Source organism: Tursiops truncatus, chromosome 8 (assembly GCF_011762595.2).
Source record: "Tursiops truncatus isolate mTurTru1 chromosome 8, mTurTru1.mat.Y, whole genome shotgun sequence".
Taxonomy (NCBI): Eukaryota; Metazoa; Chordata; class Mammalia; order Artiodactyla; family Delphinidae; genus Tursiops; species Tursiops truncatus.
In genome coordinates, this window is record NC_047041.1 from 8,461,317 (window position 1) to 8,575,901 (window position 114,585).

General features: G+C 39.0%; 3 protein-coding genes across 14 annotated transcripts; all 3 read right to left on the reverse strand.

Moving 5' to 3' along the window:
- Positions 1-31,935: 31,935 nt before the first annotated feature.
- CHEK1 (checkpoint kinase 1) lies at positions 31,936-59,230 on the reverse strand. Of its 6 annotated transcripts, XR_012333273.1 has the most exons (14): positions 56,980-57,201; positions 56,358-56,442; positions 54,569-54,792; positions 53,332-53,396; positions 53,170-53,239; positions 49,172-49,360; positions 48,407-48,511; positions 45,687-45,782; positions 41,407-41,515; positions 41,044-41,221; positions 40,541-40,672; positions 34,043-34,144; positions 33,239-33,404; positions 31,936-32,816 (listed from the first exon to the last, which is right to left on the reverse strand). XR_012333273.1 is itself a non-coding variant. In XM_019941679.3 (13 exons), exons 2-13 carry the CDS (start codon positions 56,420-56,422, stop codon positions 32,721-32,723), a joined length of 1,431 nt encoding a protein of 476 aa, XP_019797238.1. In that variant the 5' UTR covers positions 56,423-56,442; positions 57,208-59,230; the 3' UTR covers positions 31,936-32,720. The 6 variants fall into 6 exon arrangements, 5 of the variants coding, with proteins under 5 accessions (XP_019797238.1, XP_019797239.1, XP_019797241.1 ...); XM_019941679.3 differs by lacking the exons at positions 33,239-33,404; positions 56,980-57,201 and adding an exon at positions 57,208-59,230; XM_019941680.2 differs by lacking the exon at positions 33,239-33,404.
- Positions 59,231-59,368: 138 nt separating this feature from the next.
- Positions 59,369-83,843, reverse strand: STT3A (STT3 oligosaccharyltransferase complex catalytic subunit A). 3 transcript variants are annotated; one of them, XM_019941676.3, is made up of 18 exons: positions 83,710-83,843; positions 81,501-81,627; positions 80,668-80,728; positions 78,275-78,396; positions 77,753-77,898; positions 76,482-76,572; positions 75,094-75,200; positions 74,014-74,178; positions 72,577-72,757; positions 71,604-71,759; positions 70,604-70,695; positions 69,759-69,914; positions 69,315-69,503; positions 68,282-68,398; positions 68,062-68,164; positions 64,034-64,222; positions 62,902-63,017; positions 59,369-62,336 (listed from the first exon to the last, which is right to left on the reverse strand). In XM_019941676.3, exons 2-18 carry the CDS (start codon positions 81,586-81,588, stop codon positions 62,298-62,300), a joined length of 2,118 nt encoding a protein of 705 aa, XP_019797235.1. In that variant the 5' UTR covers positions 81,589-81,627; positions 83,710-83,843; the 3' UTR covers positions 59,369-62,297. The 3 variants fall into 3 exon arrangements, with proteins under 3 accessions (XP_019797235.1, XP_019797237.1, XP_073664106.1); XM_019941678.3 differs by lacking the exon at positions 83,710-83,843 and adding an exon at positions 83,016-83,142; XM_073808005.1 differs by lacking the exons at positions 59,369-62,336; positions 62,902-63,017 and adding an exon at positions 63,235-63,392.
- Positions 83,844-88,896: 5,053 nt separating this feature from the next.
- Positions 88,897-101,363, reverse strand: EI24 (EI24 autophagy associated transmembrane protein). 5 transcript variants are annotated; one of them, XM_019941685.3, is made up of 12 exons: positions 101,190-101,359; positions 99,631-99,777; positions 98,571-98,683; positions 95,361-95,506; positions 94,709-94,769; positions 93,787-93,853; positions 93,167-93,291; positions 92,730-92,849; positions 92,262-92,373; positions 91,468-91,579; positions 90,853-90,927; positions 88,897-89,914 (listed from the first exon to the last, which is right to left on the reverse strand). In XM_019941685.3, exons 3-12 carry the CDS (start codon positions 98,610-98,612, stop codon positions 89,752-89,754), a joined length of 1,023 nt encoding a protein of 340 aa, XP_019797244.1. In that variant the 5' UTR covers positions 98,613-98,683; positions 99,631-99,777; positions 101,190-101,359; the 3' UTR covers positions 88,897-89,751. The 5 variants fall into 5 exon arrangements, with proteins under 5 accessions (XP_019797244.1, XP_019797248.1, XP_019797247.1 ...); XM_019941689.3 differs by lacking the exon at positions 94,709-94,769 and having other exon boundaries at positions 98,567-98,635; positions 101,190-101,363; XM_019941688.3 differs by lacking the exon at positions 94,709-94,769 and having other exon boundaries at positions 98,567-98,683; positions 101,190-101,363.
- Positions 101,364-114,585: the final 13,222 nt, after the last annotated feature.

The following is a 114,585-nucleotide window of genomic DNA, read 5'->3' on the forward strand; positions in this document are numbered from 1 at the left end:
CAGAGGAACATACACAGTCCAGAATCTCTGAAATGCATCATTCACTATACCTATTATATAATAAAAATTATTAGACATAGAAAAAAACAGGAAAATGTAACCCACAGCAAGGAAAATTAAAAAAAAAAAAGATATTGGCCCCAAGATGAATCAGACACTGAAATTAGTGAACGAAAGCAATAAACAACTATTTGAGATATGTTCAAGAACCTAAAGGAGAGAATTAAGAGGTACAAACTTCCAGTGACAAAGAAGTCATGGGGATGTAATGTACAGCATAGGAAATATAGTAAATAATACTGTAATAACTTTGTATGGTGATGGATATTAACTAGACTTATTGTGGTGATCATTCTGTAATATATAAATATATCAAATCACTATGTTGTACACCTGAAACTAATAGAATACAGCAAGTCAATTATACTTAAAGATAAATTAATTAAATTTTTTAAAATAAATTAATTAAAGGGAGGAAAAGAACCTAAAGGAAAGTAGAGTCATACAAATAAACAGATAGGGAATCTCAACATAGAAACTGAATCTATTCTAAAGAACCAAATGGAAATTTTAGAACTGAAAAAAAAAATCACCACATGTATTTAACAGCATATTGGAGACCACATAAAGCCAGCAAATTTGAAGAGAGAGCAACAGAAATTATCCAATCCAAAACAGAGAAAAACATACTAGGAAAATTAACAAAACCTCAATGACATATGAGACAATATCAATCAATATAAGACATAAGTAACTAGAGTCCCAGAACGGGAGACAAATAATGAGACAGAAAAAGCATTTAAAGAAATAATGGCCAAAATTTTCCCAAACTGGGTGAAAAACATAAACTTACATCTAAGAAGCTCAGTGAACTGAAGGTAGAATAAATATAAAGAAGAACAGGCATAAAATAGTCAAATTACTAAAATTCAAAGATAAATAAGAGAAACTCAAAACTGGTCCAAATAAAAGAAACATTGTAACAGGTAAATAGGAGAACACTGATACAGACGTTGGCTGACTTCTTCTCAGAAATAATGGAGAGCAGAAAACAAGAGAATTACATGTTCAAAGCAATTTTTAAATTTTTTAATTAAAAAATACCTGTCATGGGACTTCCCTGGTGGTGCAGTGGTTAAGAATCCACCTGCCAATGCAGGGGACACAGGTTCAAACACTGGTCTGGGAAGATCTCACAGGCCGCAGAGCAACTAAACCCGTGCACCACAACTACTGAGCCTGCACTCTAGAGCCCACAAGCCACAACTGCTGAAGCCCGCACACCTAGAGCCTGTGCTCCGCAACCAGAGAAGCCACCTCAATGAGAAGGCCGTGTACTGCAATGAAGAGTAGCCCCTGCTCGCCACAACTGGAGAAAGCCATGCACAGCAATGAAGACCAAACACAGCCAAATATAAATAATATATTTAAAAAAAAACTTTCAGGCAGAATATAATAAATAAGACAATTTTCTTTCAAAAATGAAGGTAACAAAGACACTTTCATATAACCAAAAACTAAGAGAATTTACAACCAACAGACCTGCACAAGAAAAGTTACAGGAATTTCCTCAGTCTAAAGGATAATGATACCAGATGAAACTTTGATCTACAAGAAGAAATGTAGAGAACTAGACATAGTAAATATGTAGGAAAATTTAAGACAAGACATAGTAAATATGTAGGAAAATTTAAGACATACATACTATTTCTTTTCCCAATTTTAAAAGACATGCCTGAGTAAAGCTAAAATTATTTTTAAGGTAAATAGACCTAATATATTTGACAATAGCAGCACAAAGAACAGAGGGAGTAACTGGAACAATGCTTTTCAAAAGTTCTTATTTTTAAGTGAAGTAGTAAATATTAATGTTAATTCAACTGTGATAAAATACAGTAATCCTTAGAGAAAAATCATTTTTAAAATATAGAAAGGTACAGCTAAAAAGCCAATAGAAAATTAAAATGGAATATTTAAGATATTTGATTAACTCAGATAAAGGCAGAAAAGGAAGAAAAAAAGAACAACAATTGGTTGGGCCAAATTGAAAAATGGTAGACAAAGAAGTATCGAATTGTAAATAAAAATCCAAACATCAATAATCGAGAAGGACACATCATAACTACAGTGGTCTTCTTATCAAAAGGAAATTAGGTATGTATAACTGGATCACTGTGCTGTGCACCTAAAACTTACACAATATTGTAAAGCAACTATACTTCAATAAAAAAAATTAGACTCCCTCTTTTGAGAACACCGGAATCACGACTAACTGCTGAACAATCATCGACAGAAAGGCACTGGAGCTCACCAAAAAAGATACCCCACATGCAAGGAGAAGCCACAGTGAGATGGTAGGAGGGGTGCTATTACAATAAAATCAAATCCCATAAATGCTGGGTGCGTGACTCACACACTGGAGAACACTTATACCACAGAGGTCCACCCACTGGAGTGAAGGTTCTGAGCCACACACCAGGCTTCCCAACCTGGGGGTCTGGCAATGGGAGGAGGAATTCCTAGAATATCAGACTTTGAAGGCTAGAGGGATTTCATTGCAGGACTTCGGCAGGACTGGGGGAAACAGAGACTCCACTCTTGGAGGGCACACACAAAGTAGAGTGTGCATCGGGACCCAGGGGAAGGAGCAGTGACCACATAGGAGACTGAACCAGATTTACATGCTAGTGTTGGAAGGTCTCCTGCAGAGGCGGGGGGCAGCTGTGGCTCACCAAGGGACAAGGACACTGGCAGCAGAAGTTCTGGGAAGTACTCCTTGGCATGAGTCCTCCCAGAGTCTGTCATTAGCCCCACCAAAGAGCCCAGGTAGGCTCCAGTGTTGGGTCGCCTCAGGCCAAACAACCAACAAGAAGGGACCCCAGTCCCACCCATCAGCAGACAAGGGGATTAAAGTTTTACTGAGCTCTGCCAGGCAGAGCAACAGTAAGCTCTGTACACCACCAGTCCCTCCCATCAGGAAACTTCCACAAGTCTCTTAGATAGGCTCATCCACCAGAGGGCAGACAGCAGAAGCAAGAAGAACTACAGTCCTGCAGCCTGTGGTACAAGAACCACATTCACAGAAAAATAGACAAGATGAAAAGGCAGAGGGCTATGTACCAGATGAAGGAACAAGATAAAACCCCACAAAAACAACTAAATGAAATGGAGATAGGCAATCTACCAGAAAAAGAATTCAAAATAATGACAGTAAAGATGATCCAGGACCTCGAAAAAAGAATGGAGGCAAAGACTGAGAAGATGTAAGAAATGTTTAACAAAGATCTAGAAGAATTACAGAACAAACAAACAGAGATGAACAATACAATAACTGAAATGAAAACTACACTAGAAGGAATCAATAGCAGAATAACTGAGGCAGAAGAACCTGGAAGTGACCTGGAAGACAGAATAGTGGAATTCACTGCTGCGGAACAGAATGAAGAAAAAAGAATAAAAAGAAATGAAGACAGCCTAAGAGACCTCTGGGACAACATGAAACGCAACAACGTTCGCATTATAGGGGTCCCAGGAGGAGAAGAGAGAGAGAAGGGACACGAGAATATATTTGAAGAGATTATAATTGAAAACTTCCCTAACATGGGAAAGGAAATAGCCACCCAACTCCAGGAAAGGCAGAGAGTCCCATACAGGATAAACCCAAGGAGAAACATGCCGAGGCACATAGTAATCAAACTGGCAAAAGTTAATTAAAGACAAAGAAAAATTATTGAAAGCAGCAAGGGAAAAATGACAAATAACATACAAGGGAACTCCCATAAGGTCAACAGCTGATTTCACAGCAGGATCTCGACAAGCCAGAAGGGAGTGGCATGATATACTTATAGTGATGAAAGGGAAGAACCTACAACCAAGATTACTCTACCCAGCAAGGATCTCATTCAGATTCGATGGAGAAATCAAAAACTTTGCAGACAAGCAGAAGTTAAGAGAATTCAGCACCACAAAATCAGCTCTGCAACAAATGCTAATGGAACTTCTCTAAGTGGGAAACACAAGAGAAGAAAAGGACCTACACAAACAAACCCAAAACAATTAAGAAAATGGTCATAGGAATGTACATATCAATAATTACCTTAAACGCGTAAGGACTAATTGCTCCAACCAAAAGACACAGGCTCACTGAATGGATACAAAAACAAGACCCATATATATGCTGTCTACAAGAGACCCACTTCGGACCTAGGAACACATACAGACTGAAAGTGAAGGGATGGAAAAAGATATTCCATGCAAATGGAAATCGAAAGAAAGCTGGAGTAGCAATACTCATAGCAGGTAAAATAAGACTTTATATATATATATATATATATATATATATATATATATATATATATATATATATATTTTTTTTTTTTTTTTGCAGTACACGGGCCTCTCACTGTTGTGGCCTCTCCCGCTGCGGAGCACAGGCTCCAGGTGCGCAGGCTCAGTGGCCATGGCTCACAGGCCCAGCTGCTCCGTGGCATGTGGGATCTTCCCGGACCGGGGCACGAACCCATGTCCCCTGCATCAGCAGGCGGACTCTCAACCACTGCACCACCAGGGAAGCCCCAAATAGACTTTAATATAAAGAATGTTACAAGAGAAAAGGAAGGGAAATACATAATGATCAAGGGATCAATCCAAGAAGATATAACAATTATAAATATATATGCACCCAACATAGGAGCAGCTCAATACATAAGGCAACTGCTAACAGCTATAAAAGAGGAAATCAACAGTAACACAATAATAGTGGGGGACTTTAACACCTCAAACACACCAATGGACAGATCATCCAAACAGAAAATTAATAAGGAAACACAAGCTTTAAATGACACAGTAGACCAGATAGTTTTAATTGATATTTATAGGACATTCCATCCAAAAACAGCAGATTACACTTTATTTTCAAGTGCACATGGAACATTCTCCAGGATAGATCACATCTTGGGTCACAAATCAAGCCTCAGTAAATTTAAGAAGATTGAAATCTTATCAAGCATCTTTTCTGACTACAACGCTATGAGATTAGAAATCAATTACAGGGAAAAAAACATAAAAAGCACAAACACATGGAGGCTAAACAATACATTACTAAATTACCAAGAGATCACTGAAGAAATCAAAGAGGAAATCAAAAAATACCTAGAAACAAATGACAATGAAAACACAATGATTCAAAACCTATGGGATGCAGCAAAAGCAGTTCTAAGAGGGAAGTTTATAGCTATACAAGCCTACCTCAAGAAACAAGAAAAATCTCATATAAACAATCTAACCTTACACCTAGAGGAACTAGAGAAAGAAGAACAAACAAAACCCAAAGTTAGCAGAAGGGAAGAAATCATAAAGATCAGAGCAGAAACAAATGAAATAGAAACAAAGAAAACAACAGCAAAGATCAATAAAACTAAAAGCTGGTTCTTGAGAAGATATACAAAATTGATAAACCATTAGCCAGACTCATCAAGAAAAAGAGGGAGAGGACTCAAATCAATAAAATTAGAAATGAAAAAGGAGAAGTTATGACACCGCAGAAATACAAAGCACCCTCAGAGACTACTACAAGCAACTCTATGCCAAAAAAAATGGACAACCTGGAAGAAATGGACAAATTCTTAGAAAGGTATAACCTTCCAAGACTGAACCAGGAAGAAACAGAAAATACAAACAGACCAAGCACAAGTAATGAAATTGTAACTGTGATTAAAAGTCTTCCAACAAACAAAAGTCCAGGACCAGAAGGCTTCACAGGTGAATTCTATCAAACATTTAGAGAAGAGCTAACACCCATCCTTCTCACTCTTCCAAACAATTGCAGAGGAAGGAACACTGCCACACTCATTCTATGAGGCCACCATCAGCCTGATACCAAAACCAGACAAAGATACTACAAAAAAAGAAAATTACAAACCAATAATACTGATGAATATAAATGCAAAAATCCTCAACAAAATACTAGCAAACAGAATCCAACAACACATTAAAAGGATCATACACCATGATCAAGTGGGGTTTATCCCAGGGATGCAAGGAATCTTCAATATACACAAATCAATCAATGTGATACACCATATTAACAAACTGAAGAATGAAAACCACATGATCATCTCAGTAGATGCAGAAAAAGCCTTTGACAAAATTCAACACCCATTTATGATAGAAAATCTCCAGAAAGTGGGCATAGAGGGAACCTACTTCAACATAATAAAGGCCATATATGACAAGCCCACGGCAAACATCATTCTCAATGGTGAAAAACTGAAAGCATGTCCTCTAAGATCAGGAACAAGACAAGGATGTCCACTCTCACCACTATTATTCAACATAGTTTTGGAAGTCCCAGCCATGGCAATCAGGGAAGAAAAAGAAATAAAAGGAATACAAATTAGAAAAGAAGAAGTAAAACTGTCACTGTTTGCAGATGACATGTTACTATACATAGAGAATCCCAAAGATGCCACGAGAAAACTAGTAGAGCTAGTCAATGAATTTGGTAAAGTTGCAGGATACAAAATTAATGCACAGAAATCTCTTGCATTCCCATACACTAATGATGAAAAATCTGAAAGGGAAATTAAGGAATAAAAATTTATTTTAATAAAATAAAATGCCTAAGAAAGGAAATTAGGCAAATTATATGAGATAACTGGCCTATAATCTTTTAAAATGTCAAGGTTAAGAAACAGAAGAACAGAGAATTGTTCCAAATTAAAGGAGAATAAGGAGATATGAAAACCATAGATGATCCTACTTAAACATAACTCAAGGGGGAAAATTTTTATATAGAATATTATTGGGACAATTGACAAAATCTGAATATACTCCGTAAACTGTAATGTTAGTATTAGAACAATGTTAAATTTCCTGATTTCTGTAAACTAAACTAGGTTTTCTATGAGAAAATCCTTATCTTTAGGAAATACATATTAAATTATTCAAAGGAAAAAATAATACTAACTGAGACTTAATGGTGGAAAAGATTATTTGGACTAACACTCACATTGAAAAAAATAAGTAAAAAACTGGAAAATATTTTAAATATCCTAAAAGACCCGAAGGGCTAACAAGATAGTATGGAATTGACACACCAGAGTTTGTTTTGTTTTGGTTTGGTTTGAGGTATTTTTGGGTGGTGGGCATGGTGGGGCATGATGAATGGCCTGTAGGATGTTAGTTCCCTGAAGAGGGATTGAACCCAGGCCCTTGTGAGTGAGAGCACAGAGTCCTAATCACTGGACCGCCAGGGAATTCCCAGCCCAGCAGAGTTAAACAGAAAACAGAATCCAGAGAGTAAGTGAACAACTGAAGCCACTTTTTTCCTGTGAGCATTTGACAATTTTATTAAACTAGAACTTTTATTTTGATGGTCAAAGGGAAGGAAATTTAAACCCACAGCACACAAAGAAGGTAGAGACCCTCTACTGCCTATACCCCAGTGTGGAGGTGAACCAGAAGTAAACCAGCCCTCTCAGAACTGAAGTTCAAATTCCCATTTCCTGGAGAGTACAATAAACCTCAAGTATTGAACTTTATTTAAAGTGGTTCCAAAGTGTTAGTGCCCAGTAGAAGCAAATGCACATCTTCTCTGGATGACGTTTTCTTCATGTTCAATTTACTCCTAGGAATAATTATTTAAGGATAATGAGCAGCACATTGTAAAAGATAACCTAGCAGACAAAGAAATAATCACAAGTAACAGTAGAAACGACACACAGAAACAGATCCACAAAGACTTCAGGTTGGAATTTCAAACACACAAAACTGTGTGCAAGAACCAGAAAAGAAGAAGAAATTAACTAGAATGTAGCACAGAAACAAAAATAAGTGAGAGATCAAGAGACAGGAAAGACAGAAGATCTAAACAAGTTTAACTGGATTTTAAGGAAAAGAAGAGACCAAAAAATGGGCCAAAGGCAATATCTGATAAAATAATGACTGAGAGTTTTCCCGAATAAATTAAAGGCAAAAATTCACAGACTGAATATGCCCAATGAATCCAAGCAAGATAAATAAAAATAAATCTACATCTACATTTAGTACAGTGAAATTGTAGTTACCTCAGACAAAAAGAAAATCTAACACATCAACCAGAGAGAAAAAACAGAGTCCCTAGAAAGGAACAATGGTTAAACTTACAGCTGACTTCTCAACAATGATGGAATGGTAGTATCACTGAAATAACTATCAGCACAGAACTCTCTATAAGACAAAGCATATTCTTTAAGAATTAAGGTCAGGACTTCCCTGGTGGTGCAATGGTTAAGAATCCACCTGCCAATGCAGGGGACAGGGACACGGGTTCAATCCCTGGTCCAGGAAGATCCCACATGCCGCGGAGCAACTAAGCCTGTGCACCACAACTACTGAGCCTGTGCTCTAGAGCCACGAGCCACAACTACTGAGCCCACGTGCCACAACTACTGAAGCCCCCGTGCCTAGAGCCCATGCTCCACAACAAGAGAAGCCACCGCAATGAGAGGCCTGCCCACTGCAAGAAAGAGTAGTCCCCACTCGCCACAACTAAAGAAAGCCAGCACACAGCAACAAAGACCCAACACAGACAAAACTAAATAAATAAATAAACAAACCTAATTTAAAAAAAAAGAATTAAGGTCAAATAGGGCATTTTCAGACAAGCAAAATCTAAGCACCTGCAGATCCTCACTACAAGGAAATTTAAAAAGATAAAGGAAAGGAAAATGATCCCAGGTAGAAGACCCTAAGAAGGAATGAATAGGAAAAAATAATTAGAAGAAAAACATATGGCTGAATCTACACTATATGGATAAAATAACAATAATGACTTAAAGGATTAAAAAAATCACACATTTACATTTAAAACTTATTTACACCTAAGGGCTTCCCTGGTGGCGCAGTGGTTAAGAATCTGCCTGCCAATGCAGGGAACACGGGTTTGATCCCTGGTCCGGGAAGACCCCACATGCCGTGGAGCAACTAAGCCCATGCAACACAACTACTGAGCCTGCGCTCTAGAGCCCGTGAGCCACAACTACTGAGCCTGCATGCCACAGCTACTGAAGTCCATGAACCTAGAGCCCATGCTCCTCAACAAAAGAAGCCACCACAATGAGAAGCCCAGGCACTGCAAGGAAGAGTAGCCCCCACTCACCACAACTAGAGAAAGCCCGTCTTCAGCAACAAAGACCCAACGCAGCCAAAAATAAATAAACAAAATTTTTTTTTTAATGAATAAAAGTCTTTCAAAAAACTTATGTACATCTAAACTGCTTCTGGGAAATGGAGTAAGCATACTTTTCCTTATTCCTCCCTCTGAGTACAACCCCTGGACATTATTTATAAAACATAAAAAGAATCCTTTGAAAAGGAAACAAAAATGTAGAGACCTCAGGACCGAAGGAACAACGCAGGGTTGAGTTCTCTGGGATTTTTTTAACTTCTTATATACCAGATAGAGAGCTGAAGAATCCAGCAACCCAGAAATGCCAATGGGCAAAGACAAAAATGCCAAGGAAAGCCTATCTCTAAAACATGAATCAATTAAGAGGCAATTTGTCAAAACAGAAAACTTTTAGATGATAACCACTCCATTAGAGCTAAACGCCATAGAAAAACTATGGCTTCACCCCCACCTGTGCAAGCAAAGCCAAGTGAGGAGGCTGCACTTCCACCCTAATGAGGCTACAATTAGGTGTCCAGCACCCCTCCTGGGGTTGTGTCAGATAAGGTAAAGTAGGGAGCCAGCAATTTCATCCCACGGGTCAGTAACAGGACCCTTGCCAAAGAGTGTCAGTGGAGGCCATGGGGGAAGCCAGGACTTGTGCCTCCAGCCAGTAATAAAGGGTAGTAGCTTCCCACACTCACTGGAGCTAGATCAGAGGAAGTCTAGTGGTAGTCAGGACATTCACCACTACCTGGCACTAACAAGGCAATCCTCATTGCAGTATCAGTAAAGACCACATGTGGAGCTGAAACTCACACCCCTGCACAGCAGTAATGAAGAGCTCCCCAACCTGGGTGTCAACAGAGGCCAAATGGTGAACCTGGACATCTAGCTCTACCTAACAATAACAAGTTAATATCCCTTCTCATTGCTGGAGCAGTATCACACAAGGCCAACAAAAGCAAAAGTTCAAAATAAGATTCAGAGTACAGAACATAATTTTTGAAAATCCAAATTTCATTTGAAATTCTTCATCATATCAAGAACCAGGAAAATCCCAAACTAAATGAAAAAAGACAATCAATCAATGCCAAAGCTTAGATGACGGAGATGTTATAATTAGCTGAAAAAGATTTTAGCAGCCATAAACATGTTTCCATGAGGAATTACAAACATCCTTAAAACACGTGAATAGAAAGCCTCAGTTGATGAAATACCAAATGGAAATTTTAGAACTGAAAAATATAATAACCATCATAAAAAGTTCAATGGATTGGACTCACGAGCAGGATGGATGGGTGAGAGGAAAGAACAAGAGAGCCAGAAGATAGAACAATAGAAATTACTGAATCAGAAAAAAATAATAGAGATAAACAAACAAAAAAAAATGCAAAGAATAGAGACTGAGGTATCCATGAAATTTTAACAAAAGATCAAACATTCATGTCATTGGTGTCCCAAAAGAGAAGAAAGAAAGCAGGACTGAAAAAGCATTCAAAGAAATCATGGCTGAAAACTACCCAAATTTGGGAAGAGACCTAAACTACATTCAAGAAGCTGAGAAAACACCAAACAGTAAAAATCTAAAGAAATCTACACCAAGAACCATTATATTTAAACTTCTAAAAACTAAAGACAAAGAAAAAAAATCTTTAAAACAGCCAGAAAAAAATGACACCTATGTATAGGAAGAAAACAATTAGAATTATAGTAGATTTCTCAGCAGAAGCAAGTGGCACAACATTTTCCATGTGCTGGAAGAAAAGAAATGTCAAAAAAGAGACCTATACCCAGCAAAATATCCGTCAGCATAAGGAGAAATCAAGAGTCTCATATTAAGGAAAACTAAGGGAATTTTTCACCAGTGGAATTACCCTAAAAGAATGCCTGAAGGAGGTATTCTAAACAGAAAGGAAATGATAAAAGAATGAATCTTGGAACTTTACTGTGGTAAGCAGGAAAAAGGTGCATATCCTACCCTCAAAACAAGCAAATATGTCACCTTACATGGAATAGGAAAATTAAACTTGTGATGGAATTTACGTTGCTAACTAGCTGGCTTTAAGATGGGGAGATTATTCTGGATTATTCTGTATGGGCCCAGGGTAAACACCAGGGTCTGTATAAGTGGAAGAGGGAGGCAAAAGAAAAGGTCAGAGCGATGCCATATAAGGACTAGATGGTCTGTTGCTGGCTTTTTTTTTTTAATTCATTTATTTATTTTTGGCTGTGTTGGGTCTTCAATGCTGTGTGCGGGTTTTCTCTAGTTGTGGCGAGTAGGGGCTACTCTTCGTTGTGGTGCATGGGCTTCTCACTGTGGTGGCTTCTCTTGTTGTGAAGCATGGGCTCTAGGCGCTCAGGCTTCAGTAGTTGTGGCACACAGGCTCAGCAGTTGTGGCTCACGGGCTCTAGAGCTCAGGCTCAGTAGTTGTGGTGCACTGGCTTAGTTGCTCTGTGGCATATGGTATCTTCCCAAACCTGTGTGCCCTGCATTGGCAGGCAGATTCTTAACCACTGCACCACCAGGGAAGCCCAGTGTTGCTGGCTTTGAAGTTAAAGAAAGGGGATAATGAGCCAAGGAATGTGGGTGATGCATAGAAGCTGGAAAAGGCAAGGAAATGCCTCCAGAAAGGACCACAGGCTGTGGCCAATACTTGGATCTCAAACCACTGAGACATGTCAGACTTCTGACTTATGGAAGTGTAACATAATAATTTTGTGTTGTTTTAAGCCATTTGGTTTGTGGTAATTTGTTACACCAGCAACAAACAGCAAATACAAATAGCCAGACAGAAAATCAGTGAAGAAATAAAACTCAAAAGACTATAAAACCAAAGGGATCTAATCAACATTTATACACACCCACACAGCAACAACAGTTAACATCCTTTGCAAGTTCCCACGAAAAACACAGCAAGATGGACCATATCATGGGCTACAAAACATACTTCAACTACAAAAGAATTGAAATCATGTAGACTGTGTTTACCAAACAAATGGAATCAAACTAGAAATCAGTAACAGAAAGATAAGAGCAGACAACAAGGGCACCTACCAGGCACCGGTAGGGGACCACGGACACCTAAGGGGACGGGAGGAACCCCCAGCGACTGGCTTGCAGGATCTTGGTTCCCAGGCCGGAGGTTGGGCCTAAGCTCCTTTGGTGGGAACTCCAAGTCCAAACTGCTAGACTAACAGAGAACCTCAGACACCAGGGAATATCAATTGGAGTGAGGCCTCCCAGAGGACCTCATCTCAGCACCAAGACCCAGCTCTATCCAACTGCCTGCAAACTCCAGTGCTGGAGGCCTCAGTCCAAACAACCAGTAAGACAGGAATACAGCCCCACCTATCAAAAAAAAAAAAAAAAAAAAGAAACAACAAAAAAATATGTTTCAGACAAAGGAGCAAGGTAAAAACCTACAAGACCAAATAAACGAAGACGAAATAGGCAACCTACCTGAAAAAGAATTCAGAGTAATGACAGTAAAGATGATCCAAAATCTGGGAAACAGAATGGAGAAAATACAAGAAACATTTAACAAGGATCCAGAAGAACTAAAGAGCAAACAAACCGTGATGAACAACACAATAACTGAAACTAAAAATACTCTAGAAGGAATCAATAGTAGAATAACTGAGGCAGAAGAACGGATAAGTGAGCTGGAAGGTAAAATGGTGGAAATAACTGCCAGGGAGAAGAATAAAGAAAAAAGAATGAAAAGAACTGAGGACAGTCTCAGAGACCTCTGGGACAACACTAAACGCACCAACATTGGAATTATAGGGGTCCCAGAAGAAGAAGAGAAAAAGAAAGGGTCTGAGAAAATATCTGAAGAGATTATAGGTGAAGACTTCCCTAACCTGGGAAAGGAAATATTCAATCAAGTCCAGGAAGCACAGAGTCCCATACAGGATAAACCCAAAGAGAAACAGGCCAAGATACATTAATCAAACTATCAAAAATTAAATACAAAGAAAAAGTATTAAAAGCAGCAAGGGAAAAGCAACAAATAACATACAAGGGAATCCCCATAAGGTTAACAGCTGATCTTTCAGCAGAAACTCTGCAAGCCAGGAGTGGCAGGACATATTTAAAGTGATGAAAGGGAAAACCCAACAACCAAGATTACTCTACCCAGCAAGGCTCTCATTCAGATTCGATGGAGAAATTAAGACCTTAACAGACAAGCAAAAGCTAAGAGAATTCAGCACCACCAAACCAGCTTTACAACAAATGCTAAGGAACTTCTCTAGGCAGGAAACACAAGAGAAGGAAAAGACCTACAAAACCAAACCCAAAACAATTAAGAAAATGGTAATAGGAACATACATATCAATAATTACCTTAAACGCGTAAGGACTAATTGCTCCAACCAAAAGACATAGATTGGCTGAATGGATACAAAAACAAGACAGGTATATATGCTGTCTATAAGAGACCCACTTCAGACCTAGTGACACATACAGACTGAAAGTGAGGTGATGGAAAAAGATATTCCATGCAAATGGAAATCAAAAGAAAGCTGAAGTAACAATTCTCATATCAGACAAAATAGACTTTAAAATAAAGACTATTACAACAGACAAAGAGGGGCACTACATAATGATCAAGGGATCAATCCAAGAAAAAGATATAACAATGGTAAATTGATACAAACAGATGGAGAGATATACCATGTTCTTGGATTGGAAGAATCGACATTGTGAAAATGACTATACTACACAAAGCAATCTACAGATTCAATGCAATCCCTATCAAACTACCAATGGCATTTTTCACAAAACTAGAACAAAAAATTTCACAATTTGTATGGAAACACAAAAGACCCCGAATAGCCAAAGCAATCTTGAGAACGAAAAATGGAGCTGGAGGAATCAGGCTCCCTGACTTCAGACTATACTACAAAGTACAGTATTCAAGACAGTATGGTACTGGCACCAACACAGAAATACAGATCAATGGAACAGGACAGAAAGCCTAGAGATAAACCCATGCACATATGGTCACCTTATCTTTGATAAAGGAGGCAAGAGTATACAATGGAGAAAAGGCAGCCTCTTCAATAAGTGGTGCTGGGAAAACTGGACAGTTACATGTAAAAGAATGAAATTAGAACACTTCATAACACCATACACAAAAATAAACTCAAACTGGATTAAAGACCTAAATGTAAGGCCAGACACTGTAAAACTCTTAGAGGAAAACATGGGCAGAATACACTATGACATAAATCACAGCAAGATCTTTTTGACCCACCTCCTAGAGTAATGGAAATAAAAACAAAAATAAACAAATGGGACTCAATGAAACTTAACAGCTTTTGCACAGCAAAGGAAACCATAAACAAGAACAGACAGCCCTCAGAGTGGAAGAAAATATTTGCAAACAAAGCAACAGACAAAGGATTAATCTCCAAAATATACAAGCAGCTCATGCAGCTCAATATCAAAAAAACAACCCAATCCAAAAATGGGCAGAAGACCTAAATAGACATTTCTCCAAAGAAGATATACAGGTTGCCAACAAACACATGAAAGCATGCTCAACATCACTAATCATCAGAGAAATGCAAATCAAAACTACAGTGAGGTATCACCTCACATGGGTTAGAAAGCCATCATCAAAAAATCTACAAATAAATGCTGGAGAGGGTGTGGAGAAAAGGGAACCCTCATGTACTGTTGGTGGGAATGTAAATTGATACCACCACTATGGAGAACAGTATGGAGGTTCCTTAAAAACTAAAAATAGAACTACCATATGACCCAGTAATCCCACTACTGGGTATATACCCTGAGAAAACCATAATTCAAAGAGTCATGTACCACAATGTTTACTGCAGCACTATTTACAATAGCCAGGACATGGAAGCAACCTAAGTGTCCATAGACAGATGAATGGATAAAGATGTGGCACATACATACAATGGAATATTACTCAGCCATAAAAAGAAACGAAATTGAATTATTTGTAGTGAGGTGGATGGACTTAGAGTCTGTCATACAAAGTGAAGTCAGAAAGAAAAAAAACAAATACCATATGCTGACACATATAAATGGAATCTAAAAAAAAAAAAAAGGTTCTGATGAACCTAGGGGCAGGACAGGAATAGAGGCAGATGTAGAGAATGGACTTGAGGACACAGGGAGGGGGAAGGGTAAGCTGGGACGAGGTAAGAGAGTAGCATTAACATATATACACTACCAAATGTAAAATAGATAGCTAGTGGGAAGCAGCTGCATAGTACAGGTAGGTCAGCTCTGTGTGTTGTGATCACCTAGAGGGGTGGGATAGGGAGGGTGGGAGGGAGATGCAACAGGGAAGGGATATGGGGATATACATATGCATATAGCTGGTTCACTTTGTTATACAGCAGAAACTAACACAACATTGTAAAGCAATTATACTCCAATAAAGATGTTAAAAAAACGAAAGATAAGTGCAAAATATCCAAACAACACATGGAAATTAAAGAAACTATTTCTAAGTATTCCATAGGTCAAAGTATCAAGGGAAATAAAAAATACATTGAACTGAATGAAAAGGAAAATACAACATGCCAAAATTTGTGGCACAAAGCTAAAGCAGTGCTGAGAAGGAAATTCGTAGCAATAAATGCACACTTTAGAAAATAGGGAAAGGCTCAAATCATTTTCCTAAGTTCCCATCCTCAAGAACTTAGAAAATGAAAACCAAAATAAACCAAAACTAAGCAGAAGGAAGGAAGTAATGATAAAAGCAGAAATCAATAAAACCAAAACCAGAAAAATAGAGAAAATCAATAAAACAAAGAGCAGGTTCCTTGGAAAGATCTATTAAAACTGACACAGCTCTAGCAAGACTAACGAAGACAATAAAGAGAAGATACAAATTGCCGATATCTAAATGAAACAGGGGATATTACTACAGACTCTGAAGACATCAAAAAGATAAGGACTACTATGAACAACTTAGATAAAATAAACCAATTCTTCAAAAAACATAAAGCACCACTACTTGCTCATTATGAAATTAATAACTTAAATAACTTTATAACTATTAAGAATATTGAATCTATAATCTAAAAACTCCCCCAAAAAGAATCTCAGTCCTTGATGGTTTCACTGGAGAATTCTACAAAATGTTTAGAGAAAAATTAACACTAATTCTATACAATCTCTTTCAGAAAACAAAAGTGGAAGGAACACTTCCCAACATTTTAAGAAACCAATGTTGTTACCCTAATACCAAAACCAGACAAAGACAGTGCTGAGAGAGAGAGAGAGAGAGAGAGAGAGAGAGAGAGAGAGAGAGAGAGAGAGAAACTGCAGACCAATATTTCTCATGAATATAGACCAAAAAATCCTGAACGAAATATTATTCAACAGAATTCAGTAACATGTAAAAAGAATTAAACCGTTAAACACCATAATCATGGGATTTATTCTGTGGATGCAAAGCCAACTCAATATTTGAAAATTAATCAATGTAACACATCTTATTAACAGGCTAAAGAAGAAAAATAACATTATCATATCAATTCATACAGAAAAAAAATTACCAAAATTCATCATTCATGATAAAACTCTCAGAAAAACAGAAACAGGAGAATTTCCTCAGCTTAAACAAAGAAACTACAGGTAACAATTTCCTTAATGATGAAAGACCGATTTTCCCCCAACACTGGGACAAGGAAAAGATGTTTACTCTCACCACTCTTATTCAACATAGTGCTGGAAGTTCCAGTCTGTACAATAAGAGAAGAAAAGAAAAGAAGAGTCATAAAGACCAGAAAGGAAGAAATAAAACTGTCCCTATTTGCAGATGACATGATGCACCATGTAAAAAATTTGAAGGATCTACAAAAACACTCCTAGCACTAATCAGTAAGTTCAACAAGATCACAGAACACACTCTCAATGTACAAAAATCAATTGTACTTCTTTATACTAGCAATGACCACTTAAACATCAAAACTAAAACTACAGTATTTTTTCCAGTGGCTCAAACAAAGTGAAATATTTAGATATAAATCTAACAAAATACGTATAGGCTGTGTAGGTTGAAAACTACACGATGCTGATGAAAGAAATCAAAGATCTTTGTTTAAATGGAGAGACATACTATTCTCATGAAATAGAAGACTCACCACAGTAAAGATTTCAATTCTCCCTAAATTGATAGCCAGGTTTAACAGAATTCTTATTCAAAACTCAGCAATAAGGAATGACATTAGCAAGATGACGAACTAAGTAACTCCAGGCCCTCATTCCCCCATGGAAACATTCTTAAAAAGCAATTAGAGACTTGCTAAAATACCTTTATAGGAGCTCTGGAAAACAGTCAAAGGTCTATAGCAAACAAGTGAACATCCAACCAAGAAAAACCCACATTAAAAATGATAGGAAATTTCATGGCATTTTTCACTTATCCCTGTCCCATCCCCTTTTCCAAATGGTATAGTCAGGAGGAAGCAACAGCCCACAGCCAATACACGCCCTCCAATGTGAGTGAGCAGAGCAGCCCTTATCGGCAAGCTTCTAACCTGTATGGGGGCTGCCTGAGGGACTGCTCTGTTTCAATCAACTCCAGAGCTCAGGTAGGAAAAAGCAGAATAGCTCAGATCTCAGGCTGTAAAAAAACATGGGAAGCAGTAAGCACTGCTGGTGAAAGCTGCAGAGGGACTGCAGACTAAGAGATGCCTAGGCAAGAAATTATGAGTGGGTGGTAGGAATGTAAAATGGTGCAGCCCTATGGCAAACAATATGGTGCTTCCTCAAAATATTAAAAATAGAATTACCACATGACCCAGCAATTCTACTTGTAGGTATATACCCAAAAGAATTAAAAGCAGAGACTCAAATAGATATTTGTATACCCTTGTTCACAGCAGCATTACTCACAAAAGTGAACAGGTAGAAACAAACCAATTGCCCATCAAAGGATAAATGGATAAACAAAACATGGTATATAAAATAATGGAATATTATGCAGCCTTAAAAAGGAATGAAATCTGTTACATGGTACAATATGAACAAAGCTTGAAAATAAATGCTGAGTGAAGCGAAAACCAGACACAAAAGGAAAAATATTGTATGATTCTCCTTATGTGAGGGATTAGAAGCACTCAAATTCACAGAAACAGAAAGAGGAGTGGTGCATGCCAGGGGATAAGGGGGAAGGGGAAATGAGTTATTTTCTAATAGGTATAGAGTTTCATTATGGGAAGATGGTTCTGGAAATTTATGATGGTGATGACTGTACAATGGGAAGGTACTGAATGCCACTGAACTGGACACTAAAAAATGGTGAAAATTATAAATTTTATGCTCTATGTATTTTACTACAACTAAAAGTAAAACCCAGCAAGATAAAAATAAAACCCAGAAAAGATTATTCTGAAATTTATATGAAAAGGCAAAGGACCAGAAGAGATAAAATAATTTTGAAAAAGCAAAATGGAAGGAATCAGCCTACCCAAATTGGTATTAACATATACACACTACTATATATAAAATAGATGATCAACAAGGACCTACTGTATATCACAGGGAACTCTACTCAATACTCTGTAATAACCTATATGGGAAAAGAATCTGAAAAAGATAGATATATGTATATGTATAACTGAGTCACTTTACTGTACATCTGAAACTAACACAACATTGTAAATTAACTATACTCCAACATAAAATAAAAATTAAATTAAAATTTATAAAAAATTCATATTATATAGGTATAGTAATCAAGACTGTGAGGTATTATTGGATAGACAGACATATACATCAATGGAACAGAACAAAGAACACAGAAACGGTACTACAAATATACCCAAATGATTTTTTATAAAGGTGCAAAAGCAATTCAATAGAGGAAAGATAACCTTTTCAATAAATGGCAGTGGAACAACTAGATATTCAGAGGCAAAAAACTTACACTTGACCTAAGGCTCACAATTGAGCCTAATTTTTGAATTATACAAAAATTAACTCAAAATGTATAACAGTCTTGGGCTTCCCTGGTGGCACAGTGGTTGAAAGCCCGCCTGCCGATGCAGGGGACACGGGTTTGTGCCCCGGTCTGGGAAGATCCCACATGTCACGAAGTGGCTAGGCCCGTGAGCCATGGCCACTGAGCCTGCGCGTCCAGAGCCTGTGCTCCGCAATGGGAGGGGCCGCAACAGTGAGAAGCCCATGTACCAAAAAAAAAAAAAAAAAAAATTGTATAACAGTCTTAAGTGTAAAATGAAAAACCATAAATCTTAACAGAGGAGAAAATCTTCAAGATCTAGGTCTAGACTCTGTCTAATAAATACCAAAAAAAAAAAATCCATGAAAGGAAAAATTAATAATTGGGCCTCATTAAAATTAAAACCTTTTTCTGTCTTCAGACCTGTTAAGAGGATGAAAATGCAAGCTATAGAATGGAGGACATATTTACAAACCACATATTCCACAAAGAACTAGTATCTAGAATATATAAAGAACTTCTACTACTCAATATTAAAAAAATCCAATTAGAACATAAGTGAAAGACATAAAGAAATATTTCACCAAAGAAACAGAGATGGCAACTAAGTACATGGAAAGATGTTCAACATCATTAGCCACTAGGGAAATGCAAATTAAAATCACAATGAGATATTACGACACACCTATCAAACAGAATGTCTAAAATAAAAAGTAGTGAAAATACCAAATGCTGGTGAGGATGTGAAGAAACTGTACTGCTCATATATTGATGGTGGAAATATAAAATGGTATAGAAAAATTTGGAAGTTTCTTCAAGAGCTAAACATGGAACTACTATGTGAATCTGCAGTTGCACTCCTGGACATTTATTCTAGAGAAATAACTACATTCACACAAATATCTATACACCAGTGTTTATACCTGTTTTATTCATAACAGCCAAAAAAGTAGAAGTAACCTAGATGTCTTTCAACAGGTGAATGGTTAAATAAACTGTGGTACATCCATACCATGAAATACTACACAGCCATAAAAAGGAATTAAGCTGGTATAGGATAACAGCCTGGGTGAATCTCCAGAGTTATGTTGAATGAAGAAAGCAATTCCCAAAAGTTACAACACTGTATGATTCCATTTATATAACATTGTTATAATAATAAAATTATAGAGATGGAGACTAGATTAGTGGTTGCCAGAGGATGGGAGGGAAGTGAGTGTGGTTACAAAAGGGAAACCCGAGGGATTCTTGTGGTGATGGAAATGTTCTCATGACTGTATCAACGTTAACACTCTAGTTATGACATCGCTTTACAAGATATTACCATTGAGAGAAAATGGGTAAAGAATAAACAATATCTTTCTGTATTATTTCTTACAACTACAATTTTGAAGCTACAATTTTCTCAAAAACGTTTATATAGACATATTTACATACAAACACACACATAATACTAAAATACACAACAACAAAGTGTAAGGTCTCTTGATTATCCAGAGTACTTGGAATTAATGTCAGACTTTACATAATTCTGTAACCCCCCAACCCCCAAAGTAGAAAAGAGTTATAGTTTCAATCTAGGAAAGGAGGAAAAAATAAATGATTTTAAAGAAAATACCAAGCAAGACAAAAACAAGACAAAAAAGGGAGAAAATAATATAAATACAGTGGGACAAAAGTAAGGTGGTAGAAATAAATCCAAATAATTACAAGTAATTATAAATCCAAGTAATCACACTGATGAAAATTAAATAAGTGTGCTAGTTAAAAGACAAAGATTGTCAGATTGGATTTAAAAATAATCAAAAGAAGTATACTTCAAAAGAAGAATATTTTACACACGATTTAGAAAAGTTAAAAGTAAAAGGATGAAAAAGATATGCCATGCAAACATTAACCAAAAGAAAGCTTGTGATGCTGGATTTAGTTATTTATTTAAAAATCTTTTTTTGAATTAACATTAAAAAAAAAAGCTTGTGAAGCTGTATTAATATCAGGCAAAACACATTACCGTATCTATAAAGTGGGTCACTTCTAAATAAATAAATGATTTAACTCACTGAGATATGACCAGTTTGCACCTGTATGCAACCTAAGCGCATAGCCCCAAAATATATAAAGCAAAATTAATAGAATCAAAAAGATAAATACACAAGTCCACATAGTGGATTTTACCTTACTTCTTCAGAAATTCATTGAATAAGCAATAAGGATATAGAAAATCTGAATATGATTACCTGATTACAGATATATATATATAGAAGTCTGTCCCCAACAACTACACATACCATATTCTTTTTAAGCACAGATGGAGTTTTTACAAAAATTAACTATATTCTGAACCACCAAGCAAGACTCAACAAATTTCAAAATACTGAAACCATACAAAGTATGCTTTATTACCACTTTTAGTTTTTTATTGAGCTAAAAATCAACTTAAAATGCTCATGAAACCATTACCACACAGGAATTCTCTATTAGGGATACACCCAAGAGAATTGAAAATGTATGATCACACAAAGACTTGTACAATAATGTTCACAGCAGCCTTATTCATATAGACAAAAAGTAGAAGAAACCCAAATGTCCATCAACTGATGAATAAACAAAATGTGGTATACATGTACAATGGAGTACTGATACATGCTACAACATAGATGAACTTTGAAAACATTAAGTAAAAGAGGCCAGACACAAAAGGTCACATATTATACAATTCCATTTATTAAGAATCTAGAATACGCAAATCCAGTCATACAGAAGGTAGATTAGTGTTTCCCAAGGGCTGAGGGAATTAAAAATGGGGAGTGACTAAGGAAGCTCACACAGCACCTTAGATAGCCTCATCCACCAGAGGGCAGACAGCAGAAGCAAGAAGAACTACATTCCTGCAGTCTGTGGAACAAAAAACACATTCACAGGAAGATAGACAAAATGAAAAGGCAGAGGACTATGTACTAGATGAAGGAACAAGATAAAACCCCAGAAAAAAAACTAAATGAAGTGGAGATTGGCAACCTTCCAGAAAAAGAATTCAGAATGATAGTGAAGACGATCCAGGACCTCAGGAAAAAAATGGAGGCAAAGATTGAGAAGATGCAAAATGTGTTTAACAAAGACCTAGAAGAGTTAAAGAACAAAAAAAACAGAGATAAACAATACAATAACTGAAATGAAAAATACACTAGAAGGAATCATTAGCAGAATAACTGAAGCAGAAGAACAGATAAGTGACCTGGAAGATAGAATGGTGGAAATGACTGCCGTGGAACAGAATAAAGAAAAAAGAATGAAAAGAAATGAAGACAGCCTGAGACCTCTGGGACAACATTAAACACACCAACATTCACATTATAGAGGTCCCAGAAGGAGAAGAGAGAGAGAAAGGACACGAGAATATATTTGAAGAGATTATAGTCGAAAACTTCCCTAACATGGGAAAGGAAATAGCCACCCAAGTCCAGGAAGCACAGAGAGTCCCAGGCAGGATAAACCCAAGATGAAACACACCGAGACACATAGTAATCAAATTGACAAAAATTAAAGACAAAGAAAAATTATTAAAAGCAACAAGAGAAAAACAACAAATGACATACAAGGGAATCCCCATAAGGTTAAACAGCTGATTTCTCAGTAGAAACTCTACAAGCTAGAAGGGAGTGGCACGAAATATTTAAAGTGATGAAAGGTAAGAACCTAAAATCAAGATTACTCAACTCGGCAAGGATCTCATTCAGATTTAACGGCGAAATCAAAAGCTTTACAGACAAGCAAAAGCTAAGAGAATTTAGCACCACCAAACCAGCTCTACAACAAATGCTAAAGGAACTTCTCTAAGTGGGAAACACAAGAGAATACAAGGACCTACAAAAAGAAACACAAAACAATTAAGAAAATGGTCATAGGAACATACATATTGATAATTACTTAAACGTGAATGGATTAAATGCTCCAACCAAAAGACACAGGCTTGCTAAATGGATACAAAAACAAGACCCATATATATGCTGTCTACAAGAGAACCACTTCAGACCTAGGGACACATACTGACTGAAAGTGAGAGGATGGAAAAAGATATTCCATGCAAATGGGAATCGAAAGAAAGCTGGAGTAGCAATACTCATATCACATAAAATAGACATTAAAATAAAGAATGTTACAAGGGACAGGAAGGACATTACATAATGATCAAGGGATCAATCCAAGAAGAAGATATAACAATTATAAATATATAGGCACCCAACATAGGAGCACCTCAATACATAAGGCAACTGCTAACAGCTCTAAAAGAGGAAATCAACAGTAACACAATAATAATGGGGGACTTTAACACCTCATTTACACAAATGGACAGATCATCCAGACAGAAAATTAATAAGGACACAAAAACTTTAAATGACACAATAGAACAGATAGATTTAATTGATGTTTATAGGACATTCCAACTGAAAACAGCAGATTACACTTTCTTCTCAAGTGCACATGGAACATTCTCTAGAATAGACCACATCTTGGGTCACAAATCAAGCCACGGTAATTTAAGAAAATTGAAATCATATCAAGCATCTTTTCCGAACACAATGCTATGAGATTAGAAATCAATTACAGGTGGAAAAAACATAAAAAACACAAACACAAGGAGGCTAAACAATACATTACTAAATAACCAAGAGATCACTTAAGAAATCAAAGAGGAAATCAAAAAATACCTAGAGAAAATGACAACGAAAACACAACAATCCAAAAACCATGGAATGCAGCAAAAGCAGTTCTAAGAGGGAAGTTTATAGCTATACAAGCCTACCTCAAGAGTAAACAATCTAACCTTATACCTAAAGGAACTAGGAAAGAAGAACAAACAAAACCCAAAGTTAGAAGAAGGAAAGAAATCGAAAAGATCAGAGGAGAAATAAATGAAATAGAAACAAATGGTACAGATGAACTGGTTTGCAAGGCAGAAACAGAGACACAGATGTAGAGAACAAATGTATGGACAGCAAGTGGGGAAAGCAGGGGGCGGGGGGGAGGGGGCTGGTGGCAGTGGGATGAATTGGGAGATTGAGATTGACACATATACACTAATATGTATAAAATAACTAATAAGAACCTGTTGTATAAAAAATTAAAATAATATAAAATTCAAAAAAAAGAAAAAACAATAGCAAAGATCAATAAAACTAAAAGCTGGTTCTTTGAGAAGATAAACGAAATTGATATACCTTTAGTCAGAGTCATCAAGAAAAAGAGGTAGAGGACTCAAATCAATAAAATTAGAAAAGAAAAAGGAGAAGTTACAATGGACACCACAGAAATATAAAGCATCATAAGAGACTACTACAAGCAACGCTATGTCAATAAAATGGATAACCTGGAAGAAATGGACAAATCCTTAGAAAGATATAACCTTCCAAGACTGAACCAGGAATAAATAGAAAATATGAACAGACCAATTACAAGTAATGACATTGAAACTGTGATTAAATATCTCCCAACAAACAAAAGTCCAGGACCAGATGCCTTCACAGATGGACTCTATCAAACATTTAGGGAAGAACTAACACCCATCCTTCTCACTCTTCCAAAAAATTGTAGAGGAAGGAACACCCCCAAACTCATTCTATGAGGCCACCATCACCCTGATACCAAAACCAAACAAAGATACTACAAAAAAAGAAAATTACAGACCAATATCACTCATGAATATAGATGCAAAAATCCTCAACAAAATACTAGCAAACAGAATCCAACAACACATTAAAAGGGTCATAAACCATGAACAAGTGGGATTTATCCCAGAGATGCAAGGATTCTTCAATATACTTAAATCAATCTATGTGATACACCACATTAACAAACTGAGGAATAAAAACCATGTGATCATCTCAATAGATGCAGAAAAAAGCTTTTGACAAAATTCAATACACATTTATGATAAAAACTCTCCAGAAAGTGGGCATAGAGGGAACCTACCTCAACATAATAAAGGTCATATATGACAAATCCACAGCAAACATCATTCTGAATGGTGAAAAACTGAAAGCATTTCCTCTAAGATCAGGAACAAGACAAGGATGTCCACTCTCACCACTATTATTCAACATAGTTTTGGAAGTCTTAGCCACAGCAATCAGAGAAGAAAAGGAAATAAAAGGAATACAAATTGGAAAAGAAGAAGTAAAACTGTCACTGTTTGCAGATGACATGATACTATACATAGAGAAATCTAAAGATGCCACCAGAAAACTACGAGAGCCAATCAATGAAGTTAGTAAAGTTGCAGGATACAAAATTAAAGCACAGAAATCTCTTGCATTTCTATACACTAACAATGAAATATCAGAAAGAGAAATTAAGGAAACAATCCCATTCACCACTGCAACAAAAAGAATAAAATACCTAGGAATAAACCTACCTAAGGAGGTAAAAGACCTGAATTCAGAAAACTGTAAGACTGATGAAAGAAATCAAAGATGACACAAACAGATGGAGAGATATACCATGTTCTTGGATTGGAAGAATCAATATTGTGAAAATGACTACCATACCATGTGAAAATGACTACTATACTACCAAAAGCAATCTACAGATTCAATGCAATCCCTGACAAATTACCAATGGCATTTTTTACAGAACTAGAACAAAAAATCTTAAAATTTGTATGGAGACATACAAAAGACCCCTAATAACCAAAGCAATCTTGAGGGAAAAAAAGGAGTTGGAGGAATCAGACTCCCTGACTTCAGACTACACTACAAAGCTACAGTAATCAAGACTATATGGTAGTGGCACAAAAACAGAAATATAGATCAATGAAACAGGATAGAAAGCCCAGAGATAAACCCACACATCTATGGTCAGCTAATCTATGACAAAGGAGGCAAGGATATACAATGGAGAAAAGACAGTCTCTTCAGTAAGTGGTGCTGGGAAAACTGGACAGCTACATATAAAAGAATGAAATTAGAATACTTCCTAACACCATACAGAAAAATAAACTCAAAACAGATTAAAGAGGTAAATGTAAGGCCAGACACTATATAACTCTTAGAGGAACACATAGGAAGAACACACTATGACATAAATCACAGCAAGATCCTATTTGACCTACCTCCTACAGAAATGGAAATAAACAAAAATAAACAAATGGGACCTAATGAAACAAAAGCTTTTGCACAGCATAGGAAACCATAAACAAGACTAAAAGACAACCCTCAGGATGGTAGAAAATACTTGCAAATGAATCAATGGACAAAGGATTAATCTCCAAAATATATAAACAGCTCATGCAGCTCAATATTTAAAATAACAAACAACCCAATCAAAAAATGGGCAGAAGATCTAAATAGACATTTCTCCAAAGAAGACATACAGATGGCCAAGAGGCACATGAAAAGCTGCTCAACATCACTAATTATTAGAGAAATGCAAATCAAAACTACAATGGGGTATCATCTCACATCAATTCAAATGGGCATCAGAAAATCTACAAGCAGCAAATGCTGGAGAAGGTGTGGAGAAAAGGGAACCCTCTTGCACTGTTGGTGGGAATGTAAATTGATACAGCTACTATGGAGAACAGTATGGAGGTTCCTTAAAAAACTAAAAATAGAACTACCATATGACCCAGCAATCCCACTACTGGGCATATATCCACAGAAAACCATAATTCAAAAAGACACATGCACCCCAATGTTCATTGCAGCACTATTTACAATAGGCAGGTCATGGAAGCAACCTAAATGCCCATCGACAGATGAATGGATAAAGAAGATGTGGTACATATATACAATGGAATATTACTCAGCCATAAAAAGGAACAAAATTGGGTCATTTGTAGAGACGTGGATGGATCTAGAGACTGTCATACAGAGTGAAGTAAGTCAGAAAGAGAAAAACAAATATTGTATATTAACGCATATATGTGGAATCTAGAAAAATGGTACAGATGAACCGGTTTGCAAGGCAGAAATAGAGACACAGGTATAGAGAAAAAACATATGAATACCAAGGGGGGAAAGCCGGGGGTGGTGGTGGTGGTGGTGGTGGGATGAACTGGGAGATTGGTTGACATATATACAGTAATATGTATAAAATAGATAAGTAATAAAGAGATAAATAAATAAAAATGGGGAGTGACTATTAATCCATATAAGGTTTCTTTCTGGAGTGATGAAAACGTTCTGGAATTAGATAGTGGTGATAGTTGCACAACTTTGTAAATACACTTAAAGCTACTTAAGGCTTTAAAAGGTGAATGTTATGGTATATAAATTGTATCTCAATAAATGTTTTTAAATAAAAACAATTCCCAAAGCTTTGGAAACTCAGAAACATAATTCTAAATAATCCATGAGTCAAAAAGTAAATCATAAAGAAATTAGAAAAAAATTTGAGCCAGATGACAAAAATACAACACATGAAAATTTGTGGCATGAAATAAAGTGATACTTAGAAGGACATTTTTGATTTTAAATACTTATATGCAACACATATAATTGACACAGGACTAGTATCCTGAATGTCTGTATTTACAGAAAACACACAAGACAGATGAAAACATGTAGAAACTGAACCACAGTGATGCAATTAGAAATTCAGACTAAAGAAAATTTATACAGTAAACCAGTTGGATTCTTCTACCAATAAACTGCAAGGGGAAAAAAAAAATCAGAGAGAGGGAGGATGAAAGGGGGACTTACAGACCAAAAGCAACTTAGACACCAGTCAATTGCTAGTATGGACTTTATTTGGATCCTGTTACAAAACATAATGTAAAAAATAAGAATTGGAAATCTGAACACTAGATGTATATCAATGAGCAATGAGAAAAGGATAATCTTTTCAATAACCAGTGCTAAGTTAGATAGGCATATGGGGGAAAAAATGAAAATGGATTTCTATCTAATATTATACACAAAAATCATTTTCAGGTAGATTGTAGATCTAAAGGTGAAAGCCAAAACTATAAAGCTTTTGGAAGATAACATACAACAAAATCTTCATGATCTTGAAGTAGGGAATGAGTGTGTAAATAGGAAACAAAAGCTGCTAGCCAGCGGAAAGTCTTAATTGGACTACAAGACTACAATCTTAAATGAAGTGTGAAACAATAAGCCACAGAATGGGATACATGCAACACAGAACAAAGAACTAGTATGCTAAACATACAAAGAACTGAAATCATTAAGAAAAAGCAGTAGAAAAATGAGCAAAAGACTGGAACAGGCACATTGTAAGTTACTCAACCTCATTTAAACTTAAGAACAAGCAAACCAACAACACACTGAGATATTATACACCAACTACTTTGTGAAAATTCCACTGACAACATCAAATGTAGTTGAAAATTTGGAATACTACCATGAAAATTCCTATGCTTTAGTACATCATTCCAAACTGTTTTTCTAGCAATGGCAAATTCTTTTCCTATGGCAATATAAGTTGGTACAATCACTTTAGAAAACAGTTTGCCATTATTCTACTGAAGCGGAAAATATGCATATCCTAAAACCCACCAATTCCACTTCGATACATACAATAGCATGAATATAAAGTAAAAGCAACAGACAAAAAATACATACAGCCCCATTTTATTTATATAAAGTTGAAAAGGGGCTTCCCTGGTGGCGCAGTGGTTGAGAGTCCGCCTGCCGATGCAGGGGACACAGGTTCATGCCCCGGTCTGGGAGGATCCCACATGCCACGGAGCAGCTGGGCCTGTGGGCCATGGCTGCTGAGCCTGCGCGTCCGGAGCCTGTGCTCCACAAAGGGAAAGGCCACAACAGTGAGAAGCCCGCATACCGCAAAAAAAAAAAAAAAAAAAAAAAGTTGAAAAAAGGGAAAAACTAAACTGTATCATTTAAAAATGCATAAATAGGTGAGAAAACTAAAGTAAGTCAAAAGGATTACTATAAAAATAAATTTTGTGATTACTTTCAGGGGGAAGGAGTAGGTTATGATTGGGAAGAGGTACATTAGAAGGCTGCTGAGTGTCTCGAAATGATCTTTCTTCAATTGAATTGTGGTTAAGCAAAGGTTGACTTTACAAATGCTTGTTAAGCTGTACATATTTTATGTATTTATATTTATCTCCACAATCACACACACTGCACACACCAAACTACACACACACACACACACACACACCATAATGGATCTTTTCATCAAAGTTTTAGCTGCTATAAATTCTTCTCCCCACATTTCCACACTCTGCAAATTTTCATTCATAAGCAGCTATTACTTTTCATAATGGGAGTAAGTACCTTCTCCCAATAGCAAAATGAACACTGCTGAAAAATTATGGCAGCTAATGTTTATTGATTACCTTTTTATGCAACACAGTATACTACACTCTTCATATACATTAACACATTTAAGATAAAAAACAACTCTAAAAGGTAGCTATGATCAGCCTCTTTATGGAGGTAATTGCCAGTGTTCACATAATTATAAATGTCAGAGTTAGTCAATCTGAACTGAACTTTTCCCACCATTCTACACAAAGTCCAATAGTTGATAGTTTACTAACCCTTCATTCACCTTCCCCTTACAATATTGTGGCATTTTCCTCATCTGATATTTAACTACTTCATTCATTTATTCAACATTCATTCATTTATTCAACACATTTATTTAGTATCTACTATATTCCAGGTACTGCTCTATATACAGGATATACAGGGGTGAAAAGCAATGACAAAGTCCAAGCTTATATTTTAGTGGGGGAGGCAGACAATAAACAAAAATTTCAGATAGTGATCAGTTCTGTGAAGAAAATAGAATAATGTGATAGTGATTAGGGGGTAGCAGAAACATTTGGGCTGAGATTTGAGTGCTAAATCAGCTATGCAAACTACTGGAAGGGGTTCCAGGCTGGGGACGCTATAAATATCAAAGTCCTGAAAGGGAAATGAGCCTTGGCATATTCAGTGAAGAGAAAGAAGGCTGCTCTGCCTGCAGTACAGTGAGCAAAGAACACAGAGAGTGAACCATGCAAGGTCAGGTCAGCCAGAGCAAGGAACTTAGATTTCATCTTGATGCTGTGGGAAGACATTGGAAGCTTTTAAGGGAGTGTCACAGAACAATTTACCTCTAAAAGAAAAAAAAATAACTTAGGACCTATGTAAAGCAAAGACTGTTGGGGTACGGGGTGAGGGAGTACAGGTGGGAAATGACAAGAGTGGAAGTGGGAAGATATTCGTTTTTATTAAGAAACCCAGGGAGGAGATGAAGGAGCTTGAACTAGAGGGGTAGCAATAAAAATGGAGAGAAGTGTTCAGCTTCCAGACATATTTTGAGGGTAGAGCAAATAAACTGAATGTCTATTTCTTTGTTAAGTATTTATTGCATGCTATAATGTACAGGCACTGTTCTAGGTGCTGGGGATGCAGAACTGAATAAGACAAATAGGGTCCCTGACCTCAAGGAGCTTATATAGTACATATTCCAATGGGAGAAATAGACATTTAATAGATAAATAAAAATACCCCATAATGTCAGATAATAAATGCTATGATGAAAAATAAAGGAGTGTGGCAGAGGTGGGGTAATGTATTAGGTAAGTCAGGAAAAAGACTTTGCATAGGAGGTGACACTTAAGCAAAGACTTAAAAGTGAAGCACAGGCCACACAAATACTTTGGTAAGTACTCCTGGCAGAGGGAAGAGCAAACGAAACGATCACCACAACGATCTTGAGGTGAGAATGTACCTATGTTGTGAGCAGAAGAGCAAAGCCAAGGTGGCTAGAGTGGGATGAGCAAGTAAAAGTGGCAGATGAGGCCAAAGAGCACATATCCCATAAAGCCACGTAGGTCGTAGAGAATATTTTGAATTTTATTTGAAGTGTGACAAAAAGCTATGAGAGTTGAGAGCAGGAAGGGATACTTGATTCACATTTTAGAAGGACCAGTCTGACTGCATTTCTGAACTACTGAAGGACAAGCAATATGAAAAGAGAGATAACGATGGCTTTGATTAGAATGGTACTATTAGAGTTATTACATTTGCTGAATTAAATAGGAGTTGCTGAATTGAATACAAAATATGAAAACCGTGTCAAGGATGATTTCTAGAGTTTTGGCTTAAGAAAACTAGGGAGTGAATATAACGTTTACTGAGATGGGGGAAGCTAGGGAGGAATAGGTTGGAGGACAGGGATCAAAAGTTGTTTTTGTTCATGAGATGACTATTAGTCAAGGGGAAATTTCAGGTAGGCTGTGGCTATAAAAGTCTGGAGCTCAGGGGATAGGTCAGAGACAACTTTGTTTTTGAGTTACTAATGGCTGGCTGACAATTCTCAGGAACAAAATTTCTTTCATATTTGAGAATGTACTGGCTCAATTCTTAGGAGCCACCTATAAGTTCAATCGTATTCCTCCTATGGGTATACTGCAGTAATACCATTTACCAGGATATACTATATATGATAAACTCTATAAAATTTCATGTCCTTGGCTTCCTTTTTTTTTTTTGCCACATCACACGGCATGGGGGATCCTAGTTCCCTGACCAGGGATCAAACCCGTGTCCCCTGCAGTGGAAGTGTGGAGTCCTAACCACTGGACCACCAGGGAATTCCCTTTCTTGGCTTCAGACTAAGATAATTGATTAAGTTTTATAAATTACCAAGAAAAGAGAATACTGGGTCCCAATCTAACATTCAAAAATTAATATAAATTTCATTGAAAGAACAAGGTCTTACTAAAACTAATAGGTAAAAAAAAGCCAGGAATCAGATCTATGTCCATTATAGCTTCCTTACATCCCCTGCGCCTTCTTTCATGCCTTATCACCTAGAAGCTTAGTCACCAATAAGTTCACAGAGTTAGCTATTCATTTTCAAAATAGAATTTATTTCTGTAATAAAGAATTAAAATATAGCTGTGAAAGTAGAAAATAATATAGAAAAATATTTAAAATGTGCAACAGTAATTTTGAGTAAAGGTAGTTAAGCACTAGAGGTTATGCTCAACTTCTACTTGAAAGACCAATCATATATATTATTACCTACACCAGAAAAAACATACCTACTTGCAATTTTAATTAATAATTATAATTCAAAAACAGGTTTACACACCTGGTCAGGCCCTTTTAAAAATATAAGTATAAATCTTGGGGATATATTTTTTGAAGCTGGCTTCACTTCACAGACAGATAAATCTACTGTCCCAAAATCACAAGGTTGTTTTTACTAATTCATCCATGTAATCAAGCCAAAGTGGAGGAAATATGTACTTTTTGGATGAAACCTAATGTTTTGGTAAAAATGGAACAAGAGTATCATTTTTCATTATGTTGGTATAAAAGCTGGTAAGCTCATGTATCCCCAGAGCTTGGTTTCCACCAGGTGGGTCTCAAATTCAGACACTAAATGCAGATGAAGAAATATCTAGTGAATTCTATCTATCCCTTCCCCAAAGTTTTACTTACAATTAAGATATAGGTATTATTTGTATGAAGAACATACAAAAAGAATTGGAAACTGTTTGGCTAGAGGGAAGACAACTCTTCAGGGACTACTGTTTGCAGTTTGCAGAACAGGATAATCTTCTCTAGGAAGAATAATGTCCACATAGCAGCACTATATTCACCAGGAATCCCAGAGCCAGTGGATCTATCATGTAGCAGGAAGCCAAACCTTCTGGCTGCTCACAACATCACTCAGCTTCCCTTTAATCTTCAGGAAGTGTCTCTTGAATTCCAATCCATCACCCTATATTAGGAATAATATCCAAAACTAATGTCAAAAAAACAAGAAAAAGAGACTATGCCATAAAATCAAACTTTCTTTAGGGGTAAGTAGAGACAAACATCCATGGATATGTTCAGATACAGTTATCTTCCAGTCCTCTTATGAATACAAAATATCTTGGTAGAAGAAATGGCTACCTAAATAATTCTGACTTGACTTCGGGCCCATCACTGCTCCCACCACCCTGGGCCCAGAGAGCAGAAACAATGGCATCCTGTCCATTTCAAGGGTTGGTATCTCTGTACCTATGTCATTGTTTTTCATAGGTGTTTATAAACTAAAAATAAGCTACATAACTATGCTTTAAGTCCTGCCACAACAGAGCCAGTGATTCAGTTATGAGAAGGGTTTCTCTACACTAGGATCTTAATTTAATTCCATACCAAGCATCTGGACAATAGCACTGCAGCAAATCTCCAACGTAAAGAGTGTGACCAACTCCTCCAACCTCATTTAGAGCCACATACAATCTTTCGGTAAACAGAGAATATGCTCTTTTGGTCTTATATGTCAAGGGCTTTAAAACTGTAACCTCAGAACCAATAATTTCTAAAGAAAGAATCAGAAATGTGAACAAAACTCCATGTATATGAGTATTAATCATAGAGTAGCTTGTAACAAACAGATAAAGGTTCATTAATTATAATGTACAAACATTTGGACAAATCATAATTTTTATGAAAAAATATTAAATACAAATTCAATAAGAAAAAGCTTAGAATGCTACAAAATATTAAGGGTAATTATTTTAAGGACAAAAATAATTTAGGACTATTTTTATTTTTTTATTTGTTATTTATTTACACATTCTACAAAAAACAAAAACTTTTATAATAAGGAAAAAGTCATTTGAAAAAACTGTTTTAGAATAGCTAATGACAAGAACAAATGTTCATAATATTAAATTTAAAAAGCCAGTTACCATATATTTATAAATATAATGCCATTAAAAAAAAATCTACACATAAGAGTAATTCCATAGAGGATATATTATAAGTAATAGTAAGGTTACTGTAATACAATATCAAAAATAAATCTGTATTCTCTTTGGATGACAAAATTAAAGTTGATTCTTATCTTCTTTATACTTTTTTGTGTTTTTAAAATTTCTAAAATGAACATGTAATACTTATTTAAAAATAGCAAAACAACGTTTTTTCTTTTAAAAAGTGTTCTATTCTACATACCTTAGAAAGCCGGAAGTCGACCAAGATCTTCTCATCCATTTCTACCAAATTCACTTTGAAAATGAGTTTATTGTTTCTTCTATCAGTTGTTGATACAGTAACCTAAGACAATGAAAATAAGGTCAAACCAGATGTGTGGGCAGAAAATACTCTAAATAAAAACTATAATCTTAGTTCAGTGATACTACTGGGATAAAAATTTGAGAGACGCTTTTATAACAGGAGCTGTGCCAGCTGAAAATCCCACTCCTTCTAGGACTTTCCTCTCCCAATGGGTATGTGTGTGTCCAACCAGACCGACCGGTAAACAGGACGCAGCTCCGTTATCGGGGATTGAGTCTATGTGAACTCTTAGCAACAAAATAAATTTAGTATTTTACCAAGATACAACCAAAAGAGGAAACAATTGAAGAGAATAAAAACGAGGGACTTCCCTGGTGGTCCAATGGTTAAAACTCCATGCTTCTAATGCAGGGGGTGTGGGTTTGTTCCCTGGTCGGGGAACTAAGATCCCATGTGCCATGCAGCATGGCCAAAAAATGAAAAAAAAAAAGAGAGAGAGAGAGAGAATAAAAGCAGACTGAGAGGAAAAACAAGATTATTAAAACATAAAGAAAAAGAGAGGCCAGATTTGTGGGTAAAAAGCTATAGTGGCAATCAGAAGATGGTGAAGGTCTTAAGAGGCCTTTCAACTTCCACTTTCAGTGTTTTAGAAGCTCAGGCTAGAAGAGTGACATGGAAAGAAAGGCCAGGCCAACAGCCAGCACCAAGACCCCAAATGTGGATGAGGCTGGCCTGGACCAAAGAAAAGCCGTCAACTCCAGCTGGATGAATGAGCCCAAGCAAGATCAGCAGGTTTGCCTAGTTGAGCCCAGCGCAAATTACAACAACATTTTTAATAATTCTCACCTCAAGAAATGACTATTAAAGAAACACAGGTGTACCACAACGGTGCAACACTGGAACAACATTATGTTCTGGGAAAACACAAGACACTCAGCACATCTGAAGTAGGTTATTAAACTTCAAAGACAAAGAAAATTTTCCAAAGATTCAGGCAGAAAGAATTAATTGAGGAGTAATGTTGGTAAAAATGGGAGATTAGGAAAATTCAAAAGCCCATTAACTCCACAAAAGCAATGAAAAATCTGGCAAAAACTGTCAGAATCAACTTTTTCAGAACACTGAAAACTAACGAAAAGCTTGCAGCAACACAGGGGCACTCATACAAAACAGACGAGCTTTCTCACGTTGTAACCACCTTATTCCCAACTCCCACTCCTCAGCTCAGTAGTAGCCTTGAAAATAACCATCCACATTCCAGGTCCAGGTACAAATGCAAGAATAAACCTATTCATAAACTGTCTTAAGCTGTTCTACCTTCCTGGAAGACCTGCTCAACACACTTGTCTTTATTTTGCCTGCCTAACTACACAGGACTTGTGTTAAAGTTGCCACCTGGGGAGCATCTGTCAAAAGTACCTACAGGCAAATGCTTTAACCCTTGCTTACTGGGGTAATGCAGAACAGTTGGGACAAACAGATTACCTAAAAAGCCTGAAAGGAAAGGTTTAGGAGTGAGATGTTTTTGAGGGATAAGAGTTCTGAAAATCTCTCACATATTCCTGGGACTATAAAGCCTATACTTATGCCCAGGGCACTGTACATGCTCAAGAAAGGTCTGAGAAGGCTCTAAGCTCCGCCTCTGGCTGACCATGAGGCACCACACAAGCAGGAAGTGAAGGCTAACGCAGAGCTGTAAACTGCCTGGCTGGGTATTGACGGCATGCCCCAATACGCACATAGAACCCCTCTGCAAAAACTAGCTTTTGGTTCCAGGAATTTAATGTTTAATCATTACCTGACCATTGAGCTAACAGAACAAAGATTTCAGAGATCACACACAACAAAGAAAACAGTCACTATAATATTGGATCAGAAATGTCACTAAACAATCAAAAACTACATCAATTGTCAATGATAACAAACCCTGGGAAGAGGGGAAAATCTATTTCCAGGGTTGTCACATTATAATATTCAAAATGTCCAGTTTTCAATAAAAAAGGATAAAGCATACAGAAAAATGAGAAAATATGGCCCCCACACAGGAAAAAAGAAGTCAGTAGAGAATGTTCCTAAAGAACAGAAAGAAGAATGAAGAAAAGTGAACAGAGTCTAAGAGACCTGTGGGACATCATCAAGTGTATCAGAATATGCACAATGTGAGTCCCAGAGAGAGAGGAGAGAATGGGGCAGAATGAAGATTTGAAAAAATAATGGCCAAAAACTTCCCAAATTTGATGAAAAACAATCCCATCCAGGAAGCTGAATGAACTTCAACTAGGATAAAATGAAAGAGATCCACACCAAGATACATCATATTCAAACTGTTGAAAGACAGTGACGAGAGAATCTTGAAAGCAGCAAGAGAAAGTGACACATCATGCGCAGAGACCCTCAATAATATTAACAGCTGATTTCTCATCAGAAACCACGGAAGCCAGAAGGCAGTGGAATGACACAAAGAGCTAAAAGGAAAAAACTGTCAAGAAGTCCATATCTGGCAAAACTATCCATCATAAATGAAGAAATGAAGACATTCATAATTAAAATTTGATAGAGTTTGAAACTACCAGACCTGCCCAAAAAAGAAAGAGTAGGTAGGGGCTTCCCTGGTGGCTCAGTGGTTGAGAGTCCACCTGCCGATGCAGGGGACATGGGTTCGTGCCCCAGTCTGGGAAGATCCCACATGCTGTGGAGCGGCTAGGCCTGTGAGCCATGGCTGCTAAGGCTATGCGTCAGGAGCCGGGGCTCCGCAACGGGAGAGGCCACAACAGTGAGAGGCCCGCGTACCGCAAAAAAAAAAAAAAAAAAAAAGAAAGAGTAACGGAAGTCCTTCAGGCTGAAATGAAAGAATGCTAGATAGCAACTCAAATCCACATGGAGAAATAAAAAATATTGGTAAAGGTAATTTACATAGATAAATACAAATGACAATAATAATCAATTTTGTTGTTTGTAACATCTATTTTTTCCCTACCTGATTTAAAAAGACAGACACATAAAGCAATAATTATAAATCCATGTTGTTGGGTACACAATGCAAACTATAATCAAAACAGAACTAAAGTGGTATACTAACATCAAACAAAAGACTAACAAAAATTTTTGCAAGAGACAAATAAGGACATTATATAATGTTAAGATGATCAAGAAGATATAGCAATTATAATCATATATTTATCTAGAATCCAAACTCCAAAATTTATGAGGCAAAAACTAAGAGTTAAAGTAAGAAATAGAATTCAGCAATAACAGCTGGAGAGTACAACATTCCACCCTCAATAATGGATACAAAAATTAGACAAAGATAAACAAAGAAATAGGGCTTTCCTGGTGGTGCGGTGGTTAAGAATCTGCCTGCCAATGCAGGGGACATGGGTTCAAGCCCTGGTCTGGGAAGATCCCACATGCCACGGAGCAACTAAGCCCATGCGCCACAACTACTGAACCTGCGCTCTAGAGCCTGTGAGCCACAACTACTGAACCCGCATGCCACAACTACTGAAGCCCACATGCCTAGAGCCCGTGCTCCACAAAAGAGAAGCCACCACAATGAGAATCCTGTGCACCTCAACAAAGAGTAGCCCCCACTCGCCACAGCTGGGGAAAGCCTGCGCACAGCAACGAAGACCCAACACAGCCAAAAATAAATTAATTTAAAAAATAAATTAAAAAAAAAAGAAAAACAAAGAAATAAAAGACATGAACAACACTATAATGCAACTAGACCTAACAAATATGCCTAGAACACCTCACCCAACAACAGAATCTACATTCTTCTCAATCACACCTGGAACATTCTCCAGTATAGACCATATGTTAGGCAACAAAACAAGTCTCAATAAATTTTAGATAATTAAAATAATACTAAATATCTTCTCTGACCACAATGGAATGCAATCAGAAACCAACAACAGAAAGGATTTTGAAAAATTCACAAATATGTGGAAATGAAACAGCATACCTAAATAATCAAAAAGGAAATCACAAGGGAAATTAGAAAATACTTTGATATGAAAAAAACTGAAAACTCAAAATATGAAAACTTATGGGAAGCAGCAAAAGCAGTGCCCAGACATACATTTATACCTATAAGAACTTACACTAAAAAAGAATGATATCCAATCAACAACTTAGCCTTCCACCTTAAAAACTAGGAAAAAAAAAAAGAGCAAGGTAAATCCAAAAGAAGGAAATGATAAACAGTAAGGAGAAGAGAGAGATAAATTGGCAAACCTTTAGCAGATTAACCAAAAAAAAAAGAAAAAAAAAGATTCAAATTACTAAAATCAGGAATAAAAGGATGTTACTACAAACTTTACAGAATCTAAAAGGACTATAATACTACAAAAAATGGTATGCCAACAAATTGGATAACCAAGATGAAATGGACAAACTCCTAGAAACACACAAACTCCCACAAATGACTCAAGAGGAAATAGATCTATAACAAGTGAAGACATTGAGTCAGCAATCAAAAAATTTCCAACAAAGGAAAGCCCAGGACCAGATAGCTTCACTGGGAATTCTACCAAACTTTTGAAGAATTAATATCAATCCTTCTTAAACTCTTCAAAAAATAGAAGAGAAGGGAATACTTCCTAACTTGTGCTACGAGGTCAGTATTACCCTGATACCAAAGCCAGACATCACAAGAAAACTACAGATCAAATCCTTTATGAACACAAAAAAAATTTTCAACAAATACTAGCAAACTGAATCTATCGAACACACTAAAAGAATTATGCACCACGATCAAGTGGGATTTATCTCAGGAATGCAAGATGGCTCAAAATACAAAAATCAGGGCTTCCCTGGTGGCACAGTGGTTGAGAGTCCGCCTGCCGATGCAGGGGACACGGGTTCGTGCCCCAGTCCAGGAAGATCCCACATGCTGCGGAGCGGCTGGGCCCGTGAGCCATGGTCCCTGAGCCTGTGCGTCCAGGACCTGTGCTCCACAGTGGGAGAGCCCACAACAGTGAGAGGCCCGCGTACCAAAAAGAAAAAACAAAAAAACCCAAAAAATCAATTAATGTAATATACCTTATTAACAAAGGAGAAAAGTTTAGCCAAAAAGTAGATACATCCCAGATGTCCATCAATGGATAAATGGATAAACAAAATGTAGTCTATCCACACGATGGACTATCATTCACCCATTGAAAGGAATAAAGTATTAATAAATGGTACAACATGAATTAACCTTGAAAATATTATGTTAAGTAAAAGAAGACAAAGGGTCACATACTATACAATTCCATTTATATGAAATGTCCAGAATAGGCAGTTCACAGAAAGTATATTAGTGGTTGCCAGGGAGGAAGGTATGAGGAATGACTGCCAATTGGTATGGAGTTCATCTGGGGGGCAGTGGAAGGTTCTAGATTTAAATGGTGATAGTTGCATAATCTTGTGAATATACTTAAAACTACTAAATTGTACCCTTTAAAATGGTTAAAGTGATAATTTTTATAGCATATGAGTTTTATCTCAATAAATCTACCTAAAAAAAAAAGAGTGTATTATCTATACAAATGAGAGGAAAATCAGGCTGGCCTCAGATTTCTGCACAATCATATTTTTCCCTAACTTTTAATTTTGAAAGTTTACAAATCTACAGAAAAACTGGAAGAATAGTGCAATAAATAACCACAAACCCTTTATTGGTCTTATCAACCTAGATAGCATGTTTACTTTTCTTTTTTTATGTGATTGTCTTTTTTTTTTAGCTTTTAAACTAAGTTATCAACGGCACACACTTCACTATGTGCCTCCTGCAAAGACATTCTCCTACAAACCACAATATTATCATCACACCAAAAATCTGACACTGATTCAAAAACATTATCTAATATAAAACCCATATTCAAATTTCCCCAACTGTTCCAATAACATCCTTTATAGCTTTTTTTCTTTAAATCCACAATCTAGTGAAATATCATGCATTGCATTATTTATCAGGCCTCTTTGGTCTCCTTTAACACAAAATATTCCTCTTTTTGTTTTTCATGATATTAAGATTTGTGAAAAGCCTAAAGACAGGTTAGAATGTCAATGTTATAAAAATGCTACAATAACATAAACAACAAAAATTGGTAGATGGGAGCAGGGAGATGGAGGAAATATGGGATTGTTCATGGATCCATCTTTCATAGAAGGGAGTTGATTGTTAACTGTTACAATTTAAGTATAGTACATAGTTTTAAAGAAAATGACTTGAGTCTCTTAGTGTCTTTAATAACCTTAAAGAAGTCTTTTAAGAAATATTATTTCTTAAGATAAAGAACATTTTACTTAAATTTCTTCAGTTTTAACTGTTTCTTTTTCAAATTAAACTAATTATATTTTTAAAATATACTGACAATGATAGTTTTTTATTCAAATATTTAAATTTTTCTTCAGGAAAAAAATATAACGAAAATCAATGAAACATACCTGATTCATACAACTTTTCTTCCACTGATAGCCCAATTTCTCACAAGTCTCTTTCAGGCATTGGTAAGATTTGTCAGCATCCAATTTGGTAAAAAATCGTGTCATTCTTTTGACCAGGCGCTGCCAGGGGTTCTACATGTCAAACAGAGGAAAGCTGAATAAATCATCAGATTTATCACAAAAGCAGTCATATCATAGCTATTTGGTCTGAAAATTTTTTTCTCTGACTTAAGATTCTTATACATCAGAGTCTTCCCTAGGAATTCCCTGCTGGTCCAGTGGTTAGGACCCTGCGCTTCCACTGCAGGGGGCATGGGTTTTATCCCTGGTCAGGGAACTAAGATCCCATGTGCCATGATGTGGCCAAAAAAACAAACAAAAAACAAAAAAATCTGTATCAAGTTTTAATATTATATTTCTTAGATTTATATATTAAAAGAAAAAAAAAGACTTTAAGACAATAAAAAATAAAGGGCTGCCATTATTTATTTGAAAAACTTTACCTGTGAGGATCCTGGGGTGCCGAGCAACTGACTGTTCAGAAGCATATGATCAGGACATGTGGGCTGGGAAAAACTGATCCCTTGTACCAGTTTATCAATGTATGAAGGGCTGGTGTCCCATAAGGAAAGACCTGTCCGTGGTTCTGGCTGAGAAGTGGAGTACTTCACATTTTCTTCACTGCAGCATTAAGATATGGAGAAAAGTATATCTTTAAATAAAATTCATCAGGCCTTTCTTATATCACATTACCATTCTCACACTGAAAAACATATTCATCATAAGAAAACAATATATACTTGTATTATTTTTCATGGGGACTATTATATCCAACAACTACTTGATTTTTTATTAATCAGTCTTACCTAGAAGCACTGTTTACTGGAGAGAAGTCCAAATTCGACTGAATATGCTTAGAGAATCCGCCAGGAGACTCTGATACACCACCTGAAGTGACTCGGGGCCTCTTTGCCCCTAAAAAAGAAAACATAAATACAAACGCTTTCAAGTTTTCTATGCAGATATTTTTTAATTAACCCAGCTGACAACTTGAAGAAGTAAAACCATATCTAAATTCATTTATTTAACACAAAATACTTATACGACAAATAGTGGCTCTTCCTACATGATTTTATGAGAAACGTGGTCGTTAGGAACTTAGTAGGACTCACTTGCCAAATTGTATAAACTACACATTTCATAAATCCTGACCTCTAAGTATGTTCCAAGTGCAGGCCATAATTTTAATGGTACCATTTATAGTAACAGAATAATGTTCGATGAAGACTGAGAGACCCAGCTAAGGCATCAAAAATTTTTAAAATAAAAAATAATTTGTGATGATGACAATGAACATTATGAATCTGCTCTACCCAATCTTCTTTGCTCCTCTAGAAAAGCTTTACCTAAAATAATCATTATATAGAATATGATGCTACTATAAATTCATGGCTACTACCCTCAGCTGGATCCTCAACCTGGACAGTTAGTCCTACGTTTCTCTAGTCAGTTTCCTCTCCTTTTCCACAATGATTCTTTCAAAACTTCTATACTCCTGTCAGATTAACCAAGACCACCCTCCAGGACCTCATTACTTAGCATATGATACCATCTCCCATTTCACAAAGAAAATAAAGTCACTGGAAACTCCCTCAACTTGCCACTACCAAATCTGCTAACTTACTTGCATTCCTACCCATCCTCTCCCCTTCCATCCTCCCATCAAATGTCCATCCCTCTACTTGTAGTTGAGCCCATACCCTCCTTTCTCCTCAGGGACCTTGATGCTCTTTTATTCCCTCTCTCTTAGACTTTGAGCCTCTTCCTCTCAACTGGATCTACCCCCAAACCATTTAAACACGCTTAAGTTTAACCAACCTTTTTATTTATTAATCCATTCATTCAAATATTTTATTAAGCCTACTATGTTATCAGGCAGTAAGATGGGAGAAATGGCATGTTGTTATGCTGATAAGAAAGATCCAGTAAAGAGGGAAGAGTTAATAATGAAGCAGACTGAATAAGCAAAAGAGAACTGCATCTAGTGCTCAAGAGAAAGGGCTGGTTTATATCTGGAGCAATTTAGCCAGAGCAAAGGGAGAAAGCAGAGTATACGAGCACAGAGGCAGTTAATCAGGTGGGTAGAGATGGTGGTAGGAGTTTGTGGGAATTCCTTTGTTATTGCTTCTGTTTCCCAGCGAAATAGGAAGCATTGTCACCAACTGAGAGTGAGGATGGAGAAGTTGAAGAGAAAATGAAAGGTATAAAAATGTGATTTAGGAGAGTAGCGTTGTGAAAGAAGTGGGGAAATGCATTATGATTGCCTGGAAGGATTAAGGGCCCACTTGAGATCAGTGATCTTGAATTTAAAGCAGACAGTGCTGCATATTTTTCTCCAGCTGCAATCAGCTGTGGAGGTATAAGTTAGAGTAGGTACAAAACAGGATTAAACTTAGGTTAAGTAGACTTGCTCAGTAAGTATGAGTAGACTTTCTCAGTAAGTATGATGAAGAGAGAATGGGCAATGGACTTCCCTGGTGGCACAGTGGTTAAGAATCCATCTGCCAATGCAGGGGACACGGGTTCAAGCCCTGGTTTGGGAAGATCCCACATGCCGCAAAGCAACTAAGCCCGTGCGCCACAACTATTGAACCTGTGCTCTAGAGCCCGCGAGCCACAACTGCTGAGCCCACGTACCACAACTCCTGAAGCCCATGTGCCTACAGCCCATGCTCCGCAACAAGAGAAGCCACCGCAATGAGAAGCCTGCACACCTCAATGAAGAGTAGCCTCCACTCGCTGCAACTAGAGAAAGCCCGTGCGCAGCAAACAAAGACCCAACACAGCCAAAAATAAGTCAATAAAATAAATAATTTTTTTTTTAAAGTGAGAATGGGCAAGGAAGTTGAAGATAAATGTAAAGAAGTCATTACAGTGACTAACCTTGGGATTTAAAATAGTGAGGATGGAACTTGGGACCGAGAAGAGGGCAGATAAAAGATAGTGAAAAGGTAGTAGAATTGATGGACTGCAAGTCCAGGTGGGATCAAAGTGTTGCTGGAGTCAGGGTACTAGAGAGGGGAAACCAGAAAAAAATATACTGGTGGTCCAAGCAGGATGCTGGAAGACAAGATCGCTAGAGGAGAGAAAGTCAAGGAAATGTGAGGTGATGACAGTGGAAGGACCATCTAAATGAATGTTTAAATTACCAAGAACCATGACAAAAATTACGTTAAGAGCTGCGTTGGAGAGAGTGACAATGTGGCAGGAATTTTAATTTGAGGTTCAGAAGGTGATTATTACGAGGGAATAGTGGGTGGTGGAGTCTGATAATAGGATTCAAAATGACGGGCAGAGGAATATGAAGAAAGAACAAGGAGGATGCCTGCTCCACTCCCAGATCAAGGGTATGAGGGTGCAGGAAAGAAAACACCTACCACCTGAGAAGAAGCAATGTCCTGAGAAGAAGCAATGTCCTCAGGGGAGAGCTGGATTTCAATTAGAATAAGGTGAAAGGTTAAAGAAATATTCAGGGAAGAGTTAAAAATTCCTCATTCATCTCTAGCTATTGTTCTCTCTCAGCCAAACTTCTTTACTGAGCTGTCTACACTCTGCTTAACTCTCTTTTACACTAGAATCCCTGTACAATAGAGTTTATTCTTTTTTTTTTTTTTTTTTGCAGTATGCGGGCCTCTCACTGTTGTGGCCTCTCCCATTGCGGAGCACAGGCTCTGGACGCGCGTGGCATCTTCCCAGACCGGGGCACGAAATTGTGTCCCCTGCATTGGCAGGCGGACTCTCAACCACTGCGCCACCAGAGAAGCCCTAGAGTTTATTCTTAACTCTCCACCAAAACTGTTCCTGCCAAGATCATGAATAACTGCTGTATCATGGAATCCACAGGACAGATTTACTCCACATTCTTCTGATGTCCCATCTCTCTGGCTACTTTTCTCTGGCCTCTGCCCATCACTTAAACACTGGCATTCCTTAAAATTTCATATACTCAATTTAATTTACTACCACAGTTTAAATCACCATCTATTTACAGAAAGCACCTAAATCGACATCTCCAGCTTAGCCCTGTTTCCTGAGTTACACACATGCATGCACACAAGCACACGCACACACACACACACTCCTATGAGACAGTTTTACTTAACTTCTCAAATTCAAATAAAATGTCCAAAATCGAATAAAATTTCCCTGCAAATCTGTTTTTCCTTTTGAGTTACATTCAAGTAAATGGTTTCACCATTTACACAGCTGTTCAAACCAGAAAGGAGACATACTTTGACTCCTCACTCTCCTTCATTTTCCACATATAAACAATCACCAGTATTATCAACTCTAGTTCTTAAATTTCTCTGGAATCAACTTCTTCTTTCCAATCCCACTATCACTAACCTAGTCCAGCCTACCATCTTCTCACATCTAGGATCAAAAACAGTGAAAAAAAGTAGCTAGAAAGATCTTTCAAAACCAAACACATAAGCATGTCATTTCCTTGCTTAAAGTCTCTCAAAAGGTTTTCCCAACAGCCTTCGGTTAAAGCCCAAGATCTTTAACCACGGTTTGGTTGCTATCTACTTTTCCAATCTCATCTCAAACCTCTCTCTCTCTCTCTCCCCTTCTCCATTCACTTACTTTCTCAGCAAACATTTACTGAATGCCTGTGATGGACCACACACTACGCTAAGCACAGGTGATGCAATGATGAACAAGCCAGACATGGTCCATGCCATACTGGCCTTCTCTCCAGTTCCTCAAATGCACTACTTTCTAACCTCCAAGACATCCCAGATGCCGCTTCCATGTTCAGAATCTGCCACTCATCTTGCTACTACTCTTCTGGCTAGCTCCCCTTTAATCTTCAAATCTTAGATTTAACGTGATTTCCTCAGCAAGATAAGTGTTCTTTGTCACTTAAGACTTGGTCAAATTCTTAGCTGTAGTACCCTGACTTTCCACTTTATAATTATTAATGAGCTTAAAATTATTTTTTCTATTTCTGGTTTTTGTACTAGACATTATAATCTTCATGAGGACAGAGACCACAGCTCTTTTGTGTTGTTGACTTATACTGACTTTACAAGTACCTTTTCTTCACAGAAAAAAAAATACTTGTATTTTAAGGATATATTACCTTTCTTGAGTGGTTTGTTGTACCATCTATCTTTTTTGATGTCTGGGATGGTAATCCTTACTGATGGATTCTCAACTAGGATTTTATGCAGCAGAGCTGAAAACAAAACATTAAGACAACATTTATAAAAGACTCAAATAGATTAGAAAAGCCTACAGCTTGTGGTGTAGAACACACATCCTCTATTGCTTTCCTTATGTCCAAATATTATTTCTGGGGAAGAGAAAGAATAAAGCTACTGAATTTTTGCTTTAATTTCATGCATTCTTTGCTACTGTCTATATCTCTGAATATTCTTCCCAGAGCTGACTCTCAGTTGTTTGCAAATAAATAGAACAAGAGCTAGGTGGAAATGTTTCTCTTCACTTGATATTTATACAACGATAGCAAAAAAAAAACCCCTTTTATCCATTTTCAATACCAAACTTCACTGTTCCAATATGTCATATTAAGTCCTCGTTCACACAATTTTACAAGGGAAATTTACTTTCCAATAACTTTTTAAAAAATATTTATTTATTTGGCTGCGCTGGGTCTTAGTTGCGACACATGGGATCTTTGCTGCTGCACACGGGATCTTCACTGCTGCATGCGGGATCTTTAGTTGCGGCATGTGAACTCTTAGTTGCAGCATGCATGTGGGATCTAGTTCCCTGACCAGCGATCAAACCCAGGCCCCCTGCATTGTAAGCACAAAGTCTTAGCCACTGGACCACCAGGGAAGTCCCTCCAATAACTTTTTAAGAGACAGTAATAAAAGCAACCATCATCCTAAGGTACCTTAATTGTATTGATAAAGAATTCATTCATCTCCCAACACCAGTTTTCTAATTTTCTAATGGACTGAAGATTTAAATGAAAAAAATAAAGCCTTAAAAACATAAATGAAAACATAGGTAACTTTTTTCTAATGCTGAGGGTAGAAACATGATGATATAGTCAGAAACCACAAAGGACAGGTACTAGATTCAAATAAATAAAAATATAAAACTTCTGGGGACTTCCCTCGTGGTCCTGTGGGTAAGACTCCATGCTCCAACACAGGGAACCCAGGTTTGATCCCCTGTCAGGGAACGAGATCCACATGCATGCCACAACTAAGAGTTCACATGCTGCAACTAAGAAGCCCACATGCCGCAACTAAGACCCAGTGCAGCCTAAATAAGTAAGTAAATAAATAAATAACTACTTTTAAAAAAAAAGTTAAGTTTAAAAAATATATATAAAACTTCTGCATGTCAAAATAGCATAAACAAAATAAAAATACATGACAAATTGTCAAAAATATTTGTAACGAATGCAAAGATCTAATGACATTAATATGTTTTTCAAAAACCTCATATAAAGTAAAAAGAAAACCTCCTACCAAAAATGAGCAAACTAGACACGTTCACAAAAACAGACTAAAAGCTAATAAATATACAATGAATATACAACTTCATTGGTACTAAATTTAAAATAAAAATAAAAAACAGAGGGGCTTCCCTGGTGGCGCAGTGGTTGAGAGTCCGCCTGCCGATGCAGGGGACACAGGTTCGTGCCCCGGTCTGGGAAGATCCCACATGCCGCGGAGCGGCTGGGCCCGTGAGCCATGGCCGCTGAGCCTGCGCGTCCGGAGCCTGTGCTCCACAACGGGAGAGGCCACAACAGTGAGAGGCCCACGTACCGCAAAAAAAAAAAAACAGAATACAGTTCTTATATGTAGGCCTATTAGATTAGTCAAAAAAAAAAAGTTTAAGGGACTTCCTTGGCAGTCCAGTGGTTAAGACTCCGCACTCTTCCACTGCAGGGGGCACGGGTTCCATCCCTGGTCAGGGAACTAAGATCCTTCATCCCGCACAGCATGGCCAAAAAAAAAAAGTTTAAATGTAAACTAGTTAGACTGTGATGAAATGGTACAAACTTTCCGAAAAACAATTTGGCAAAGTAAATAATAATAATTAAAAACTGTATACATCTTTGACCCTGCAATTCCACTTCTGGGGTTTTACTTTAATTAAATAATTTAAAGGTATGTGCAAAGATTAAGTTATTTGGATGATCATCATATCTCTTTCACAGCAGTGAAAAATTAGAAAAAATCCTGAATCTCTAAAAAGGTGAACTGGATAAGTATAGTAAGCCATGTCCATATAGCAGAATACCATCACAGTCTTTAAAAACAGTGATGTAGACCTACAATTATAGTCATGAAAAAATGTTCACAAAGCATTAACACACAAAAAAATACTGGTTACAAAATAACATGTATAGTGGGATGTCATTTTTTATGAAAACACACATACTTATAAATAATATACATATATAACAAACACATAGTTTTTACTACAAAATATAGAAGCACATATCAAAACATTAAAAGAAGCTATTCCATGGGAGGGAGGGAGATGCAAGAGGGAAGAGATATGGGAACATATGTATATGTATAACTGATTCACTTTGTTATAAAGCAGAAACTAACACACCATTGTAAAGCAATTATACTCCAATAAAGATGTTAAAAAAAAATAATAAAGAAGCTCTTCCTGAGTGCTGGGATTATAGGGTTGGATTTTACAATTTTTTAATTTATTATTCTTCTACTTCATCTGTAAAGATCATGGATTATTTACATAATGATTTAAAAGTTAAAAAGAAAAAAAATGTAAGAAAAAAATTCAAATAGCACTAGGCTTCATTACCCAAGAAATCAGTACTTTACATCAAAATAACCCAGTTACCTAGAGGAGCAGAATCGATTTTTTTCCAAGGGTTGAGGTATGTTTTTTTTTCTTTCCAATCACAATATTCCTGACAACTATCACTAGGCTGGTCCCACGGCAATTCTGAAAAAGAAACAAGTCCCAGTTTTCTGAGTGTTCAAATAATTATACAATTTTAAGGGAAAATAATCAATGACACAAATCCAGTAAAAGTTTCCTCCAAATTAATTTAATATGGTTTCCAAACTAAGAATGCCAACTCTAAGAAATTTTAGAGGCACTTCTAAGATAGATAGTCCACTTCCTGCCTTACTCTCTTCCAAAAGTATTCACATGAATTTTAAAAGAGAGAGCTACTGTGATATTTCATTTAATAGCTATACATACTTCATTTTTAAAAACCTTTGGGATTAAAAGTTCCAAATTAGTTATAAATAAGTTAATACTAAAATACTATCACATAAATATGGATCCCCTTGATTCATTTCATTTATTTTGGTATAAGAAACCTGGCTTTCCTAAGGACAGGAATTTTATCATGATTAAAAAACTCAAAGCTGCTGCATAGCACAGGGAGATCAGCTTTGTGACGACCTAGAGCGGTGGGATAGGGAGGGTGGGAGAAAGGCTCAAGAGGGAGAGGATATGGGGATATATGGATACATATAGCTGATTCACTTTGTTGTACAGCAGAAACATACACAACATTGCAAAGCAATTATAATACTCCAATAAAGATGAAAAAAAATTATGCAGAAAAATAAATAAATAAAAAGCTCTTACCTCCAGCCAACATTGCAGTAAGTACTATTCCACAGGACCAAACATCAACTGGTTCTGCATGAAATTCTTTTCTCTTTAGAAGTTCTGGAGCAACATACGGTAAAGTACCACACATCTTGTTCAATAAACGCTCTCGATTATTATGCCGAAACACTGTTGCCAAACCAAAGTCAGAGATTTTGAGGTTATCTAAACCAAAAGAAAAGAGGATGGCGCTGGATAAAAATGTTTTGTAAATAGATATACTTAAAAAAAAAAAAAAAGATATACTTAAAGGAGTTGAGTTGTATTGGAAAACCACTGGTGTTATGACCAAAAAGAAATTTTAAAAAAGAAGAAATTAAAGACATTATCATATAGTTAAAACTAGAAAAAGGCCTCATGGCTTCTATTAACTTAAGACAAATATTGTCAATACACAAACAGTATGGACCAGATTAAAGAAAGATCCTGGAGTCAAAAGGGCCTTCTAGAAAAGAGCACTCCAGACTTAAACACTGAAAAGAGAGCCATGCCCTCATCGGGTTGTGCAGAGGGCAGGAGGGAGACATCAATAACATACTAGGCACAACTTTTCCAGCAGTGGACAAACCCAGCTGGCTGGACCAAAACTAAAGACCCACAAACCACCAGAACTTCTTGTCAAGGTGGCTAAGTTTAGAAAAGGAGGACGAACTCTGTACAGAAAACAAACCAGAAGAGCAAATTTCCACTCTAACTTCCCGTCTTCAGCACACACAAGCTATCGGCAGAACTTTCACCTTAACTACACTTAGTGAATATCTACCGTAACTGAGTGACACTGTGCTAGCCATGTAGGTAGATAAATTACTGAAGACTAACAATAACAACTGCTGTCGAGGTTATGAAAATATAGAACATTACAAGATCTTACAGAAAGGGAATCTAACCTAGTCTTCAGAGATAGGGGAGACTCCCCTATTCTTAGGTATCAACTGGTAAAACTTTTTTAGAAAGCAATCTGGCAAAAGATGCCAAAATTTGAAATACTCCTGCTCTTTGAACTAGGAATTCCCACTTCTAGGACCATACCCACAAAAATACTTCCACAAACTCACAAACATAAGGATATCCATACCATAACAATACTGTTTGTAAATAACCTAAATGTCCATCAATAAAGAAATGATTAAATCTTATAGTACACATGTACAATGAGATTATGTAGGTAACAAAAAACAAACAAAAAAACACAAGGTATATCTACATGTACTGACATGGAATCAGGTATAAATGGAAAAAACGGCAAGTGCCATAATAAATCTTCATTGTAACATGACCTAATTTTTATATTGGCCTGTGCATTAATTTATAGAATAGTCATCATCACCTTATATTTTTTTAAAGCTAGAAACAACTTAAATGTTCCAAAACAGGGGACTGATTCTTTAAAAATCAATTACATCCACCCAATGTAATATGTAAGCCACTGATGTTTACTTCTATGACTTGGGAGGTGGCTACTGTAATTATCCTTTTAACAGCTATATATGACACAATCTTGACAAATGACTGAGATGAAGAGTTCCAAGTTACCTATAAGCGATAATCACTGAAAATACTAATGGATGACCACAGTATTCCTTAGAGTCTGTAGTTTCACTATGTCTGTGACATAATACTTAGAGAACTGTATATAATAAATTTTAAATTGAGGAGTGTGGTTACTTCTGAGAAAAAGAAAGGGGCACACATTTGGAAGGAATACAGAGGAGGACTTCAACTATATTGATAATGTTGTATTTCTTTTTTAAAAAATATTATTATTGAATAGAAACAAAAGATTATTTATATAATATGCAAGATATGAAAAATCATTATAATCAACATCCACTCACCTAACACCTAATTTAAGTATACTCTATTTTCTTTGAAACCTCCTATAAATCCTTCCCTTTCCTAACTGCAATCCTTCCTTTCTAGAAGATTTTATGTAGCTTGAAACCTATTTAATAAAAAAAGGACTTAATTTGTATATGAGGAATGGGAAGAATTGATTATAATACCATCAAAGCTATTAGTATTCAAAAAGTAACGGACATAGAATGAAAAATAGAAGCAGAGGGAAGTCTCCCAGCTTGTGCTCTCATTTCTTGGGATTCATCAACAGACCATTCTACAGTTCCTTTTCCCAATACACCAAATTTTTTGAATATCTACAATTTTGCTACATACTTTATGGAACAACTTGCAGAAGGCTAAATAACCAAAGAAGGGTCTTAGGTAGCTAGGTTAGTAGATGGGTTAATAAAAAGCTACCTAAAAGATATTAACCAAAATATTAACACTGGTTATAACTGACTGGTGAATTTCTGGTGATTTTTTACTTTCTTTTTTATACTTTTGATCTTATTTCATGATTACTTTTATCTTTATAAAGAGAAAACAGTATTTTTAGTTTGGGAACAAAGTTTTCACATTCCAGATATTACATACTCACATCTCCATTATTTATATAAGCTGGTTTAATTTATCCCCTTGTATGAAGGTCGATTATAGAGTTCAGAAAGAGGTAGAAGGCGGCTGATAAGAACATACACTGGTACTTATGATGGGGCACGATAATGCCAGAAACACTAAACCTCAGGGTTGGACAAGATGTGAAAATTACTTTGGTCCAACCAGCCAAGCAATGTTTAAATTCCCTTTACAATATCCCTGATAATTAATAATCCAGTGTTTGAATTTCCTGTTAAAAACCTACTACAGGGACTTCCCTGGTGGCGCAGTGATCAAGAATCCGCCCGCCAATGCAGAGGACATGGGTTTGATCCCTGGTCCGGGAAGATCCCACATGCTGCAGAGCAACTAAGCCCGTGCGCCACAATTACTAAACCTGAGCTCTAGAGCCCATGAGCCACAACTGCTGAGCCCACGTGCCACAACTACTGAAGCCCACGTGCCACAACTACTGAAGCCCACGTGCCTAGAGCCCATGCTCCGCAACAAGAGAAGCCACCGCAATGAGAAGCCCGTACACCACAACGAAGAGTAGTCCCTGCTCGCCGCAACCAGAGAAAGCCCATGCTCAGCAATGGAGACCCAACGCAGCCAAAAATAAATTAATTAAATTAAAAAAAAAAAAACCTACAACAAAGCAACCTATTAAGTTCTGGGGCAGATTCATTAATGAGGGTCATCTTTGTACTAATCCAAATTGCCTCCACATAGTTTTCACCCACATACTGTGAAGAACTGTATTTAACAATTAGCAAATTTCCCTTGAGTTCCTCAATTATGCCTTATTTTACATAGTTTCTAGCCCTTTCAGCATTCTGGTCACTCACCTATAAAAGTACTTCGGTAGTCTGCATGCCTTTCACAGTACTGTCCCAAACACCTATTATTCCCGCCATGGCCTTCCAGAGAAGTGCTGGACTGCTGCCTTCCTCATTCTCACCTTATCACCTTAATTTTCCAATGATCAAATTACATGGGTGACTAATATGAAGTCTGCTGCCTAGTAAGTCTTTTTAAACCTTCTTTGCTGCCAAAGACATGCCATTAAACTGTACTTATTTCGTTAGTTTTTTTCAATCCAAATACTGAATTGAGTAACGATCCAGTATGTGTTAAATCTGACCCACCTCTCTGGTCTGCTAAATTCATTCATCTAATAAACATTGTTGAAAACCTACTATTTGCCAGGCACTATTCTAACACATTAAACAAAACAGACAAAAATCACTGCCTCATATGCAGTGGATATTTGTCACCTTTTTCGATCCTGATTCTATAAGCTAACACTAACACTGTCCATCCCTCTCAGTTTTTATGACATCCATAAAATATAACTAAAAGCCCTGCATCTTTATCCAAGTCATAAATTAAAAAGAACAAATACGTCAAGGCTAAGGTCCAGGGTATTTCAATTTCATATTTTTTGCCCTGAAATTTCGGTAATGGAAAGCCTTGATCCTGCCTTTGTATGGCTGTACTAAAATGATTAGGTAGCAGCAACAAAATGCTAAACTTACCCCTTTCATCCAATAGGAGATTTTCTGGCTTAATATCCCTGTGAGTTATTCCAATACCATGCAGATAAACCTAAAAGAGAAGCAGAGGAAAGCATACCAGAATAGGGTAACTTACTTCACTAAGACTAATTTTAAGTAAAAGTTAGAGACAACTGTACCTACCACCCCTGCCATGAGTTGATGGAAGAACCTCTGAGCATCTTGTTCAGGCATGCCTATGTCTGGCTCTATAAGAATTAGTTACGAAAGTTAGTTCACCAGGTAAATATAATCAGTCATCAACCACACAGTCTCCTAATTCGAAAGTTAAACATTTGTGATTGTACTTTAGCAAAGAGAATCTAATGCTAACAATGAAAAGATTCTGGAGTCCACTAGTACATATAGTACTTAATAACTCACATTTCCCCATGTGTTAAGTGGCAAAAATAAATTAACATCACAGGAAAAGTACAGAGAAATAACAAACTATCACCCAAATCAAGAATGAAAGCCGTACCTTGAAAGCCCCTACTTATACTAACCATGATTTATTTGGTATCTTTCAAATTCTCCCCTAATTTCTTCTAAATCCTATGCCAATAGGATTGTAATTGCCGAAGTGGAAGCCTACACAAATCTAAGTTGATTTCACTAAATACTTAACAACAAATTTAAACTTCATATAATTTCTCGCACTACTACAAAACCATGAATTCCTGTGAAGTTACTTCAGGAAATACAGTTTTATTAAGAAAGGTTCTATTGTCAGTTATATTTTTATCTCCCTCATTAACTTTTGATTTCTTTTATTCTCAACTTTTCTGAGATAGATACTGAAGATTCTAATAATCACTTTTTAACTGCTAATACAATAGCTCTAAATAATAAATTTAGATCCACAGAATATATTTTATGTACTTCTTACTGTTCTTTAATATCAAGACTTTGAATCTACACAGAAAATTTAAGCAGCAAGCACAGATTTTACTTAATATATATAAAGCAATCATAGAAAATTCTCAATTTTACTTATGTAACAACTTGCTATTATTTTGGATTTGTAAATGTATGCAATGATTTCATGAGACTAGAATGTCTACAAAGAAAAAAAACTTTTTCTGCATATGCATACATCACACTTATGATTCTTCACCATGAGACCACAGTTTACCATTCTTAAACTCTACATAATAGCAATCCCACCCCAAATCACTTATACAACTTGGGAAAAAAGTTTCTTTGATGAGTCTACATATGTATCCAGTGTTTACATAAGTTGCAAAAACAAGAAAATTTACTCCAATTCACTATTGCATAAGCAAGTCTGAATGGACAATGAAGAAGCAGCAGTCCCAAGATTAAAAAACAAATTTAAAAACTTATTTAGCATAAGAATTATCTTCAATCTTTTCCATACCTATTCTATCAAAAAGTTCTCCCCCACTACAGTACTCCAGAAATAGATACTGGATATTGCCTTCTCTCCTGTGACCATAGAATTTCACTACATTCTCATGATTTAACATTTTATTGATACAAATCTCTTTCTTAATATTTTCTGGACAGTCTATGGCACGCTTCATGTCCACAATCTTCACTGCAACTGCTTCTTCAGTTCTTCTATTCACAGCAAGTTGAACTCTAAAAAGAAAAAGGAAGAGTTATAATATTCCAGACATTTGAATTATATTTCTTTTAAAACTTCAAAAGGCTAAACATAACTCATCCAAAACTATTTTACCTTTATTAGTTTCTCCACCTGGGAGAAACCATGGGAATGGTTTATGCCATGTTCTCAACAGATACTACTCCTTTCTGAAATGTGAAGTATGATAGCTAGTGTTCCAAAGAAGTCATTATGCTGTACATCCAAGTCATTTAATAAATTCTTAATAAACTAAAATGGGATAATAGCAATTCTAGGCCACATCACATATACACATGCTCTATTCACTTAATTTGTTTTTCTTCCACTTTTACTGAGCTATAGTTGACATAAAGCACTGAAACGATTATCACAAGTTTAGTGAACAACCATCATTTCATATAGATACAAAATTTTAAAAATCGAAAAAATACATATTTTCCCTTGTGATGAGAACTTAGTATTGACTCTTTTAACTTTCATATATAACATACAGCAGTGATAATTATATTTATCATGTTGTACATTACATCCTTAGTACTTATTTATCTTTTAACTGGAAGTTTGTACCTTTGGACCGCCTTCATCCAACTTCCCCTCCCCTACACCCTGCTTCTGGTAACCACAAATCTGATCTCTTTTTCTATGAGTTTGTTTGTTTGTTTTTGAAGCATAATTGACCTACAACACTATGTTAGTTCCTGTTACAACACAGTGACTCGATATTTCTATACATTTCAAAATGACCACGATAAGTCTAGTTAGGGTATGTCGCCTTACAAAGATATTACATAGTTCTTGACTATACTCCCCACACTGTACATTTCATACCGGAGACTCATTTATTTTGCAACTGGAAGTTTGTACCACAGGTATGTCTCTCCTCCCCAGCACCATCCTCCCCTCTGGCAACTACCTGTTTGTTCTCTGTATCTAACTCTGTTTCTCTTTGTCGTTTGTTCATTTGTTTAGTTTTTTAGATTCACCCTATTAAGTGAAATCACGCAGTGTTTGTCTTTCTCTGTCTGACTTATTTAAACTTAGCATAATACCCTTTAGGTCCATCCATGATGTCCCAAACGGCAAGATTTCATTCTTGCTCTATTCATTTAATTGTAATAACATTACCTAGCATTTATTAATCCGATACTATATGTGTCTACAGTAACTGTTCTAAGTACTTGTGGGATATGCCATTTTACAGAGGCACACAAGGACATTAAGAAGCCTGCCTAAGAACACAAAACAATGACCAGCAACGTGACTCCAGAGTCTGTTCATTTGCTCATTGAACCACTATGTTTGAACCCCAGGAAGGAGTATGTGGGAGGAGAAACTGACTTCAGAAGTCTCCTCTAGCTCTTTAGGAAGAGAATGTTTTTGTTTTGTTTTGTTTTTAAAAGGAAGAAAAAAAAATAACCCTTACAAAAGATTGTGTAGCTTCAGTTCCCCAAAGTTTTAGATTTCAAATGCAAAGATCTGTTCTCCAAAATAACCAACTTGTACTCAAAGGAGACAACAGAAAACTAAAGCAAGTCGGGGTAAAAGGACTCAAACTCACTCTCCATAGGCACCTTCTCCCAGGGTTTGCACCAAGTCCCAGTCTTCCACAAAGGGCACTGCCATGACTCCACTAAGTCCCGCGGCTGTAAAAGCAGGAACCCAGAAAAGACGGTGGCTGAGGACACGCTTCAATCATCTGTAAAGCCGCTGGGCTCCGCCTCTTGCCGTGATTCTTCAAGGTGAATCACAGCTCCTGGTTTCCCCTTACACCTCATCCATATTTTACCCAAGTCTTTAAAGCACAAGCAAGTATTCTAAACTCTGGCATTTCGTTGGTAACTCACAAGCCCCGTTCCCACGCAAAGCGAAGGCTGAAACGGCGCCTTCCAGGCGGCCGAGGAAACGTACCAGTGGCGCGGAGTTGTTGGGGGACCAGTGCTTTACGGTGGGGGACTGGGGAAGGGGGTGAGAGGTGAAGCGTCGGGCTAGAGTAAGGGGATGTGGGCTAGCAGAGGAGGAAATAATCGCTACGAGGACCGCAGCCGCTCCTCCCGACCCGCTCACTCCCAGTTCCCACCCACGCCCCGTCCCCAAGGCCAGGAGGAGCTCGGGGCGGAGCCAAAATGCCCCAAGAAGCGGAAGGAAGGGCTGGGTGACACGCGGACGGCTGGGGCCCAAACCTCGGGTGCTCTCGGCCTGCAGAGGAAGTCTTCTCTCCAGTCCCTGTACAACGGGGTCCGCCTGGCACCCCACTCCTCCACCCTCCGAAACCGCCCCTCCGCAGGAGTCTCTCCGATCCTCTAGGCTCGGCGCTGAGAACTTTCTCTCGCTGTGCCCCTCCTAAATCATGTAGCCCCCGAACTCCGGCTCCAGGAACTTTTCCCCCTCTACCGGCCGCCCTTCCTCACCAGGCCGTCCTTTGCCCGCCACCACAGGAATCCAAATGCGGGGCTTTTCCCGCCAAAACTTGCTGGCGTCACATTGTCGCAAACGCACGCTCCCTTGCCGGAAAGCAAGGAGGCGCGCGTTCCTGGGCCGGCTGCTCTGCAGATTGGGCCGGCCAGGGCCTGGCGCCTGTATTCCCGACCGGCTCACGCTGGCCGGGGCCGGGTTACTTTCAAACCAGGAGGAGATCCTGGCTGAAGAGGTTTAAGAACTGCCGAGTGCATCGGTGTGAATGACCCCCGGGCCCAAACGCGAAGTGGGACCCGGCGTGTGACCTCGGCCGGCCGGCTGGCCGCCCGTCCCCGCGCTCCCGGGGAGAGCACCACTGCGGGGCTAGCTACCGCCGCCCCGGACCCCCGAGCATCTCGCCCCGCTGCCTGGCAGGGTAGCGAGGATCACACTCCGTAAGTGCTGTCTCTGTAACTTTAAAGCGCGGCCCAGATAAAACTGGAGCCGAGAAGCCAGGGACAGCTGTTGAGCATTGATCCTGTTTAGAATGAAAGGAACTTTGTGATAGGAGCGAGAAGCATCAAATACTGGCTGCACTGTAATGGGGGGTGGGAAGGCATCGGGATGAAGAAAGCTACTCTTCTGTAGCTGGAGGTAATGTCAGGATAACCAGTTTTAACCATGTCTCGTCCGAACAGGCACCAAAACAATACCTCCACTCAACCTTTTTGAAGGAAGTGCAACTGCGTAGCTTAGTTCTACCTGCTCTCTCTTTAACGTGTAAGAAACGGGCAGGTAGAAGCAAAAACGCTGCATTTTACAATGCAAATTTTAAAAGCAGAATAACCAGTTTAGGTGCGAAAGTAAATTCTGAAAAAGGGACTGGCTAGAGAAAACAATGTGGAAAAACTGAAATAGATACTCCCTCTCAACAGTAAACTAGACTGGGAACTCAAGGCGCAGGCAAGATCATCTATTCTCCAATTCTTAAAACTGGGCCACATACAATAAGCATAACTAGCTCTTGATAGTGATACTGGTAAAATAAGTGTAAAATATGTTACACAAAAATGCATACATTTGTTTAAAAGACAAAAAACAAGACCAGAACACTTCGAAATGCTTATGTGAGAAGTTTTTAACCGTGACATCACTGTTTAGGTTTCGTGTAATAAAGTAAGTTTTCCAGATCGTTTACTCCATTTTCTCTAGTTTCTGCACTGCATGCTGCAAACAAAGAATATGAAGAAAGGAAGAGGAGGACCAGACCGGCACAGTTCCTTTGTGTCTAGATAGAATAAAGGTATCTTAGCCTGAAAAAAATAAGGCATATACATCTCAGGCAGAGTATCAGTTAAAGAATAGATGCTCACAAAAACCTGTTCCCTTCTGAAACCTTACTAAAATAGTAAATTTTAAGAGTAAATATTAAAATAAATTAACTTAATAATGAAATATTAAATTTACTATTTTAAAATAGTAAATGTTTAAAAGGCAATAACCCACAAACACAGAACATGAAAAACAAAATTTTTGCAAAGTGGAAAGTCTTTAGATGAATGGTAATTTAGATGAAAGAAAGATGAATCCTAAAGCCAGCAATGGGAAAGCAGAAAAGCAATTTGGTTTACATCATAGAACTCCCTAAAGGCTCAAGTTGAATTAGTGACAACAGGTACTGAATGAGGTGAAGGTGGGGCTAAAAGAGGGTGAAAGACTATGTATGAAGTGAATAGACCCTTGGGTCCTCTCCCTCCTCTGTGTATACAAGGAACTGCCCCTCCCCGAAGCTGGTACTAGACTTGAGAGGGTAAATACATGGTTATCTGAACTGGATAGCAGCAGGCACAGTTAAGGGTTAGGTACCTAACTGAAACCAAAAGGATTAAGTTTATGCACTGAAGGTTGAACCTGTGAGCCTTCTTTCCTCACTTTACTCCCAGAAATCTGGCAGCCTGGCTTGTATCCTTCAGAGGACATAAAAGCCTTCTCAAGGGAATCTTGCCTATATAGAAGAAAAGATCTAAAGATACCAATATCAGGGATTTCATAATGTAACAATGCAGCCAGATCACAGGAGAATGAAGCCCACATTCAATAAGCCCCACCCCAAACCAAACAGACCTTCCAGTCATCTTTTTAGGGTCCCACTCTTTAATAAGAGCAAACAAGCAAGACTTTGAAAAGGCCTTTAATATGAAAGATGTCCAAACAAAGGAATATTCAAACAAAAAGCTCTTGGATATTAAAAAAAATACATGATAGTAGAAAAAAGTAAACAAAATAGATAGGTTAGGAACAAAAAGTTTAGGAACTCTCCAGAAGGAAGAATAAAGATGGGAAACAGAGGATTAAATATAAGAATATTGGGAGACTAATCTAGGAAGTCCAAAATCCAAGTAACTTATTTTTCACAACAAGAAAGGGAGTCGGGGGAATCCACAAATGACTCAAGAAAATTTCCCAGACAAAAGAACTTGACCTTCCATACTTTTCCCATACTTTCCATACTTTACTTTTCCAAGGTTAAAGTACCCAGCTTCTGAACACATCATTGGGAAAATTTCAAAATAGTACAAAGAGAAGATACTAAGAGGTCTGGGGAGGGAGTGAGAGGGAATGGACACATACAAAAAAAATAAGAATCAGAATATCATTGCATTTCTCAGCATTTAGAAGACAGAAAACAATGGGCCAATGCCTTCAAAAATAATTCTAAGGAAAAGTTAATCCCAACCTGGAACTCTACACCTAGGCAACCTATGAATCGTGTGATGACAGACACTCAAGACCTCAAGAAATTTATCTCCCACACACTTTCTTAGGAAGGTCGTGGTGATAAATCAAGAAAGAAGTCAGGGGATTAACACACAATATAACAGTGAAAGGATACACCAACCCAAGAGGTGTGTAGCAAACCTAGAGAGTAAACCAATCCAAACTGGAATATACCAAAACAGACGACATCTCTAAGAATGAATACCTAATGAGTTGAACATACTAAAAGGAAGCTGGCACAAATGAAGGTGAGTCTGGGGAGAAATCAGTGACGAGTACAAAACACAAGTGAAAAAACTCCCTTCAAAAATGTTATGCAGAAAAAAAAAGTAGTAACATTATATATACCACATGGCCTAGTTGTGAAAAGCCTTAAGGTAAAAACTACTGAGTTAACCTAAACCATAACTATAATAGAGCCTTGAGATGGTAAGAATATGTGTGTCCATGGGAAGAGAAGGATGGTGAAAAAGAACCAAATCCTCAATTTCCACACCAGAAAGTCAACAGATGATACCTAAAAGTGAAAAACCAACACATAGCAAAATAAAGCAAGTCATTTAATGATATGGAGGTAAGTAATATGAGAATCAGCTGAGTTGAAAGTGGGTACCTCGGGGGGGGGGTGTGGAAAACAGCGTTGTTGCTTTTTAGAATTATTTGATTTTCTTTTACTGTAACGATGGAAATTAGAAGTGCACTGTAACGATGGAAATTAGAAGTAAATTTTTAAAAAATATAGCTTCATGTAGCCTAGAAAGTAACAAAATTAAAATCATAAGAGTAACAAGTACAGTGATAAAGGGTTATCCCATTCCTACAGAGGTAAATCACTAATGATCTCTAACTGGTATTACTCATATTGGTTAAAAAAACAAACAAAAAACCCACGTCTGAATAACCTCTTCCACTAGGGAGGAATTCTGTATATAAATCAAGTCATGTATTTACATATAGTAAATCAAATCTTACATCAGATCTAAATCTCACCCACAGTTGAAGCACGTGGTACATAAAACTGGTTTGGAAGGCTGCTTCCTGGGTACACAGGTAGACCCGAGCATACCTTTAGGAGCACCATTTTGACTTATCTGAAAGTCACGTCATTGCTCCTGTTTCTTAAACAGGTAACAGTAAAGAGTTACCTTGTATTTTTTTTTTTTAATAACTAAGGGTTTATACACATCACTGACATATGTCTTAAAATACATAAAATACCCTATTGTAACTGAACATAAGGCTGTTTGTCCTGACATTAAATATAGATGGAACTCCTGTGCTTTTTGTAGCTAATTTGGCAAGGGCTTCAGAACCAGATCATGGAGCTTGTTAGTGATATATAATAACAGAGGCTGAGACTAAGGGAGAGAGAAGCTCACCTTTAAATATTCACAACAGTTTTAGTGCATGAGCTAAAGGAAATCGCTAAAGGACAAGTGAGAGTACTGAAAAGCTAGATTTCAGATAGATACGTATGGTTACAAATCAGCTAATTCAAAAACACCTACTGACCATCAAGTTCTATACACAATGTTGGAGGAGTTTCGTCCTCTCCATCGAGAATAATTTCACTGTTTGCCTTAAGTCTTCAAAACTACTGATTTAGTATCACTGGATTTACTCCTGCATAAAAACAAAAACACCTAGCTAGTCCCAAAGAAACTGGTGAGATCAGGTCTGGCTAGCCACCTTCTGTCCCTTGTAGTCAAAGAGCCTCTAAGGACAAGAGATGTTGAGAACAGAGACATGATGGCAATGCAGCTACCTTTCCTGCCCAGAAACGGCACTCCTCTGGTCCCACAAACTTTTATTCATTCAGTAAAAGCTTACTGAGCACCCACTATGTGCAAGGCATTGTGCTAGGTACTGCAGTTTTTGAAATGACAAAACTGTTTGTATATGTAGGATCTGAGCTAGTCCTTGATAGTTCTCCTGATTTGAGAGAGAAAGACAGAATGCCCCTATGTGGCTCATTTAGGGAGCCAAGAGCACAGATGAGGTCTGTTTTCTGTCCTTCTATCAGCCCAGCATAAACTTTAGGCTTCCTCAAATCAGTCATAAGTCAAAACAAATAAGGCACATTTTTAAAAAAATTCCCCCCTTTAATTGACCAAAGTAAAGCCATGACATTTCATTTGGTAACCTGCTCAGAATTATAAAGATCATTCCATTTGGCTCAGCCCATACTGCCCAGGACAAAACCTCCAGACAATTCTAATCTCGTCGTGCTCTGTTCTTATAAACTGCATATTTTTAAACCATCTTGAGCGCCCTAAATGTGACACACTCAGTGCGAAGCAGATCAGAGCCGAACGGACGTTAACATTTATGTCCTTGACAAGCCACGATTATCCAGGTCCTTCACCTGCCAACAGAAAGGTATCAGTTTAATATTTACAATCATCAGGTCAACATGGGAGAGCTTCTCTACTGAGCTGGGTTCACCCAGATGGGGACAGATTATGTTGGATTATGCTGCCTGGTTTGGCTCTGGTGTGGGACTAGCTACTCTTTCAAATACAGCAAGAGTTCTCAACCTTTTCTTACGTAAGAGGTATAACACACTTCTATGTGACTCTCTATGCCATAAGTTCTTCAGTGGGAGAGAAGAAAATGTAGTTCGCAAACACACACACACTCTCCTTCTCTCCCTCTCTCCCTCTGTCCCTGTCTTTCTCTCTCCCCCCACCGCTCCAAGACTGACAATCACTAAAACAGATCAAGTCTGGCTCCAACTGGAAAGATATCACTGTAACCACTTCCAGGATGACAGAAGACTGGAGTGTCTACTTTCTAAGAACAATCTAAAATAAAAATATTCTAAGTGAGTCGCAAGCTACTTTTTAGACATTAGAAATATCCCTATTTTATAAACATGTGGCCCCGTTTTTAAGCACTAGAGCTGCTTTCTCAGTGTTACATCTGCTCACCTTGTATATCCTGACCAGCCAATGTTCTGTGGTATATGCTTCCTCCAGGACATCAAGCTCAAAGTCTTTATTCCCAATCTCAGCATTCCGAACACGGTCATAGCCTAGTGGACGCTCTAGAGAGTGACAAAAATGGAGACACACATCTTTCTACAGTGCTTATTTCCTACAGAAATACTAAGTCAACTTGATTAGTCATCCCACTGGAACATTATTCCCTAGCATGCAATTTGTTTAGAGAGTAGGGCTTGCAGAAAAGGACATCAGTTAGTAAGGGCAAATCAAGTGTTACCCTAACTCACGTCCTCTCCGAGATGATGCTTGGCAGAGTGCATGGAGATTATCTCTTCTAAGAGACAGAGGGCTGACTTCCAAGCACCTTTGTTCCTGAGGATTACCACCCATGGCCTCTGTGATACACTAGCAACCCTTCTGAACCTATCAGATGTCACAGGCCTGCATCTAATTCAAAAGTAGTCCCAACTGCAGAACTAAGAAAGGAAAGAAGTCAGAAAGAAAGACTTAATCAAATTACTTTCAATTTATCTGAAGAAATGTAAAGTCCTTTATCTCGCTCTATCACCTTTCACATTCCTTTCTCCACTACAATACCGTTTACTGAGAGGCAATAAAAAGTAATGGGCAAAAGCACAAAAGCTAGAGCCAGACTGCCTGAGTTTAACCTGACCCTGCACTAGTTATGTGCCTTTGGGCAGTTAAGGAACCTACTTGTACCTCAATTTCCTCATATATAAAATGGCAATAATATTAGTATCAACCTTTTGGATTGTTATAAGGATTAAATGAATTAGTAGATATAGAGCACTTAAAGCAGTGCCTGGCATATAAAAAACACTGTATGGGGCTTCCCTGGTGGCACAGTGGTTGAGAGTCCGCCTGCCGATGCAGGGGACACGGGTTCGTGCCCCGGTCTGGGAAGATCCCACATACCGCGGAGTGGCTGGGCCCGTGACCCATGGCTGCTGAGCCTGTGCGTCCAGAGCCTGTGCTCCGCAACGGGAGAGGCCACAGCAGTGAGAGGCCTGCGTACCTAAAAAAAAAAAAAAAAAAAAAACACTGTATGTGTTAGCTATTACTGTTGTTACTGTTGTTATTATCAGGAATCACTCACTGGCTTCTGTGTAGACTTGTCCAAAGCGGTAGTAACACATCTTGTACATGAGGCAATTGAGCAGCACTGGAGAACCCTCACGGTCCACACGGAATTCCCCAGTTGGAGTATAATAATCATGTTCCTTGATATGTTTGCCTGTATCTGTGCTCCCTCCAATCCGGACCATCCACAGAAATTTGTTGATGTCTAGAAAAAAAAGAAAAAGAAAAACTGCTGTTATCACAAAGGTTGCTGGAGCTAAATCACCTAATGAAAGGTCACTATGTCTAAGGAAATTCCCCCAAATACTTTTCTAATGGGGTATAGTACCATTTAACTCTAAGTTATAAAAATAACAAAGCTAATGTATGGTCAAAACTTTTTTCCTCAAAATATACAGCTTTTCCTATAGATTTTCCTGTAGACTCCTAAAATCCTACGCTATTGGCCCAGACTTAGGTCATAACTGAAGTTAGTCCCAAGTATTAGCTAGGGCTAAGCTGTCCAATATATTAGCTATTAGCCACATGTAGCTGCTGACACTTGATATGTGGCTAGTACAAATTAAGATGTGCTGTAAGTATAAAATACATGATGGATTTCTAAGACTTAGTCCAAAATAAAACAAAAAAAAGTGGGTAAAATATTTTGGTTACACATTAATGTTTTAGATATATTCAGTTTAATAAAATTATTTAATTCATTTTCCCTGTTTCTCTTTACTTATTTTGATATGGCTAATAGAAAAAATTTTTTTTTAATAAATTTATTTATTTTATTTATTTATCTTTGGCTGTGTTGGGTCTTCGTTGCTGCGTGTGGGCTTTTCTCTAGTTGCGAAGACCAGGGGCTACTCTTCCTTGCGATGCGTGGGCTTCTCGTTGCGGTGGCTTCTCTTGTTGTGGAGCACGGGCTCTAGGCATGTGGGCTTCAGTAGTTGTGGCACATGGGCTCAGAAGTTGTGGTGCACGGGCTTAGTTACTCCACAGGATGTGGGATCTTCCCGGACTACGGCTCGAACCCCTGTCCCCTGCATTGGCAGGCGGATTCTTAACCACTGTGCCACCACGGAAGCCCCGCTAATAGAAAATTTTAAGAATACATACGTGGATCCCACATGTCATTGGACAGCAATGACCTAGGGAGTAGCAGCTTTACCAAAAAGGTAGAGAAGAGAGAATGTGCTCCCTCTTGACCTACAGTTGCAAAGTTACAAACTTCTAAAGCACATGTATGAGAAGTCAACATTTCTATGTCAAACACACTACCAGGCTCCATAAATACTGACAGCACCATCAACTCAGGTTATCTCTTAGAATATGTCACTCCCTGTATCTCCCCCAAAGGCTTTAGGGAAATAGACGATTAGTATAAGATGAATCATTGATCCGTAAGAAAAGATTCCTACTGCTACTAAAAGGGGTTCCAGGGAATATCACAGTGGTGAAGAACACAGACTCTGGATCTGGACTCTGGATAAACTGCCTGGGTTTGAATTCCCACACTGCCAATTCTAGGTGGGTGACCCTGAATAAGTTACTGAACCTCTCTGTGCTTCAGTTTCCTCATATGTCGAATTAGAAAAACAAGAGTATCTGCAACGATAGGGCTGCTACAACATTATAAGTAAAAGCATGTTACCTTACATATTGTTTGTCACATAGTAAGTATTCAAGAAATAATATTATTATCCTCATGGAATGTCTGCAATCGTACCTCCATCTTTCAAATGGAAAACCTGAAGCACAGCGACTTGCCTAGACCACACAGCCAGAAATAGGACCAAAAATAAAACCCCAGAGCATCAACTCAACTATCTTAGAGTACTGATTTTATAGCTCCCTGGCAGGTATGTTTGAAGCAAAAAGCTGACAAGCTTTGAGAATGGAAGACTGCACAGCAAAAGAAATGATCAACAAAATGAAAAGGCAACGTATGGAATGGGAGAAAATATCTGTAAACCATATATCAAATAAGGGGTTAATATCCAAAATATATAAGGAACTCATACAACTCAATAGCAAAAAACCCCCAAATAATCCAATTAAAAATGGGCAAAAGACCTGAAAAGACATTTTTCCAAAGAAGAGATTCAAATGGCCAACAGATACATGAATGAAAAGGTGCTCAACATCACTAATCATTAAGGAAACATAAAACTACAATGAGGCATCATCTCATACCTGCTAGAATGGCTCTCGTCAAAAAGACAAAAGACATGCTGGTAAGGATGCTAAGAAAAGGGAATACTTGTGCACTGCTGGTGGGAATGTAAATTGGTACAGACACTACAGGATCAGTGGGGAGGTTCCTCAAAAAATTCAAAATAGAACTACCATGTGATCCTGCAATCCCACTTCTGGGGATATATCCAGAAGAAATGAAATCAATATCCCAGAGAGATATCAGCAGTCACTGCAGCATTATTCACAATAGCCAAGACATGGAAACAACCTTAGTCTATCGACAGATGAACAGATAAAGAAAATGTGATAGATATATGTATGTATCATGGAATACTAAAGATTTCAGGGAACTATCCATTTCTACCACATACGTGTGTACATTCGCATATATAAAAATACATATGCAAACAAACATACATACACACACAAATACTTTTCTGTACTATTTGGATAAATTATTATTAGCAAGAAAAAAACCTATAATCACACACAACCAAATGGTGCTGAAACAATTGCTTGTGAAAGTTCAAATCCATGGGACCACATCCCTGCTATCATCATTCTTCCTCTGCTTGTATAAGACACACCACACATAGAAACTAGTCTTATTACTTTATACTGACACTTTACATATACTATCCAGGTGGATTTGTTAAGTCTGTCTATATCAGAAGCCAGACATAATCTAAAATCTGAACATCTCTAAGAAGCAACCACATATTCAAAGAAAATTGAGACAGAAATATGAGGTAATTATTAACTGCAGAGAACAAGTTATTCTAGATAAGAATGTAACCATGGTGTACAGGTTGACTCAGCAGTAAATAATATTTACTTAGTCATGATGAAAACACTTTATCTGGATTTAACCAAAAACTGATCATTAACTCTGAGAAGATGCAAGACAGAAAGGGGGAGGGGATCATACAAAGAACTAAACTCCTTATCTACCTTAATAAGAAGTTGACACAGCGTATCTAAAATGATCGATCAATGAATAGCAGGATATACGTATTATTTAGAAATATGTACATAAGTACTAGAAGAAATAACTGAAGGAATAATTTTCCTGGGAACTGACGTTATAAAGTAGTTTAGGGGCAGAGGACTTTTTTTTTTTTTTTTTTTTTTTGCGGTATGTGGGCCTCTCACTGTTGTGGCCTCTCCCGTTGCAGAGCACAGGCTCCGGACGCGCAGGCTCAGCGGCCATGGCTCACGGGCCCAGCCGCTCTGCGGAATGTGGGATCTTCCTGGACCGGGGCACGAACCCGTGCCCCCTGCATCGGCAGGCGGACTCTCAACCACTGCGCCACCAGGGAAGCCCTACCATTTTTATTATAAACCTTCAGAAGTATTTAACATTTAAAAATATAAACAGGTATTGCTTTAATTTTTTTAAGGCAGAGAACTATATTTGGATGATTCTTCTAAACATACGATTTTGCTAATAATCACAGGGAACATGGTTAACATATGCCATATAAATATATATATATAAAACATTTTAAGTTCGCAGATGATTCTATGGCTTAAACCCACTAAAAAATGTTAATTCTTAAGCTCATTTTCAGAAGCCTTATATTCTCTGTTGTTCACTGGTTGTGGAACTACTCCTAAGTCTTTAGACAATTATAGCATGCCATATCTACATGAGAAGAATTCTTTATATCTACTTCCTACCTGTTGCAAAATAAATAAATAAATAAATAAAAATAACCAAATCTCAAGTTGCAAATACTTAAAAACTTCCCCAACTAAGAAAATATGTTGATATTGGTAAAAGGATAGAAAAATAAAGAGATTCATCTAGTTTTCTTAGAATCTATGCCTTGTAGCTAGAAGTAGAATCAAGTACATTACCATCAGAGGAATACCCAGTAAGGCCTCCAAAAATGACCAGCACATAGCTAACATCAAGCTCCCTCATGATCTCATAGGCTTTTTCTTCTGTGGATGCCATTGCCTAGAAAAACACACGCACGTTTCTCAGCGCAAAATTCCAGGCCATGTGACCCCTCATGGAGAAGTATTTCCCACTAAACCCTGTGCATCAAACACTCAAATGACCCCTTCACCTTACCTGCCCTACTCGAGAAATATGGGTATTATTCCATGTGTTGTTATCCACTAAAATAGTCCGATTCGCCATAGCTGTAATCTGGTAGCCATAATCCCACCATGACATGACCTTCGCATCCTGAAAGAAGAATGGGAGATGGAAATAACAAGCTTCTCACTGCCTCCAAAATCAAATACAAGAGGGGTGGAAGGGCATCTGACAGGAAGTGAGATATTGCTAATCAATGTTTCTTCACAGAATAACATACGCCCAACAACAAAATACATCTTGGTACCTGGTCCTACATTTACATACAATCATGAAATCTCAACCGCAAATTATACAACCCAACATTGCCAATACTTTCATCCCAGATCATCTTATACAAACAAGCATAATGGTGCGGGAGGTGTAGTGGGCTGTGCAGTATTTCCAAATAAACAGCCTGGTGTCATCAGATAACCGTATTAAATAAATGACCAAAAACAAAGTCACAATAATCAGTTACTAAAAAGAAGGGGGGTGGGGGAGGGGAAACAAATCACAGGATAGGACGAAAAAGGATTAAGAAATTCTTATAAGAATCTAACTCAGAAGTGCCATTCCCAGCAGCTATTGGAAAGAAAATCACTTCAGATTCTCAAATGGTATAAACCAAAATGTTAAAAGTGGTTATCTTAGGTGATCCTTTATGGAAAATTTATGTCTCCTTTTTCTTTTCTTCGCTTCTATTTTCGGATTTTTCTACAATAAACATGCATTATTTATTAACTATTTTTCTTCTTTTATAATTGGAATGGCCTACCTCATGATAAAATCACCATGCTGTCAATACAAGTGTCCAAGCAGAGTGCAGATAATTACCAGTAAAGGTCGCTTACAGAAAAAATCCTGAATTGAATGGAGGTTGACCTTTAAGGCTCATTCAACACCAGGTTCGATAGCTCCAATTTCTCCAAGCTTTCCACCCATCTAAAAGCTATCTGATTCACTCTAACATCAAATGTCTCTCCCTTCCTCCTACCGCACAATCCCACGCCTCCCAAATCTTCACCTCTGGAGTATTGTGACGAAGCCAATAGTACGCTTCTCGGAAGTCATCAAAAATGATCCTACTACCATCCCCACCACGAGCAGACAGCACAATGGACGGAGAAGAGTAGGCCTCGCTGGTCACCCAGGTTGAATGAAAGGTATAGGTGATGAGAAAGAAAGCCATGACGAGTATCATGCCACTTGCCACCTAGACAAGGAAGAACAACTGTGCTGTAAACCAAATTAAATTTATGTAATACAGAACAGCTTCTTACACACAGTCAGTAATATAGATGAGATGACTCAGAATAAATTAGAGGCTATGAGTTCATTCCGAGCTCTTGTGACAGTGCTCTACTTTACTCCCCCTCACTCAAACAAACAAACAAAATACAAATGCAAACACACACACAAAGACACACACAGTTCCCCAAGCCAGTTCTTTGCGTTGCTTAATTCTTACTTCATTCTTAATAGGGTAGGTAGAATCCTGTTGTTTCTTGTTCTTCTTGTCTGGTCTACTTATGTCCAAATTCTTCATATAAGTGGACAGCACCTGAGAGACTCCAATGCCAGAAAGAATGCACATAACAGGCGCCAACACTAGCATCAGACGCACCTAAAAAAAAAACGGAAGCAAGATCACAATCAGTGTTTTACAAATTACAGATTTCAACCTATTAGTAGATGATGACATCAATTTAGGGGTTTTCAACAAACATGATCTGTCAGTGAAATGGAACAAAAATAGAAGAGAAAATACTTGATACATCTATTGTAGAATATATATATTTTTAAAGTTTGTTTTTCAGGTCTACATGTATATATGTATACCCTGAGCAATGATACGATATAAAATGTATTTCTTAACTGTGGTTTGGGATCAAAAAAGTGTGAGAAGCACTAACTTAACTGCAATATATAAACTCTCTTCTCTCTTTTAACAACCTAGCACTCAGAACCCAGGCCTTTAAGAAAAAAACATCATCTCCCATTTTAAGACACCAGAAAGAGAGGGGAAGGAACCCACCCAGGGTCAATTTCTCCAACAAGTGACAAAGTGCCTCTCCCTAACACAAGGGTTATGAATCCAAGGAAGGTGGGCCCCACAATCAGAATGTATGAGTGCCCCATACATTCCTGGGAAGGATCAACAACAGTGAGCAGCTTTACCACGCAGCCCCTCAAGCGCTCAGAGGGAAGTCCCTGCACAGCATCAATACTGAACCTGCCATGCAGGGGTACGAAGAAAACCCTCAGAGCTAGGGGTGGAAAGGTTCGCTAAGACTGCAGGCATTCATTCCTCACCATCACAGCTGAAAAGTACATGCTGGTCACACCATACATGATGATGAAAATCCGGGCATCAGACAGGTTGCTAAAGCAGTAATAAAGACCAACTACAAAAGTAAAAGTAAAAAGAAGTGAAAAGCTGAAAAAACAATCATAGATACATGCAAAGATGTTACTACGGCACTCTTTAAAACAGCAAAAAATCTGAAACCACATAAATGTCCAACATTAAGGATGTAGTTAATTACAGAATATTTATAAAATAGAATAAAATACATCAATTAAAGTACTGCTGTGGAAGTTTATGGACCATATGCCTTCCTCTTTACACACCTCTGTACTTAAAAAACTAACAAATGATATATCTTATATATTATTTCTCTAATAAGTCAGAGGAAAAACTCTATCATCTGACTTCTAATCAATAAATAAATGGACGAATATATATCAAAGTGTTAACAGTAGCAACAGGTGTGTGGTGAGAACTCCTGAAATTTTACTTTTTGAAATATTTGTCTATATTTTTACAAATGACAACTTACTTTCATAATAAGAAAAAAAAAGTTACTTTAATAAAAAACGAAGTCCCTACCACTGGTAAATTCTAAGATATATCTGAATTGGCCAGAAGATAAGTTAGATGAAGAAGTTTTACAGTCAGCTATGCCTATTCTCAAAATTCAATACTGCCAAGAAGATAAATGGGGAGGAGTCAGGGATGAGGGGTGGGGTATACTAGAAGCACTCAAAAACCCTGAACTAGGGCTGAACTGTAACTTATGATACAAATGAACAGAAAACTGTGAGACTCTGAACTTGCCAGTATCTGCAATTGTTCAACTTCTGCTCTGCTTCAAATATTAGAAAAATGTGCTTAGCCATCCTCTGTACTGCATAGATAAACAGGCAAAAACCAAAAACAACAACAAAAGCACAAGGATGAGGGTATTTTACTTATTTTGAATCAAATGATGATTCTTAAAAAGAAGACCACTTCAGAACAAGGCAAACAGACCTGGAAACATGAAGACGAGAAGCTGCAGGTCGAAATAGTACGAAGACCAGGTCGTAGGCTGATGCTCAGACACAGAGGCGATGATGGGGATGTTGTTCTTGGCATAAGAAGGATCCAGCAGTGAGTAGAAACGGCCTGTCCAGGGAGATATTTTTCCTGGCAGCAAAGAGGCAACAAATATTTCACAATTACTTCTGAACCAAAATAACATGTGATCCTAACTAATCACAACTTTCCATTTAATAAGCTTCTCTGAGACAGAGGACTAGGTTTTTGTTTAAATGCCACCAATACTTCGAGAATTTCACTCCTTCCTTTCTTTCAAACTTGAGAGTATTTTTGTCAGCACAGTCAGTAGAATAAAGTCAGGTTGTATATAAACTCAGAGAGAAGGGAGGCAGAGATACTTCCTAGAAGGGTTTTAGGACCAATCTGGTCAAACCAAGGCCAATGCTATAAACTAAGTCACTCAGCCCTCCAGTGGTGCTCTGAATACACAGAGTCTTGGGCAAAATCAAATCAGACTCTGAGAAGTGTACGTGAGGAAGATGAAGAGAGGAGGAAAACGTGGCATGCTACCCAAACTAAACAGTCACGGTTTTGTCATATGGGATTAGATGAGGCCACGCTGTAGGGCAAGCAATGTTAGGATTTCTCCCACCCTACCAATAGGAAAGAAAAGGACGGACACACACACACAGAGGAGAAAGATTAGCATGGTAAAATACAGTCCTGTCACCAAGTGTAGGTCTTCTGAGATTAAGAGCTGATCTAATATGATTTTCTTTCTATGCTGAATCCAGACACTGGCTGACAATAGGATTGAATGTGCAGAAGTTGGACTTTATATGCTTGAAATCAAGAGAAACAGGAGGAAAGAATGAATCTTTCTGTGGCCAGGAAATAACCCATATTTTTGGAGTTTATTCTATGTTCATACCCATTTACACTTAATACTAAAAGCCTTCCCTACCTGTCAGCATGAGGAGAGCTCCCACGGTGAGAAGGACAAAGCCTACCAGGGAGATGACACTTCGGAAAAGAACTTCAAATTGCTGTGGATTCAACTTGCTGCGTAGATAATCCACAAAGGCATGGATCTGGCAGAGACCAAAGACCCCAAAGGCTGCCATGTGCTCTGATGAAAGGACCGGCTGTAGGTGAAAGCATATGTATGAGATTGTTACGAAAAGAACGGGTCCAGCCTTGACCAGAATTATCCTGACCAAGTTCAGACCAAAGGGTCCAATGAGTTCTGAGGCCACCAAGGAATTAGGACCAATCTAGAGGAGGGTCTAATTCACCTACCTCATTTTTCAAAGAATATTTAGAGTCCTCCAAAGTGTACCACACTCTATCATTATCACATCTCTGGCCTTTGCTCAGGCTATTTCTTGAGCCTCGATTGCAATTCTCACTTTCCCAAAATTTGCATTCACAGAAATTCTGATCATTCAAGGCCCAATGCAAATACCATTTCCTCCTACCAAACTGAAATCCATCACTCTCCTCTATATTCCACACACTTTAGATCTCTTCCATAACTTAGACCAATGGTCTCAAACTCCACCAGGCATAATCATGGCAGGGGACAGGAAGAGGGGGGGTTTAGACAGACTGCTAAGCCCTACCGCCAGAGTTTCTGATTCAGTAGATCTGTGGCAGGTCCCCAGAATTTGCATTTCTAATGAGTTCCCAGATGCTGCTGACACTGCTGGTCCAGGAACTACATTTCTAGAACGACTAGACCACAGACTAGTGGTTCTAGAAGCGTGTGCTTCTTTCCCAACAAGACTGTGACTTCCTTAAGGACCAGAACCACATTTTTACTTTTAACATTTCCCAGGTATTAGCAAATTGCATACAGCAGATGATCAGTAACGAAAAACTTGCTGACCTGAATAAGGGTTCCACTTTCATAAGAATTTTACATGACAAATCACACATACCACATTATTCTCTGACTTAATAGCTGTCTCTTAACCCTGTGGGGTAATGTGGTTAAAAGGTTCAGGCTTTGCTTGCTAAAGAACTTTCACTTGGGTCCGATTAAGAAGTTCAGGGGTCATTACTATTAAATCGAGTCATTCGCATTAAAAAGGACTGAAAAAGATAACTGTGATCACTCACCTTAACTCAGCTCAACCAAAATATCCCTCCTCCTCCCATAAACCTAAGCCAAGTTAGGAGTCATTAAATTCAAACTTCATGAACAAATATTAACACACTCCAGGAGGCAGACTTTAATGACCAATAACTTTGTTGCTTCAGTTAACAGAAGCAGTGTTAGCAAGGTCAGACCTGTGAATAAGTTCTACTATCCTCACCAGAATCCAAGATAAATCAATTTAGTTGGAGCTGCTTAGAAAAAGTGGAAGCAGCTAAAAACCTCACTCAGTCTAAGGCTCACCTGGAAACCCACAAAGGAGATCTGCATGGAAAGGATGGTGCCCAGGCAGTAAACAGTACAGTAGGCCACATAGATCCGGTGGGAGAAACGTCCTGTGAGCATCAGCACCAGTACATGAAGCGGGATCAAGTTGATCAAGAACACATAACCTCCCCATGAAGAGACCTAGGACAGGATAAAAAAGAAAAGTTCGTCTGAGCACTCCTCCTTGGATCACCACCATGTACCTTGGGATGTTACCTGTGACCTTTTTTTTTTGCAGTACGCGGGCCTCTCACTGCTGTGGCCTCTCCCGTTGCAGAGCACAGGCTCTGGACGCGCAGGCTCAGTGGCCATGGGTCACGGGCCCAGCCACTTCGCGGCATGTGGGATCTTCCCGGACCGGGGCACAAACCCGCGTCCCCCGCATCGGCAGGTGGACTCTCAACCACTGCGCCACCAGGGAAGCCCTACCTGTGACATTTTTAAAGAACATCTCTTTACAGTAACCAAAAACTTTATTTACACCAAGTGGTTTAAAGAGTTTAAATAATTGACTCTTTAAGTAGGAAAATCAAATTAACACCCATTACTGTAACTCAATCCTCTGTTTGCTATGGCTCCTGCCATCACGATCACAAAACAAGAGGCCCCCAACTCTCAGCATTAATCTGGATACACCCTACGGTAAGGTCACACAGAGGATTTAGGGATTCAAGGGAAATGTGATCAAGTGGAAGCAGTTAAGGAAAGAAGTCTCGTTGTTTACAAGATTGAACAGAAAAAAATATACGTCAGGAAAGGAAAAATTTAAGGGGAACACACCAGAAAAGAGAGTTGGCCAACCAATATGTACCCATAGGAAATACAGTATCTGGAAACCTTTAAAAATTAAAAAAATGATCTCTATCTTGCTATTATACAATGGATATGCCTGCCTGCCTTGGATTAGGCTTTGTATGGACACAACAGACTATATAAAGACTTTTAGCCTCTAGTTCATGGTCTCAAAGCCCAAGAGCTACTTCCAATTTATATCAGTTGATCCCGATAGGTATTCAGACATAGAGAGACTCCTGAAAGTAGGGAGTGAAGAGTTACCATGTAGAAATAAGCAAGGGCACACTTGGCTGCCCAATAGATGGAACCAGTCTTTACTGCTTTGATCCACATGTAGTAGGTGAGTAGCATGCAGAAGATGGCAATCCCTGCAGAAAGAACACAAAAATCCAGTAAAAGGCCATGCTGGAAGAGTATTTCATACTGTTCTGGAACAAACTACCTGGATTCATATCTCAGACCTACTACCCATTAACAGTGTAATTACTCTACCTCCCTTTGTCTCAGTTTCCTGTAAAAGAGTCCATAATAGTATCTACTTCATAAAACTACTGTGAAGACAAATTTAACTATTGCATGTAAAGCACTTAGAACAGTACCTAGCATGCAGCAAGCACTCAGTAAGTATTAGTCATTATTACTACTATTCTTTCCAGGCACTAAATTCCCTGCTGTTTCAGTCCTAAAGATATCCCGTACTATCAAGCACCAGCCTGCCTCTACATCTTACCACAAGCTGGTCCATATGCCCTGACTGCCTCTCTCCTTAATATCTGCCTAACGAAGTTCCAACTTCAGGGCCCAGTTCAAATACAACTACTTCCAAAAAGCCTTCCGTGATTCCCAAATCTGAATTAATCTCTCCTCTCACCACGTTCCCAAAGTACTCTGCTCACCCTTCTCTCATGGCACATAATACTATCTGCCCATTATTATTAATTTTTATAGTCTGCATTAATCTGTGTTAATAGATTATAGGCCAACATAATTTTATTCATTATCTATCCCTGTAATTCCTTAATTATAAGCCAATACTCCTATTCATTAACTATCTTTATAATACCTAACACTGTTTTACCAATAACATTCTATAAATACAGGCTGAATTGGAAATAAGTCAATAAAAGTCACCATAATTTTAAGAATATCCATTCCTCTCATCTAGGAAAATAAAGCAAATGTTTACAATGTTAAAACAACAGTACCAACCAACACTAAAACTTAACTCTACTTTTAGGAGTACAGAGATGAGCCAAAGGCCTTATATAAGGAAAATTACCAGCTACCTTTCTAGAGGAAATGACAGAGAGAGAATATAAACTTGTCTGAGGTCCCTTCCTGCCCTTTTTTTTTTTTTTTTTTTGGATGTGGACTGTTTTTAAAGTCTCTATTGTTGGTCCCCTGGCCGAGAGGCATGTGGGATCCTAGCTCCCCGACCAGGGATCAAACCCACACCCCCTGCACTGGAAGGCAAAGCCTCAACCACTGGACCACCAGGGAAGTCCCTTCCTGCCCATTTCTCATCTTCTCACCCAGACACCATTTTTGCTATCACTAAACAACAGATTTGAACCCAGATTCTACTGCACTTCATGAAGCTCTACTAGATAATGAGGTGAACAGATCCTCTTCAGCCCTTTAAGTCTTACCTTCATTATCATAGGAGCCAGCTACAGATCGGGAGATATAGCCAGGAACTACAGCAATCATGGCTGCAGCAAGAAGTCCAGCTCCTGCATCCTGTAAGACAAGAGGGGTAACAGGAAGTTAACACCAATACATCTATGAAAGAGAAGAGAGGATCCACTAGTCCATTCTGCTTACAATGGGCCCAGGGAACAGTCTGACACTTTCCACGGTAGATGTGATGCTAGAAATGTTTGCAGCACAAGAAAGCTACATACTTCACAACCAATTCCCTGCGATGATGGCAAGTCTGAAACTGAGTACACACATGTTAAGAACAGACAAATCATGTAAGCTGTCAGATGCTGCCCCAGAATGGGCTGTTTGGCTGGAGTATCCCCAGATTTATGAGTCCCTACGCCTAACAATATCTGCACACCACAGGAACACCAGTCACCCCTCTACAAGCTATCCAAGGACAACCAAAGGAAGACCATACGTATTCAAGCTAAAAAGCCAACGAAGACAGGTGACAATCTCTCTGGACTAAAGATGCCAGGATCTTAGATAATAAAGCTGGAATATTCCTAGGCAATCTGTGAACTCAGGAGAGAAGAACAACAAAGTATAACCCACACTCCAAAAAAGGAAGGACTTGTCTGTTCGTAAGAGTCAAATTTGGAACAAGGGCAGCAAGGAGAAGGATGAAAACGTTTCCAAATTAAACTCAAGCCCTCCTACTAGTTTATCACCTCTCAGGTATCTCCCTGACACCATAGCCACAAACTAAGAATAGCATGCAAGGAGCCAGGGTCAGCAATGCAGAAACCTAGAAGAAGAGAGTCAGTATTATGGAGTCTACTACAAAAGCCAAGTGGTTTAAGAATTTTTAAATAAACATTTGAAAAAAAAAATTAGCAAATAATTGCTAACTGTCCATTTCCAGTAGGAAGACCTAACCACTTCAGAACGCTTCTTGTAGTTATTTTTCCTCTCCCTTAGATTGTGAGGAATTCAAAATCTAAACCTCATTTTAAATATTTTTTTTCCCGTATGTAGCAATTTATATTTGACCTTCATATGTTCTCTTCTAAGGATAAACAGTTGCTAATGACAAGAAACCACATATTCTCGGGAGGGGCTGGGGTGAACTCAGGAATTCGGCTCAGCAAAAGCGGGCTTTAGCCTCTGGCTCCCTGCCCTTCTAAGGCTCTCAGTCCCCCACCCTTTAGCATCAACTTGAGAAGTTCAACAACATTCATTCCCAAGCCTCCTGTCACCCCAAATCCTTCACCTTGAGTTCTTTGGTAAGGTGGTACGTGACGATGGTGGTGAAGGAAGAGAAGAGAGGGGCCAGGAACACACAGACATTCCGAATGTCGATGGTGATGTGGAAAAAATGGAGGACATGGTAGATTGCAGCAGAGGTGATCATTAAGCCTGTAACCAGAAGAAGAAGGGCCAATAGGTTATCCTAGTAAGACAAAGACAAGGGAAAGAGAAAGGGAAAATCCAAGTATCAATAAAGTGATAACACCGGTTTTGACAAACCACCAGAAACACTAATACAGCAACTGCAGGAGGCCTATAAATTTCTCTCCTATGGATTCAAGCAGAAGTCCAGAATTTACGGAAAACTACCCATTCCCGCTCTCCTATACATGTTCTCCCTTCTATATAAGATCTACTTTTAGGAATCTGCAAGCAGAATGAAATTACAAGTGTCACAAAACGAAGATATTAGAAATAAAAGACACTGTTCCATAATATAAAAATATCTTACTGCTGCAAAGGAAAAAAATCCTGTTCCCCTCACCTGGGTAAATTGTTCCTCCAATGATTCGTCCCAAAGGGTACCAGGCCCGGTCATCAAACCAGTTATGGAATTTATAAAATCCCTCCTCAGCCAGGAACCGGGTAGTCCGATAATTAAAGTACCTATATCAAGAAAGAAATGAATTGTGTCTCCTCCTCTCCATACCCAAACACTTGCCTCAGTTTGCAGTGACTTTTGCTCCTCAGGTTACACCACTGAGGAACTTATCATTACTCCAATAACAGTCAGTTTGGTACCAAAAAGTATTTCAAGCATGAAAATCATTTTACATCACCATAAGCCTCCTCATTTATAGCTCCATGCTTGTCTCAGTTAAAGCACTGCTTCTCTCATAAGGAAATGCAACCGTAGTCTAACCTTATAAGAAAACACTCAAGAAGGATGCTTCACCAGGCTGGCATGTAGTAGGCATTAGCCCCAGTCAGAAAATTCAAGCACTCTAAAGACAGGACAGCTGAGATGTGGACACCAATAAACTTGACTCTTTTCAAGTGACAGGAACACACAGAGGAATATTTCCATACCACAGGCAAGGAGACAAGGATAACTTTAGGTGATGAGCATCTCTAAAGATGTGGGTGTAACACCATACGCAGGATGAACATTTTTTAGTCCACTCCATAACACAAACTTCTTAATAAGTGTTTAAACTTGTAATTAGATCTACTCATGTTGTTATCCAAAATAGGTCTGAATGCCACCTCCATGGTAGCATAAAAATACAGACTACATAAAAAATACTTGACATAAAATGCTTACAGTTACATACGGACACAGTTCTTTAGGTCCAAGCTATGTAACCCCTTCTCTTAAGTTTCTCATTTAAAAAGAAATAAAAAAGACAAAAATATATATGGAAATAATAAAAATATAAACAAATAAATAAAATAAAGGGAGCTGTTTAATCACTAAAGATAATCATTACTAACCATCTTTCCTGCCCACCCCTCTAACCCCATTTCCTCGTTGGTCAGTCAAGTTTTAGCAGCTGAAGTAAGTAAAGTAGCAGATGGCAGAAATCTCTATCCTTCTGGTTGTTGCTGATGAATGTTATTTTGGTAACTGTCAGGGAGACAGAAGGGATGGGGGTAGAAGGCAGTCAACGTGTGTCAGAATCATGTCCTTTACCTAACAGTAGGAGAGGCAGAGTCACACAGAGGAAGTGCAAGTTAGTGGGAAAAGGTCTGGCCTGGGTTCACACCCTGGGCCTCAGTTTCCTGCTCTGCAAAAAGAAGTGTCAAATCACATGATCTGTACAGTCCCTTTCATCTCAACAACTACAGAGCAGATGCTCTTGCTTTCCCTGACCATCTCATCTCAGTGTTTGCTCATCTAGAGGGTCTGAGAAAAAGCCCTAACAGACTGGTGATCAAGAAACAAAAGGATATAAGTTTCCTCATTCATGAGAGAGAAAACAAGAAACAGAAAAAACTGATTTGGGAGGCCCCAAAGAAAAGATCTGTATGCCTCCAAAGCGCTTTCAAATATCTACACAAAACAATACGACAAATCTGTAAATACATGCAGGTATTAAACTTGAATCCATGCTCCATAAACTGAATATGCTATTTTTAAGATATCAATGATGTTTCAAGAACCTACGATTCTGGTTCTCCAAATTTTTAATTAAGCCTTAACGCTAGGTAATATAATATAGTTACTCCAGTGTCTAGAAACAGACAAACGTAGATTCACATCCTGGCTCCTCCATTTACTCTGTGTGTAACCTTGAATGGTCTCTGCCAGCCTCAGCCACATTTGTGGAAAGGAGACACCACTACCTCCTTCTCGTAGGGTTATTGTAAGGATTTATAGATAATCTGTAAAACAGTTCTTGGAACAAAATGAAGCTCAGTAAATGTTTTTCACCTATGCCTCTTTTTATCTAATAAAATCTCCAATCCAACTCACAGCTTTAAATTTTCCTCAGTGTCTTACAACTTAACTGATAGGCCCGATTTCTAACATATTCACTGTTAAACAGAAAAAAGTCACAGATCTCAAGTTCATGACTTACAATTTTTCTTTTGAACCTCAAACACACACCAGGCCCAGGCCCCTTTCCCTCAGTCTGCACCATTAACTGTCTACCAAGCTGAGAAGCCAGGCTTCTCTTAGCTTAGCCAGATCTTAAGTGATAGGCACACCAGCAACGCCTCTCTCATTTTTTAAGAGTTTGAGAGACTCGCTCAAATTCCAACAGAAATGTTTCAAAAGGAGACAATTATCTCCTTTAGAAAACTTGAGAGTTTCCCCCCCAAAATGTATAGAAAGTCCATCTCCATTACGGAGAGCTCACTGGAACGTGAATCTGATAACCATGAACCTAAATGTTTCCCAAAGGAAATACCAGACCAAGCAAAGGTACTCACGGATCAAATTCATGGATGACACTTTCAAATCTCAGGACAGCAAAGAGACGAGTGGAGAATGCTGCAAAAACCAGAGAACTATTATTTTAATGGTAATGTACCATGAAAAACAATAGTAGGTAGTAATATTATAGAGGTAATAGTATTATCCAGCACACAAGTCACAGGAAATACAAAATGATGCTGAATAAAGTATTTATCCATTCCTCCCACACAGAAGAAACAGAGAAGTTCGCCTTCCCCTGACAATGACACCTACATTTCCACTTAAGTAGGACACATTTAACTACTTATTGTTAAGGCCTATGACAACACATTCACCTACTAATATTGCACCCAATTTACATGGTCGTCTTGTAAATATGTTGACCTCCCCTCCCCACAACCTTACCTCCCCAAACCTTAGTTTGAAGCAAACTAAGAGGTAAGGAAATCAAGACTACTTATGACTCATGAAGAGCTAGAAAAACCTAAGAAAACAGAGTAAGTTCTGGAGAGATTTTCAGAAATACTAAGGCAGGCAACCACAGAAGACAAGTATCTTTTACAAAATTCAGTATCTCAGAGTCCCCGGTATCTCTTTCAGTCCTAAGAGAAAACAGAATTAGTACAGCGTGTTTCTCATTCTTTCCCAGATGATCAATAGTCCCAACTTTTATAATCCTTGTGTTTCTTTTATTTTGCTTTCGCAAAATTCTACTGATTGAGAACAGTAAAAAGAACACATTGCAATCTGCTGGGAAAAAACAAGGCATTTAAGAGAGCCATTGTTGATTTTTCAAGATTTTCTCCTTTCCATATCTGAACAAAGAGAGGTCCACGTGCACACTCACATAACACAGCAGCCATTGACAGAATTAGAAGCTTCAGAAGTGTGTCCTGCTTCTCATAGGACAACCGTAAAAATCCCAGCTTGGTCATCTTGACATCAATGGGTGGCAACAGATGACACTCAAATAGCTAAAATGGAAAAGTCAAGACCATAAGATATTAAACACCTTCAACTTACCTAATTCAGTTTCATATTTTATGGTGGTAGAGAAACACAGAAACAGGAGTAATGCGCACACCAGAGAGGGTCAGGGCTAATACTAATACCCAAGTCAAGCCTGAATTATGACCAACTGGCAAGTAAGTAGGCACGTCAGGTCTGTGAGTCAAGGACGAAAAGGAATGAGACTCTATCACCACAATTCTGCTTCCCAGTCCTTGCAGCTAACGAGCACATAAGCACAATTGGCAACAGTGTGGTACAACAGGAGTAAAGAAGAAACACAGAAAAAAGGGGGTTGGAGGAAGACATGCAAAGAAAACAGGAAAGACTGGAAATACAGAAAAGAATAATTAAATGGAGAAACAGAGCATTCAAGAAAAGGCAGGAATGTATGAAAGAAAGCAGGGAATGAGCACAGAAGTGAAAGCAGAAGGCTGAGAAATAGAAGTCATGACTGAATCAGCACAGTTTACAGCCCTAAATTTCAGCTTCAACTGACTGGCTGCAAACTTTCTGTTCCCAATCCCAGTGGGGATGCAGGGTCAACTAGAGAGCATGACTGCTCACTCACTAATGCAGGTACAGTCATGCACTCAGAAAGAGAGAAAGATACACATAGATCACTGCACTTTCAATCGCTTACATCGCACTATAACTACTGCTCAGATCTACACCCACTTCCCATCAGCTGTCTCAAAGCATCCTGGAATTGACACTGCTGATTTAAGCCACTAATCCCAGAGACAGCTCATGGAACCAGATGACAATCTGGAAGGAAAAGAGAATAAAATTTTCCTACTAAAGCAAAGAAAGGTTGGGCTGGGGTAAGGGGTGGGGGCGTACTATATTAAAATAAAATGTTGAGGGAAGCAGGCTGTAGACCATTCAGAAGAGTGATCACTTGGCGGACAAGATTTATCAGCACTAATTAGGAGGTTAGCTATTTCTGTTTAAGACAGCACTGCCTTCTTAAACCATAAACTGGTCAAGGACTAAGTGACAAAGAATATGATAATAAAGAATATGCAACACTGTACAAGACTGCAGGGGAAAAAAAGGAACCTGGATCCTTCCTGATCTTTCTCCCACTATTACTAGAGGAAAGGAGTGGAAAAAATAACACTGGACAGGGTGGAAGGCATGAAGAATCATATATTTCTAGCTCCAACTGTGGGAAATCAAGCATCTTTTCCATAACTGTCCCAGAGGGGTGGTTTTACATTTAATCCTAATCCAAAAGGAAAACCTTATCTTGAAATCAAAACTAAACACCTAACTCCAGGAAGTCCCTAATCCAGCCACATCCCTCAAGTTTGTACTTGTTTTCTCCCACGCCTGAAACAGGAAAACTTACCACCGCTGAGCTGATATGAGCCACACGCCTAGAAGACTAAGCGGACGAAATGAGTACTAGAACCTCTACCTGAAAACTGAGTAAAGAAGCTGGTAATTTAGGCCAGGACCTTAAGGGAGTTTCCATACTGTGCTCTCTGGTCGTGTTCGCACACCGCTAAAGCAAATAAAGGCAAAGTCACTTTCCTTAAAGCACCTGGCATCTGTCCTCCACCTCGCCTGTGCCGGCAAGCTGTGGCCCCCTGTCCCACCCTGGCTCTAGTTCCGAAGACGGCAACTTGCCCACCTGCTGGCTCACACTAGCCCCACCCTCCCCCACTTCTGCTCACTCCTGCGCGTCCCTCCTCCCTCCGTCTCCCACCTTCACGAAATGCAACACCCCGGACACCACCCAGCGCCATCCCACCGCCTCACCACCCCACCGCCTCAGCATCCTGAGCGCCAACCCCTCCAGGACTAGTCCCAGGGTCCGATCTTTTCCACGCCCTCCTAGCCTAAGCGCCCGCCCAATCCTAGACCCCCGCCATCCTTCCATTCCAGGTCGTCCCCCACACGCCACACGCCCCCTTCTCTGCAAGGCCTCAGACTCTGCCCGCGCCCGCGCCCACGCCCACGCCTGACGCCGTTAAAGCCCCACCAGCGCCTTGGACTGCACTTGCCCCTAACCCTCAAGTTATATCCTAGGGTCTTCTCACCTGACCCGAGTTCCTAAGGAATCCGCTCGCCTCCCGCTGCCATCCGTTCAGCGGCGCACCCAACCCTCGCAGCGTCGGGTCCGCCTCCCGGACCTCTCCCCATTGGTTGACTCAGGGCCAATACGACACTTGAAGAGAGCGATAGGATGACGGAACTGTCTGTCAGACTCGGAGGCGTGGACGAAGCCGCGCTCCCACTTTTTAACTGGACAATACAGGTATCATTTAGTAGCCGGAAGGCGGGACTTCGTGCAACCGCCGAGCCATGATAGGCCGGCTCAGGAGAGCGAGAGCGCGGAAAGAACACACTCGGAGCAGTTTGGTTGAGGGCCGAGCAGTGACGTGTCAGTCTGCGGGCCGCGAAGGAGTCGCGAGCGGAAGGTGTGGCGCGTTTAGCACAGTCACGTGACAAGAAACGGAAACTACGCGAAGGAATGGGCAGAAACTACAAATCCCGAAAAGCCGGGCTGAGGTCGCTCGCCTCCGTTTCTGAGAGTTTCGTTTTTTTATAGGTAGAAATTGATGTTGCCTAATATAAGGTTAAAGGAGAGGTGGGAAGAATTTTCTACCTATTCTCAATGAAACCTCAATCGTTTCCCGGTCCAGACCTCTACATCTTGTGCAAGATCTTGTCTGACAGTTCGCTCAAGAGCTGTTTGACTTTGCTCCGGTAAACTGCGATGTACAAGAGCCCTGCAAATGTCACGAGGCATTTATTTCCCTTTCTTAAGCCCCTGACCTCGTGAATGAGCATGCCTAGGGCTAAAGAGGTCGTCGGGGTTCGGTGGGAAGAATCTACGCCGCGGGCTGAGTCCCACACGGTCGCAGAGGCGGTCCTCCCAAAGCGTAGACAAGCTTCTTCCTGGAACCAGCTTGCAGCCTGGCGGTGCTTTGCTCACCCCTTTGTAAGTAACCTGCCAGTGACAGCTGCCTTGCCTCTCTTCCCCTTCTCTCCTCACACATAAAGAAACGTTGCTTGAAGGCACGGAAGGGGGCGAAGTTTCAGCAGCCAATTCCATCACCTCTCGGACACGCACTCCCACTCCCTACACATCTCAGTGAGCACGAGCCACACCGACAAAAATGGGAGCATCCGGCAACTGTTCAAATTTAGTGCCTGCGGCACTCCTTTCTCTTCGCGGTTACTCTACTGTTGAATGCAACCGACTAAACTTACTGAAAGCATATTAAATCAGTACTTCAAAATCACGTGTAGTTTTCAAAATATACACGACCAGGTTCACCCCAGGATGAGTCAATAGATCTGCTTTTTCGTTTTGTATTTATAATGTGTTCAGTGTAATTTTATTAACAGAAGGAAAATGAAGCTGAACCTGAAGGAACTGCAGAACTTCAAGCAAATGCTTCTTCAAAACGAGTTTTTCTTTAAAAAAAAAAAAAGGAATTAAAATTAGAAAGATTCCTTTACATAAAAAAAATACTGCTTCAAGAACATTTAAGATATCGAGGTTCTTTTTTTTTTAATTACTAAACCTGTTTCTTAAAGGGATATGTTTGACTTTCCAGGTGGTACAATTAAGTCAGCTTTTTCAGAAGTCAAAATATACTACTAAAGAATACAGTTCAAAATCTAAGCCAAGAATCAACTGTACTCCAATAACAATTTCTAAAAAATCTAATGCTATTTTTAGGATGATTCTTTAATATCAGTTGATAGGGAAAGGCTTATCTTACAAGTAAAAGTCTGGATGGCAAAATCATGGGGAAAATTATAGTTATTATAAACCCAGAGATTATACACGAACATTCAGGGTATCAGTTAATCTCTCTCCCTCCTGACTTATTGGACCAGAAGTTTTGATTTGGTTCCGAAAAACTTTTTACAGTCCTATGAGTTGCTTAAAATAATGCTATTTTTAGCTTGCTTTATAGGAGTTGTCATTCATGTGGAGCTTTTAGTCTTTCCGGAAGTGTCTACTTACCTTTTATATTATTGATCGAAAGAAACATGTCTTCATCTCACCTGGAGCAGACCAGAGTAACAGTACGTTTTCTTCTTGAAGATGTTCTCCCCCGAACCCACCTTTCCAAGTATGCTGTATAGCTGTATTATCAAGATTTCTTCTCAATGCACTCTGATTCCACTGTTTCATGTTGTTTGGTTGGGTGTTTGTTTTAATTAGTCATTTATTTCTTGGAATTTTCACTTCGATAGATTCAAGTAACTTTTCCAGAAAAGCTGAATGGAAAGCAAACAATGCCTTTATTTTGTCCTTGATAGCATAGCTAGGTTTAGAGTTCTAAGAACGAAATTGGGACCCACCCATCCCATATACAGACAAGCACACATAAAAGCATACTTTCAAGGCACTACAATTTTATCTTCTATTACTCAGAGTTGTTCTTGAGAAGTCTAATAGCAATGTGAGTCAGTCTCTTGGAGGTAACCTATTTTCCTGGTGTTTCTCCATAGAGATCCCATCTGGTTTTTTGGTTTTTTTCTTCCTTTCATTGCTTTTCACTTGGCAGTGAAAAGCATCTATATGAAAAGTCCAATTTTCATCGTTTAAGTCCCGAAAATGTCCTGATTTTATTGTCTCCATGCTTCTGTTCTCATTTTCTGAAACAAATGTCAGATCTGATTCTAGGATACCTCCACGATTCTTAACTTTTTCCATGTCTTAATCTTTTTGCTCTTTGTTCTGAGAAATTTCCTCAATTTTACATTGTAGTTCTCTAATTTAGCATCCTCGGCATCACTTCTATAAGCCATCTCATTTTATTTCCACAACTGTTTTAACTTCCAAGAACCTTCCTATTCTGTCCCCTTTTCACAATCTGTTCTTACTTCATGGATGCAATAGTTTACCAAGTTTCTATGAAAGTAGTTATTAGAATTTGTTAACTTTTATTTCTAGAATTACTTAAATTTCCTCCAGGTCCAGGTGGGACCTTAGAAAAGCTCCTGAAATGATGCTGCTGTTAACCCATGGTTAAGAACTACTTATCTAAACGATCAAATGGTTACTCTTTGTCCCACAGGTCTGAAGGTACAACATTTAAACTTGAAATCAGAGAATGAGTCCAAGGATGGAAGCCTGAACACATGGCATAATCTCTTATCCTACTCAAAGATTCTCTGAATTCCAATGTTTTATCCAACTTTGAGACCTATGGAAAATAATAGTTATTTGAACACGTAATTCTTAAGAATTTGATCATTTCTCAGTCTCCTACACAGTATCGTTAGGTCCAAGAGGACAGCAGTCATCTTTTTGGTTCACCCTTGAATCCCCAGTGCCTTGCAGAGCCTGACAGAGAAAGCGCTCAAACGACTGTTACGTACTTAAGTCATCTGTTCCCCTCACTTGATCCTTTACTGGTTCTATGGACTCGCTTTAGGTTTATCCAAAATATTTCACTGAATGTACAGCTCTCATTGTTAAAAAGACCAAACTTACACTGACCTGGAGTCAGCTTCCTTATAGCTTCTGTGGGTTGAACGATAGCACAGGAGGAATGTTAGGGTGGGGGCAAAGAAGGGGGTTGGTGAGATGACTGCTGAACAGCCTTCCATCACTACTGAAGAACCAGTAACATCTACCAGAGCAACCTCCACACAGGTAACCACGGAGCACAGAAGCTGAACAAATGTACTACTTCTATAATCAGAAAGTAAGTGGATGGAAAATGAACAGTGAACAACTACAGTTGCCCTTTTATTCCCACAGAAGTTATCCTTTAAGGTGGTTCACAAACCCCTAACCATTAGTTGCCCTCTTCTGGGTTTATTCATTTGTCACAATTTCTCTTAAATTTTCTCTTGGCCCCTTACCAAGTGCAGAGCAATGAACAAGTGAGTGCATGAATTTGTCCATTTAAAAGTTTCCAACAGACTTAACATACTCAGGTCTAGAAAGCATTTACTTTGTACAGTTACTATAATGGACAACTCAGCTCTAGATAGGATAAAAGGGTCGTGTTTTCAACACACATACCTGTCCAAGCTGTGATGTCTGCCCCTGAAGAGAGATTTGTGAACATGATTCCTTAGATCCTCCTGGCTGTATGATTGAAACTCAAGCTCTCACTTTCGTCTGTAGTGATGTGCCCTCCCTTATTTTCAGTTACTATTAGTCTGCCTTAAACTGCCATTCTGAACTTGGCAAAAACAGAGCCTACTCTCCCTTTGATCCCAATTTCCTAATCGCTGCCCTGACTGCCCATATGCTAGTGAAAAGAGAAGTTTACACTGCTTTTGTGTACATCTCATGAAATTAGGAATACCTACAACAATAGACATTTGGTAATCTAGCCTTTGTACAGGCCTGGCCTCTCAGTTACACTAATAAAACTTTACAGATTCCTCACATCCAGTGACTTACAGCATTTTCTATAGCCAGGCACAGTGCTGGATAATATCACTTGCCTTCCTCTACTCAACTTCCCTCACCCTTCTAAGACCAGCTTAGCTGACACAAATACAAATTTCAGGCAGCAAAGATGCGGCCATTTTAATCTCATTTTAAAAACTACAACAACTAATCTTAAGTAAGGCAGTCGCTGATCAGTTGCAAGCTGATGAAATCCTGAGGTCTTCTTCAACCAACCCCTCGGCAACCTGGAAGTAGTTCTCTGCAATACTACTGTCAAATGACCAGGGGGATACTGAAAATAAATCTTAAACTGTCTTTTACAATTTTTTGTTCATGAGCTGGAAACACCTACTTCCAAAATACCCACTATTTTAACACCTCTATATTCAAATTTGGTTCACATCTGCTGGCAACGATTTTTAAATCCTTACTTTGTCCTGTACATAGTAAAGGTTTCTGTTAACCAAATGTCTAATCTCTTCCCTAATGAGAATGTTCAATTCTTGAAGTCTAGAAGGCCCTCTCTTCCTTCATGAGTACACAGGACGGATGCACATATAGACTTTAAAACAACTCAATCCCAAATTCTTTCACAAGATGTTAACATGATTATAATCACATAACCCAAACTTCTTCAGGGAACATTTTTCAGAACTAATCTTCCAAATTATCCAAGACAAGTCCTGGGTTCCATGCATATGTTTCTTGAAGTGACTTGTAAATTTCAACCATTACACATTTGTGGGAAACAAGCTCACGTTTGTGATGTCTTAAAACTGTACAAGTGCTTTGACGCCTGCCCCTCCCCCCACATTTAGTCTCTTTAAAATGACAGGAAAACACCAACCAATCACAGGTTTAATGGGTTTAATAAGTTTACCCCTTCAGTTCCTATTTGCAGCACCCAATATTCCTTTGAAATACCAGACAGACCCAGCAGTGACCAACAATAAAGTTCAGACCTCCAGAGTTTAAAAGTTCAGGTTCTCTGAGCATTCTGTGTTGCAGTGGCACTTGTCCAAAATTGGTACCTCCCTATAGCTGGGGGAGCTTTAAATGTACCAGTGAAAAAAGCTTTTTCCCCTTCAAGGGGAAGAAAGAAAACCACTCCTCAAAACCCAGCAGATCTGGCTGTGAGGTCTTTCCTCCTGTCCCATCTCTTCAGGCTTGTTTTTTTTGCAGTGGAGCAAGAGACCAAATCTAGCCTGAGTTATAAGAAACAAGACAGTGATGGCTGTAACGGGAGTGACCAGGAGCAGCAGAGTCTCCTTTACTTCCCACGTCCAATAAGTGTGCTTCACAGAAAAACCGAAACAACAGGTCCACAAAATACAACAACTAGAATTACAAAAATCCATTCATCCAAGGGTGGTGGAAGGCAGGAAGGGGAGGTGGGAGGATAAATGGCACAGGGAGAAAAAGTATTCAAATCAGTCCAGGCACAGGGGCTGGCAAATGCTAGAAAAGAGCTGCAGAAAAACCTGTGGTCCTTTCAGACTCACCGGTGTTTAAAATCCATACTGGTGTCAGGACGATTCTGCCTTACGTGCACCAGACAAAAATCCCGATTCCTCAGAGAGAAGGTAATATGCACAGGGCCCTTGGCAGAGTGGGTCCTGCCTTCCCTGGTCGGGGAGGTGAATAAGAAAAAGAGCTGACGCGGCATCCTTCCAATCCCACCCATCCCCTCTGGGTGGCAGGCGACTCAGTGGCCCTCAGCAGCCTTCAGTTTGGCAGGAGATGGGTGTGGTGAGGGGAACTTCTCTGCAGAAGTTGAACTACTCAGGGCAGACTGCAGGTAGACCGTCTTGTGGAAGAGTCTGTTGCTTAAGAAAACCACCAAGGAGAACAGGCGCAATTGGAAAAGGCTAAAAGGCAAAAGAGACCCAACCTGTTAGACACCCCCAGTTGAGCAAAATTGTTTTAATTATTTGACAACTTACTTGACTACTTTCAATTTAAAATGATACAGGGGAAAACAAGACACCAGAAATTTGACCAAGCATGTACAGAGGTTAGACACACAGATTAAACAGGCAGCAACTAAAGAATGCACTGGGTCCTGTCAGAAGTGCAGTAGTATCACCATTTGCAGTATCGGGGCTTAGAGGAAATAAAGTTCTATTTTAGATTAATTCTGATTCAAGAAGTACCTTTCTAGGGTACAAACTTCAAGCTGTGTCTGAAGATATCATATGCTATGTGTATTTCATTTTCAGGAGAGCTTCAAGAGAAAGTTAGTTATGTTAAGATACACACTTAGCATTTACTGGATAGCAAGAACATGCAAGAACCCAAAGCAGATTGGAAATTTCTAATAAGTATATCCTCACTGACTTAACCAAAACTGATCAAAAGATTGGGCTTTTCTCTGAAGTGATAAAACTTTCAGAGTGGTAGTGTTACTAAAGATTCATTTTAAAATACTTTGTTTTACTGTCATTATCAATAAACTCCTGTAGCCAGAGCACATGGCTCACTATTTTTATAAAGTTGGCCATTCTTACAAAATGAGCTCAACTACAGGTATAAGTGCCTTATTCGGTGAACTGTTACATTTTAAGAATATGTATAATAGCAGCAATTTCTGAAACACATATGTGCACATATGCATGGGGAAAATTTTGGGATACATCCCAGAAGTGTTTCTCTTGTTGAACTGTATATTAATAGTTTCCTGCAATGTAAGGTTATTTTTAAAAAACCTTAACAAAAATGTCTCATTCACATGATTGCAGTGTTATGGCCCCAACACTTTAGACCAAAAAAACTTAATACATTTTAGCTAATACTGGCTAATACTTACTATGCTTTGCCAGGGGTCTTTGCTTCATTGGCGCTGATAATGAATAAAGGAAAGAGGATAGAGAATAGGCAGCCACTGTTTAAAAAAAAAAAAAAAGAAATAATTAGTCACCTTCAAAACAGCCATGACTTTGAAGATATTAGAAGCCCAAAGTTCTTTGCCTCCAGTGCTAAATATCATGGCTTGATGGACCCTTAATGTATCAAACACATCTTTAAAAAAAAAAAAAAAAGGATTTTTCTAAGCGCTGGCTATGTTTAACATTGTTCAAGGAAGCAAAACAGAAGAAAGAATATGGCATATATGATCATGCAGACTATATTTTAATGCTGAGAATTCCCTGGCAGTCCAGTGGTTAGGACTCCGCACTTCCACTGCTGGGGGCACGGGTTCAATCCCTGGTTGGGGAACTAAGCATGCCGCAAAACGGGGCAAAAAAAAAAAAAAGCTAACTGACAAATGCCTATGACTATCTGTCAGGGAGAAAAAATCCTACAGACCTCCTGATGGCCAAATAAGAATGCAGAATGCCTAGCACAGAACCAGGCATACAGAAGGTGCTCCCTACACTGAGTATTTTTACCAGTCCCCTTCAAGTCCCTATAGTCAAATTACCTGACAATGTAGGAGGACTGCATTGCTGTGAGGAAAGCCAAGGGCAGACCGAATCCAAAGTAGTAAGGCCAATTCCTTTCTATGTTTGACAATCGCTGGTGCATTTCAATTCCTAAAACAAGGAGCCAATACAATTAGGCTGCATATTTCCTTTTAGTCAAATGACTAAATATGGTAGACAATTTATTTGAGGTTTGAGTTGTAGGTACAGACCTGCCATTTAGAATACAACTAAAGCATATAAATTAGAATTGTCCAAATCTGATAAAGCTTCTATGCGAAGGTTTTACAAATGAACAATCACAATTTCAAAACTGGCAGGCTAAGTGAATTCTGAATTACAACACCAGAATCCTTTGTAAGTATTAGTCTTGAACAAAGCAAGAATCAAAAAAAGGCAGCTATCCTCTAGGAATCAATTAACCCCTTTCAACCAACCACACCCAAATATGCCAAGGACTTTCAAAATATCCCCCAAAATAATCTGTATGCACCAACGTCAAATTAATTTCTCTAATTCAAAATAACTCGTGCTCATTTATGCCATCTTATGGCTGTCAGAGCTACGTGACATTAAGCTCCATAAGGATGATGCTACACTGCTACATTCCCCAGCAACAAAGTTAAGGGTTAACCCCCCCAAGCCAAATCTAAGTCCCCTCTTGCCAAAAAGGCTGCTTCATTACAAAGACGATTTGCCAAGGGCCTAAGTATTGAAGAATTTAAGAAGTCTACTTAGCAGCACCATTTCCAAATTGGGCCTCCAAGTTCTGAGTTTCTTTAGACAGGCTTACCTTTATTGAACCAACGATATTCGAAGCAGTATAGTGAGTAGAGAAGAGACATATGCAGGAGACTAACCAGCTGACCAACAAGATGGATGGGAAAGAGACTCACAAACATCCCCTGAAGAACAAGTATGGAAAATCTTAATTCCAAAGCTTCAGAGACCTGACACTGTTCACCTGCCACTCTGAGTCATCACTCTCTGCCCAGATAGCCTGATAGTTGCTTCTCAAGTTTCTAAATAGCAGGAGAGTGAAGAATGCTCAGGGTGGCAGGGAGGAGCAGGCAAATTCATGTTTCTTTACCATTTTATGATTTTAAGTCTCTAGTTGTTTCTGTGAAAAAATGATTTACAAATCATTGCCTCCCATAAACGTATCTGCTGGGTATAAATGTGACACCCTGTCTTTGTGAAGCTCCCTCTAGTGAATCTTCTTTTCTTAATCTGCTCCATGTGCCCAGAAGGCCAGTCTCACCTGGAGGAGGAAAAGAGCCTGCAGCAAAAGGTTGAAGAGCATGTCAGCAATTATTTTGCTGACACTAGGGAATGGGTGAGGCTTCCTCCCTGATACCTCGAAGGCCAGGTCAGCTATATCCTGTAAGAGAGAAAGGAGCTCAGCAAAACATGAATTAAGTGGCCTCAATACCCAGCCCCAAAGCTAAGGCCACTGATCTGCCATGAGACCTGCCAAGGGAGAAAAGCCCCTGGACATCTGGCCATGAGATGCTCTGGTGACCTGAGAGGATAACTCCATTTTACAAGAGCACAGAGACCACCCACTGGCTGCTTGACCAAGAAAAGTTAAGGCGGTGAAATCGCTCCCTACATGGCCACTAACTTCGCAGGCTGAAACCTGCCACCTGGCGATCCATTATGCCATAAAACCCAGACTCCATTCTGCCCTGGACCTACCTGAAACCAAATTGCATTCACAACTTTGCTAAGCACAAACAGGGGGAGCACCCAAAGAGCACTGAAAATTGACGTGAGGAAAAACTCGAGCCACGACCAAACATCCCCATGTAGTGACGGGTCACCTAAGAAGGGCGGAAAGCCTTGTTAGTTTAACTGGAGAAATGGAAAACCAGAAGACCAAATATGCAACCCCTACTCCACACACATACATCTTTGGTTCCTGCCAGCACATCACTGCACCTATTTCAGAGAGTCTTATTCTTCATAGACACACCAAATTCTGGCCACAACTCCAATTCAGAGTAGCCACGGAGATGTGCTGCTTACCTTGAGACAAACCTGCTTACCGGGTGGTGACTGATATGTCAGTGACCAGCAGTACACTGTATGCAGGAAACCACCCTGGTTCAAATCCCAGCTATGCCACTTACTAACGGTTTAACCTTGGTAACCAATTTCCATTTCCTCATCTATAAAATGCTATCTGTAACAATACCCAAAGGGTTGTTGAGAGATTTGAGTTAAAAACATCTAAAGCTGCAGGTACAGAGGAAGTATTCAATAGACTGAGGGAGACACAGGGAAACACCTCCCACCCCGGCAATGGACATACTTACCAATAATTTGGGCCGTTACTGACTGAAGCACGGGAATAAACACTCGATAAAACAAAAGGAGACTGAACTAAAGGAGAGAGGAAATAAGGTAAACATTAAAAGTCCTTCTTTAAAACAGGAGTTCCAAGCTTCAGTGTAATTATTTTCCAGATGGAAGTGTCTTTTACAAATTAGGAGCCCTGACGTGGTACCAAAATTGGACTCAGTTCTATTTCCCAATTCTCCAGCTGAGGAGTACAAACCTGACACTGCCTACGAAAACAGTAAAACTTCTGGGGGACTAGAAGAACATTTCAATTAGTAGTCACACCAAACTACAGGCATATACTAAGTACACAGTCATATTTTATTAATTAAAGCTAACACCTAAAAACATCTGTGAAATGTTTAGATTAACAAGTTGAATTATACTGAATTTCAAGTCCAAGAAAATACTTAACTTTGTTCTTCAAAGTACTCAAATTTCACTTAAGCCTGTGTTGGTTCTCAGTCAGCTGTAGGCAACCTTCTGGTATGAGTTTCAATAGTAATCAATTCGAGGACATTGCTATGACCAGACAAAGGGAGAAGCTTGCCCATATCCATCTCTTTCCCCTCTGAGCCCTCATAGTTGCTCTTAACCAAAATGTCCAGACAATGTCACAAGAAATTGTTACCTATTAACATTAAAACTTGTTAAGTCATTTAAGAAAAAAGTGTATATTCAGGGCTATCTATTCCTGACATTTACATACAAGTTTTCTCTGAGTGGGAATAAAATGAACGAAGGTGCACAGAATCCTGAGTCATGGCCTTAAGCACGTATTAGCAGGTGAAAGCTACCTGTCTCAGTTTCAAGAAGACAGTTGAGAACCATGAACACCAAAATAATCTGAATAAAGATGCTTATAAGGCACCTGGAATTTGACGAAAAAGAACTTACCCAGAATACTCCACCATTCCAAGCGCAGCACTGAAAAATTCTACTAACAATACGTGGTTCACTGGAAAAGACCACATGTATTTAGCTTAAAAGGCATACAGGCTATTTCCATAGTATCATTCAGTAGCTCTCCTTTTTACATCTTCTGCTGACATTTTATTTTTCCAGCACCTACTGTTATCCCAATGTTCTCTCCTAATGTCAATAAGAAAAGGCTAAAAATATTTCAAGAGAAGCAGTTTTTCTTAAAAAAACCAAACACACAAAAAACTATATTTTCTAAATTCCAAGACTGGAGACTAGAAGAGGATGTCTGAGCTTCTTCTATCAAAATCCACACAGGCACTCCTAGAAGTATCCACCAATCCAAGTAATTTTTTTATGGCTCTCTATTCACCATCCTGATTTCTTTTAAACACCACGACATTTTGAACGAGGATTACTGCTAGACACCAGTTTAATTCAATGTGAGGGGAGTGGGGGGAAATCACCTGTAACTTTTTTTGGAGAGAAAGCACAAAAGACAAATAATGGGGTATTGAAACTCCAAGTCACTATGTAGTGTCTGAATTCTATACTAAGTTTAATCACTTCCTAAAGTGCCCACAGAAGGGAATTCAGATGTTTTCTGACATCAGCCTCCACTCCTTACCTCTCTTGCTTCCTCTCTATACTCTGGGCTCTCCTCTGAGCCAGGACACTGCTTGCCCTTCTTCGACGCTGCTCCTCTCTCTTTTGCTGAATTCGAGCATCTAGCTTTGAGATGGTACAAATTCCCCAGATGGAGTCTTTGATTCCCTATACACAAGAGTATTACTTTTAAAGAGGGAAGATTTTGGATCAGAAGACTTTCCAAAGTTACATACAGGAAAGTGATGAAATAACAGTGGAAATCATGGTACTTAGTTTGCTACAAAGCTTAGCGGACCCTTGATACTTTTGTATTTTGAAATAATTCCCAATTTACAGAAGAGCTACAAGAACAGAGAACTCCCTAATACCCTTTCTCAGGATTCACCAGCTATTTTGCCACACTGTTATTTATTCTTGTTTATATATATATGTATGTATATATGTGTGTATATATATATATATGTATATATACATTTTTTTAGATCATTTGAGTAGGTTGCTGTGTCATGCCTCTTTACTTTTAATTGTTCAGTGTATATTTCCTAAGAATAATATTGTTCTTAGGAAATATATAGATATAGTTATCTATTAAAGAAATTAAATATTGAAACAGTTTAATCTACAGTCCATATTCCAATTTCCCCATTTGTCTCAGTAATGCCCTCTATAGCATTTTTACCCCTCAAGTATCAGACATCAGTTCAGAATCACATGTTGCATTTAGCTCTCATATCTCTTCAGTCTCCTTTAATCAGGAACAGCTCCTTAGTGTGTCTTCCTTTATGAAGTATACAGGTCAGTTATTTTACGGGATGCCCTCAATTTAGGTCTGTGTCCTCATGATTAGGTCCCAGGTTACATATGTTTGGCAGGAATATCACATAAGTGATGGTGTGCCCTTCCAGATATTACATCCAGAGGCATGTGATGTCTGTCTCACCTTGCTGGTGATGTCAATTTTACATATTCAGTCAAGGTGTTATCCAGCTCCATTGTATGGTTGCAAATTTTTGTCCTTGCAACTAATAAGTAATCTGTGGGCAGACATTTCTGAGACCAGGCAAATATCCTGCTCATCAAGTCCTCTCCCCTAGATTTAGCATCAATTAACAATTCTTGCCCAAACCAATCTTGAATAACATGGTTGCAAAATAGTGGTTTTCTACTCCCTCTAACACTTACCGATACTATAAAGCCAAGTTATTGCCCTCCTCTATACTCTTCCAATATCAATCTAATGTCTACAAGTATGATCTACATCCTGTACTAAACTAGCAATACTAGGGTAGATTAAACACTGGTCTCAAGAAAGAACCAGGGCTGGACCAAGGCTAATGGAAGACACAAAGAAATAATCACTGTAAAAGTGTGCAAAGGGGTAGGATAAGAGCATGCCACATAAGACAGAAACAACATTGTAGTGTAGCTGGAGAAGAATGGCTTTAAACAGTGTATGCTGAGGAAGAGGGCTGTTAAGTCTATAAGTCACTGACGGGGGCACTTGCCAATGACTGGAAGAGCCCCAATGGCAGAAAGATTACTGTTATTACTACAAACATCAGAACTGCCTATTATCCAGTTCAAAGGACTGCACTCATTTATCCACCCACTCCCATATTGAGCATCTTCAATGAGCTAGACAACATATGGAAATGCTCAGGAAACTTATAACTCAGCAGGAAAAGTACACAAGTAAACCAAAAGAAAAAAATAAAGAAATAAAAATGTATAGTTTAGTAAGTACCACAACAGATTTATGTCCAAAGTAGAGTGGGAAGGACTAGGGTATTCAACTTCATCAAGAAGCAGAAAAAAGGGGACTTCCCTGGTGGTCCACTGGTTAAGACTCCACACTTCCAATGCAGGGGGTGCGGGTTCGATCCCTGGTCAGGGAACTAAGGTCCCACATGCCACGCAGCCAGAAAAAGAAAAAAGAAAAAAAAAAAAGCAGCAGCAGAAAAAGGCATTCTGGAAGCAATGGCCAACCTGGATTTAAGAATGGCATTTTCACCTATTGTTATGAGCAAAACAAATTTTAGAGAAAACTGTCAGGATACAGAGAAATGGACAAGTTTATGAAGTACCTGCCGATAAGAGCATAAATTGGCAGCATGCACCTACCTGGTCTTTTATCTATGAGTAATGTTTAATCTTACTTTGCTTTTTAACTTCTAAATCTTCTACAAACAGTTTAAAATTAAGATAGTTAAGTTCAAATGGCTTAGGGCCTAGTATGTGCTAGGATGATGACAGCATCCCCACTTCTGAGATACTTACAGTCTAGTGGGGCAGAGAGACACACAAAGTTCACGTTGTACAACTGATCCAGGGTTGAAATTTTATCACACAAAAGGACATAAGGTATTAAAAGAAGATCACATGAATTCTCTTTGGCCCTTCTAAAATATTCCTTCAATTCCCCCCTCTTTGATTCAAAGATAATAAACTTTTAAACACTTCCACTCCCCGTCAGAACTGGCCTCTCTCCTGCTCCCGGGAATAGAGCTACAGGGGCTACAACTAGGGCATTAGACCTCAGACAGCCACTATAATGGAATGTTATGCTACTGATCATGTGGGTGACTACATCCTGAACAGATCTCTATGGGACGTTTTTCCAGAGCATCATCATCTCCGCCTTGTAGAATGGGAGAATAAGACAGGTCCTATAATGTAGATCCGGACAAAGTAGTTTAGGTAATAGCACTGTACCAATGTTCACTGCTTGGTCTTCAACAACATACCGTGGTTACATACGATGTTAACATTAGGAGAACCTGGTGAAGGATATAGGGGAGTTCTCTGTACAGCCCTGCAACTCTAAAAGTATTCCAAAATAAAGTTTAGGGAATTCCCTGGTGGTGCAGTGGTTAGGACTCCACGCTCTCACTGCCAAGGGCCGGGTTCAATCCCTGGTCGGGGAACTAGATCTCATAAGCCATGTGGCATGGCCAAAAACATATATATATTGATAAATAAAGTTTATCAAAAAAAAAAAAGAGGGTCTGGAGCCAAGCTGAACAGGGTTTCAATACTACAGACACTCACTAGACAGTTCTCCCAAGCTTCTGCGAGATGCAGGGTAATACCTCTCCCTCGAGTAGTGTGGATTAGAATGAAAACTTGTAGGTGAAGAACCCAACAAACAATAAAAATTTCAAAAATACCTAAAGGATTTTCTAGTCAGTTCCTGCAGCAAAAGGGTCAAAAGATGACTTGACGTACTCACTCTGGCAAGGTCCTGCAGAAAGGTTTTGACACTGTCAGCCATCTCTTCACCGCCCAAACTATCAACTACACAAAGGAGAGAGAAGTGTCCCCAAATGTCTCATCATGAAGCACCTGGAAACAGACGGAGCATAAGCAGGGAAAAATATTTATCTTCAAGTTACTCACGCACATTTCTACATGATGGCGTTTTCCACATACTTCTCTAATAGGAGTGCAGCAGATTCTAGCACTTAGGTAGATACTAGCACTGTTAACTAAGTGAAGTTACACCTGTAACTACTGAAAAACCTGAAATCAATAAATTTTTAAATCACTTACCACCCTTTCACTTTTACATGGACTAGGAATCCCTTCTCTGGGCCTTGCTGTCCCTAACTATCCCTCCTACACGTCCCAAGTACTTTTGAGATTTGAGATCATGAGATGGGTGATAATTACACTACAATATCCTCCTAAGCAATATCTGTGCTTGATGTTACTTGAATACAAATACAGGAGCAAAAGGAAAGTTCTAACAAAAATTACTAAATATGCACTTCATACACAGGGCCCTCCAGCACACAGATAAGTTCAAAGTATGATGTGAAATTTCCCACCAAGACCCCCAAATATGCCTTCCCTGTTTTCCAACTTTTAATGTATACATATATGTACAATTTCAACAAGCATGCAGGAAACAATGAATTTTAAACTAGGCCAAAACAAGGTTAAGTCCACGTGTATAAACATTCTTTAACACACTACAGCTTTCCCATTTTATTTATTTCTTAGGTGAATGAGAAATCTAGCTTCATAAAATAATAACTCGAAAGTTCACGTGTATAAGTATTTTTAAAATACTACGCTCCCATGTAATGTCTAAGATGAATGCAAAACCCATTTTCAAAAATTTAATTTAGGACTTGGGATTCTAAAATTCTCAAACCTGACTAAACCAATCTAGGGTATTCTTAATTTAAGAGATAGACCGTAATGACAATTTCACAGGCAGCTTCTATACACCTCGAATTTCAAAACATAAGCACACTTTCCCTAATGACCACTTCACCAAACTGTACCTTATTGACCCAACTGGACTACTGCCACCCAGAACAGGAAGAGCAGGGAATACAGCAGAGGGAAGGCAACTTGCACAACACTGTATGTACCATCTTCTCCTTGGGTCAAATCCTACCCAGATGCACTCACTTCAGGTAGAGAAGTTTCTAGGGTAAGAAACTTTTGTTAATGCTCCCACTTAAAAACAAACAAAAAACACCTGAGTGATAGGATACTCAGTGACAGGTGAATAGTTAATGCTCAATGATGATATATAAGACACTAGTTTCTAAAGATTATCATGGATTCACTTTTAACCATCTACTTCCTCATCTATGAATTAAGAGTATTAAAATTTTTCATAGGTTTTGAGTACAAAGTGCAGTAACATGAAAATAAAAACTTAACTTCTACATAAACATAATCCCACTACAGAATGAGCTAATGTGGGAGTTTAAGGAAGCCGATTAGTTAGTCTGGGTTTCTCACAAGGTGCTGACACAGCTGGAAGCATGTGGGTCCTAATCCAAGGAGAGGAGCTGTGTTACCTGAACCATGGCCATTAACAACTGGCTTCTGCAAGTACCAAGTGGCAGGTTACCTACTGACCAACAGTGGCCTGTGAAGGACAAGTCACTTCAATTTTATATGCAGATCCTATTTGAATTATCCGGAATATCCAGAAATATTATCCGGTTTGACAAAAAGCTCAGGCAGGGAGAAAAGCAACCTGCCACGATTTGAGACCAGAGACTGTATAACACGGAGGAAACCCTCCAACTGTGGTGGACGTAAGTGAGATGCATCTGGTTCACAGCATTTCACAGACGGAGGAACTGAACCTCCAAAGTTAAATGGCTTGCCCAAGATTACAGCACGTGAAAGGCTACAGCGAACTTCAAAACCCCGGTGTCTGAACCCTCAGTCGGGGCTTTTTACTCAAGTTTTGCGATGAGGATGTTTGTTTAACCCGAGCATCCCACGGACAAAATGTCTCGTAAGCCTGTAAATACAACTGGCCATTAAATTCCTAAACAGTCATGAGAACTTATTAAGCATCTACTGCGGCACGGTCCTGTACTTTCTAAGTCACTAAACCCAGAAACCCAAGTCCGGAAGGCAGGAGGCTGTCACATCCCACTCCAGTTTCACTAAAGGTAAGCATCCTCACATCCCACCGGGCTCCCCGGATGCTCAGAGCCCACAGGTCCCTTCGGACCCGTTTCCCCCCCAGCTCCTTGGCAAACCCGACTGGAAGCTGGTCTCCCTCCGCCACCACAGCCGTGCACGAGGCGCGGGGCACGCTCACATCCCGTCACGCGCGGAGCTAAAGACAGCCGCGCCGCACCTGGGCAGAGGCTCGCCGGCTACCGCGGGCTGCGTCCCGCGCCCCGGCCCTGCCCCGCCGCCGCAGCACCTTCCCGCCAGGCGTCCCCGCGCGCAGCCCCCACCCGCACCTCTCAACCCCGCGCTCGGGCCCTACTGCCCTCACACGCCCTCGCCGCCCTAGCCACCGGGGCCCCTGCCGCGCGCGCAGGCTGCGCGGCGCCAGGGCCTGGTTCGGCAGAACTGCACCTACCCGGCAGCTTTGCCCCCGCGGCTCCGGACCCTGGCCCACCGCTGGCCCGCTCGGCTCCTCCACGCCCCTCCCACCCCTTCGCGCCCGGCCACCCACTCGCGCCAGGGCGCTCCCAGGGCCGGGGCCGCTGCGCCCACACTGGGCATGCCCGGGCCGCACAGGGCCGCTGGGAAGTCGGGCGGGCGCAGAGTCCAGCCGCCCGGGCGGAGGGGGCGGGGCCGCGGCGGCGGAGGGGGCGGGGCCGCGTGGTGACTGAGCCTGGGAAATGCAGTCCGTCCTCTGGGCCCACCCGCGCCGCTTCCGGGCTTGCCGTCCTTCCTGATCCCATATCGTGTTCTTTGCTCGCTCCCATTTACTTCTGCAGGTTTGCTTGTCTTTCTATTATGAAGCCTAACAACAGAACAATAAAATGCAGAAGTATCTTGGTCTCTTTGGTTGGAGACTTCAGTAACCAAAGGGTACTAAGCAATGATGGGTTTAAATCAAGTCATAAAATAAGAATAGGTCAAGCTGCCATGCAATTCGGCTGCATTAGGCGTGTTCTCTGACAGCAAAGTGTTGGCTGAGATTAAAGCGATCAAGTAAATAGAAATGAAACTGTTTTCATCTCTGTCCCCAGCAGTCCGTCTCTACCCCAGGGACGGCAATTTCTTGGCATCGAACCATCAAGCCTGACTTATAACTTTTTCTCCCCTATTCCCAGCCTCTTATATCTCTCATTCCCCATTTTTTCCTCTTTTCTCCACTTCCTATTTTCCTTCACCTCTAGGTGTGCTTAGAGCTGCTCTGCTCAGGCCACCTATAAAATCAGATTTTTACAACTGGAAGCCCTTTAGTATAACCTTACATAGTGTGAGCCCAGGTATCAACTGACTTACTCAAGGTCAGTGGCAGAACAACTACCCAGACCTCCTGACTCTCCTCTAGTTAGTTCAGTGGGCTGGGAGGGTGGGGTCGTTGACCTCTTCTACCCTGCCCAACTTCCAGCCCCATTCCAGAACAGACGAGTCCCCTACTCTGAGCCTGTGGAAACTACCTTCTCTTTCAGGAAGAGGGTCATGAAGTCGAAACTAACACTATGGGAGAAGAGAACTAAGCATTCAGAGTAGCAGAAGCCCTGAAATAAAAGGTCCAAACTGGGATTTATATATGTAAACTCCTTTGGAGAGGGGACCTCTTTCTTATTTATTTTAGCCTTGGCAATAATCTCATTTTCACTGAGACCAGATCTATGAATACCCACTGGTTTCCTTTTCTTATAAATCTATTGCTTGATTTACTCCACGATTAAAATCATCACAAAGAGGAGACATTCCTAAACTTCCTTTTTGTCCCATATGAGTAAATATCTTCGACTATTTATTATAAGGAACTACATAGAAAAGATTTTTATTTCTTTTGGAATTTTGATTAAAATAAGCAGTTTGCTGAGGCTTAGATATCTTATTATAAAGAGACTAAGTGGTTTAATGATAAACTGATTATTGTAATTATTAATTACAACAGCAGCAATTCCTCCAAACTCTATCGTTTCTCAAAAGTGTGAATTTAGGGGACTTCCCTGGTGGTCCAGTGGTTAAGAATCTGCCTTCCAGTGCAGGGTACATAGGCTCAGTCCCTGTTGAGGGAACTAAGATCTCACATGCCACAGGGCAACGAACCCTGCCACAACTAGAAAGCCTGCGCGCGGCAACCCAATGCAGACAAAAATAAATAAATAAATATATTTTAAAGTGTGGATTGAGGAAGAATTTATTTTCTAACTTGCTTGATGGAAGGACATCTTACAAATCCCAACATGTATAATACAGTCCAGATTTTTAAAACAATAATAATTATACATTGCATTTTTAAAGAGCTCTTGCATACTTATTAAAGATTAGATGCCATCTGTGAAACAACTAGGAGGGGCATTATTTTCCTAATTTTACAAGTGAGGAAGCTGTGTGGCAGAGCATGAAACTCAGAAAACTTGATCTCCAGTCTAGCTATGAGCCTCAGTTTCTATAGCACAAGGCTGCTAAATGGGACCTATATGAAGGTCCCTTCTTACTCTATGGTTCCTTGATTTAGTGAATTGGTGACAATACCAGATCCAGAGGCCAGATATCCTAGTTTCTAGCCTTAGAATCTTCCAGGGGAGAGAGATGCTGTGGTTTATTAAGTATCTACCATGTACCAGGGCTTTCCTATTTATTATTTCACAACAACCATCTAAGTGTTGTAACTGATCAAAAAAAATCCAACCAGGTTTGGCGGATTCCCAGAACCATGCCTTTTTCTTTACCATACCTGCCTTCCGTTATGGATCACAAGGCCACCCAAATAAATTTAGGCTTTGTATTGTCACCACTAAAGAAGCACTCCTCAAATTTTAATGTGAAAAACAATCACCTGGAAATCTTGCTAGGTTCAGATTCTCATTCAGTCCATCTGGGGTGAGGACTAAGGCTCTGCATTTCTAACAAGCTCCCCAGCAATGTACATAAGCATTCGCCTAGTGCCTGTTCTCTACCTACCTTGGCTAGACGTTTGGAATACTTAATGCCCTCAACTTGCTTCTCTTCAGTGGGAAAACAGACAAGGTAATGCAATGTGATAAAAATGAAGTCTTGAGGAACAATGAGGAATTAGCAAAGAGAAGAAAGGGTGGGAAGGGAATTCTACTCAGAGGAAAAAACACAAGCAAAGCTACCCAGCATATTTAGAGCACTGTTATTTGTTCATTATGGCCAGAATAGAATAGGAGAGGAGAAATGGCAAGAGATAAACTTCCAATTTACTGAGTGCCCTCTATTTGCCAGACCCTTTTCATATAATAGGATTTAGTGGTAAGCAAGACAGACAAGATGTCTGCTTTAATGGAGTTTACATTCAAGTAAATAGAATAGAATAAATAAGGTAATAGTGATAAGTGATTTTTAAAAACAAGCATGAAAATGTCATAGAGAACGGCTGGCAGGGCAGCTGCCATTGGCTATTTGAAGGGAAGGAGCTGACTTGAATGTGTTGAGATTTGAATACAGAGAAGAAGCCAGCCTTGTAAAGGTCTGGGGTTAGCAGAGGGAACCAAGTACATAGCCCTAAGGCAAAAACGTGCTGGTATGTGGCAGGAACAGAAATAAGGACAGTATGGCTGCACATATGATGAAGTCATAGTTGCCTGCCTCTCCTTCACCTCCAACATCCAATCAATTACCAAGTAGTTTTGATTCTACCCCCTAAAAAATGTGTTCAAATCCACGCCCTCGATTCCATCTCGACTGCCACCATCACCTTTCACCTAAATTATTGGAAAAGTCTTCCTGCTTCCAATCAGCTACCTCTAATCCATTCCCTACACAGCAGCCAGATAGAGCTTTAGGAAATGGAAATCTGATTCTTCTTCTTTCTGCCTAAGAGCCTTCAGTGGCTCCCATTCCCAACAGAATAAAGTCTAAACTCTTTATCATGATTTATAAGGGCTGTGGGTGTCTGGGTCTGCATACCTCTTTCACCACATGCCTCTCTGTACTCTTTCAGTCATCATTCCTAAAATACACCAACTTCCTCTTCCTTCTGAGTCTTCTTATGACATTCCCTCTGCCTTTCTCCATCCTCTCCACGCACACACCTTTCCCCTGGCGAGTCCTCCTCATCCAGCATGTCGGCTGTGAAACCTGCCCCAACTACCTCCCTGCTCCTCCTTTGAGCTCCTGGAACACCCTGAACTTCTCTTATCAAAGTATTCACCCTGCTAAATTGTAATCACTTATTTAATTATCTGTCTCCCCCATTAGACTAGGGGAAGACCATCACATTCTTCTGTTTTATATCCCCATGCCTAGCACAGGGTCTAGCATTGGAATAGGGACTCAAAAATTTGTGAAAGAATAAGTGAATAAATTAATGGAGTTGAGATAGGCAGTTAAGTGATAGCTTTAAGTCATCACATAAAGTTTGGACACTATCTTGGTGTCAGCAAGGACCTACTGAGAGACTTTAAGGCAAATGATACGATTATATTCGTATGTACAAAAGACTGCTCTCGTAGCAAGGAGACACATGGATATCAGGTGAATGAGATTGGCAGTAGTGAATGTAGAGGCTAGAGGCTGGTTGTTTCCATTATTCAGGGAGAAATGATGAAAACCTGAATCTGCAGAAAACAGTTTAGAGAGATGGCAAGAAGGAAGAAACTTAAGGACCTGGTGATTGGGTGAGGTGGTAGAGAGAAAAAGGGCTCAAGACTGCACTTATATTCCTAGGTTGCCTAACTTGATGGATAGAAATGTCATTCCCTGAAACTGGAACTATATGAGAAGTAGAAATTATGGAGGAAGATAAATTATGTTTTAGATATGTTGAGTTCCAGGTACCCGCCATATGTACAACTGGAGACATTTTAGGAGGCAATTGGATCTGGACTCAGGAAAGAGATCAGTGCATGCATATGAGGAAACTACTCAAGTCTGAGGAAAAGTCACCTGAAAGGCTTAGAGGAAATAATCCCTGAACCTCACAAAGAACTAGGAATACTTCGTGTTGCCACCAGCCACAGTGGAAAAACCCATGATAATTAAAGGACGTAGGGTATAATAATGCCTGGAAAAATATTGCCTCAGTAGTGGGAAAAACTAGTTCCTACTAAAGGCTGCTCTGACAAAGCAGCCTACCTTTTTTGTCCTCCATGACAATGTTTAAATGCTATCCTCATCCTTGAAAGTACTAAAGTGTTTCATGGAAGGTAACTATATCCCAGGAAAAAAAAGCTCAAGAATATGTATATTAATCCAAAAATAGCCAACTCCCAGCAAGGAAATATTCATAGTGTTTGACATTCAAATAAAAAATGACCAGGCGTGCAAAGATGCAGGAAAATATGATAATAAGAGTAACTGCTCAATAGAAACATCCATGAATGACACAAAGGATGGAGTGAGTCAATAAAGGCATAAAAACCTATTGTAACTGTTACCTGTTCAACAAGGTAAAGAAAAAAATTGAGTAAGTTGACGCAAGAAGATACCAAAGAGGTCCAGATCAAACTTCTAGAGGTTTAAAATACAATGTCTGAGATGAAAAATTTTTGAAGAAATAATGGCTGAAAAGTGTCCAAATCTGATAAAAACTATAAACCCACAGATAAGACCTAAATCAGAAGAAACATGAAAAAAAAAGTACAGCAAGACACATCATAATCAAATCGCTTAGGGGGAATTCCCTAGCAGTGCAGCGGATAGGACTCCGCACTTCCACTGCAGGGGGCACAGGTTCGATCCCTGGTCACGGAACTAATATCCCGCAAGCTGCGTGATGCGGTCTAAAGAAATTTTTTTTAATAAAAATTGCTTAAAACCAGTCAGAGACGAAAAAGAAACATTATGTTTGGAGAATCAAAAATAAGAAAGACAGTAAACTTCTCATCAGAAATAAAGCCATATGAGAATGTAGCAGCAACTTTAATTTTTTGTTTTTTGGCCTCCGGGCATGTGGGATCTTAGTTCCCCGACCAGGGATGGAACCCAGGCCTATGGCAGTGAAAGCTCAGAGTCCTAACCACTGGATCCCACAAGAAATATTAATGGAAGTTTTTCAGGAAAAAGGAATATCACAGCAGATAGAAACCCATGTTCACGCAAAGGAATGAAGAGATCTAAGAAAGGTAAATATGTGCGTATAAAAGAGTTTTTTCTTATTTCCTAGATCTCTGAAAAATAATGGGATGTTAAGAGCAAAAATAATAATATATTGGAGGTTTATAGCATATGTAGAAGTAAAACGAATGACAACAATAGCATAAAGTCCAGGAAAAGAGTAATGAAAGAATACTGTTTTAAGGTTCTTATCATATACACAAATATAATATTACTTGTAGGTTGAACTGTAATCAGTTAACGATGTAAGCTATAAACCCTAAAACAACCAGTAAAATAACAAATCGAAGAGCTATAGTTAATAAGCCAAAAAGGGAAATAAGATAGAATCATAAAATATAGTTAATCCAAAAAAAAAAAAGAGAAAGAGAAAAAGGGGAGAGAGACAGATGGGACAAATAGAAAACAACAAGATATTAGATTTAAGTTCAGTCATATCACTAATCACATTAAATGTAAAAGGCCTAAACACCTCAATTAAATGCATACATTTAATGAGAAAATGCATTGTAAATTGTACATCAGTAATATTTTGCTAGCTGCCTCTTTTGCCATTTCTGGAAGCAGGTATTCTAGGAGTCTTGGCCACATGGTCTGTAGATAGATAGTTAGAAGGAGCCCAAATTCAGTTGGCAAAGATCCCCTGCACAAATAAACCAGTGAAAATATATTTTAGCAACTGAAAGACATTATGAATAATACATTATAATGTCCTATCAGGCAGTGATTTGCAAATAAAATAGTAGAAGCCTTACTTTATTCACTTGAACTAAAATATTCAAATAAATTATTGATCATCATAACTGCTATTCATTGAGGGCTTCCTACGTACGTGGCAGAAACTGGGCTTGTATATACGTACATTACTTAACGTAAACCTCAGCGAACTCTATATAAGTGTTGTTATCAATCGTTTCTCTCCCAGCTAACAGATAAGGAACTGAGATTTACAGAGGTTAAGTCATTGCCCAAGGACAGGCAGATAATAAGTGGCAGAACCAGTCCAAACACAGATCCATGTTACTCCAAAGTTTATACACTTAACCATTGTTCTATGCTGTCTCCTGAAATTGAAGAGGAGACTTCTGGTTCAAGATGGTCACTGATACCAAATAATTTATCAAACATCTGCCTTAGACCCAGTCCTGACACAGATGCTAAGATACACAGGTGTATATATACTGCCTTAGACCCAGTGCACACTTTTTTTTGGATATCAGTTATAGCTGAATGAGTTCATTGAACTTAGTTTATGTGTCATCATCGGTCTGGGCATGGCCTTGCTTGTTTTGTCTGTTTGTTTTGTAATTGAAGTATAGTTGATTTATAATGCTGTGTTAGTTTCAGGTGTACAGCAAAATGATTCAGTTATATGTATACATACTTTTTCAGATTCTTTCCTTTATAGGTTATTACAAAATATTGAGTATAGTTTCCTGTGCTATATAGTAGGTCCTTGTTGCTTACCTATTTTATATATAGTAGTGTGTATATGTTAATCCCAAACTCCCGATTTATCTCTCCTCCACCTTTCCCCTTTAGTAACCATAAGTTTGTTTTCTATGTCTGTGGGTCTATTTCTGTTTTGTACATAAGTTCCTTTGTATCATTTTTTTTAGAGTCCACGTTTAAGCGATATCATATATTTGTTTTCATTTATATGTTCCCCTTTATCACAAATAAAGGTGGTCAGGGTGATTCTCCCCTTCCTTTCTCTGTCCTGTCCTACATAAATGTTCCAAACTGTTTGCTATGTATCATTCTCTTTGTATTTGTTCTTATAAAATGTGAATTGTTTTATTGTATGTACATAATTTTACTTGCCCTAAGTGATGCGCTAGGGCTCTCAGCCTGTTTCTTTTTTCTGCCCAGGTCTGTTATGAAGGTGGCACCATGTTGATACTAATTGACAGCTAACCCTTTACCTCTCCTTGCTGCCTGAGGAGGTGGTTTAATCTTGTCTTTTTTCTGCAGACCCAGAGGGACCGTTCAGACATGGCTTTGAAAGTCAGATGTTTGCATACCCTGTGACAGGCTGAGCAGGATGGACCGGGTGGAGGAGGTTGTTACTCAGGTTCAAGTGGTTGTCGCCATCTGGCAATGCAACCAATGTTGCAAGATCATCACATTCAGTGAGCGAGGCCAGAAATCAAGATTTTCACGTGAAATCTCCTGATTTCTTAAATGTTGGAAAAACTGAAGGCCAAATCAAATACTTCTGCAGGCTGGGTTCGGCCAAGAATTGCCACAGCCCGACTTGTACAGTAAGACATCAGAGAAGGAATGAGATCGGATTTGTGTTTCAGAAATTAAGAGGAGGATGACATAGAGTAGAAGGCAGGACACTGAAGATTATGACTTGAGGTTTGAATGTGAGTGAACTGAGGGGCTTATGGAATGAAATTCTGACACGTGCTACATGGAGGAACCTTGAAAACATTATGCTAAGTGAAAGAAGCCAACACAAGAGGATAAATATTGTATAATTCTACTTAAATGAGGTCCCTAGAATAGAGACAGAAAGCACAATAGTCGTTACCAGGAGCTGGGGACAGGGGGAGGCTGGGGAATTATCGTTTAATGGTTATGAAGTTTCAGCTTGGGATGATGAAAATGTTGTTGAGGTGGACGGTGGTGATGACTGCAACAGTAACATGAGTGTACTTAGTGCCATTGAACTGTACACTCAAAAAGGGTTAAAATGGCAAATTTTATGTCGTGTATATTTTACATACACACACACACACACACACACACACAAGTTTACTCCGAAACCAACCTCTTCTGTCAACAGGAGAAAGATGAGTTTATTGCTTAGGACAGTAAGGGAGAATACCAGCTGGACAGAACTTCCACAGTATCTTAGAGGGCAAGGTTAAGTCAAAATTTATTGAGAATTCGAAGTTTGGTTCAAGGCAATTCTTTCCATACTTGGGGACTTGATTGGGTAAGACTGAGTAAAAATCATGATAGACTAGGAATGATAGAAAAAGCAGGGTGAGGATTGAGAGCAGAGATTTAAAGGATCTTTTTTAAAAAACAGCTTTATTGAGATACAATTCCCATACCATACAATTCACCTATTTAAAGTGTACAATACGATGGTTTTTAGTAACTTCACAGAGGTGTGCAACCGTCATCACAATCAATTTTAGGACATTTTCACTAACCCCCCAAATAAACCCCCTACCTGTTAGGAGTCACTCCCCATTTTCCTCCAACTCTCCCCATCCCCTCTGTTGGGAGAAAAACCTTTCCCTCTGCTAATTTAGGTTCAATAATGGGGGTCTTTGAATTAACAATAGATGAATAGGAGAAAGGAAAACAAGTCTTATTCATAGGCATGCAGGACCGTTCAGATGAAGAGGCTCTCTGAACTGCTGTGGGTAGAGGTTTATATATCAATTTAATAGAGGAAGGAGAAAGGAGAGAAAGAGAGCTTCTATGTGAAGTACAAAAGGTTTGGTGTTTTGGGGTTTGTTTTGTTTTAAGAAATACAAAAGGGCTTTTAGGGAAACAAATGCAAGACAGTTTTGTTTGTGGGTTTGTTTTTTGCGGTACGTGGGCCTCTCACTGTTGTGGCCTCTCCCGTTGCGGAGCGCAGGCTCCGGACGCGCAGGCTCCGGACGCGCAGGCTCAGCGGCCATGGGGCCCAGCCGCTCCGCGGCATGTGGGATCTTCCCGGACCGGGTCACGAACCCGTGTCCCCTGCATTGGCAGCCGGACTCTCAACCACTGCGCCACCGGGGAAGCCCTGCTTCATGTTTTTTAAATTGTGGTAAAACACACGTAAAATTTACCATATTAACCATTTTTAAGTGTGAAGTTCCATACTGTTAAGTATATTCACATTGCTGTGCAACCCATCTTCAGAAATTTTTCATCTTATAAACTGAAACTTTACACTCATTAAACGACAACTCCTCATTTCCCCCTCTCCCTAGCCCCTGGCAACCACCATCCTGCTTTCTGTTTCTGTGAATTTAATCTAGATACCTCAGAATTTGTCTGTGACTCGTTTATTTCGCATAACGCAATGTCTTCAAGGTTCGTCTATGTTATAGCATGTGTCAGAATATCCTTGTTTTTTTCAAGGCTCAGTAATATTCCTATTCCATTGTATGTATACACTACATTTTGTTTATTCATCCATTGTTGGACACTGGGTTGTTTACCCTTGTCTATTATGAATGATTCTGCTATGATCATGGGTGTGTCAGGGAGGAAAAACTTTTCCTCTACTGAGTTCAGTGCCTGGAGCCTGAGAATTAAACTGACAAAAGAATAAATAACAGGAGAAAAGGCACTTAATTTTTTTTTTCATTTTTATTTTTGGTTGTGTTTGGTCTTCGTTGCTACACATGGGCTTTCTCTAGTTGTGGCGAATGGGGGCTACTCTTTGTTCGGTACGCGGGCTTCTCATTGCGTTGGCTTCTCTTGTTGTGGAGCACAAACTCTAGGCACGCGGGCTTCCGTAGTTGGAGCACGCAGGCTCAGTAGTTGTGGCACATGGGCTTAGTTGCTCTGCAACATGTGGGATCTTCCCGGTCCAGGGATCGAACCCATGTCCCCTGCATTGACAGGTGGGTCCTTAACCACTGCACCACCAGGGAAGTCCCAAGGCACTTTATTTTTATAAATGTTCATGTGCACGGGAGGTGACAAAAAAGAAGTAAAACTCAAAGAAGTGTTTACACTTGGGGGGTAGTTTACCCTTTAACAAAGGAAAGAGAGTTTGTACTTCAAGGGACAATAAATTCTGGGGAAGTGACTAGGAAATATAGGAGGAACTGATGGAGGATAAGGACTATTTTAGTAAGGTCTGTTTATGGAAACTCATCTTGGTGTCAACTCCCTATCTTCAAAGATAAAAGTCTCTTATCCCTCAAAGGGAAATTTACCCAGTTTTCAGGCACAGAAGGTAACTATGTTTTTCTGAGGAGCTGCCATTTTTTGTTTGACAACTGATAGAAGCAGAGAGAAAATTCACCATAGCAAAATCTGAATAAACTAAATTGTATTTCAAAAATGATGTTTGACAACTATGTAAGACAAACCAGCAACAAGAAACCTGTATATTTTTAAGAGAAGAAATAAATATTTTGACTTTGGAACTGTGAATGATTTTTTCTTATTTTCTTTAATTTTGAATTTTATATTAAAATCCACTTCTTTATATTTGAGAGAAAATATTGGTTTTTATTTAAATAAAAACCAAACAAACAAACCTGGTGTGGCCTACGATAGTCAACCCAGGGAGGAATACCGTAAGGAGAAAAGCAGATTCTCAGACAAGAGAGCCAATGGTCGAGACAGCAGAGCATGTTTTGCATTTTGCCATTTTCCTAGCTAGACAAAGAGCCCGGATGTATTATTGTATTTACATATTAGCATGATCTTCACAATGTGGTGTCTATTTGGACCTCACACTAGGTAAAACAATGGACTTGAACTAGGGCCAGGCGCCTCTCTCCCTAGGTTTAGGGAAGAGAGAACTTGAGTGGAGGTAGCAGGATTTGGTCCAAGGTCCAGCCTGGAGACATCAAAGATAAACAAATCTGTCTTCCAACATCCGCTGGACTGAGACCCCTTCGGTGCCTTTTTATTTTTTTCCCCCTTGGGGCCATACTGGTCTCTTTTTCTCTTTTGTTAGGTAGGTGCTGCCTATGGGAATGCAGCAGCTTTTCTTAGTAACCATGGGAACCTTATTGGCATGGCAACCTGGCAGCCGAGGGAAAGGCAGCAAGGGGAGGAGGGATGGGAGTGGTGGGAGGTAGTTCTATGGAAGAAGGGAGTGGGTAAGCAGGCTTCCTTCCTGCTGAGGAGAGAAAAGGAGGAGGAAAGATGCCCAGCTCTGTAGATGGCCTCAAGGAGAAGCCTCTGATGAGTTTAAACCTCACTCCATAGTCCAGTTCAGGAGGGGCTTGGGGCAGAGTTATAAGCCAGACTGGACACCAGGCCCTAAATCTACTGACCTTTTCTGTCCTATGGCATGGCTCAGCAGCAGCAGGAGAGTCATGGGGCTGGGGGCTGGGAGACACAGAGTGAAGCATCTTATAACATGAGAGCATATTCTGACCTTAAGGTTGTTTTTGTTTGTTCTTTGTTTTTAAAGTTTTTATTTAAACAGCTTTGATGCAGTATAATTTACATATGCTAAAATGAATGTATTTAAAGTGTGCATTTTCATAAGCTATGACCTATGTGTATACCAACGAAACTATCACAGAAATCAAGGAAACAAACGCATGGATTATCTCCAAAAGTTTATTAATGTCCTTTGTCATCCCTCCCTCTTTCACCTCTCCACCTTACACCCTCCCCCAGGCAACCACTGATCTTTCTGCACTATACATTAGTATGCATTTTCCAGAGGTTTATATAAATGAAATCAACTGTATGTACCTCATTTTGAACTGACATTAAGTTTTGATTGCAGGCAAAATACCATGCGGAGCTTTTGTTGGGCTCTGAGAGTCCAAGCACCTTTTGTTAAAGACGTCTAGGGCTGAGGAAATTTCCAAGCAGTATCTAAAGCAAGAAACAGATCTATGCAATAAGGTTGAGGAAAGCTGAGAATGTAGTAAAAACAAAAACAAAACAAGATCCACTAGGGAGAAGGTACTTCTACTGCAGAGGAAGGAGTGAGCAGCAAGGAAGCTGGCAGTGCCCTGATGGTCCTGTTTCTAGGCTGAGCTAGAATCCCTGGGTTTCTGGGTTTCTCTCATGGACAGGTGTGAACTGGGCTATCCTGGGCTGTGGAGTCAGATGCTGCCCTGCCCCTTACTTACCTGTAGAAGCCTCAAACAAATTAGTCTCTTAGAGTCCATTTCCTCTTTTCCTAAGACAGAGGATAATAATACCCTATAGGGCCATTGAGAAAATGAAATGAGATTAAAAACTTTAATAAACAGTAATAGTAATCAAAGCTCCTTGCATGATAGGCACACAAATAATAGCTACTCATTACTTTGCTGGCTCTAGGAATGGCTCTGTTTGGCTGGTTCTGTAGCATCGACTGAGATTTGACCAATTTTTTTTTTTTTTTAATGCATTGACTTTAAAAAAAAAAAAAGTTTTGGGCTTCCCTGGTGGCGCAGTGGTTAAGAATCCACCTGCCAATGCTGGGGACACAGGTTTGAGTCCTGGCCCGGGAAGATCCCACATGCCGCGGAGCAACTAAGCCCATGTGCCACAACTACTGAAGCCCACCTGCCACAACTACTGAAGCCTGCACACCTAGAGCCTGTGCTCCACAATGAAGAGTAGCCCCCGCTCCACGCAACTAGAGAAAGCCCGCACCCAGCAACGAAGACCCAAAGCAGCAAGATAAATAAATAAATAAATTTATTTTAAAAAAGCTTTATTGAGATATAATCATATATCATAAAAGTCACCCTTTTAAAGTGTACAATTCCATGGATTTTCATATAATCACAGAGTTGGACAACCATCAGCATCATCTGATTTTAGTACATTTTGATCACCTCAAAAGAAACTAAAGAAACTACACACCCATTAGCAGATACTCTCCATCCCCGCCTCCTCATAACCTCTGGCAACCACTAATCTACTTTCTTTCTCTATGGGTTTACTACTCTGGACGTTTAATATAAATGGAAGCATGCAATTTGTGACTTTTTGAGTCTGACTTCTTTCACTGAACTAAATGTCTTCAATGTTCATCCAGGTTGTAACATGTATCAGTACTCTCTTCCTTTTTATGGCTGAATAACATTCCACTGTATGTTCTTTATGCC

Coding starts and splice junctions, on each gene's coding strand:
- STT3A (XM_019941676.3), bottom strand. CDS start 81,588: ATGACCAAGCTGGGATTTTTACGGTTGTCCTATGAGAAGCAGGACACA. Junction 69,915..70,603: donor TGTACTTTTCAGCTGTGATG/GTGAGGAATGAA, acceptor TTTTTTTTTTAG/GTGCGTCTGATGCTAGTGTT. Junction 64,223..68,061: donor TACTGGGTATTCCTCTGATG/GTAATGTACTTG, acceptor TTTTTTTTCTAG/ACATCAACAAATTTCTGTGG.
- CHEK1 (XM_019941679.3), bottom strand. CDS start 56,422: ATGGCAGTGCCCTTTGTGGAAGACTGGGACTTGGTGCAAACCCTGGGA. Junction 48,512..49,171: donor TACTGCAATGTTGGCTGGAG/GTAAGAGCTTTT, acceptor TTTCTTTTTCAG/AATTGCCGTGGGACCAGCCT. Junction 41,516..45,686: donor CAACAAACCACTCAAGAAAG/GTAATATATCCT, acceptor TTTCTTTTTTAG/GGGCAAAGAGGCCCCGAGTC.
- EI24 (XM_004317145.4), bottom strand. CDS start 98,612: ATGGCTGACAGTGTCAAAACCTTTCTGCAGGACCTTGCCAGA. Junction 92,850..93,166: donor TGAATGCAATTTGGTTTCAG/GTAGGTCCAGGG, acceptor TCTCTCTTACAG/GATATAGCTGACCTGGCCTT. Junction 92,374..92,729: donor AGGCTCTTTTCCTCCTCCAG/GTGAGACTGGCC, acceptor CTTGTTCTTCAG/GGGATGTTTGTGAGTCTCTT.